General features: G+C 46.2%; 1 protein-coding gene and 2 pseudogenes across 3 annotated transcripts; 1 reads left to right on the top strand and 2 right to left on the bottom strand.

Moving 5' to 3' along the window:
• Positions 1 to 40,833: 40,833 nt before the first annotated feature.
• Positions 40,834 to 67,901, bottom strand: LOC310922081 (V-set and immunoglobulin domain-containing protein 4-like; annotated as a pseudogene). Its single transcript, XR_014592770.1, has 4 exons — positions 67,793 to 67,901; positions 46,547 to 46,723; positions 42,369 to 42,723; positions 40,834 to 41,234 (listed from the first exon to the last, which is right to left on the bottom strand). The product of XR_014592770.1 is annotated as a V-set and immunoglobulin domain-containing protein 4-like (transcript).
• A 595-nt stretch (positions 67,902 to 68,496) lies between these two features.
• LOC310922135 (heat shock factor protein 3-like) lies at positions 68,497 to 85,578 on the bottom strand (the record flags this gene model as incomplete). Its single annotated transcript, XM_083882533.1, has 13 exons — positions 68,497 to 71,034; positions 71,618 to 71,684; positions 72,525 to 72,590; positions 73,157 to 73,262; positions 75,143 to 75,388; positions 76,184 to 76,317; positions 76,599 to 76,680; positions 77,110 to 77,171; positions 77,811 to 77,886; positions 78,741 to 78,865; positions 82,429 to 82,556; positions 84,190 to 84,298; positions 85,435 to 85,578. The coding sequence occupies 13 exons, from the start codon at positions 85,576 to 85,578 to the stop codon at positions 70,703 to 70,705; spliced, it is 1,677 nt and encodes a 558-aa protein (XP_083738659.1). The 3' UTR covers positions 68,497 to 70,702.
• A 438-nt stretch (positions 85,579 to 86,016) lies between these two features.
• LOC310922080 (hephaestin-like) lies at positions 86,017 to 130,091 on the top strand (annotated as a pseudogene). Its single transcript, XR_014592769.1, has 22 exons — positions 86,017 to 89,594; positions 101,543 to 101,640; positions 105,216 to 105,460; positions 112,398 to 112,610; positions 113,190 to 113,360; positions 113,695 to 113,949; positions 114,452 to 114,620; positions 115,808 to 115,947; positions 116,750 to 116,885; positions 117,043 to 117,248; positions 119,769 to 119,919; positions 120,228 to 120,440; positions 120,756 to 120,964; positions 121,230 to 121,369; positions 122,562 to 122,693; positions 123,839 to 123,955; positions 124,547 to 124,554; positions 125,235 to 125,457; positions 126,816 to 126,955; positions 127,321 to 127,483; positions 128,188 to 128,220; positions 129,782 to 130,091. The product of XR_014592769.1 is annotated as a hephaestin-like (transcript).
• The last annotated feature ends 14,088 nt before the right edge of the window (positions 130,092 to 144,179 follow it).

Raw genomic sequence — 144,179 nt, 5'->3', positions numbered from 1 at the left:
CAACACTTCATTCATGTTCCTCTTTTGAACCAAAACAACCTTCATAGTAGAACTGATTTTGTGATTGTTTATATAGGAATATAAATATTACAGTGCTTGAATTATGGTATGGTAGCTGATGGTCACTGAAAAAGAAGAAACAGAGCAGTATTGGAAGGACCAAGGTTTCCTGATGCTATGGGATATCTCAGTTGGCGGAGCAGTGTATAAACTACATACCTCCCAAATCACATCCCTCCATCTTCCATTGATTCCCAGGCTGTGGCTATGCTGTGAACAAAACATTCTCAGCTTAAGAGCTTCAGCACTGGACCAGTGATTGTCTATCCTACTTAATTATTAGCTCACACCTGGGCATTATTTTAGCCTTTGCTAATAACACTCACCTAAATGATGCCTGAACATTGTTTGGTAGGCAGCATGGGCAAGCATACAGTTTCATGCTATGCAAACACTGATCAGATGAACTGCAGCACAGGATGTGTTTTCTTTCATGCGCTTTGAACTGAAAAAAAAAACCCATGAAAAATTAAGACATGCTTTAGGAACACAAAGTCTCCACATGTGGATTTGAAGGCTTTGTAATGTGGACACAACCACACTCATGCTGTTTGATCCTGGGGCTCAGGAATGGCCTGCTCTGTTTGGAGGTGTGGGCAGAGCTGGGTGCTCCCCACAGGACCTGGGTTCCATCTCGATGAGAGCCGCTGGATGGGGAAGGGCAGTGTCTGACTGTGTAAGCAGTGCAGTGGACAGGCTGGAGGCCGGGTGGGAGTTGCTGCCCTCCCCTCCTCTTCTCCAGCTACCAGGCAGGATGAGGACACCTCCCCACATCACCTGCCACCTGTTTGTCTGTTTGTGCTGGGTGGCACCAGCTGTACCATGGCAAATGGAGGGCACCAGGCTGACTGAGATCCATGCTCCTCAGGGCATGGCTGTGCCGTGCTGTGGGCTGCAGGTTAGGAGGGAAGAAGCTTTTCTGTTGGATGAAAAACACTCCTTTAAAGACAGGAATGAAAGAAAATGAGAAGCAGTCCCACTGTGCCAGTCTAGCCTTTACTGGACCTTGCCAAACTTTGCTGAGAATGCATTTAAATTTGGTGTACAGCTGAAACGCAGAAGATTTTAGGGGGTTGTGTCTTTCAAGTTCTTCCTGGGAGAGAGTTTTCACTGTAGTGGACCCACTAGGACCTCTCTTCTCACCAGACAGGCAGCTTGCCTGGTGCCACTGCTGGCAAGTTCTGGGACAGGCATGGTCTAACCAGCCAAATGCTGTCAGTGTGTGGCAATATCAAAAGAGGCTAAAGCCAGGACTTTGTGAGAAGTAAAATGCTCCCAATCTTTATGTGAGCTAAAAAAAAATGGGGAAGACAAACTTGCTTTCAAGCTATTGTCACACTGTACATGCAGGGAAGTGTGTGTGTCTGTGTAAACTGAGAAAAGGTTTAAGAGACAAAGAACACCAAATTCTCAGGTCACATGAAGTAAGAAATACTTTTTATCTTTCCCCTGGGCACATGATGCAAAAGGTTAAGAACCAAAGGCTGAAAGAAAAAAGTATCTGAAATGCGCATTTATTTTATTCTTCCTATGTTTTTGCAAGTGAAAAATGTTACATATATAAAGAAACTGGAGAGCCCTCTCACTTCATCAAATAAATGAAAGGAAATGTGAGAAGGACTATGTCACGCTCAGTATGCATATATACTTTTATTTATCTCCTAAAGATTGATTCAAGTGAAAAAATGTGTCCCTGAGTAGAGAAACAAAATTTTTCATTCCCTAAGAAAATGGCATTGCAAACCACATTTTCATCGACAAATTGCACCAGTAACAGTGTGACTTGGGAGCTGCTCAAAGGGGATGAACGACCTCTGTGTAGCTGTGAGCAGGAAAGCTTGTGGGACCCCAGGGGTGGGAGCCAGAGCCCTGCAGAGACACACAGGGAGCTCTGGGTCTGCTGCAGGAGTGAGGCACACTGGCATGGCAACACAGCTAGAGAGCAGGCACTGCCATTTTATCTGAATCGGCCTTGGCTCTCCCCACCATGCTCATAGGAACTCCAATTCCCATTGTGAAATGCAGGTACTCCTGATGATTCAACTCAGGTGTCCTTGAAGAGCAATAATGTCTCATTTTTTGCCCCTGGTCTGCTGTGGTTTGCAACTGCCATCACTCTTCCCAGCCCAGCCAAACCCACTGTCCCTGCTCTTCCTGAGGCTGGTTCCCCTTCCTCAGGATGTGAGCTGCCTGTGGGTCAGCTCAGTTCATCTCATTTCACATCCTCTCAGGCCTGGCACAGGCCTCTTTCCTGTGGGACATCACAGTGGTGAGTACTCGCACCCTGACCAATGCCACATCCACACATCCAGTGCTGGCTGTGTGACCAGTCTGTCACTCACTCATCCCTTTTGTTCCTCAAGTTTCCCGCCTCAAGGCATTAGTAGCATGAAACTCATTACAGTGCTCATCCCAACTGGAAACACCTGCAAAACCTGAGGGACTGTAACTTCCAGATAGCAAGGAGGAACTTTGCCTGGGTCAGGCTGAAGGATGTAAAGTTAGACCAGTAGGGGAAAGATGGTCATTGTGATCCTGTGCAGATGCATGAGGTGCCCTGTGCGCAGGAATCAGGTCCATGGCAGGTGTTTGCCATCACCTGTGTGCACACAGTACCCAGAAATGCTTAGGGACAGGCCCTGAGCACACACTGTGCTTGGCAGCAGTGCTGGGACAGGGATGGAGATGGCCGGCAGAGCAGTCTGAGTCTGATTACGGTTTGGGGCTGACAAGAACCAGGTTCTTGCCATTACTGACAATGGCAGGCCCTGCAGTTTTCTTTTTCAACTGAGTCCCAGCAGAAAGCTGAGGCTGACACAGTGATATCGAGGGCCACAGCAGGGCTGTCAGGAAGGCAATTCCCAGGACAAGGAATTCTTCGGTGCTGCAGATTTCTGCAGTTACTGAGCAGGACTGCCCGGCGCTGACTGTGAATGAACCTCTAGGCTCGTCTTTAGGGGGGCTCGGGCTTTATTTGCAGTATTTTTACACGGATTTTAAAAATAAAACCCGTCCCCCGCCTGAAAGTCGTCTTTGTCCCTCTCTGACCAGTAGTCCTCTCCCTGGAGAGGCCGCGAGCCCAGGACTGCCAAGAATGCTCCCACGCAGCTTCCACGGCACCACCCGCCGCGAAACGCGGGGCTCTGCGGGCCGCCAGCCCCGCCGGGGCGCGGGTTCCTCTGGGCGCTCCCGGCGGCCGCAGCGCAGGGCCGGCCGGACCGGGCCGGGCCGGGCCGGGCCCGGGGCTGGAGCCGAGGAGGGTCCGGGGCTAGAGCAGGGCCGGGCGGGGGCTGGAGCCGGGCTGGGCGAGGAGCGGCGCAGCAGCGACACCTGACGGCCGCAGGAGGCAGCGGGGGCCGCTCCGCTCCGCCCCAGCGCCGGTCCGGCAGGGCCTCTCCGCAGCTCCGGGCCCTACCCTGAGCAAGAGCCGCTCTGTGCTTGGGGGAGCCCGGCCTACTTCGGTCCCGAGAGGCGGCCCTGCGAGGCCGGGGCAGCTCATTCTCCCCTGCAACCTCCGGAGATTGCGCCGCTCTCCCCGATGTGCCGGTGACTTGAGGAGCACAGCGTCTCCCCCTCTGTGTCTCTCTCCCCTTCTTTGCACCAGTCACGCTAAATTTGACTTTGTATCTACTAAAAAGTTTCAAATCTATGAAAAACGAGGTTCACTTTCTTAGTGAAATTTATAAGTTTAATAAAAATAATAATAATAACAACAATTAGGAAACAGAAAAGCAAGGGAATCTTGGCTGGGGTGACTTGGCATTCTGCCAAGTGCACATCTGCCAACGAAAAGGCCCACTTTTAAAAAGTACCAGCCTATTGCATATTCATTAATTCACATGCATGATTCAAACCTTCCTCTTGAGTTTGAATTTTCTCTGTTCAGTTTCAAACCCCCCCCCCCCCCCCCCCCCAACCATTTTATCTTGTAGATCCATCTGCAAGTGGCTCCATTCTGTCTGATAGCACAGGTTCAATAAATTCCTCTCTTGGAGTTTTTTGGCCATCTTCGTCTGGATAAGATACTGATAACAGAGGTTCAATAAATTCTTCTGGTCAGCAATCTTCATCTGGATTCAGGAATGCGGGGGATTTTCTCCATCCTGGTTTAGCTGGTTTAGATGTTATAAAAACAGTCTTTTAACACTATGTTACAACCCCCCAAAAAATATACATATTCATCATATCACCATTTCCAAACCCTGTTAAAAAAAACTAGAAAAACCTTCCCACATTATACATATAGCATTCATTTCAATATTTGCGAAAAGCCAACTTTATAATATTAATTTATAGCAAATCCTTAATATAACACATACTGCAGAATACACAGCAGAACAATTTTTAAATGACACTTGTCTTTGTGGCCTGTCAAATTCCGGGCTGAAGCTATCCCAACAGGACACTACTGGAACAGCCTGTCCATCGGGCTGGGTATTTACCTGCTCAGAGAAGTGACCCTGCCTCGAGTTACCCTGTCTGCTCCAGGTTTAAGATTCAACATTCACATTTGCTCAGCCTTTGACAGAAAGCCACAAGAACAGCTGTGTCCCTGCCAGCCCTTCTGACCAGTCCTGCAGGCAGATGGATGGCCTGACTCCTTTCCTGTAGGCATTTCAGCTGATAATCAGTGCTCTGACACTAACACCTCACTCTGGCCATGTGCTCTGATGGGCAATTTCTTGTCTTTCTTGGTGCCAAATGTAAGTTCACTGTCTGGATAAGGCTGAGGTGCTGCTTAAAACAAACTTTATGTGCCTTGTTGGATTTGTGCAATGTTCCATAAGCTGCTTTGGAAAGAGACATTTGTGTCTACATTTGAACTTTTCAGTCTGAGCGTTTTTAAAGCTCATTCACATCCTGGCATAAGATTAAGCCATCAGGGTCAATTGTTGCAATTTTTTCCGTGGATGGCAGGGACAAGGAACTCTGCAGACCTGAGATGCTCTAGAAACACGTGGCTTTATTATTACAAGGGTCATGGGTAAAGAGGGCCTGCTTTCAGCCACCAGCCTGGGCTGGAGCAAAGCCCTAAAGAGAGAATGGGGAGAGAGAGAGATAAAAGAGAGCTAAGGGGTAAAAACGGGGCAGGAGCAGGGAAAAACATGGGGAGAAAGCAGGAGCAAGGGAGGTGAGAGAGAGGAGAGGAGATGGGCCAAGAGAGATAAGGGAAGAAGGGTGAGAGGGCCAGAGGAGAGAGGTAAGGGCAAAAGGTAGGAGAGCCAGGACAAGAGAGCGATCCTCTTGTTACAATACAATATATCCTTTTTTCTGTTGAATATTCTAATTCACATTGACCAACCGGCGTGAGATACAAAACCTACAAACTTTGCATGCAGCCTATAAGAACTACATTACCATGTCATTTTACTTTCTAAGCTCTATATACTTCTTTCTTATGCCCTTGTTCCTGGATGTCTTTGCCAAGGTGGAAAGGCAACATTCTTGTCTTTTTGTCAGCTAATCACCGTCTTCCTGCCTGCCATGCACACATCTCGAAACTGGCTTTCATTCCTATTTCACTCAGGTTTTACATCTACAGTATTTCTTGCCATGCAGTCATATTCATAAGTCCTTCCTGTCCCCTCTTTCCCAACAGTCAATAAAACCTCTTTCCTTCCATGTATTTCCATGCTCTTGCCTGAAGGGATCTCTGATTCATACCTGACTGAGTAAAGGATGTGAAGCAACTCAGCTACTTTGGGAAGGGGGAGAAATCCCCAATTGCTACAGGATGGCCTTTCAGCCTGCATTGCTGCTCTAGGCTGTCACATGAGGCACTGCAGTGGGAAGAGGTGTGCTGATAGAATTTCACTGAACTGGAAAACACCCTGGAATGTCTCAAAAGCTCCAATACAAGAGGGAAGATGTGATGGAAATAGATAATGGGTGTTGGAGAGATTCTGGTCTGTTTGGTGTGTCTATCCCAGTTCAGCTATAGTGTGAAGGCATATGACAATGAATAATCTCTTAAGAGTCCAAAATAAGAGAAAAGGCTGCCCAAGTTATGAGGGCTGTGGTCTTCTCTCAAAGTACAGTTTTCCTCTTGGGAAGGATGAGAAGCCTTGCAGCAGCCAAGGCAATGCTTATGAAAACCAGGGCTCCCACTTTTGCAAACTCGTTGGCAGTTGTACCAACCCACACAATTCTGTTTTGGCTTTTCTAGTGCCACTCTGAAGAGGTCTGATGAAGTAGGTGGTCCTGCTGTGACAGATGTTTTTTCACAATGTTTGTGAACATCTTCTGTGTCCCAAATGGGGAGGTTTGATGCAATGATTATGAGGTGGCTTAGCAGCATGATACCTCACATACTGAGAGACAGAGGTGTGTTGTACAGAAACCCCCTTTTGTTCTGTTATGATGGTCTTGGGGAAGCACTTCATTGCCACAGAGAAGGGTGGCTGATGTAAACCCAACTGTCACTGTTGAGCAACACAGCAGGCAAGCTGCGAGCCAGAGCCCTGCAGTCACGTACTTCCCTTTGACAATGACTGCAAGCAGAGGCAGCAGTGCCGAAATGCCCTCTGTGTTCTAAAAGGGGGGTGAACGATAACTGCACATCTGCTTCCTCCTGGAAGCCCAGAGTGAAGGGTCTAAGAGTGGTCTGCTCAAGGGACATCTCTGTGACACTGCAGCAGTTGCCTGTGGAGTACAGGACTGATAAACACATCAACTTGGTGTTTAGGTGTTCCTGGTATGTTGGTCCCATGCTGTTCCTGCAGTCATTTATGAGGCTTAACCGAAGAGCAGAACATCTGTCCAGGATCAGACTAGGGGCTGGCTGACCCAGAACCCTATCACTTGGGGTTCACCAGCAGCAGATGCTAAAGGAAGAATGGAAGAACTGGGCAACTAGTATCTCTCTAGCTGCAGTCCTGGTTTCCAGTTATCTGTGACTTAGGAGCCTCTAGAAGTGGTATCTCTAAACATGGAAGGCCTGATGTGGTTTTCTTTCCTGACTGCCAATTGCTTTTGCCAGCACTGGCCCCTTGAGCAATGGGAGAGCACTCTGAGACTACCTCTGCAAAGCTGCTTTTCCTGCTGTATTCCCATGTGGGAGAGAGCCTGGCATGGCAGAGACTAGTTGCAGAGCAGGAGTGTGCAGGTTCACCACAGGCCTTTGCTTGCTATGCCTTGTAGCCATCACCAGTGCTTTGTACCCAGGATATTCATTTGGTAGGATCTCCAGAAAGTGGCAGCAGAGAAACTTGGCTAATGTGTGATTTCTGAAAGTAATATGCAGAGAAAAAAAATTAGTTACTGCATGCTCAGTAAAAGACAGTGATGAATGTCAGAAGCACAGTTGTTCTCTGCCTTCATTGTCTGTGAAAAAGAATTGGCACAATCCTGTCTTTGACAAAAATGCTTGTTAATTTTTTTATTAAAAAAAAAAATAAAAATCCACAGTTGTCTTTTTAGAATTCCAGGGTTGGATTCTCTTCTCAGAGGTAACTGTATTGATACCAACAGTGAATAAAGCAGCTCCATAGATCATGATTTCTTTAAGAGAGAAATCTATCAGTCTTTCACACCTAGAGTAAGACTTTACTCTTTGTCTAGCCATGTAATAAGATTACTGCAAGAAAAAAGATAGTCCTTTGAGGGAGCAAATATGGGAAAATATAGCTTCATTTTTCAATGATGCACTGGAATTAAGGAGATAGGTGGCTTCAATGCAACTTTATTTTGAAGCAAACTTTCTAGACAAGGTTACTTAGCACCTATGAACAGAGAACTGGTCTCAACTGAACAGGTATGTCAGACCTGGGGAAAAAAAAAAGGAAGTCTGGTTTTCCTCCACTCATAAAAATCCAAGTGTACTCATTAAAATTAAATAAGAATAAATCAAAGCTACCTGAATTTGCTTAAGCTCTGGCTGGTGCTATTTTGCTACTTCTTTAGGATTAAATATCAACACAACTACTGTTCCCTGAATGCTATTCTTAAGTGTATGAGGTACAGGATGTCTTCTGGGTCATTCAGTAGTTGTGACAGTTAGTGGGGTTTTCTTATCTCTCGCTGTCCATCTGAAAAACAGTTTTGAACCTCCTGGTTGGTGTCTGCCTTTTTTTTTCCTCTCTCTCTCTCTCTTTCTCATTCCTCCCCCCCCCCCCCCCCCCCCCCATTCCTTCCCCCCTTAACCAGAGGTCTAAAATAAATGTGCCAAACACATAATCAGCCATGAAATCAGCCATGAACAGAAATATCCTGTTTCTTGGAGCCCAGCCTCTGACTCTTGTTGCTGTGCACCTGCCAGAAAAGAGGGCAGGAAGGAAGGATGGCACTGACAGCAAAACTTGAAGGTCCACATGGTGTGTTGATTTGTTTTTCTTTTTCTGAACAAGGTGAAGAATGGAAATGGGAACAAGATTTTCACACTACTCAAAGCTCAGGCTGGCCAGTGAGGCAGGGTTCAGCTAAGTGAGTTTTTTTGACAAGACATGGCAGTTGAGAAGTCTTGTTCCTAGAGGCAGGCTGGTGGAGAGGATGAAATGTCTCTAACCTTGCTGGCTGAAGAGATCCCTGCCCAGATGCATGGATTAAAGACCTCCCACATGAGTTCCTTCATCATGCACAACTTGGCCTTCAAGGAATAGTTGTGATATTTTCCTGCACTGTTGCAGGTTGTTTTAGTGACTGGAGCTAAGCTGTTATAATCAGCCATCATCTAGAGGGAAGGAACTGTGAAAACACTCACCCCATCTTGCTCCCTGGAGAATCTAGCTCCATGAGTGCTTCCAGAGGCACAGGGAAGTGCTGCAGTGGCAGCTCAGGGCTGGTCCTGGTCCCCCCTTTCCTCCTCTCTCATGGTCGCTGTGGTCACTCACATAAACACCCTTCTTTCCACTCTTTTACCCAATGTGCATTCATGCTGGGCTCTCACTGGGCCTCGTAGCTTCTCCCAAGCAGCACCTGTAATGCTGAGAAGTGTCAAAGCTCACCCACATCTGGACAAACTGAAAAGGGTGGTGTTATAGCTGACTGGTGGAAGGGTCACTGCTGGCTTTGTTAGAGCCTAGGTCATTAACACCTCGCTGCAGGGCAAGGCAGTGTCTGCTGTTCTCACAGATAGCTCAGGAGAAAGCCTGATAGCAACTGGGTCTCTGAGATTTGGTCTGAAAGCTCTCCAAGAACTAAGGATGAAGGAAAACAGTTTGAACAGTTAGCCAATGTAGGAGTAAATAACAGTATTCTTCACCTGGGAGGAGAAACTTCATAAGAGTGGTTTGGTATTTTTGAATTTGATGTATTAATAATTTGTCTTTCCATCCCTTCATATGGTGGCTTCAAAACTGATGGACTTAATTCTGGATGCTGCTGGATGGCAGAACTGGATTGACTGAGCAAACTGAAATGGAAGACAGTCATTGATGACTGGAGTTGGGCCTGATTTGGTAACACACAGCTTTAATTCCTTCATCAAAAGGAGTATATTGGCTTTGAAGATATTTGTGCGAGGAGCCATCCCAATGTAAAATCTCCTGCCGTGCTGTGAAGGCATGCTGACCAAGGGCCAGATTCTGCAATCACCTGGCCTTGGCTAAGTCAGTTTGTGTGGACTCGGTATTTTCTGAGCTTCAGAATTGCTAGCTCTTCTCAAGGGAAACTTTTCAATAGTTTTCTTTTTCCCAAAACAACCTTGTGTGCAAAATATTCCTTTCCCATAACAACAGGTGTTGTTTGCTATTTCTGTTACTTAGTCAGTGGGAGAGATGTCAGTCCTATGGACCAATAACGTGCCTTTTAGAGCAACATGTTATAAAAGAGCTGAATAAATTGTAAATAAGACCTTCTGATTTCTACTGCCTTCTAACTGGAGTCAAGCATCTTTATTTTGTGTCCCGTTGCGACAAGTTTGGATCATAGAAACATAGAAAGTTAAGGGTTGGAAAGAACCTTAAAGATCATCTAGTCCCAACTCCCCCTGACATGAGCAGGGACATCTTCCACTAGACCAGCTTGCTCAAGGCCTTATCCAACCTGGCCTTGAACTCTGACAGGGTTGAGGCTTTCACAACTTCCCTGGGCAATTTGTTCCAGTATCTCACCAATTTACAGTAAATAATTTCTTCCTAATATACAGCCTAAATTTCCTCTCTTTCAATTTGCACCCATTACTCCTTGTCCTGTCACTACAATTCCTGATGAAGAGTCCTTCTCCAGCTTCCAGTATCTGTAGGCCCTTCAAATACTGAAGTTGCTATAAGGTCTCCACACACCCTTTTCTTCTCCAGGCTGAACAGCCTCAACTCTTTTCCCTGTCTTTGTTGGGGAGGTGCTCTGTTACCCCTGCCCTTAGAGGGGCAACACGTTGCGATGTGTGAGCGGACCTTCACAGAGGACGGCAGGCAGCAGCTTGGTGAAACATGGAAGGCTCTTTTATTATCTGACTCCAATAGCTTATATACATTTTGTACAGAGGGCCAAGATTGGCCCAAAGAGATTACAACCTCCTGACTCCATTGGTCAATATGACCATCAGTCAAGTTCTGTCTCAGAGAACAAGAATGCAAAACATACTGATAAATTCTAAGAATAAAATATTGTTTACATGAAGCAGCATGAGAAGCTGCTGCAAAGACTCAAACACTTGAAAGCAAGAAATGTAGGGACGACATCTCACCCTTTTTACCTTAAAAAAAAAGAAAAAAGGAAAAAAGAAAATGAACTAAAGTTCAATTTCTGTTCCCATGGGAGGACCAGTGGTTCCTCCTCTGTTGACCTTCATTTGGTCACGGTTTCTTGCTTTTCACATTGCAGGGTTAGTGAAATTCTGTGGCACCTGTAAGGTGCTCAATGGCATGCAAAGCCTTTGCCAATTAAATTTGCGGGGTTTCACCCTGTGTTCCCCGTTTTTGTTTTTGAAGAACCAGGCCTCTGTGGCACAACAAAAGGTTCTTCAGCAAATGGAACAAACAACATTGCTGACTCCCTTTAAATTGAACAACCCATCTGTGTGCCATGTCGACCACAGAAGTTAAATCCGTGACTAAATGAAAAAGTTTCTGGGAAAACTGTGGAAATGCCATGACAGCAGCCCCAATACAACCAAATGGGCTGCCCATCCTCAGGGGCTTCCAAAACTTGCCCTCAAAATCATCCTTCCAAGGAACACTGGCCTACTTCATCCTCCCAAATCATCTGTAAAGACAGTGAGCCCTTGCACTAAATTTCTGAATATTTTTGGGCCGCAAAAAAGAAATCCAAAGGATTCTTGCCACTCGCAACAGCTCATGGCTCCAGAGCATTTGGCAGAAAAACACTGCTTGCAAAGCTCCATTCAAATTCCTCCCGTAATACTGAGAGTATGAATTTTACAAAAATCTGCACCCATCAAATTCGCAAGCATTGTTGCCTGCATTTATCAATCGAGCAATGAGCTCCTACAAAAATGATTGATTGCCATTTTTGCGGCTGAAATCGAGCAATAATTAGCTCAAATAAAAAAAAAAAATTGATTGTTTGTTTTTTCAAACAACATTTTGCTGCCTTGTGGCAGATGGGGCAAAAATTACCCATTCCAGAACGTGCAAGGAATTGGACATTCATCAGCCAGTGATCCCTGCAGGATACAAATGAATCACAGAAAACAATCATTCAGATTCACAATTGAGGATTGGCTTTTTGGAGGTGTTATAAAAACCTCCAGTCCCCAGAGTTCTGTTTCGATACAGAACACAGGAACATCCCAGGACTGGTTGAAATTTCCAGATGATCCTGGTCCAACAGCTCCCAAACAAGTCACGAAGGGCGATGAATGGATCTTGAAAGACAGTCCATTCCAGCTGCCAAACAGCAAAGGAAAAAATTGCAATGTCCGTTCCAAATTGTTCCAGGACGGTCTCTGATTAGAGCAACAGTCCAGTGAAATCCAGGCAGCTCAGTACTTCAGAGCAACTGCCTCCTCACCACCGACTCTTTGTCCTGTGAACAGAAACTCAAACACAAATTAAACAATTTTGGTCCCTTCAGGGACACTGACAGGGAGAGGTGGGTGGGGGACTAAACCTTCCCAACAAACCTCCATCGGCTGTGGGGACTGGGAAGACTCTTCTGTCCGAGCACGCTTCCTCTTTGCACCCCACTGCCTTTTTGACAGAGGCTGGCCTTTCACATGGCTTGCCTTGCAACCATCTGCCATGTGATTCGGCCGTCCACACCTTCCACAAAGAAACAAAGGAGTGATTCCTCTTTTTTGCACTCTCTTTCTTTGTTTCTTGTTGGCCTTAGCATTAGTCTTGATGGCCTGAGCATTAGATGAGGCATCATCCACCTCTGAATCCTGTCCTGTGTGCTTCACAGGGACAGGGGTGAGAACTTGTCTCACCGCACCTGTAGAAATGGGGAATCCATCCCTGCCCTGCAGGGGGGCCATGCTGACCCACGGACGCCCACAGCATCTGCCTCGGTTGGGACATCATCTGAGACTGAGGAGGATCCCCCATCCCGGGACCCCTTGCAGCGGGGGAACACCCGCTTGTGATTGCACTGTCCCTTTAAAATGAACAGATCGGCTGCAGCTGCCTCCCTCTCGCTGCTCCTGCTCGGCACGGGGGGAGATGGCAGCTCTGCAGGAGGCGTGTCCCGCCTGCCAAGCGCTGCCCCCACAGGCGCGGGGGGAGTGCCCCGATCGGCACGGGGAGGAGCGGGGGGGCTGGGAAGGTGTCCCGGCCCTGCATTCCCAAGCGGAGCCACGGCTGTGGCTCCTGCGCTGCCCGGCTGCACCGCGCGGCGCGAGGCCGGCCCGCCCTTTCTCACGGGCGGTACCGGCCTGTGCGGGGGGGTTTTCTCCCGCTCTAGGGCCGTGCGGGGTGGCCCTGGGCTGGCCCCTTCACTCCTTGGGGCTGCCCCCTCCCGCGGGGGCTGGGCAGGCTGCATTGCCCGCCCCAGGCCGGCCCGGCCGCTTCTCGGGGCCGTCCCGCCCCTCACAGGCTGGGCAGGTCTCCACCCCCGCTCCGGCGGGGCACTTGGCCTGTCGCCAAACTGCACGGACCTGTGTGCCCCGTGCAAGTCCCCGCCACGGGGGCGCAGGGCTGCCCTGCCCGGCGCCCCGGGACGGCGCAGCCTTGCGCCGTCCTGCTGCAAGGAATATTTTATGGAAAATCCACAATGCGGGCAGCCCGCAAAAATCACCCCGCCCCTCCGATCCAAGAGCACTCCCGCTGCCTCCAAGGCCAGGAAAGCACGGAGGGGGAGGGAAGTGGGGGAGGCGATCTTTCGCCTCCGCTGCCGTTTTTTCGGCACGGGACTCGGGAGCACTGATCTCTCCGGTCCCACGGGGCTTTCACAAGCCCCGAGGTTTTCCACACTCCAGCGCCGATAAGGTGTGGGTGGGAAAGGGGTCTGCTCTGCAGAAGACCCCGTGCCCGCCTCAGCTGGTGCGCTGAGTGCAGGCAGGCCTTCTCCCAGGCTGCTGCGTTTCCGAGGAAATGGAGTCGGCTGTCCTGCCCGCCTCCGCGGAGCCGGGACAGGAGGAATGACTCCACCGTCTTCCCTGGCACTCAGCCCGATGGGGCTGGAGCTGTCCTCAGAGCTGGAAGGCTGCAATTTAGGCAGCACCTTCTCCAGCCTGCTCCAGGTGGCTATGAGTTCCAAAAGCTTCACACTGCGATCTGCAAAGAAAACCTGGAGCAGATAGTCGCCCAAAGACTTCCACTCTGCTGTAGAAAAAACTTCTTCAAGGCCGCAAAAAAACCCATGAGTTCTAGCATAATAGAACAATTTCTGGAGAGCATCTCCAGGAAAGGAGACTTCTTCTCTCCTCAGGACCTCAAGGCAAAGGTCCAACATGAGGATTTCCTCATCTGAGGAGGGTTTAGAGATCATTATCTCTTACCACGATACCTCAGGCAGAGCAGCTACAGTCTCTCACTGGGCACAGAGGTCCACCAACGTGCAGTTCTCTCGCAGTCGGAGGTCACTAGTGTGACCTGTTCTCCCACATCAGGAGTTCGTTCAGACACGGACAGTGTCCAGATGTGCCATTCAGACACAAAGGGTCAGCAGATGTGACCCAGCTGCAGTCCAGACACGGAGGGGTCACCACTTGTTACCCCTGCCCTTAGAGGGGCAACACGTTGCGACGTGGGAGCGGACCTTCACAGAGGACGGCAGGCAGCAGCTTGGTGAAACATGGAAGGCTCTTTTATTATCTGACTCCAATAGCTTATATACATTTTGTACAGAGGGCCAAGATTGGCCCAAAGAGATTACAACCTCCTGACTCCATTGGTCAATATGACCATCAGTCAAGTTCTGTCTCAGAGAACAAGAATGCAAAACATACTGATAAATTCTAAGAATACAATATTGTTTACATGAAGCAGCATGAGAAGCTGCTGCAAAGACTCAAACACTTGAAAGCAAGAAATGCAGGGATGACAGTGCTCCAGTCCTCTTATCAGCTTTGTGGATCTGCTCTGGACTTGCTCCAAGAGTTCCATGTCCTTTTTTTGTTTCATGTCTGCATGGATTGATCTGCACAGAACAGCATTGGTATTAAATTAGTCCTAGCTTTTCTATTTCCAGTACAAACCTGCTAATCCTTCATGTCCTACTTTATGGCAAGTAAAAAATACAAGAATTTGAGACTGCAGTGTGAGAGAATTTGCTGCATGATAATCAAATGAATGCACCTTTTTTCAAGTGATTTTCCAAGAAAATTTGGGAAGCAGTATGCAGAATCCTCTGAAACATTATTTGATAGCAGTCTGTGACGCCCACAGCTTCTCTACCTCTTTTCTTCCTCTTCCCAGAGCAAGCTACAGAGCTGCATGCACTGCAAGTGCACTGAAAACAATCCCTTCATTGGGAAATGCTGAGTGTGATTTCAAGGCTGTTGCACAGAGTAGGGCAGTGTGGTGACATCTGCAAAGTATAGAGGAAACCAACTTCTCTGAGAGCCTTTCACCTTGGATATTACTGTGGGCCCACAGGACTGGGCTGGGGTCAGGTGCAGGAAAAGCAGTGTCCTGGCTGGGGGAGGATGCTTGATCTCCCACTGCCCCAGCTGATGAGTTGCAGATTTCTGGTGTCATATTGGCTAGAAAGCCTTCATGGACTGAAGCTCATGCTGGCTTGCATAAAAAACTACATAGACTACATGAACAGACAGACTTCTTTCCCTCAGTTAAAACCAAAGTAAACACAGAACAAAACCACCCAGACCTGTCCATTCTTCTTTTTCTGTATATTTTAAAACACAGGCAAATTAAAGAGGAACTGGACAGTAACTGTATTCCTCATTATCTAACTCTTCCTTGGGCATAGAGAATGGGTTTGACTGTTAGCAGGATGGCTGGTCTAACTATGTCTGCACACAGCCTCAGGAGTACCTTGTGGGTGCTCCCAGGGGACTCAGTTACTTGGAGGCATAAGTGCTTTCAAGATTAGGGGTTTGGTCAGAGCTGCAGAAACATAACGTCTGTGATTGCAGTCCTGGCATGCTGATAATGTAACTGAAAGCTGCTGGACTAGGGCAGGCCCCAACCACTAGCACTGGAGGGTGTCTGTGGGATTTGATTGAAGAGCCAGACAGCATTGGGGAGGCAAAACTGGAAAGGAAAGGCTGCAGCTGAATGCTGGATATGGGAAAATCAATCCTACAAAAGGGATGTCCCTCAAGTGTCCATCATACTGTCAGGGCTAGCTGATGGCAAACATGCTTGGGATAGTGCAGACACAGAGCAATATATTTTTAATGAATCCCGGCCTTACAAAATATACAGTGTACTATACTGGCCTAGAAAGATGAAGAATCTCTAAAATTCCTGGGTTTGCTTGAATTCATTTTGCTCTTGCATGGCCAGCTGTGCTGCTGGCCTGGGCAAATGCAGCTTGCTGGTCTCTGTCTCCACAGCTGTGCTTGGCCAGTTGGGGTTCTGGCCAGGCTGGATGAAAACAGCACTGATGCTGGGTGCCACCTGAGACTGCCTTATACTGAGGATGGTACAGGGAGGGGACAGGAGAGAAGAAACTGTGGGACTTCCTTTGGTTACAACTCGAAACTAAACGCTGCTGTTTACTTTTCTGTGCAGTCATTGTGGATGCTCCAGAGACAGGGACGGGGACCTCAGTGGACACAAGAGGATGTATGGAGGGACCAGCAGGAGCACAGAAACAGGGACAGCTCCTTCGTCCGTTGGGTGTTGCGACTGGGAAAGCAAAACCTGTCTGCTCATGTGCGTGCGAGCAAACAGAAAAACCAAGGCATGGCCATGAATTCAAAAGTGAGGTGAGCCTTGGAGGGCAGCTTTCGGAACAAAACCTCCTGCAATGGCTGAAGCATCAGCCCACCCCTGAGAACAGAACTCTGCTTCCCTGCACCTCACTCAGAGTCTTCTCAGGGTAAGAGTTCCACTCATCTGTGCACAGCCTGGGCATGAGCCTGTCTCCCAAACCAGAGCCTTTCTGGCTGTTTGTGCCTTCACAGCCCTCTTCATGGCTCCTCAGCAGCCAGGACAGTGGAGCCTGACCATTGTGAGCTAGATGGCCTGACGTGGCTGGACTTGGGACACTCAGAGTGGCTGCTCACGCTCCCCTGGTGCCTTTCCCTGTGCTGCCAGTGGCTGGGTTGGCCACAGGCCCTGTGTGCCCGGCCCATGGAGGCGTCATGGCTGCACTGGGCAAAGGCCGAGGTACTCGCCCTCACCCCACTCGTGAGCCTCGTGCCCCAGAGCAGGATGGGGAGAGCTGCTTTCACAACCTGGATGTGTTGTCACTCACATCCAGACATTTCCTGTTATCTAACCTCAGCCTTATCTTCCCCATTCGCAGCTTCCTCTTGAAGGAGGAGCAGCCCCTTCAAAACCGAGCTGTGTGCCCAGGCTGTGCCCCCACCATGCTCCTGCACAACCCCCGCTGCGGCCCCATGCTGCCAGCTCTGCCTGCCGTGGGTCAGGATGGCTCAGCTATGGTAGGTGCCAGGTCCCCGTCCTGCCCGTGGAAGGGGTGGCTGGGGACAGGGGAGGATGTGTCCTTTGGGGTTCATCTCCTGTTTCTCTCTCAGGAGATCCCAAAGGCCTGTGGGTGTTGGGACACCGAAAGGTGTGGGGTGTCCATGTTCCTGGCAATGAAGAAAGCTGTCCTCCCACTCCATGTTACATACACATCGAGCTTCGGGGGGGGTGTCTTAATCCTGCTTGGGATTGGGCTGCCTCCCTTCGGTGCTGGGGCTGTGTCTGCCTAAGCCAGAGGGGCTTTTTGGTACCTCCTTTCAGGGATGAGGTAGCATTTGGCTGGGTGTGCTTGGAGAGGGCAGACTCAGGGATGGAATGCCACTGGTCCCAGCCAGGGAGCACTGCGCTCTGGACCACGGCTCCTTGATGATGATGAATTATGATTAGCAGTGATATGTAGCCCTACTCAGCAGCAGGGTACATGTGTGCGTGCTCCCTCAGCTCACAGACACACACATGCTGCCTGTGAGCTGCTGGCAGTGGGAGATTTTGATCTAAATTAGTCATAGATGAGGCAGCTCACAATGAACAGGGGAGGGTGTGGGATGGAGGAGGGTGTAACCAGGGAGAGACCCTGTCCCAGCTGTGCAAGTGTGCTCTTCAGGTCCATTTCTCATTGTCCCCATGGTTTCAGTAGAGTAGATGAAAGTTTACCACACTTACCCTCTTCCCCTCTTTGGGTGTCTGAGGCATGAGCAGTCGTGGGGACAGAGTCCAGTGTGCAGGGATAGGGGCTGCAGGGCTCAGGGGAGTGCAGGGGCTGTGAGAGCATGTGAGGCTCATGACCTGAAGGTAATGGGGGGATTATCAGGCCCTTCCTGGGGGCTTTGAAGTGAGCCAGCATATGTCTGGCAAAGCTCCTTGCAGTGTCCACTGCAGGGCTGGGGGCATAGGAAGGTCATATATGGAGCAGGACAGCATCCAGTGGAAGCCTGCCATGAGCAAAGCCTTGTTTGTCTCTATTATGGCAAAGGCTTCCAGCTCCAGGAGAAGCATAACCCAAGGTTCGAGCTGACCAGGGGTTCAGCAGACCCTGTTGCCACAGATCTGTGGGGACTCTTGCTTTCAATTCAGGCTGCGATTTGTGTTTCACCAAGTGGACAACGGAGATGGCCTTGATTCCAGTTCAAATCCTGCATAATAAATGCATGCCTTGAAATGGCTGCAGCCTGCATCCTAGGGCTCTGCTACTAAGCATGTGAAAACCACACAGCCACATTTCCATGCACGCTGTTATTAGGTTTAGAGCTGAATGTATCCAATAATCTTACTTTTCATTTATTTTCATTACAAGTTGCAGAACAGTCTGACAGCCCTGTAAAAATACCTGAACGACGATGTGCAGCCTGGAGGGGACGTTTTGTGAATTTGGTAAGGGACTGACTCAAGAATGCAGGAAGAAAAATTCTTTCTGTTTTGTCTTCAGAGTATGCAGTAGATTGCTCAGTTTTATAACACCGAGCTTTTACTTAGAAATACCCACTTTAGCTTGAAACCAGAAGCTCTGACAATGACAAATCCATTCACATCAGGTATGATCTCTATGGGTAGAGTTGCAAGTTCCATTCCCATCTGCTGAGAGAATTGTCTCCATTGTGTCCCCACCCCTTATCTGTTCTGAACAGCAACATTTTAAATGGTTGTTTTTCCCCTCAGAAAGCCACAACGGGGGATTATTTTAAGCTTCAATTGCAGAAGCAATGCTGCCTTGTTTTCTTATTCCCCCTCCAAGGCTAGATCTGCCCATTAGACATCAGCACTGAAGCTGAAGGCAGTCTGGTCACTGACACCTGTGGAAGAGTCTGCTTAGTCTTTCTCTAGTGGCTTCCCTACATTTTGGTATGGCTTAGAGTTCTTTGGGGGATCACAGGTTCACATGTACTCCAGTGGGCTGATCTTAAATCAGCTTATTAACGCTGTTTTCTTATCTTCATGAAATGCACATGCTGCTTTTATCCATTGCCACATAGTTTTATCTGCCATGGCTGAACTGCATTTGGAATGGGGAGCCAGAACAAAGAACTGGTCACTATCTACATTGCACCCAAGGCGAAGGTAGGGACAGGGGAATGCCAGAATTGCAAAGCCTGGACAGTGACTCAGTCTAGAAACAGATTTTACCTTTAAAGCTGTAGCTGTTATCTTGCTCTTAAGTCTTATTCCACTCTCTTCTGGGTTCAGAGAACATGTATTTGCTACGCTTTCACCTGAAAAAACCTTTTCCTTTCCAGGTATGTTTCTGTATGTGATATTAGATGGAATCCTATGATCGATCATCTGTGTGAAATAGAGTCACAGAAGTTAGGGGTAGAAATGGTTGATGAATTGCCCACTGTATGATACTGTTAATATACTTAATCTAATTCTACTTTAGTGTCTTTAATGGTCTACCTTAAAAATATAATTAAAAACTTTTCAATTTTTATTTCGATACTAAAAATAGCACGACTACTTTCTCACAAACTGGTGATGCTGGTCATGTGAAATTAAAATCTGTGGACTGGTAAGGAAGCTAAAACACCATGCTAAAAACTCAGCTGTATCTGGACATGTCCACAAAGAGTATGAATGACATAAACAGTGTTGTGCAGAATGAGTGTGTGACTTAGGAGCCAGTATGGATTTTTCTGTGACAGTTGTACAGTATCAGAATTTCAAATCTGTTTTTAGACTGAATTTCTAAACAGTCAACATGTGAGAAGGACACAGAACAGAGTAATACTGTGCAACATCTCTTGTGTATGTTTTGTTATTTAGTTTTCTTTAGGTGCATTTCTGCATTTCCTGCACACTCCTGTTAAAAGAACAAGGGAATAACAGTATCTTTTGTATTTGTTCAAGAAGTGTGTGTGAATATAATGTTCACCCTTAAAGGGTGGATTATGCCAGTGTTTGGAGATGGAAAGCTCCACTTATTGTAGGAAAGGCTTTTTCTGTTTGCTAGAAATTAAGCAGAAGGGGGGGTTAGTTTGTCAACGGAAGAGAAAGTTTCACTTCACTTCTGAAGTTCATTGTTTCCCTGTGTGGAGCTTGGTTTTCTTTCAGCATCATAATCTTTACAGTATTCTGCCAAATGGATGAGCCTCCAACAGTCAGTAATGAGCTCCTACGTGTCTGCCCAGGGGCAGAGCTGTACTTCTTTTTCTGACTTTTGAATTAATATAGTGGATATTTTTCTCAGCAGAAGGCAGTGTCTGCTGGTGTGGTTCTCTCTCACCCAAAAAAGAGTGCAGGAGGGGGAAATATGGGAGGATTAATGAGGCTTTTTGCTAACTGGAAAAAGCCTCTGAAGTTAACAACAGCTGCTGTGCTTCTTTTCCCTCTGTGTGCCCAGGTTGGCATCCATCGAGGATACTGTGGTCCCGGAAGCTGCAGTGTGGCACTGCGTGTATTTGATAAGCTGAGTCCGACACTCAGTGTGCAGTGTCAGTTTGTCAAATACCCCAAGTGAGGCACTGCAGAGCAACGCCACGCCGAGGGTCCAGCCCTTTCCTCCTGCTCTGGCAGGAGTCTTCTTCTCCAGGCTCAGCACCTCTCCAGAAACCCACTGAGGTATTCAACAGCCCATCCCATTGTTCCAGAACACCTGACTGATCCTGTGCTGCCAGGTTTCCCTTCCACCCTGTTTTTGGAAGTGTCTGTCGGGTTATCCCTCCCAACAGTAAATCAGAGCAGAAGTGGTGCTGCTGCAACTTCTCTGCACTGTGAAGGCAGGGAATTGTGCCCTGGGTCCTTGTTCTTTGCAACCAAATACAATGCTGTTCTCTTACACAGCATTAACTAGCCAGCTGTAAATTGAGCTCAGTTAACAAGGATCCTGGCAACTATAATCACAACATCATGGGTAAAGGCAGCATTATCCATAATAAAGAATCTTTCCTTTGCTCATGTAGTAATCTTTTTTTATATGGAGTACAAACTAATGAAGCTGCTTATTAACTTCCCTCTGGCCCATTAGCCTGTAAAAAATGTATGTTTGCTCAATCTGTTTTAAATTAGGCTATGGAATCCATTGCCCCTCCTGAGAGCCTTGCTGTTTGGAGAAGACTTCTTGTCTTTGGATGGTTATTCCTAGTCAGCACTTGCAGCAAGGTTGCATATTCTGCTATATAATTAAAGTAATTCCCTCTTAATCATGCCACTTGAAGATGTAATGATTGATAAGTGTTTTCAGTAACTGACTTGTAGCATTTCAGCTATGTCAGGGTAGGGGAATGACAGGGGCAGCATCCAGCCCAGTTTGACAAATCAAACTCTCTGAAAGCATTAGACATGGAAAACTCAAAAATAAAAACATCCCAAGACCCTACTGACTAGTTTTAGGACAGTACCACCAGCAAATTTTGCAATATTTGAGTGTATTAATAAACTTGAATTCTAAGCTTTTGGGCTTTTTGTTACAACTATTTCTTAGTAAATATTTTGAAGAAGTTGGAGTTTGTAAAAAGCTGGGACCCATTAATGTATTTCATTGCCTAAGCAAATTGTGTTCTGCTTTTTGAATAGCTTGTGCACTTCTGGAAAAACATGGCCCACAAGTGGTCCAGAAATGGCCCTACTCCTTATGACTCACACTCCCATGGTCTCTCAAGCACCTCCTCATGACTCACAGACATCATCCTGATCTTTATCACTGAGGTTAGCTTCAAAAGAGAGCAAGGTCTATGATTTTAGGCTGTGCTTTGTCCCCAGTGGATCCTCCATGAAGCACACAGCCATGTCAACCCCAAGCCCTGCTGTCACTCAAACCTCGAGGTTTTAACAGACCCAACCTCCTTTGCGCCACAGCTGGCCAAGTGTTTGTTTATGCCCTTCATTCTTGTTTTCCCATGCATTTCCAATTTTTGCTTTCAGTAGTTTGCCCTTTGCTTTTTAGATAACTCCCCTTTAGCTCCCAGATCCTTCCAGATGACTGGGGTGAAGAAAGTAAACTCCTTTCTCTCTTACAATAACAAGCACCAAATTACAGTGGAACAAATTTCTCTGGGACTTCATCTCCCACCTCCCTGCTCTGAAGCATGGTACAAACCCAGCAAGTGTAAAAGCCAACATGTCCCCTCTGTGGGACAGGCACTGCAAGGGGAACTGTGAGTCTCATGACACCGTGCCAGCCACTTGAGATAGTGTGTTTTTGGGAGGCAGTATCCGTTCAGGGCAGAAGCTGAGCTTTTCCTTCCATTCTGGAGCAGAGCTCAGCAGATGACTACTGGGTGAGTGACCAGTGCAAGGAAAGGAGAAGTTTTCTGGTTTGATGGTGATGCAACACAGCAGAACCCTCTGTGGCTTTCAGAAGAAAAATGTTCTGTTGCCAACAGGTTTTACTAGAAACATGGAAAACATACCAAAAGTAAAATAAAGAAATAATCACACACTTGTTGCCCAGGGAAAAACATCTCAGCACTGGAGACAGGCTTCTTATGTTTCCACTGTTTTGCTACTTGTGACCAAAGTCCTTTTGCTGCCCTAACTAGAGGCAGTGACCACATGGAGTACATGGGGGCTGGTCCATCTGGGGCATGTGCTCCCCCTTTCTTAACTCCTGTTGCCTTCTTCCTCTGTAGTTTCTCCCAGGCTTCATGTCTTCTCTAAGGAAGGTGTCCAGACCTTGTCAGAGCAGATCAGTTCTGGGAGGAATCACAAGATGGAAAAATCATGGTGTTACATAGTCAATGAGTGAACCTGGAGCTCAGAGCTTATAACAGCAGGAAAACTTGCACAAAACACCAAGCTAATTGAAAATTAATGGAGATTATATTGGGGGGGGGGGGGGGGGGAAGGAGAGTGCCATGTCATGTGTTTTGGGTCTATATCTGCTAAGGATGGGGAAGCTGAGATTTTCAGTTCCCTTCCCACCCAGTATTGACCTTTAACCATATGCTACTGCCCTGCATGGGCATGGCTGCAGCTCCCCATTTCCCCATTCCCTTCAACTCCTTTGTTCTGCACCACCCCTGGAACTGCTGATGCCAGCAACTTCTGCAGCATGGGATCTTCAGGGCTGGCTGCCATGGGTCCCACAGGGACAGACTGGATCCTGTCTGCCTCCCTGGAGTGCAGCCTGACACCCAGCACAGCCCTCCTTGCATGGCTGTCACTGTGTTTGTGAAGCCCTCACAATATGGGCAGGAGATTTTTTCTCTGTTCTTGCCCACCTCATGTTCTGCAGAAGAAGCATCATTGCAATTCAGAGCTATAAAGGTAAAAGTGTGGCTCTACACAGCACTCAGGCCACAAACAGCAATGTGACCCTGCTGTTAGGCTGCTGACCCGAGAAGGGATGATGCACGGCAGCAGGGAGGAGCCTTGTGGGTGAAGTCAGGGCCAAGCAGGAGGGTGTGTGTGACTTGAGCTGCTTCCCCATGCTTTCCTCACTGCACCCACTGATTTAAAAAAAAAAAAAAAGCCAGTAACTCTTACAAATTTGCTTTGCTAAAGCCAGGAGGCATTCCTCCTCCCTGCCAAGCCTGGAGGACAAAGGGAAGCTAGCTGGAGGCACAGATAGGGAGGGCAGAGCTGACAGCAGCCCTGCAGTACAGGCAAGATGCAAACAATTAACAGTGACAAGGCAAATCAGGCTGCTGACTGACAGTGTACTGTAGGGAATGCACTGCATCTGAAGGCAGGAACCGCATCCATGTTGCACAACAGGTCAGCATTAGTAATCACACAGATTGACTTACGTCCCTGTCGTGGTTTGAAAGCAAAACGAGTGAGAGGCTCCAAGTCAGAAATACAATTTAATAAGAAGAAAGGTAAAAAGTAAAATAAAATAAATGTAATAATACAAAAGACCACTGACAGAGTCAGAATACAACCTGAGCAGGGTGCTGGAAGCAGTCCAGATGAGGTGGTCTTCCTGAAGCAGTGATCCTGTAGAAAGGTCTGGTAGCTCTGGTCCTCTGGGAATGCAGTGGGTAAGGGCTGCCTGTATTGTCCCAAATCCCAGATTATATCCGGATGGGAATGCTCGGCTCCTCCCCCTGGGCGGAGCATCTCACAATGGGATGATGAGTCGTGAAGTGGGTCCTTGATGGCTCATTAAACAGAGATAACTCCTGGAGGGAGTTACCTATGAGTCATGGGCAAGGCATTGATGGGCCATTAGCAGAAGACAGCCCAAAGGAAGGGGGCCTGGGAAGAACACTGCCCCACCTGGTTCCAACAGCTCACGAAGATGGTGATAGAATAAATACTTTGTGTACATCCTACACTACAACCCAGGACAGTCCACAGAATAAATTGGTGTCAGTCTGTTGCATTCAGAGGGGTCCCTTACTCAATCATTATCCAAATGCCTCAAATTTCTCTCTATTTTATCATGCCTCTGGCCCTCATACTGTAAAAAATAAATGCCAGCATTTCCTTCAACATAATTTCTGGTTTTCCAGGAGAAAAACAGTGGGTGACAGTTCAGAGATTCATTCCCTCTCTCTCTGAGCGCTGAGCTCCAGTCTGAAAGCAAAAATTATATTCCTGGGACATCAACCTCCCCTCTGTGGTCCCTTTACCATGCTGCAACAAAAAAAAGAAAGACTCAAAGACAGGCAGGATGTACAACCAGTATTTGCTGAGCTGCAAAAGCCAGAGGATCTCCATTTCCAACACAATCCTGGTTCCTTGCAGCCTGGGATGGCTTAACAGGAAGATACATTGGAGAGTACCCCTTGCTAGTGTTACTGACTGGCAGCATTGCACCAACTACTTCTGGATTTACAGGTTAAAGAATTTCATGTTCTCACTTCTTCAGATCTCTCTCCCTGCCCTCAGTCTTTCAGGTTGCTCAGAAAGAACATGTTTTATAGAAGTGGGTAGACAAACAGTTGGCTGGGGATTTCTGATCCCGCAGGCAAGGCCTGGTCTGCCAAAGACCAAAAGGTTATGCAACTCCTCTGGGTTAAAGCAAGCAGTGAAAGCAGAACAGAGGGACAACAGGAGGAAGAGTTTCCATCTGTTAACTATTCAGTACCTGTATGGCTGCTTATGTGGAAAAGCTGGTACTCTACTAAATTCCTTCTGTTTCATATTGCGATTCCATTGTAGTCACAAGGTTCTCATACTCAGGACTTTTCCTGTCTTTCACAGTGGTCTTTTCAGTGTTAGAGCATGTTTCCTCGTGTAGGCACTTATCAGGGACTTCCACCTCAGTGTGCAGCAGGGTGACATCTGCAGTGCTGTGGCTGGGACAAGAGAGACATGAGTGAGAGGAATGACTAAAGCAGATGGCATTTCACTTACATCTTAGTCAGAGACAAGATCTACCACATAATCTGTGGAACAGCAAAATTCATATTATTCTAGTGAGGGCCTGGGAGGCTCTGAAAGACACTAAAAAGTGACATTAAAAGAATTACACAAAAAGAAGCACTAGTTAGTACTGGTACTATAAACTCTCATGGCATTATCATGTTATACTCTAAAGTTACCAGCAGACAGTCTAGCCTTTGGAAAGTAAATACCAGGAATAATTGGGAAAAATTGCTACAGATGGCTATGGTGTGTCTCTGAGTAGGAAAACAGTATGAAGGTGTTGAAGATTGAGATGAGGACAGGGCAGATGTGTTTGTATAATCATATGCTAATAGGAACTCAGCAAAGTAATACTTGGCCAAGCACTAAGACATGTTTCTTATAGAGAAAGACAAGTGTAGAGGGAACTTAAAGGAAGAGCTGAGAATTTCTGTCCTTTGCTCTGCTAAATAATGGTGAGAATTTCCCACAGAGAACAAGTTTCCCATGGCATGTGACAGGCAGAGCAAAGCACGCAAAGTATCTTTCTGATTTTCTACCATATTAAAGAACAGTCTGGCTATCTCCTGTGACCACGTGTTCAGTCCTCATGCTGATAACTAAAGTGCTAAGGTGTTCAAACTCACCCCCTGTAAGGCAAATAAATCTTTGCTTTTCACTGAGCAAGGAGGCTTATTAGGAGCAGATACCAGTACAGTGCCCTCAGCCTTAATGTCCCAAGTAGAAAATTGCACTCACAAAGCAACTTCATAGAGAGGTTCTGAAAAAAAAAAAAAAAAAAAAAAAAAAAAAAAAAAAAAAAAAAAAAGAATCTAAGATATGCATCGACTTGTTTTACGTGTCAGAACAAAACCCAGCTTCCAAGTGTTCTCACATTTAGGGAATAACCCTCCTACAGGCCTCTCCCTGGAAAGGATCAACTGGGGATGGGAGTGATGGGGATGGGACTGTCCCACCCGCCCGTCACCTCGGACCGGGCCCTCCACCGCCCGCACGCCCACCCCGTCCTCTCCTCCCGGGGCTGCCCCTACTGCTCGCCCCCGGCTGGGTTGGTTGCTACTCACCCTTCTTCCTCTTCCGCCGGCACCACCAGCCCAGCCCTGCCACCCAGTGCGGCCGCCAGCCCGTACAGCAGCGGAGACGGTGCGACCCGCCGGTAACCTGCGGAGGGACAGCGCTGTGACTGCGGCCGTGGGACACGGGGGCCGGCCTCGCCGCACTAGCCGGGAGCTGGCAGTCCCCCGCTGCTTTGGACGGCCTTTAAATCCCAACCGAGGCCACCTGGGGGTTCAGCCACTTCCCGGCAATCACAGAATGCCGGAATGGTTTCGTTTGGAAGGGATCTTAAAGCCCATCTCGTTCCACGCCCTGCCATGGGCAGGGACACCTTCCACCAACCAGGTTGCTCCAAGCCCCGTCCAACCTGGACTTGAACACTTTCAGGGATGGGGTATCCCTGCATGGAAACAAACAGCAAACTTCAGTTTGCAAACATCCCCACCAACAGGCGTGTGGGCAGGAGTCAGGAGCGCAGCTCCTGCCTGGAAAATGCCTGGTATTTGGCATGCCAGGGTTTGTTCCCTGCAGCCATATCTGCCAGAAGCACAGCAGCCAGATGTGGAACTGGTCTGGGATGATGTTTGCCACCCTGCCCTTGCCAGTGCAAATCTGGTGTTTTCCAGCATGAGACTCCATCCACCTGTGTCTGTGAAAGGCTCCACTGGAGCAGTATCCAAACTGGAGACCCATGTCGTTGGGACCGGATCTGTCAGTAGAGAATGATGGATGCATTGCAGCCCCACTGGGAGCTGCCCTGGGCATTGGGAAAATGGGGTCTTCTCTGCTAGCCTAGACTCACCTATTATCCTGTGTGTGTCTTGCCAGCAGGCCTGGGGCAGCATTTGGCACTCATGTCCCCTTCCTGACCATCACCCCACAGGTTCCTGGCAGCCCTGGCTGATATGATGCATTATGCCTGGCTACAGCACAGCCTGGGAATGCTTTGGCTTTATCCTGCTGGCACTTCCCTTGATTTCCAGAGGACACCTTCACTCCCTCTCTCCTGTGGTGACTCCCTGGCTGGCCTGGGGGGCTTTGCCATCAGCTGCACCATAAACTCCCTGAGGTGTGGAGGCCTGTGCCAGGTCTCTTGCCCCAGGTGACCTCCCTCTGAAGCTCTGCAGCCTCAACAGTTCTGGTCCCAGAGGGACACAGATGACATTTTCTTGTCCCCTCCCATCATCAGGCACATTCTCAAGCAGGGAGGGTGCCAGCCTCTGACACTGCCTCTCTGGGTAACAGTCAAGACACGATTCATATTCAGCATAGGCGACTGATCTGGCTATGGAAGAGCCAACTCCCTGCCTCGGTCTTTTCCTGCCACAGAGATGAATTGTCGCCCTGATTCTTTAGCCTTCTGATGATTGTTTATATACTTCTTCTGAAGTCTCTCAAAACAATCTAGATTGTTTTCATATCTCTTGGTGATGGACTTCTGAATTGACCATTGGGGTCAGAGAGGTGTTCCTCTCATCTACCAATCCTTGATCAAATTCCTAATCCTATTTAAACCCTAAATCATAATAAACTGTCCCTTCTTTTCCTCACTTCAACCTGACCAGTGAGTGTGGTTCTTTCATGTCCCTAACAGCGACAATGAATCACCCTGGCCTGGGCACTCACCTGTCACTGTGTGATCCATGACACCGCTCTCTCCCCAACCAGTGGTTGATTGGTGTCCCCTCATGGTTCCCACATTCCTCTACAAGGCCACTGTTGTTGTGGGCAGATCTGCAAGGTGAGAGGGGATGGAGAGAGAGGCTTACACAGGGGTTTGAGCACGATGGTGATGCTGCTGTGATACAGAAGTCCCCACAGGTAGTATAGGAGCAGGAGGAAGCATCCCCCTCCCAGCTGACAGGAGGGGGGTGTTGTGCCAGTGGCATTAGCCAGCACCTGAAGCACTGAGCCCTGTTCCCATGCTGTTCCCTCCAATGTGTGACTGCTGGGAAAAGCACCACAGGGCTTCAGCCAAAGCTTCATGCCTGGGAGCTCAGCAGGCTCTGCCTCTTTCACAGGCCACTGTGTGGTACTTGTGCTTGCCTCTGCCATCAGAGGCTTCACAGCTCTGCTGATTGAGTAACCAGACAAGGAGAGCTGCAAGTTTTCCACCAGGCACCCCTCATGGAATCATTTAGATTGAAAAAGGCCTCTGAGGCCATTGAGTCCTACCTGTCACACAGTCCTGCAGAGCCTGGAGGTGTCAGAGCCTGGTGTGTGAACTGCAATGTCTCCCTGAGACACGCAGCTGGTGGTATGTGACGTTATGGAATTTAGGAGTTGAGCTGGAGCCTAGATCCCAATAAGCCTCTCCTGTGGAAAGGCCGCTTGGGGAAACTCAGGCAAAGCAGTCAAGCTCATACATCCACACACACCACGTGGCTAGCACAGCTAGGAGAGGCAGAAGGCCTTGACACCAGATCAATAAACCTGCTGGAGCAGGTTTATTTCCAGGAGCCAAAGGGAGACTGAGAGCCAAGAGGGCAATGCATCTGCTTGTCCCTGCTCAAGTATGGGGTTCAGCAGCCAATGACCTTGACATATGGGGGTAGAGCAAAGGGCAGGTAAGGTCAGTATTCCATGGGGGAGACAGGGCCGGTCACTGGGTCCCACAACCAATGGAGACACACTGAGGAGAGGAGAAACCACAGGGCCAGGGGCATCGGGGGAGGAGGAATCGAGGCAAACCATTTGTACAGAGCACCATTGAGAAGTCCCCTCTGTCAGGCTGGGCAGATAACTATGGTCTGTCCTGCCAAGGCCAGACCCTGACTATTATGTTGAGGGGCTGCAGGGATTCCACAACTATTGATCTGGTGTCAAGGCCTTCTGCCTCTCCTAGCTGTGCTAGCCACGTGGCGTGTGTGGATGTGTTATAAGTGTATATTATAAAATTGGCTTTTCGCAAGATGTGTGCTATATGATTAATAACTTTGTGGTAAGGATATAAGTATTTATTTCTGCTATTAGTAAAGAAAATTAGGCATAGTGGTAGTAGTTGATATAGTATACTTAAACTGTCTGTTTGGTCAGGATAACATCCAGTGAACATGTAAAGAAGACTCTGCTATTGATATACTAACTATCAGCATCTACCATCTGAAGAAAGTATGGACCAAGGCCCAAGCTGGAGGTGATAATGGAGACACAGCCAAGAAACACGCATGCTCTAAAAAGGCGGACCCAAGGAGGGACCATGTAAAACAGTTCCTGGAATATGGAAACTAGTTTATAGAAAAATATGAATATTCAACAAAACCGATGCAATAGAAAGGGTATTTAAAGAAAGCCTCTGAAATAGCAAGTTGTAGACTTGGCTGAATGCCAAATCACCTGGCCAGCCATACTTCTTTTTTGCCTAATCTGTTTCCTAATTGTCTTATTTTTTATTATTAAACCTATTTCTTAAAATTTACCAGGAAAGTGAACTCTGTTTTTCACAGATGTATGAGCTTGACTGCTTTGCCTGAGTTTCCCCAAGCGGCCTTTCCACCAGAGAGGCTTATTGGGATCTAGGCTCCAGCTCAACTCCTAAATTCCACAACATCACAAATGGTGCACCAAGCGGGGCCTGAGCCTTAGAGCTTTTTGTTAGCTCTTTTGGAAGCGTCTCCAGAAACCTCCAGTCTGGATTTTCAAGTCACATTCAGGTACCATCTCCCCAAGAGAAAAGATCCAATTTTTCTGGGTAGTTCCTCTGGGGGCGGACCAATAACCTTCTGGACAAGAAGGACTGGTCCATCAGCTAAAACTTCCACAAGATATTTTCTTTGACCCTCTGGAGTGGTGAGTATTTTCTAGTTGAGGTCACCTTTATATTTTTTTTTCTTTTCTTTTTTAAATCTCGTGAGAGGGAGAGGGCACGATGGGATCAAAATTAACCATCATGCAGAAAGAAGCATATTCCCATGTATATAATGCCCTTGTTAGAAATAATGTTAGTTTCTCTAAGGGGGATTTAAAGGTTCTCTTTTGCTGGATTTTCAAATCTTTCCTGGATGTTACCTCTGAATCTGTTCTGTCTCCTGAATTTTGGGATAATCTTGGAAAGACCTTATATCGTCTGCAAATTCAGGGATATTTTCAGATTGGGAAATTCTATCCTATTTTTCATTCTATCTATTCGGTGATTGGGTCTTCGGGAGAGGGTTCTAAAAATATTAGAAGCTCTGTACCCCAGCTATCGTGTTCCTACCCCCCTGTACCTAGCCCTCTACCTGCAGATGGAGAACACCAAAATATGGTGCAGCTGTGCCACCAGCCTGTTGCCATTTCCAGACCTCTCTCATCCCCTTTCCAGCCTGATACTGGCCATGTCAGCCTGGATTCTACCCCTAACCTCTTTCCTAATCTCACTTCCCCTAAATCCTCATTCACTTCTATAGTCCAAAATGGAGCTGACTGCAAGGCTGGCACAGCAACTTTAAATGGATTGGAGTGAATTTCCTCTGTCTCAGGCACTCAAAGTGATGTCTGGGATCCCCCTCCCTCCTTCCCCTCCCCACCTTGAGGCCCTGCCACCATGGTGGGTCCCATCTCTGTGTTGGGCGTTCCCCCTGAGGCAGGGGCTGCCCCTGTCACCACCTCCACACTGAGTTTCCTTGCCCCTGTGGTCGCCTCTTCTCTCATACCCGCTCCCTCTACAGGGGGCCCCGCCCCTGGCCCCATCCCCGTTTCAGTCTTCCCTGCCCCTGCTCCTCCACCCTCCCCCACCCCTCCCGCACCCAACCTGAGTTCCGTGCCATGTGCTATTACCCTCTCGGCCCCAAGCTGTCCCCTCCCTAGGGCCCCCCGCCTGTGCCTTGCCTCCCTACACACCAGTTTCTACGCTGAGCAGTCTCTGCAGCAGCGATCCTCATTGCCCCTGCAGCCCCCTCCATCCCTTCTAACACTTCGGTGTCATTCCCTCCTATCGCCCCACTCCCCTGCTTGTCACAGCGCCTCACTTACTCAGGCTTCTTTCGCTTCACCCCGTTCCCGGCCGACCCCCTTGTGGGAGTCCGAAATCATGGTACTAGGGGGTTCTCATTCGCTTCGGGAGTCCAAGCTGCTGGCCCCCGTCTCACACACACCTTTCGCTTGCCACCCACTCCCGCCACTGGTTTTACTCACCGATGCTCTTCCACGCCATCTGGTCCCAGGCTGCTCCCGTCCGGTCTGGACAGGGCCAGCTATCCTGGAGGTCTGTTAGGGCGGGCAGCCGTCCTGTCCTTGGTCCTCTTCGGGTGTGGCCTATCACAGACGAGTCCCCAAGACTGTAATGAATGCTAGGAGATCAGCTCCTTAGTGATTTCAGCTTTATTGGGAACAGTCTGGGAAGGGGGACTGTAGGGTGTACGCACACCACTGCTGCTCCCGATACGGTGTGGAGAAGGAGGATGTCAGCTCTTTCGTCTGGCAGATCTGGGTCTTCCTTCCTCACGAGGGCCCCCAAGAAGACGCCTGCTGGTTTCAGGTTCAGGGTCGCCATGTCACTCCTGACTCACTTTGGTTAGGGTGACGAAGGCAAGGGATCCTGACTAGAGCTTTGATGTCATCTGATGTTCCCTCTGGTCAGAAGTGTCACTTCAGCTCTTTACCTGCACGGTGACTCGTGTCTCATTGTTTTTAGGGGTCTTCACTAGGTGAATTCCCTCTCCACTAAGTCCCATGGGAATCTGACATTTGCATACTAGGTGACGTCATCCTCCTCCTCATGGTCTCGGGTGGTTCACTATCTTGGAGGAGAGGGGAGTAGTGGGGGCCATATCTGATGGTAAGGGAATTTACACAACAACTCATTCAACCAACAACTCATTATCCTCATTAACTTAATGTCCTGGGTTGCAGTGTAGGATGTACACAAAGTATTTATTCTATCACCATCTTCATGAACTGTTGAAACCAGGTGGGCTAGTGTTTTCCCAAGCCCCTGCCTCTTCTGCTAATGGCCTTTGGGGTGTCTTCTGCTAATGACCTTTGGGGTGTCTACTGCTAATGGCCCATTAACGCCTGGCCCATGAGTCACAGGTAACTCCCTCCAGGGGTTATCTCTGTTAATGGGCCATCAAGGACCCACTTCACAACTCCTCATCCTATTGTGAGATGCTCTGCCCAGGGGGAGGAGCCAAGCATTCTCACCTGGATATAAGCTGGTATGTGGGACAGTGCAAGGGCACTTACCCACTGGATTCCCAGAGGACCAGAGCTCCCAGACCTTTCTACAGGATCACTGCTTCAGGAAGAGCACTTCACCTGGACTGCTTCCACCATCCTGCTCAGGTTGTATTCTGACCCTGTCAGTGATCCTTTGTGTTACTGCATTTATTTTATTTTATTTTTACCTTTTTACCTTTTTTCTTATTAAATTATATCTCTGACTTGGAGCCTCTCATTCGTTTTGCTTTCAAACCACAACACTTAAATAACATTGGAACTTTGTATCGACTTTCTAACAATTTATTGTCTACACATCAGGTCCCCTCCCCTCCCCTCCCTGCCAAATGCCATGGTTCCCCTCCCCCCCCTAGGTCCTGTGTTTGTTTCCTCAGGTCCTGCCCAACACGCCACACCCCCCCCTCCCACCACGGTTCCCTCCTCCTGCGAGACCTCTACCTTCCCTTCTCCCACTCCCAGCATAGAAGCTGGGATTCAGCCTACTCACAGACAATGCAGTTTAAACACTAAAAGCTCCAATTTCTGGAGCAGGCACCTAAGCTCCCATGCTTCAATTAGCAGATCCCCCTCCTCTTCAGAGGAGGACGGTGATTTTTCAGATTCGGACAATGGCTGTCATGATCACTGGGCAAAGGTTCAAAGGGAAGCAGCTTTGGACAGTAATTAGGACTTTGCAGAAAAATTACAATTTTTAGCAGCTCCAGTTACATATAAAAGGGGCAGAAATCAAAAATGGGACTCCATCCCTTATGGAGAACTCAAAGAATTATGTAAAACTTCAAAAGACTATGGAAGAAAGTCACCATATTTTAAAAATCTATTACACAGGCAATTTTCTCAGCTCATGTGCTTGTTCCTCATGATATTCGGCATTTTATGTCTGTCCTCCTTTCACCCACAGAGCTTCTTCTGTGGAAATCTATTTGGAAAAAACAACTAAAAGCCTTAGTCAATAATTACAGAAGCGAGAGTAGCAGAGCTAATCTTACAGTAGAGCACCTGAGTGGAGAAGGACAATTAAAAAAACCTCAGGAACAAGCCCAATTCCTTCCCAAAGCTGTTTTAGAAGACATTAAAAATGCTGCTCAAACTGCACTTTTTCAAACCCCTGACGGTACTAGTCCACAACAAAACTTTTCTGATATTGGGCAAGGGACAGATGAAACATTTATCAAATTTGTAGCTAGATTAAAAGACTCTATTGATAAACAAATTGATAGTCCTCAGGGAAGAAAGGAACTGTTCAACAAGCTAGCAGTCTCCAATGCAAATACTGAGTGTAAAAAAATTATCAGAGGACTGCCACTGGACCCTGAACCTACCATACAGCAAATGGTAGAAGTCTGTACTTGTCTTACAACCACAGAACATATGGTAGCTATGGCAGTCAGTAAAGGGGTTGCTGAAGCCTTTGTAACACAAAATAAAAAGAATATGAGATGTTACAAGTGCGGTGAAATGGGTCACATCAAGATGGAATGCAATGACTTCTTGCAAAAACACATCTCTGACTGTCACTGCTCTGCATGTTTGGACTGTAAAGAAAATTTTAAACACTGTTCCCAGTTGCATTATCACCAGCAGGTACAGCATCAACCCTTTCACCGGCAGCAGCAAAAAAAACTTCCGGGCCAGCATGGGACGGCACTGTGCGATGACACCAAATGTCAAGCCGTTTGGTCCCTCTTTCCCCACAATCTCAGACCACTGAAGCACCGATGCTCTCTGATCATCTCTGCTGACTTCTGCTGCCAGGAACAGCATAGACTCCCCGAGGCCTACCAACAGGTTCAGGCAGGGACAAGGAGAACTCTGGTAAGCGCCCTTTCCATAGAATTCAACTATGAAGTACATCACCGAATTTTAACTGGTAAATATGGATCTCCTGATGGACCAAGAGACATTTTAATTGTAGGAGATGCTACTAATGGACCAGATGGATTACAGGTAATCCCAGAAGTACAAACTGTGAAGGCAGGGCAAGAGATCACTGTGACTGTATGGTGTTTACACCCACCCTGGCATTTGACTAGTGACACACCTATTGCCCAAGCTTTTTTTGTACTCTCCTGGACTGATATCTTGCCAGAAAATCCCACTTTTTTTTGGGTAGAGATGTTAGGTCAAGACAGACCTATTATAGAGTGTGGCTTGTCTAACAAAGGTATCGACGTTTCTTTTCCAGGGGTAGCAGACACAGGGTCAGACGTCACCATTGTGGCCCACTCCAAGTGGCCACAAGGATGGGAACTAGTGCCAGTCAATGGAGTCATCTCTGGAATTGGAGGAGCTGCTACCTCCATGCGGAGCAAAAGGTCAATTGTTATTGAAGGCCCTGACGGTCAAATTGGCACTGTAAGACCTTTCGTAGTAAAAGCACCTGTCATTTTATGGGGCAGAAATCTGTTGTCACAATGGGGAGCCAGACTAGAAATCCCTTCACAACCATGGGATTTTTAGCTGGGGCCACTGTTGAGCGCCTCACTCCACCTCTGAAATGGAAATCTGATGATCCCATTTATATTGAACAGTGGCCCTTACCAGAAGACAAATTGCAGGCGCTAGAATCACTGGTAGAGGAGCAGTTAGCCAAGGGCCACATTGTACCATCCACTAACCCTTGGAACACCCCTGTCTTTGTCATTCGCAAACCAGGCAAAGACAAGTGGAAGCTCCTACAAGACCTCAGGAAAGTTAATGAAATCCTGGAAGACATGGGCTCATTGCAGCCTGGCCTACCCTCACCTTCAATGCTCCCGAGAGATTGGAAACTGGCTGTCATTGATATTAAGGATTGTTTCTTTAATATCCCCCTCCATCCTAGAGATGCTCCAAGACTTGCATTTTCAGTACTTTCTATTAATAGACAAGCCCCTCTAAAATGGTATCAATGGCGAGTTTTACCTCAAGGTCTAAAATGTTCTGTCATTTTCCAGATGTATGTTGCCCGTATACTATCACCCATTCAGGAAAAATTTCCCGATGCCATAATTTTTCACTACATGGATGACATCCTAATTTGTGCTGAGACTGATTATTGTCTAGAGACTGTCCTTGAAAAGACTATTAAAGCCATTGAAGGAGCAGGATTTGAAATCACAATCGCGAAGATCCAGCGCACCCGCCCATGGATATACCTTGGACTTCAAATAGGTGAACGGATGATCGCACCCCAGCAGCTCACCATCAAAGACAATCCAAGGATCCTGAGAGACCTCCAACAGCTCTGTGGCATCATAAACTGGATGTGTAACCTAATAGGGATCACAACTGAGGACCTTGCACCCCTTTTCAACCTCCTTAGAGGCCCTGATGACCTCAATTCCCCAAGAACCGTCACACTGGAGACCCAGGAAGTGATCCAAAAGGTATTGGAGGTGCTGTCCATGTGTAGTGGTTTGAAAGCAAAACCAGTGAGAGGCTCCAAGTCAGAAATACAATTTAATAGGAAGAAAAGTAAAAAGTAAAATAAAATAAATGCAATAATACAAAAGACCACTGACAGTCAGAATACAACCTGAGCAGGGTGGTGGAAGCAGTCCAGATGAGGTGGTCTTCCTGAAGCAGTGATCCCATAGAAAGGTCTGGTAGCTCTGGTCCTCTGGGAATGCAGTGGGTAAGGGCTGCCTGTATTGTCCTAAATCCCAGATTATATCCGGATGGGAATGCTTGGCTCCTCCCCCTAGGCGGAGCATCTCACAATGAGATGATATCTTTCTATGAGTCATGCAGTGGGTCCTTGATGGCCCATTAAACAGAGATAGCTCCCAGAGGGAGTTATCTATGAGTCATGTGGCAAGGCATTGATGGGTCATTAACAGAAGATAGCCCAGAGGGAGGGGGCCTGGGAAAAAAAAAAACAACCACTGCCCCACCTGGTTTCAACAGTTCATGAAGATGGTGATAGAATAAATACTTTGTGCACATCCTACACTGAAACCCAGGACACCATGAGACAAGCCCACTGCGTTGATCCTGCCCTGCATTTCCAATTCACTGTTTTGGGTAAGACGCCCAGATTTCATGGCCTCATTTTTCAGTGGGACCCCACTCTAAAGGATCATCTCCTAATCATAGAATGGGTATTCCAATCACATAAACCAAACAAAACCATCACTACACCTCAGGAGCTTATGGCTCAGCTTATCATTAGGGCCAGAGCTCACCTCAGGACCTTAGCAAGGCATGAATTCACATGCATATATCTTCCTGTAACATTAAATGAGCTAGAACTTGTGCTCCAAACCAATCAACACCTCCAGTTCACCCTTGATAGCTACTTGGGTCAAATCTCTGTTCATCCACCAAAACATAATTTAATTTAAAACTTGTTTTAATTTGGTCCCAAACTCATGGAAAAGTAGAACTCCCCTCAAGGCACTGACTGTGTTTACCGATGATTCAGGGAGATCCCACAAGTCAGTTATGACTCGGAAAAATCCTGACACTCAGGAGTGGGAATCTGATGTCTAGGTCGTTCAGGGATCTCCACAAATAGCAGAATTAGCAACCATTGTCAGAGCCTTTGAGAAGTTCAAACAACCTCTAAATTTAGTTATCGATTCAACTATACTGTTGCCGGTATAGTTGAGAGGGCAGAGCATTCCTTGTTAAAGGAAGTGGCAAATATAGATTTATTAAGCTTGCTCTCTAAGTTAGTATTCCTCCTCTCCCACCAGGAGCAACCATACCACATTATGCATGGGAGGTCACACACTGACCTCCCTGGACCCATCACAGAAGGCAACTGAAGAGCTGACATTTTGGCAATGGCAGCACAAGTTACTCAACCAGACATTTTTAATCAGGCCAAATTGAGCCAACAGTTTTTCCATCAAAATGTACCTGCTCTAGTCCGGATATTTTAAATTACAAGAGAACAAGCAAGAGCAATAGTGAATTCCTGTCCCAACTGCCAGGATTATGCACTGCCATCCATAGGGGCTGGGGTTAACCCCCGAGGCCTTAAGAGTTTACAATTGTGGCAGACCAATGTCACACATTATGCACCCTTTGGGAGACTGAAATACATTCACATGTCCATAGATACATTTTCTGGGGCTATATTTGCATCAGCACACTCAGGAGAAAAGACAAAAGATATCATCTGACACTTCCTCGTAGCATTTTCCACCCTGGACATTCCCCAAGCCATCAAAACAGATAATGGCCCTGCTTATGGCTCAAAATTTTTCAAACAGTTCCTAAGTCAGTGAGAAGTTAAACACAACACAGGAATACCCCACTCCCCAACAGGGCAATCCATTGTAGAAAGGGCTCACCGCACTCTCAAGAGAGTCCTTGATCAGCAGCGTGGGGGTGTTGAAACACTATCAAATGTAGAAAGATTATGCAAGGCTCTATATGTTATTAATTTTCTTAATAATTCTTTCACTGAGCCAAACCCGCCCATTCTCAGGCACTTCTCCAACACAAGCAGAGCTCAGCTCTCAGAGAAACCTCCTGTGCTGATCAAAGACCCCGAATCCAAGCAGATAATGAGTCCATTCCAATAAATAACTTGGGGGAGAGGATATGCTTGTGTGTCCACAGATTCTGGGCCATGGTGGATTCCAGGCAGGAATGTCAAATCGTACATTGAATCACTAAAGGCAGCACCCAGAGGCTTCTCTCCAGAACCTCAGAGGCAGCAAGGAGGTCAAGCCAAGGAAGCATGGAGGAGAAGGAGGAAAAGGAATATGACTACAGATATTCGTTGTGTCCGCTATTTTGCGACACACAGAGGACAGCAGGCAGCAGCAGGTCAAACGAGGAAAGCTTCTTTATTTTCTGACTCCATCAACTTATATACACTTTGTACAAAAGCCAAAGATTGGCTAAAAAGGTTAACACCTCATGAACCTCATTGGTCACCATTACCATCAATCAAGTTCCTCCTCCCAGAGGAGAACTATGTAAACACATAGATAAATTCTAAAAATACATATAGTTTACATGAAGCTGCATGAGAATCATGCTGCAAAGATTCGAAGACTTGAAAGCAAGAAAATTCAGGGCAACAGTTTGTTGCAGAGAAAGATGAACCTCCAGTACCTTGAGAAACTATAAAACTCTCTGATGAACTTCATTCCCAAATTGTGTTACACGGTTACCTTTTGTTTTGTTTTGTTAATCTTACTGCTACCTCTCTGTTGGATGTTGCACTGCTATCCCCTCATGTTTTCCTATGCCCTTTCTTCTCAGTATAAACTGAGGGGTTAGGGGGGAAGATACGAGGGGCTGTTAGATTTAAATAAGTTTAAAATTTCATTTTTTCAAACTCACAGATCATCTCATCATCCTCAAGTATCCTTCCATGTCTCCTGTGGCAGGGAATCCCTAACTACTCTGAGTAGGAATTTGGATGCTCCTCACCCTTCCATCAGCTAGTGCATGGATTGTCCCTCAGCCCAACCAGAACATCTAGGTCACACTAGACAAGTCCTTACAACAAGACAATCTATGCCTGTCCATGGGCAGCATGAATAACCTGCTGTCAACATGCCTAGTAGGAGTCCCTCTAACAGCAAATGAATACCCATATGCAGATAAGAAACCCAATCCAGTTGACACTTGGGATGAGTGGACATGATCCTTACCGCAAGCACCAGAGGAACCCCAAGAATTAGAGCTATTAGGGTCCTCTAAAGCTCATTACTGCATTCAATTTCAATATCAACCTCCCAATGAACTCTTAACCTGCCTTGTACTTATTAGGTCTGGTAATAGGAAGGAAGTAACCCCATTTAACAAAATTTAACAAAAATTATACCCCCCTAAATGGTGCAATTACACCAGTCCTAAACTTTCCTTGTCCTCACTCCATCCCAAAGTGCTGCCTCAGGGAGTGTTTCTTATCTGTGGAGACTGAGTATGGGCTGGGATCCCCTCATGCCTTCAAGGGGGTCCCTGAAGCCTTGGCCAGCTAACTACCCTCACTCCAAACATAACTCTACTTCAGAATTGGAAGCAGAAAGGGAAATTGACACCCCAAAAGAGATCATATACTGAATTTGATGAAAATTGTGATAGCCAAGTTTATAACTGGAATAAAGGAAAGAGAGTCATGGTCTCACTGCTTTTACCTTGGGTGGCCACAGCTAAAGCTCTTGGCGAGCTTTCTCACCTGAAATCTTGGCTTAGTAAGCAGGCAAACGCTACCTCCTCTGCACTTAGTGACCTGCTTAGTGACAGATTACCAGGCATGAAACTTTACAAAACTAGGCTGTGATAGATTATTTGCTGCTGACTCGTGGACATGGCTGCCAAGACTTTGAAGGAATGTGCTGCTTCAACCTCTCCTCACACTCAGAATCCATCCACGCAAACATCCAGAAGCTGAGAGAGCAAGTGAAGGAATTAAAGGCCGAGAACTCGGACTGGATGAACGAACTTTTCAGACAATGGGGACTGACAGGATGAGTTTCATCCTTTGTTAAAGGGATCCTTTTGGTTATAATCATGGTTTTTACCATTTTGCTCATGTTTCCCTGCTTAGTTAAGTGTCTACAGAAATCCATTGGGAGTGTCTTCTTGGTAAGAAAAAACAGGGGAGTTGTGGAATCCCTGCAGCCCCTCAACATAATACCCAGGGTCTGGCCTTGACAGGACAGACCATAGTTACCTGCCCAGCCTGACAGAGGGGACTTCTCAATGGTGCTCTGTACAAATGGTTTGCCTTGATTCCTCCCCCACGATGCCCCTGGCCCTGTGGTTTCTCCTCTCCTCAGTGTGTCTCCATTGGTTGTGGGACCCAGTGACCGGCCCTGTCTCCCCCATGGAATACTGACCTTACCTGCCCTTTGCTCTACCCCCATATGTCAAGGTCATGGGCTTCTGAACCCCATACTTGAGCAGGGACAAGCAGATGCATTGCCCTCTTGGCTCTCAGTCTCCCTTTGGCTCCTGGAAATAAACCTGCTGGAATTGATCTGGTGTCAAGGCCTTCTGCCTCTCCTAGCTGTGCTAGCCACGTGGTGTGTGTGGATGTATGAGCTTGACTGCTTTGCCTGAGTTTCCCCAAGCGGCCTTTCCACAGGAGAGGCTTATTGGGATTTAGGCTCCAGCTCAACTCCTAAATTCTACAATGTCACAGTGGTGGGGAGCAAAGGCCAGTTTGGTTTGTTCTGCCACTGAATTACCACTCACTTGTTCCTTGTTCTCAAAATAAAGCCTCAACTCCTTGTCTAAACTTGCTGAACTGCAGTGGTCACCATTACAGAGCCAGAGAGAACTTCAAAAAGCCCACAGAGGAATAAATAAATGTTTGAAGTAGAAATTCTCTTTTGCATCAGAAAAGAGCAGTTCCTCAAAGAGAAGGAAATTGAATACAGGCAATAAAGAAGAACACAGACTGGAGCCAGCAGGGAGGGATGTGTCAGACTGCTGAAGGCGTTTGGCATTTCCTTTTTCCAGGCAGGGAAGTAGGATGCTGTTCTTTTGCCCTGCAGGCAGATGTTCTCCTCCCAGCTGTGGCTGTGGGCACTCACCTGTCACCATCAGCTGCACAGCACGGCCCCAGCCCTGTTCTCTCCCTCACAGAAATACATGTCCCACTGTCTGAGGGCCGCAGGCTGGGCCACACCAGCTCAGCCCCACTTCTCAGGAGCACGGCTTTGCCCACCAGAGTGCTCCGAAACCAGCGGTAGCTGAGGGGAGGGGACCCGCTGGCCTTGCAGGTCAGGCTGGTGCTGGCTCCAGTCGAGACCATCAGCCCCAGCTCTCCAGCTCTGATGATGGGCTTGGTGGCTGCCACTGAAAGACAAAGCAGAGGGGCTGTTGTGGTTTGAAAGCAAAACGAATGAGAGGCTCCAAGTCAGAGATATAATTTAATAAGAAGGAAGGTAAAAAGGTAAAAGTAAAATAAGATAAATGCAATAACACAAAGGATCACTGACAGAGTCAGAATACAACCTGAGCAGGATGGTGGAAGCAGTCCAGGTGAAGTGCTCTTCCTGAAGCAGTGATCCTGTAGAAAGGTCTGGTAGCTCTGCTCCTCTGGGAATCCAGTGGATAAGTGCCACTTGCACTGTCCCACATACCAGCTTATATCCAGGTGAGAATGCTTGGCTCCTCCCCCTGGGCAGAGCATCTCACAATAGGATGAGGAGTTGTGAAGTGGGTCCTTGATGGCCCATTAAACAGAGATAGCTCCTGGAGGGAGTTACCTGTGACTCATGGGCAAGGCGATAATGGGCCATTAGCAGAAGACACCCCAAAGGTCATTAGCAGAAGACACCCCAAATGCCATTAGCAGAAGAGGCAGGGGCTTGGGAAAACACTAGCCCACCTGGTTTCAACAGTTCATGAAGATGGTGATAGAATAAATACTTTGTGTACATCCTACACTGCAACCCAGGACAGGGGCCCAGGTCATGGAGCCCTGGCTGTGGTGGGGACAGTCCCCCTGCCGCAGCAGTTCTTGCTCTTGCTGTTGGTGCCTTCCCAGGAGGAAGCATCTCAGCTCTCACATCACCTCCCTGCACAGGATGAGCTCAACTGTGCCACACATGGTGTTCTGCAGTTGCTGTGCCTCTGTAAACCTCCCACACTGGGCAGAGGGAGGACAAGCACATGCTGGAGAAATTTAGTCAAAGAACAGCCATGCACTATCCCTGGTACTTCCCCATTTCTGCATGCCCCGGGGAAACATTGAGCCATTGGTTACAGATAGAGCAAGGGATGAACTGGTACTTGAGGAGCCACAGATCCTCCCCGAGCTGTAGGGTGCTGTGTCCTGGGCAAAATTTCTCTGATTTATTTGCTGCTTCTTGCTGGAGGCTGACACTGATCAGCAAAACGCTTCTGCATGGAAACATGCAGTCACTGCCTACTCGCTCTAATTCTCAAAAGCCTTCTCCTCCTTAACAGCCTTCTTCTTGGATTTACCTTTAACAACCTCCAATTTAGTGGTGATCTCCTTTGCTATAAGGCTGTTCTTGCTGTCTCTCCAGTTGACCTGGCAGGTGTAGGTTCCTCTGTCAGAGATTTCCAGGTTCATGATGAGGAGAGACATTTCCTGGGGCATCCTTTGGAATGCTGACTCTGTCCCTGTGCTCAGACAGGAGAACATGGTCACTGGAGCCATCCCTCTGAAAGATGCTGCCTGAACCCTTGTCATGTACCACAGTCCAGGTGAGAGTTTGCTGCACAAAGTCCTCCACAGGCACATAGGCACAAGGCAGAGTGATAGACTCCTTCCAGACACCTTTGATCTCACTGGGGCCACTCAGGTCCAGAAAAGCTGCAGGAAGAAAGGAGGATGAAAATTAAGCCACAGAGCAGCCAGGGTGAAGACAGCACCCAGGTGGTGAAGCCATGGCAAGAGCATTGGGAAAGAGAACCCACCAGATGAGAAACACAGGCAGTCAGTGGGGAGTGTGAGGGTTTAGCTGCTCAGGGGTGGGTTAACTAAAAATCAGTGTGGCATGAGGCAGACGGGTAGGAGGCAGCTGAGGGCCAGGGGCACTGACTCCTGCCATGTGTGCAGCCTGGCTCTCTTGCTCTGCCTGCTGCTTTCCTGCCACCACCAGCACTGAGTAAAGCACAGGGTCAGAGTTACTGGATAACTTAGTCCTGAGGGGAAGGAGTTGGTCTAAAGTCCAAGTTGCAGCTCCCTGGTCTCAGCCAGTGTCTGCTCCAGACATCACCCTTGGGGCTTCTGAGGAACAGCAAAGACTTCCCTCCTCCACTGTCTATTTGTTTTTCTGAAACACACCACTCTCTCAGCCTAAGCCAAACATGAGAAACTTAAAACACTGGGTAAAGAAACCTAAAACTTTCTTTCCTGTAAAAATGAGAACCATTGCCTTTGTTCCAGTACATTTCTCTCTGTAGTGGTTTCAAATTCGCCAAATTTAGTGTCTGCTCTTTTTTACCTTTGGGAGATAGGATTTTGGAGAAAAAGGCAAAACAGGCCCCAACTTAAGGTAAACAGATAGATTTTATTAACACACACTAAGAGAAGCAAAGGGAAAGGAGAGAAAAAAAACAATACCACAAATGAATCTTCTAAACCAACCCTTTCTCCCACCACAAACTGTTCATTTTCTACAAACAATGTAAAGAGGCAAAACTCAGAACTCCAGGTCAGTACCACTTATACCACTTATAAAATAGTCATTCATTCAGTCTTTGAGAGAGAGAAGTCTCTCCTGTTGTTTTGGTAACTTTCCACAAGAAAAACAGTCTGCTTGTGGCTTCTAACTCACACAAAAGCAGCCCACCCAGGAGATTCTGCAATTGTGGAACCTCCCATATTCACATAGCCTTTCCTGTGACCACACATATGGGTCATAGACTCCCAGATTGGGGTGGCACTTTTAATGATAAGCAACTTTGAAGGCAAAGAATTCTTCATTCCAGAGAACAGAGATGTCTTCTCACTTCTTCACTGGCACAGGGGCTTCTCATCTCTCTCTGTTCAAACCTCTCATGGGATGACCAAATCACAACTTCTAATTCAATATTCACTCAGTAAATCACAGATACCTTTGCTTTAAAATCCACAGATCATCTGCCCAATTTGTATTGTCCACGATTTAAAGGAATATTTTGGCATATTCATATTACAGTCTTACTAAAACTCCCAGGAGATTTCAGCCTAGGATTCAGGCAACTTGTCATCTCTCCCACTTAAGAAGTCACTCTGTTCACTGACTTAGATATCTTCATATTGGCCCTTTACATATCTCTAATTTAGCTTTTTCTCTCATCTCTGAGAAGGGTTAGAGTTTAAAAAAGTCTCAATCTGTGTCAGGAAAGAGTTAAAACTTGCCCAGGCCTGCGGTGGTCATGTGATCTCTGCCCCAGCAGCCGAAAAAATTTCAAAGCCATGCGGGTGGGGGGGAAGTTGATGGATGCTTTCTCTTCCACCCTCTATCTGATGGTGTGAGCTGCTCGGAGCTGCTCCCTGGGGCCCGACATAGGGTGTGTGGGGGGGAAATCCCATCCTCCTCCTGGGCCAGGAGTGCCGGCAGCCATGGGCTGGGGCACGGCCCAGCCACGGCCCAGCTCCAATCCGCCGCAGCCCCAGACACGCAGCCAGCACTGCTGAATGGCAGCCCTCCACCTCTCCCCTGCCGACAGCCAGGGGAAAAGGGAGTTCAGGCAGCCGGACCACCCCACCTCATGGGCAGCAGCTCCTGGAGGCCCGGCCAGGCCCGAGGCAGTGGGGCCTAAGCCGGGCCCCCCTTTGCTGCCCATGATGTTACCTGGTCGCCAGGCGGGAGGAAGAGGAGGGCTCGAACCCAGTCTCAGCTTTAAAAGGGTATTACCAAAAGTTGCATTCCATTTTCTGAGTGGTCAAAACTACATACCAATCCAAGAACTGGCCCCTGATAGGTCCCTGTCCTTTCCAAAGAATTCTAAGGTCCTAGCAGAGCAATATTCTATTAACCAAAAAAACAAACTGTATTAACCTGACACTCTTATTCTGAGGACTGAATCTAAGCTCTCCCCAAAACAGAGCTGCCCCTGCCAAGCACACACAGAGACCGCAGGGCAGGGGCCTGTGCCCAGCTCAGACTCACCACTGCAGTGGAGAAAGGAGCTCATGAGCATGGCTGCTCACAGCACCATTCCCATCCTTCCTGGGGGCACAGCTGCTCCCTCTCCAGCCAGACTGACCCTCATTCCCCAAGCCGGGGTAAATCAGGAACACTTCCCTGCCTGGGCTCACTCTGTCACTGAGTGTCCAGGACAACGGCTGGTGGTTTTTCCTTTCTCTTTATCAGAAAACAAGTGTCTCAGTTGTAGTGATGCATTCCCCACACCTCCAGCAGGTGCTTCCAAATAGGGAAAGAGTTTCAGTTTACCTTTAGACATTTTAGGAAGTTTAGCTGGAAAGTTCTGTGGGTTTCTCATTGTAATTGGTTTGGAGCCAGCACAGAAGCATAGATTGGGCTCCAAGAATGTAACTCAAAGTCTGTTGTTACTCTCATTGGGCCAAGGGCCAAAAAGCCCACCTAAACTCTTAAGCACTAAAGAGAGAGAACAAAGAAACTCCATGCTTTTCGAGGTGTTGTAGCAAGTAGGAGACTTGTCTCTATACTGTGCTCGGCTTTGCCTTTGTTTTTGTATTATTTTCCTTCTTTATTAAAATCTTTTTCAAGGCACACTCAATCATACTGTCTTACTAATTGATTTTTGCCACGTCTCTGCCAGGTTGGACCCTCAGAGGTGTGGGTAAAACCCATACTCAGTGACCACAGTCAGAGGCATTGGCAGAGCGGAAACCCTTAAGGAAGGGTGCAAAGAGGAAAGTTTAAAAATTACTTCTATGCTATTTCATCATTTCTGCTGAGTATGTTTTTCCCCCTTCTGTTTTTAATTTTTTTCCTTTACTTCTTTTGATAACTGGGCAACCATTTCTTCCTCTTTTCCTCCTTGTGTTGATTGCTGACAAATAAGCTTTAGCATGCAATTACACACACACAGGTCTGAGAGAGAACTCATAAGGAGCTGAACCATCTAGGTCTTCACAATTCACTTTCTCACCAGCTTCTGTGACACCCACCACTATGCTTTAAGTTAAGGTTCATGAAACCCCTTAAACCTTTACATTACCAATGCAAGACAAATGATTGTTGTAGGCCTCTTCCAACTGAAATATTCTATATTACTCTACCACATTTAAGAGAGTAGGAATTCAGGTATACAAATCTAAAGCAAAAAATTTCCCAGGAGCTGCAGACATCTAGGCCATCAATCCCACTGCATCTCACAGAAGGATCTTCCCTTCTCACAGAGCAATTTAGCTGCTTGGTTTAATTGATTAATTGTTTTCAATTACAAGCCCTGATTGGGGCCATACATCCTGTCTTAGTTTGAATAGACAGGTATCTGCCAAGGAAGATTGGAGTCTCCCTTGGAATGTAAGCCCCCCCTCTTTTCAAATTATTATAAATTTGCAATTAAAAGGTTGTCAGGCAAAGATTTTGGGAATAGGTATAGCAGTTCTTTACTAGGGATATTAAAAAAAATACAAATGTTGTAGTACAAAAGAATAAGCAAACAAACAAACAAGGAATCCCAGAAAAAAACCCTGACAGAGTCAAAAATACAACCTGACGTCCTGTTAGGGCGTTGGAAACAGTCCAAAGTCAGCCCTCCTGGAATGGCAGATGGCAGATGCGGTCCTGTTGGAAGAGATGGTCCTGTGGAGCCAGGGGTCCTGAAGTGGGTCCGGTCTTCCTTTGGGAGTCCCGTGTGAACACCAGAGTGCCTGATGACACTTGTGGCACCTTTTTATCTCGGTAGAAATGGTTTGCCTTCTGCTCCCTGGTAGAGCATCTCACAATAGGATGATGAAATGTGTCATGCCATTGGTGAGCTTTAATGGTGTGTTAACAGAAGATATTCCCATGGGGGTAGTGAAAGACTGAGCAGAGATAAGAAACAATACCCCACCTGGTTTTTAACAGCTGGCTTGTTATCAGGGAAGGCAGTTACCTCCTCCCTTCTGGAGTTACAACAGATAAGAAAAAAACTCCCCAACCGAGCTTTTGGCCATCTCTTTGTTTTGGTCAAGTACTCTTTAAGTATCCAACACTTAGTCTCCTTGGTAACTTATGGGGAAAAAATTCTTTAAAGTAAATAAGGAGCAAACCTAACCCCCAACACATCCCTCCAGGTCCTTCAGACTACTTGGGAAACAGGTGAACATGAAGATGCCCAGAGAGAAACACAGGAACTTGTGAAAGTAGAAAATCTTTGAGACCATGAAATCAGGGTTTCTTAACTAATGATATATTACCATTCATTAAATATTATAGTTAATCTCTATAATTCAGTAATTGAGCACTATCCCTGTCTAAGAGAAGTATCTGTTTTCTACTGAAATATCCCTTTCAAGGGATTTTACTGCTTTTTGCTGTTTTCTACAGGTCTCAATTTTTCTTCTGCTCCAGTAAAAGAATCTCTTTTTCTTCATTGCATTCAGCTGAACTGAAATGAGCCTTTGCTATTGTTACACCCAAATTCAATATCCTGTCCTCAAATACGAGTAATCAGACTAGTTCAATGTGGCCAACCAAATCCCAGTCTCTGTTCTGGACACAGCCCTGCTGTAGTGATAGTGAGACATGGTTTGGGTCTGCAGTGGCACAGTGGGATCCTCCCTTGTGGCCCTGTATTCCTTCATCAGAAATTTCCCATGAGATGCCACTCTAGCCTGCTGTGGAAAAGCTGCTGTGGGCTGCAGTGTTCATGTACTTCTTGGTTCAAGGAAGTGTTATATATATTATAAAGTTGGCTTTTTGCAAGATGTGTGCTATATGATTAATAGGATATAGAATATATAGAATATAAGTTTTTTATTTCTGCTTTTAGAAAATTAGGCATAGTGGTAGTAACTGATGTAATATGCTTAAACTGTCTGTTTGGTTGGGATAACATCCAGTGAACATGTAAAGAAGACCCTGCTATTGATATACCAACTATCAGCATCTACCACCTGAAGAAAGCATGGACCAAGGCCCAAGCTGGAGGTGATAATGAAGACACAGCCACGAAACACGCATGCTCTAAAAAGGCGGACCCAAGGAGGGACCATGCAAAACAGTTCCTGGAATATGGGAACTAGTTTATGGAAAAATATGACTATTCAACAAAACTGATGCAATAGAAAGGGTATTTAAAGAATGTCTCTGAATGCCAAGTCACCCGGCCAGCCGTAATTTGCTTTTTTATCTCCTAATTGTCTTAATTTTTTTATTAAACCTATTTCTTAAAATTTACCAAGAAGTGAACCTAGTTTTTCACAATTTGGGGCCTTGGCCGGGAGATACCTCATCCCTGAAACCCCAGGAAATCCAGAGCAAGGGAGGCACCCCACCTGGGTTTTTGGCGGCCCAAAACTTTGTTTTTCCTGGTGAGAATTGGGGATTGCAGGTAAACATCCAAAGAGACAAGAAAGGAGAGAGAAAAAGCAAGTAAGGAAAAGGGAAAAGGCTCCCTAAAACTGCAGTATTTTTTGCTCCATAAAAACCTTGTGCACGAAGAACCTGAGAAAGAAAAAGGATTGTAAGTATTTCTTAGGGGAGCGGGTTAAAGGGGGTCTGTGTGGTGTGTGAATGAGACACTGACTGGGTACCCCAGACTGGTGAAAACAAGTGTGGTGGCTTCTCACACTGCAGTTCCGTTATCTCGCGAGGGAACGGCCAGTACAGAAGCGAAGCAAAAGATAAAAAGTGTGAATGTGACCCCCGGGTGGCTGGGACGGGGTCCCAGAGGAAAGAGGGGTTGTAAAATCCCCGGGTGGCTGGGACGGTCCCAGGGTGGGGTTGGACCCCTCAGGGAGGGAGCCAATAGTTTTCCCATACAATCCACTGGGAAAATGGGAGAAAAGAGGAGATCCCCTAAATGTTGCCAGATTGAGGGTTATGTAAGACCCAAGAGCATTTGGGGTTGGCCAAATATATGTGGTTTTTTTGCCAGATTAAGGAAAAAAAACACAAAAAAGCCTAGAGGTATAACTAGAGGCTTAAAAAGTGTGATAATCCAAGAACATCTGGGGGTTAGTTAATTACCTATAGGTAAATATTAAATATTAGAAGAGGGTACCATTTCCTTGTATTGTCTGCTTGTGTTGTCTGGTTGTGAAGGGGGGAAAAGTGAAAAGAAAAATTTATAAATAAAATTGTGTAAGTGGGGTAAGTGAATGTATATGTAATATAGACTGTTGAATTAAAAAGGAATTTTTTGTTTTGAAAGACAGCGCAAGGTACTGTACTACTGAGATAAAGAGTTTTCTGTGCCTTGGGGGGGAAAGGGGAAAGATGGTGTTCAGGCTGTTAGAGATAACAGAAAAGAGACTAAGCAAAAACTAGATAAAATCCTGAAAATGGGACAGAAACTTAGTAAAAAAAGAAAGAAAAGAGTTGCCAGTAGAAATACCCCAAGATAGCCCTTTGGGAGTTATGTTAGCAAATTGGGATCTAGATCCTTATACAAGAAAAAAAGACAAAGTAAAGATGATTCAATACTGTATGATTGAATGGACAAAAAGGGAAATAAGATCTGACCATATTTATTGGCCTAGATATGGTTCTTTTGAAGGGTGGATTTGTCAGGCTTTAAATATATTTGTAAATTCAAACGAATCGTTTAATCCAGAAGAGAAAAAATATGCTGCCTGCTCGAAAGGAGACATGGACCCTATGGGGATAAGAATTTTTAAAATATCAGAAACCCCAGAGACAGAGCAAGAGGAGAAAAAAGAGAAAAGGGTTTAGATGTATTGAAAATTTTACCTTCTCCATCTCTGCCAGCCGCCCCGCAAGCCCCTGTTCCCGCACCGCTTTCTCCACTACCCCTGCCGCCCCCCCCCCGGCCGACCCTGTTCCTCTGTCGGCTGCCCCACCCTACTCGGCCACCCCGCCCACCTTAGCCCCTGTATCAGCGGGTTCCCCCCCCCGCACGCTACTCCTGCGCCGCTGGCTGCTCAGCTGTCCCTAGCTGCCGCGCCTGTGTTTGTTCCGGGCCAGACCGCATGGCCAGGGGTCCCTCCAATAGACACGGGACATGTCCCAGCCTCAGTTCCAGCAGCATAGGCTGCAGCAGCTCCGCTGGAAATCCCGCCTGTCCCAGCCACGGCTGCTTCAGCCCCAACAGCTCTGCCCCTGATGGCTCTGGCTGTGCCCAGTGTAGCCAGCAGAGACCTCGTGCAAAAGATTCATGCCCCGATTTGGTTTCCACCGGAAAACCCTGTCCTGTCGGCGGTTCCGGTTGCAGCCCTCGCTAACCCCCTCCCCTCCCTGGAGGACTCAGCCCCAGAGTGGACCCCTGCCCCCACCCCTCCCTCTCTGCCAGTCCCAGCAACCCCTGCCTTTGCCACTGTCCCCATGGTAACGACAGCCGCTGCTGGCCAGGGGACTTCTCCTCTTAAAGGGAAAACGCCAGACCAACACAAGGATAAAAAACAGGAAAACTGGGATAGAGGGATTAATTTATTCCCATTACGAGAAGTCCCCATGGGAGGCGGAAGCACAGGATTTGTAAATGACCCTTTGACTTCTTCAGAAGTCAGAAATTTTAAAAAAGGAAATTAAAGGATTGTTGGAAGATCCTGTAGGTGTTTCGGAGCAACTAGACCTCTTCTTAGGGCCGAATTTTTTTTACTTGGGCAGAGTTACAATCAATTATGAAGATTATTTTTTCCCAGGAAAAAAGACAGATGATTAGAGCTGCTAAAATAAGGATTTGGGAAAGTGAAAACCCGCAGGGAGAACCGGGAGACCAAAAACTGCCAATAGAACCCCCAAATTGGAATCATAATGATGAGGCAGGACAGAGATCTATGAATGATTATCGTAATTTGATAATCAAAAGAATAAAAGAGGCTGTACCACGAGGACAGAATGCCAGGAAAGCCTTTGAAGGACAGCAGGGAAAAGAGGAAACACTGACTGACTGGCTCGAGAGACTCAAGAGAAATATGAAACAATATTCTGGAATAGATCCTGAGACACCTGCTGGACAGGCTTTATTGAGAGTTAATTTTGTTACTCATGCCTGGCCAGATATTAGAAGAAAGCTGGAGAAAAATGGAAGACTGGCACAAAAAATCACTAAATGATTTATTAAGGGAGGCCCAAAAGGTTTATGTTAAAAGAGATGAAGAAAAAGCCAAAACAGAAGCAAAGATCATGGTAGCCATGATGCGAAAAAGTAATTTCCAAAAAAACCAAAGCCCCCCGGTACCACTCCTAGATATTCAGGTCTTAAAGACAGGGAAAAGGAAAAAACAGAGCCCCAGTACAAACAAAATCCCAGGAGCACCCTAAGAATGTCTGTTTCTTTTGTGGGGAGGAAGGACATTACAAACGTGAGTGTCCCCACTGAAAAAAGGATTTGAAAATTTTCAGAGAGATAAACCAAGAAGAAGAATAGGGGAGTCATAGGCTCTATTTTTTAGGGGACAAATACCATCAAGAGCCTTTGATAACTTTAAAAGTGGGTCTCCAGGAGGAGAAAATAGAATTTGTTGTAGATACAGGTGCCGAGAGGACATGCTTATTAAATGTTCCCACAGGTTGTAATGTAAGTAAAGACACTGTAAAGGTGTCAGGGGCAAAAGGAGAAAGTTTTACAGTTCCTGTTATTAAAGATGTGGTGATAGAAGGTGAAACTAGAATTTGGATGGGAGATGTCTTATTAGTCCCTGGGGCAGGTAGTAATTTATTAGGGAGAGATTTACAAGTAGAACTGGGAATAGGCGTCATACCACAAGCAGGGAAAATGACAGCTAAAATTTTAAAACTTGAGCAAAAGGACGAAGATAAAATTAACAAAGAAGTTTGGGCTGGAGAAGGAAATAGGGGAGGATTAAACATAGACCCCATAAGGGTCACAATTGAAAGAGAAGAATGTCCTATACGTGTACATCAGTACCCTATATCCTTAGAAGGGCGAGAAGGTTTGAAGCCGGTAATAGAAGGACTAATAAAGGATGGGACATTAGAACCTTGTATGTCTCCTCATAATACCCCTATTCTGCCAGTAAAGAAGCCTGATGGGAATTACAGATTAGTACAAGACTTACGGGAGGTTGACAAAAGAACCCAGACCCGTTATCCACTGGTACCCAATCCTTATACTCTTCTAAGTAAGGTCCCACCCCAGCATCAGTGGTTTAGTGTAGTGGATCTAAAAGATGCTTTTTGGGCTTGTCCATTAGCCGAGGAAAGCCAAAATATCTTTGCCTTTGAATGGGAAGATCCACATACTGGAAGGAAGCAGCAACTAAGATGGACTAGATTGCCGCAGGGTTTTTCTGAGTCTCCCAACTTATTTGGACAAGCTTTAGAAACAATATTACAAACTTTCCCTACTCCTCCTGGAATACAAATTATACAATATGTGGATGATCTCTTATTATCAGGGGAAGTTAAAGCTGAAGTTGGGGAAGCTACCATAAAACTTTTGAATTTTCTTGGGGAAAAAGGATTAAGAGTATCAAAAGAGAAACTGCAATTTGTAGAACCTGAAGTGAAATATCTTGGACACTTAATAAGCAAAGGTAGCTGAAAACTGAACCCTGAGAAGATTGCAGGAATTTTATCCCTCCCTCCCCCTTCTTCAAAGAAGGAAATAAGAAAACTACTTGGATTATTGGGATATTGTAGATTATGGATTGAAGGATATACACAAGCAGTAAAATTTTTATATGGAAAACTGACAGAGGGAGATAATATAAAGTGGACCAAGGAAGATGATGATAAATTAGAAAAATTGAAGTCGAAACTAGCCTCAGTGCCAGCCTTGAGCTTACCCTCATTAGAAAAACCTTTTCATCTGCATGTAAATGTAGAAAGTGGAGTAGCTCATGGAGTCCTGGTTCAAGAGTGGAGAGGAGTGAAGAGACCAATAGCTTATCTATCAAACATGTTGGACCCAGTGAACCACGGCTGGCTGGTGTATATTCAAGCTATAGCAGCTACTGCAATCCTAGTAGAAGAGAGCCGTAAGCTTACTTTTGGAAGTAAACTAGTTGTGTGTACACCTCATGCGATTCGAAATATATTAAACCAGAAGGCAGAAAAATGGTTAACAGACTCTAGGATGTCGAAATATGAAGCAATCCTGATAGTGATGACCTGATATTAGAAGTAAACAAAAGTTTAAATCCAGCACAATTTTTATATGGAGAACCAAAAAGTGACTTAACACATAATTGTTTAGAAATTATCCAATACCAAACTAAGGTACGGGAAGATCTCAAAGAGCAAGCCCTTTGAGAAGGGGAAATAATACATGTGGATGGTTCTTCCAGGTGTATACAAGGGAAAAGAATGTCAGGATATGCTTTGGTTGATGGGGAAAATATGCAAACCATTGAAAAAGGGAAGTTACCTTCAAACTGGTCAGCCCAAGCTTGTGAATTATATGCTCTCAAAAGAGCACTAGAATATTTGGCACATAAGAAAGGAACTATATATACTGATTCAAAATATGCCTTTGGAGTAGTACACACTTTTGGAAAAAATTGGGAAGAAAGGGGATTACTCAATTCAAAAGGAAGAGGGTTGATACATGAGAGCCTTATTTTGGAAGTCTTAAAAGCATTAAAATTGCCTGAGATAGCTGTGGTACACATCAAAGGGCATCAAAAGGGAATGACTCCTGAAATAAGGGGAAATAATCTGGCAGATCAAGAAGCAAAAGATGCAGCAGAGAATGGGACCCAAAAAGTTAAGCTAATTCTGACTTCAAATGAGAAGGAGTTGGAAACTCCAAAATTCAGTAAAGCAGAAGAAGAAGAATTAAGAAAAATAGGGGGGAAGTCAGATGAATCAGGGAGATGGAAACTTCCTGATGGGAGACAGTTACTTAATAAGCCACTCGCTAAGAAAATATTAGAAAACACGCATCAAAAACCCCATTGGGGTACTCAAGCTTTGTGTGATCACTTTCTAAGGAATTATGGGTGTATTGGGATTTTTGGATTGGCAAAACAAGTAACTGAAAGATGTATAATTTGCCAGAAGGTAAATAAAAAGGTAATGAGAAAAACAACATTAGGAGGTCGAGAGTTAGCTCTCCGACCATTTCAAAGTATCCAAGTGGATTTTACTGAACTTCCTCAAGTCCAAAGATGGAAGTTTTTATTAGTAATAACAGACCATCTAACTCATTGGGTGGAGGCTATTCCCACTGTCAAAGCCACAGCCAATGTGGTATGTAAAACCCTTTTGGAACAAATTATTCCCAGGTATGGAATGGTTAATAGGATAGACTCAGACAGAGGAACACATTTCACATCAAAAGTCTTACAGCAAATAGTTCAAGCCTTGGGAATAAAGTGGGAATGACACACCCCATGGCATCCACAGAGTTCAGGTAGGGTAGAGAGGATGAACCAGACTTTAAAGAGAACCTTAACAAAATTAGTAATTGAAACCCAAATGTCATGGGTGAAATGCCTGCCTTTGGCTTTATTGAGGGTTCGCACACAACCCAGGTCAGACTTAGGAGTGTCACCTTATGAGATGATGTTTGGATTACCCTTTCTGACCACCCAACATGAAACAGGCACATATGATATAGGAGAGATGAGTGTTAAGAAATATGTCAATACAATTGCAAAAACCCTTGAAAATCTGCAGTTGAAAGGGATACTCCCTCAAACTTCACCTTTAGACTTTAGAATCCATAATATCCATCCAGGGGAATGGGTACTAGTTAAAACTTGGAAAGAACAATCTTTAACTCCACAATGGGAAGGTCCTTTTCAGGTATTGCTGACAACTGAGGCTGTGATCAGGACCAGGGAACGAGGGTGGATCCACGCCAGCAGGATCAAATGACCCGTGGAAGAACTGAAGGAATGGACTGTAACATCTAAACCGGGTGATACTAAACTGACTCTTAAACGAGGACTGAGTGGTAATGAACTGGGAAGAACCTAAATGACCCAAGAAATATACAAAGAATCATACCTAATTGGGAAATAAGGGCAAACTTATATCAGTAGTTTCAAGTTCAACCTGGAAGAACTCCGAAATACCTCCATTATCCTCCCTGTGGGGGAAACACTTCCACCTCAAACAGAAGGATTAGGACTGTTTTGGTCAGAGGATTCTTATATTCTCTCCTTAGGACTTATACACAGAAGAAGAGGAGTTACTACCTTCATCAGAACTATACTATATAACCTGCCTGACTCATCCCAATACTGAACATGTTAGCTGGGTTAAATGTAAATTAAAAAAATAATAATCAGTACTGTAAATTCACAAAAGTAACACACCCATTGTATAAAGTGTTGAGTGACAAATTTATTCCCCATCCTGGCAGAACTAAGAACAGCTGAAATAGTAACTTTGCTTTGTGTATGGGAATTACTAGTGACTGTTGAGTGGGAAAATACCTGAGGAACAGTGGGAAATTACAGTTAAGAAGTGTCAAAGACAATTCATCTGGAAATTAACAAAAAGGAAGGGACAAGGAAATAGAGGGCAAGACTGGGTTGGCCGCTGTACTTGCCACCAAAATGATCATATACTCCTGCTGTGGGTTGCAACCCCATAGGCATGGAAGGTGGAGGTATAAGCCATACCAGACCTCTGTCATTCTTTCTTCTGTCACTCATTCTCTGTCTTTTCCCTTATGGGATATCGACAAAGTCATGCCACAGATGCTATCATAAGTTATATATGGAAAGACACCGAGGTTCCTTTCTTATTACACATACCCATATTGACAGTCAAATCCAAATTAGATAATTGAATTCATAATGGGAAAAAATATTGGATTGCGGAAAACTTGGGAACAAGTGGTGACAGGTTGGGAAATAAATGTCCAAAAGGAGAAAGATGGATTTGTTTCACATATGCTCTTGGGAGTAAGGTCCAAGATTTAGTAAAAGAGCAACTGGTAAGCAAAAAGACAAAGCCAGCACAGCAATCAAACCCGGTACAAATCTCACTCCAGGATTTGTATACAAAACTGGACCAGCAATTAGAAAAAGAAATAGATATCTTGAGACTGAAGAAAAATCTGTTTGTGGAATTGGGGGAAAGAATAAGCCAAGAACTTAACATAACCAACTGTTGGATCTGTGGAGGGGCTTTGATGTCAGAGGAATGGCCATGGAAAGGCAGTGGCTTAGGCCTGGTTGAACTCCTTAAGTGGAACCAGACAAATATAAAAGGGGAAAACCGACCAGAAGGGTGGATTTTAAGCTCAACAGTAATAGGGGAAGAATGTCTCTGGCGCACTGGGAAAAACTTTCTTAATGAAGTGGGAAACACTCCCTGTAAAAGATATAAGGTAAGCAATGGAACTTTTACTTGGTGGATCCCAGAGAAACCAACTTGGTATTGGACTCAAAAGAAAATAAAAAAGGGAAATTGTAAATATAATAACGAAGATGGACTTTTTCAATGTAATGATACAGAAAAAAATCCCTATTTCGGGATCCCAGAAATATCCAAATTTTGGGAGAATATAAATCAACAGGAAAAAGATTACTGGAAAGCACCAGATGGCTTATTTTGGATATGTGGAAAGAGGGCATACCCAAGACTCCCCTCTAAGTGGAAAGGGAGTTGCACTTTGGGAATCATACAGCCAGAATTCTTTCTTTTACCAGGACCAAAGGGAGATCAATTAGGGATACCAGTTTATGAGGACTTAAAAAGCAATAAAAGGGATGTAATTGGAGGATTCCAGAAATGGGGGAATGATGAGTGGCCCCCTGAACTCATATTGGAAACATATGGGCCAGCCACCTGGGCACAAGATGGGAGTTGGGGATATCGGACCCCAATTTATATGCTGAACCGCATCATAAGACTCCAGGCTGTTGTAGAAATAATAACAAACAAAACTGGTCAGGCATTGGAATTAATATCAAGTCAACAACGCCAAACAAGGGCAGCAGTATATCAAAATAGGTTAGCTTTAGATTATTTACTAGCTGAAGAAGGGGATGTTTGTGGAAAATTTAATACATCAGATTGTTGTTTGAAAATAGATGACAATGGAGATGCTGTTCTGGATATAGTCAATGATATCAGAAAAGTAGCTCATGTACTGGTCCAAAAGTAAGAATCAATGCTAAAAAGCAGCTGGTGGGATAATTTACTGGGAATAGAATGGTGGAAAAAACTAGGATTTTTTCTCTTATGTGCTACTGCTGGCCTGATATTTCTTCCTCGTTTAATCCCCTGTTTTATTCGGCTGATCACAAACGTAGTTCAAGGCATGCAAGTGGTAACGATGCCTACAGACTCAAAATTGACTACATCCGGAATGGCAGAAAAGATCATGGTGTTAAAGAAACAAAATAATGTAAAAGACCCCTTTGAAGAAGCAAAATTGATCTATGAAAAAAATGAACGAATAACGGAGGCTAGAAAACAAGGAATATGGCTCAAGCCAAATGAATTATAAAAGAAAGAGGGAGGAATTGTTATATATATTATAAAGTTGGCTTTTTGCAAGATGTGTGCTATATGATTAATAATGTTGTGGTAAGGATATAGAATATAAGTATTTTATTTCTGCTTTTAGAAAATTAGGCATAGTGGTAGTAGTTGATATAGTATGCTTAAACTGTCTGTTTGGTCGGGATAACATACAGTGAACATGTAAAGAAGACTCTGCTATTGATATACCAACTATCAGCATCTACCACCTGAAGAAAGCATGGACCAAGGCCCAAGCTGGAGGTGATAATGAAGACACAGCCAAGAAACACGCATGCTCTAAAAAGGCGGACCCAAGGAGGGACTATGCAAAACAGTTCCTGGAATATGGAAACTAGTTTATGGAAAAATATGAATATTCACGAACTGATGCAATAGAAAGGGTATTTAACGAATGTCTCTGATATAGCAAAGCGTGGACTTGGCTGAATGCCAAGTCACCTGGCCGGCCATACTTTGCTTTTTTATCTCCTAATTGTCTTATTTTTTAATTAACATATTTCTTAAAAATCTACCAAAAAGTGAACCTCGTTTTTCACAGAAGGAAAAGACTACGTTAAAGTCAAATCACTGGAACTCCTTTGCAGGGAACAGAGCTTGCTGGAGGAGGGTAGAAGCCTACATTGTCTTGTACTAAGTCAAAGACAATGGTTTGGCTGGGGTAGAATTGTCTTCACAGTGGCTAATATGGAGTTATGTTTCGCATTTGTACTAAACACAAGGTTGACAATATAGAAATGTTTTGGTTATTGCTGATCAGTGTTTACATAGAGCCAAGGCCTTTTCTGCTTTTTGTACAGCCACACTGGTGAGGGGGCTGGGGGTACATGGGAGATGGGGAGGGGACACAGCCAGGACAGGTGACCCCAACTGACCATATCACATGACATCATGCTCAGTACATAAAGCTGGGGGGAAGAAGGAAGGGGGATATATGAAGTGATGGTGTTTGTCTTCCCAAGTCACATGTGGTGGGGCTCTGCTCTCCTGGAGGTGGCTGAACACCTGTCTGCTCCTGGGAAGCAGTGAATGAATCCTTTGTTTTTCCTTGCTTGTGTGCCAGCTTTTGCTTCCACTATTAATCTGTCTTTGACTCAACCTAAGAGTTTCCCAGCTTTTACCTTTCCAATTCTCTCCACAATCCCACTTGTGGGAGAGTGAGCAAGTGGCTGCATGGGGCTTCAGTTGTGAGTCATTCAAGAAGTGAGGGGTGGAGCTCCCTGCGTTTATGAGTGGCCCATTATAAGAGGTCTGTAGGGAGCGCAGCAAACAGGAGCGGGCAAACAGGGGCGTGGCCAAGGCAGTTCGCGCGGCAGTTCGCGCAGGCAGGGCAAGCAGGCAGGGTTGCTAGCTCTCTTGCTGGCAAGGAGTACTGTGTGTTGTGTTGTTCGAGGTGTTTCTACTGGCTGTTTGGTCTTGTGGTAATGGTTTCAACACGGTCAAAAACTGTTGTTGGTATTAGTGTATGTAACCAAGTGGAGCCCTCCAAAAAGGATGTGTCTGTACAGACCTATTCCTGCCCAGAGTGTTTGAGCTTATCAATTGTTTCAGGGGATAATGTGAAGGAAGCGTGCCTGAGGTGTGAGCAAGTGAATGACTTTCTTTCACTGGTGGCTGAGCTTAGGGAGGAAGTTGAACGATTAAGGAGTGTCAGGGAAAGTGAAAGGGAAATAGACTGGTGGAGTTCAGCCCTTCCATCTTTAAGGGATGCCCATCTGGACTCAGAGGACTTGTATGACTCCCACTCCCAGGCAATAGAAGAGCACCCGGTAGATGAAGGGGAATGGAAAAGGGTTCCTACTCGGGGAGGTAATAATAAAAACTTCTCCCAACCTCCATCTCCCAGCCAGGTGCCACTTGAGAATAGATATGAGGCCCTAGCTCTAGAGAACCAGCTGGATAATTTAGAGGAACATTATCTGCCCAGTGAGCCTCCCTATTTGGATTCATCTGTAAGATGAATCTCCACTTCTAACATCAAGAAGAAAAGAAGGGTAACTGTAGTAGGTGACTCCCTTCTGAAGGGAACAGAGGGCCCCATATGTTGCCCAGACCCATCCCACAGGGAGGTCTGCTGCCTCCCTGGGGCCTGGATAAAGGATATTACTAAGAGACTACCTGAGTTGATTCAGCCCACTGATTATTACCCACTGCTGATGCTCCAGGCTGGCAGTGGCGAGATCGAGGAGTGTCAAGGCAATTAAAAGGGACTTTAGGGCATTGGGTCATGTGGTTGATAAGACAGGGACCCAGGTAGTGTTCTGCTCAGTCCCTCTGGTGGCAGAGAAAAATGATGGAAGAAATAGGAGAACTCACATCATTAACAAGTGGCTTAAAAGTTGGTGTCATTGACAAAATTTCGGATTCTTTGATCACGGCGTAACTTTTTTGGCACCTGCTCTGTTGGAACCAGATGGGATACATCTCTCTGTTAAGGGTAGAAGGTTCTTGGCTCAGGAGCTGGCAGACCTTGTTGAGAGGGCTTTAAACTAGTTTCGAAGGGGGAAGGGGATGCAGCTGGGCTGCCTGGATTCAGGCCCAAGGGTGCTAAGCCTGAGTTAGGGGTGAAATCAGTAGCCCAGCTGAAGTGCATGTATACCAATGCACGCAGCATGGGTAACAAACAGGAAGAGCTGGAGGTCATGGTGCAACAGCAGAGCTATGATGCAGTCGCCATCACAGAAACGTGGTGAGATGACTCACATAGCTGGAGCACTGCACTCGATGGCTACAAGCTCTTCAGAAGAGACAGGAAAGGGAGAAGAGGTGGAGGGGTGGCCCTTTATATTAAGAAGGTTTTTGACTCCATAGATATTGAAATTAATGAAGATGGAGTTGAATGCCTATGGGTGAGAATTAAGGGGATAGCCAACAAGGCTGACATCCTACTGGGAGTCTGTTATCATCCACCCAACCAGGAGGAAGACGTGGACAATTTATTCTACAAGCAGCTGGAGACTGTGTCAGGATCATCAGCCCTTGTTCTTGTGAGTGACTTCAACCTGCCAGACATCTGCTGGGAACTTAATACAGCAGAAAAGAGACAGTCCAGGAAATTTTTACAGTGCATGGATGATAACTTTTTGTCACAGCTGGTAGGTGAGCCCACCAGGGGAGAGACTATGTTGGATCTGTTGTTCACAAATAGAGATGGGCTGGTGGAAGATGTGGTGATTGGAGGACGACTGGGGCAGAGTGATCATGAAATTATAGAGTTCTTGATAATTGGTGAAATCAGGAGGTACATCAATAAGACTTTTACATTGGACTTCTGGAGGGCAGACTTTGGCCTTTTTAAAAGACTTATTCAGAGAGTTCCTTGGCAAGAAGCCCTTAAAACAATAGAGTTCAAGAAAGCTGGATGCTCTTCAAAACAGAGTTTTTGAGGGCACAGGAACAGACTGTCCCTGTGTGCTGGAAGACCAGTCGACGAGGCAAACGCCCAGCCTAGATAGGCAAGGAGGTTTTGGATGAACTCAGGAATAAAAAGAGGATGCACCGTTTTTGGAAGGAGGGCCAGGTCCCTCGGGAAGTATTTAAGGGGGCTGCTAGAGAATGTAGGAAAAAAATTAGGGAGGCCAAAGCTCAATTTGAACTCAAAATAGCAACTTCTGCAAAGGACAATAAAAAGTGTTTCTATAAATACATTAATGGTAAAAGGAAAGGTAAGGCTAACCCTTGCTCTCTGTTGGATAAGGAAGGGAACTTAGTAACTGCAGATGAGAAGGTAGAAGTGCTCAATGACTTCTTTGCCTCAGGTTTCAGTGGGAAGACGACTTGCCTACAGGACAACTGTCCTCCTGGGCTGGTAGATGGTGTCAGGGAACAGAATAGTCCCCCCATTATCCAAGAGGAGGCAGTCAGAGAACAGCTGAGATGCTTGGACTCTCATAAATCTATGGGCCCAGATGGGATCCATCCCAGGGTGATGAGGGAGCTGGCAGATGAGCTTGCAAAGCCACTCTCCATCATTTACAATCAGTCCTGGCTCACTGGTGAGGTTCAGGAAGATTGGAAACTGGCCAATGTGACACCCATTCACAAAAAGGGTGGGAAGGAGGATCCCAGTGTCGTCCCTACATTTCTTGGTTTCAAGTGTTTGAGTCTTTGCAGCAGCTTCTCATGCTGCTTCATGTAAACAATATTGTATTCTTAGAAATTATCTGTGTTTTGCATTCTTGTTCTCTGAGAGAGAACTTGACTGATGGTCATATTGACCAATGGAGTCAGGAGGTTGTAACCTCCTTGGGCCAATCTTGGCCCTCTGTACAAAATGTATATAAGCTTTTGGAGTCAGATAATAAAGAGCTTTCCATGATTCACCGAGCTGCTGCATGCTGTCCTCTGTGAAGGTCCGCACCCACGTCCCAAGCCCTGTGCCCCCCCCCTTCCTCGGAAAGGCGTGGGGTAACATCTGGTGACCCCGCACGTGTGAGAAGAGGGTCTCCTGTCGCATCTGGTGACCCCGAACGTGTGGGAAGAGGGTCTCCTGTCGCATCTGGTGACCCCTCCGTGTCTGGACTGCAGCTGGGTCACATATGCTGACCCTTTGTGTCTGAACGGCACATCTGGACACTGTCCGTGTCTGAACGGACTCCTGACGTGGGAGAACAGGTCACACCGGTGACCTCCGACTGCGAGAGTACTGCACGTCGGTGGACCTGTCTGCCCAGTGAGAGACTGTAGCTGCTCTGCCTGAGGTATCGTGGTAAGAGATAATGATCTCTAAACCCTCCTCAGATGAGGAAACCCTCATGTTGGACCTTTGCCTTGAGGTCCTGAGGAGAGAAGAAGTCTCCTTTCCTGGAGATGCTCTCCAGAAATTGTTCTATTATGCTAGAACTCATGGGTTTTTTTGCAGCCTTGAAGAAGTTTTTTCTACAGCAGAGTGGAAGTCTTTGGGCGACTATCTGCTCCAGGTTTTCTTTGCAGATCGCAGTGTGAAGCTTTTGGAACTCATAGCCACCTGGAGCAGGCTGGAGAAGGTGCTGCCTAAATTGCAGCCTTCCAGCTCTGAGGACGGCTCCAGCCCCATCGGGCTGGGTGCCAGGGAAGACGGTGGAGTCATTCCTCCTGTTCCTGCCCCTTGGAGACGGGCGGGACAGCCGACCCCCCTTCCTCGCAGCAGCATGGCGGGAAGCCTGCCCGTCCTCAGCGCACCAGCTGAGGCGGGCACGGGGTCTCCTGCAGAGCAGACCCCTTTCCCACCCACGCCGTATCGGCGCTGGAGTGTGGAAAACCTCGGGGCTTGTGAAAGCCCCGTGGGACCGGAGAGATCAGCGCTCCCCACTCCTGTGCCGAAAAAATGGCGGCAGAGGCGAAAGATCGCCTCCCCCACTTCCCTCCCCCTCCGTGCTTTCCTGGCCTTGGAGGCGCCGGGAGCACTCTTGGATCGGGGGGGCGGGGTGTTTTTCGTGGACTGTCTGCACTGTGGGGCGTCGGTGCAATGTTCCGTGCGGCAGGGCGGCGCGGGATTGTGCCGTCCCGGGGCGCCGGGCAGGGCGGCCGTGTGCCCCCGCGGCGGGGACTTGCAGGGCACACACAGGTCCGTGCAGTTTGGCGACAAGCCAAGTGCCCCGCCGGAGCGGGGGTGGAGACCTGCCCCGCCTGTGAGCGGCGAGGCCGGCCCGGGGCGGGCAATGCAGCCTGCCCAGCCCCCGCGGGGGGGGGGGGGGGGCGGCCCCAAGGAGTGAAGGGGCCAGCCCAGGGCCACCCCGCACGGCCCCGGAGCGAGAAGAAACCCCCCCGCAGCGGCCGGTGCCACCCTTGAGAAAGGGTGGGCCGAGCAGCGCGGCAGCCGCGGCTCCGCTTGGGAATGCAGGGCTGGGACAGCCTCCCAGCTCCCCCGCTCCTCCCCGTGCCGATCGGGGCACTCCCCCCGCGCCTGTGGGGGCAGCGCTTGGCAAGCGGGACACGCCTCCTGCAGCGCTGCCATCTCCCCCCGCACCAAGCAGGAGCAGCGCGGCAGAGGCAGCTGCAGCCGATCTGTCAATTTTAAAGGGACAGCGCAGTCACAAGCGGGTGTTTCCCCGTTGCACAGGATCCCGAGGTCCCGGGTCCCCCTCAGTCTCGGATGATGTCCCAACCGAGGCAGATGCTGTGGGCGGCCGTGGGTCAGCATGGCGCCCCCTGCAGGGCAGGGATGGATTCCCTCGTTCTGCAGGTGCGGTGAGACAAGTTCTCACCCCTGTCCCTGTGAAACACACAGGACAGGATTCAGAGGTGGATGATGCCTCATCTAATGCTCAGGCTGGCAAAACTAATGCTAAGGCCAACAAGAAACAAAGAAAGAGAGTGCAAAAAAGAGGAATCACTCCTTTGTTTCTTTGTGGAAGGTGTGGACGGCCGAATCACATGGCAGATGTTTGCAAGGCAAGCCATGTGAAAGGCCAACCTCTGTCAAAAGGGCAGTGGGGTGCAAAGAGGAAGCGTGCTCGGACAGAAGAGTCTTCCCAGTCCCCACAGCCGATGGAGGTTTGATGGGAAAGTTCAGTCCCACACCCACCTCTCCCTGTCAGTGTCCCTGAAGGGACCAAAATTGTTTAATTTCTGTTTGAGTTTTCTGTTCACAGGACAAAGAGTCGGTGGTGAGAAGGCAGTTGCTCTGAAGTATTGAGCTGCCTGGATTTCACTGGACTGTTGCTCTGATCAGAGACCGTCCTGGAACAATTTGGAACGGACATTGCAATTTTTTCCTTTGCTGTTTGGCAGCTGGAATGGACTGTCTTTCAAGATCCATTCATCGCCCTTCGTGACTTGTTTGGGAGCTGTTGGACCAGGATCAGCTGGAAATTTCAACCAGTCCTGGGACGTTCCTGTGTTCTGCATCGAAACAGAACTCTGGGGACTGGAGGTTTTTTATAACACCTCCAAAAAGCCAATCCTCAATTGTGAATCTGAATGATTGTTTTCTGTGATTCATTTGTATCCTGCAGGGATCACTGGCTGATGAATGTCCAATTCCTTGCATGTTCTGGAATGGGTCATTTTTGCCCCATCTGCCACAAGGCGGCAAAATATTGTTTGAAAAAAATAAACAAACAATCAGTTGTTTTTTTTTTTTTTTTATTTGAGCTAATTATTGCTCGATTTCAGCCGCAAAAATGGCAATCAATCATTTTTGTAGGAGCTCATTGCTCGATTGATAAATGCAGGCAACAATGCTTGCGAATTTGATGGGTGCAGATTTTTGTAAAATTCATACTCTCAGTATTATGGGAGGAATTTGAATGGAGCTTTGCAAGCAGTGTTTTTCTGCCAAATGCTCTGGAGCCATGAGCTGTTGCGAGTGGCAAGAATCCTTTGGATTTCTTTTTTTTTTTTTTTTTGCGGCCCAAAAATATTCAGAAATTTAGTGCAAGGGCCCACTGTCTTTACAGATGATTTGGGAGGATGAGGTAGGCCAGTGTTGCTTGGAAGGATGATTTTGAGGGCAAGTTTTGGAAGCCCCTGAGGATGGGCAGCCCATTTGGTTGTATTGGGGCTGCTGTCATGGCATTTCCACAGTTTTCCCAGAAACTTTTTCATTTAGTCACGGATTTAATTTCTGTGGTCGACATGGCACACAGATGGGTTGTTCAATTTAAAGGGAGTCAGCAATGTTGTTTGTTCCATTTGCTGAAGAACCTTTTGTTGTGCCACAGAGGCCTGGTTCTTCAAAAACAAAAACGGGGAACACAGGGTGAAACCCCGCAAATTTAATTGGCAAAGGCTTTGCATGCCATTGAGCACCTTACAGGTGCCACAGAATTTCACTAACCCTGCAATGTGAAAAGCAAGAAACCGTGACCAAATGAAGGTCAACAGAGGAGGAACCACTGGTCCTCCCATGGGAACAGAAATTGAACTGTAGTTCATTTTCTTTTTTCCTTTTTTCCTTTTTTAAGGTAAAAAGGGTGAGATGTCGTCCCTACATTTCTTGGTTTCAAGTGTTTGAGTCTTTGCAGCAGCTTCTCATGCTGCTTCATGTAAACAATATTGTATTCTTAGAAATTATCTGTGTTTTGCATTCTTGTTCTCTGAGAGAGAACTTGACTGATGGTCATATTGACCAATGGAGTCAGGAGGTTGTAATCTCTTTGGGCCAATCTTGGCCCTCTGTACAAAATGTATATAAGCTTTTGGAGTCAGATAATAAAGAGCTTTCCATGATTCACCAAGCTGCTGCATGCTGTCCTCTGTGAAGGTCCGCACCCACGTCCCAACGTGTTGCCCCTCTAAAGGCAGGGGTAGCATCCCAGTAATTATAGACCAGTCAGTCTGACCTCAGTACCTGGCAAGATAATGGAACAGTTTATACTAAATGTCATCATGCAGCACCTACAAGATGGCCAGGGTCTCAGGCCCAGCCAGCATGGGTTTAGGAGAGGTAGGTCATGTTTGACCAACCTGATCTCCTTTTATGACCAGGTGACCCACCTAGTGGATGCAGGAAGGGCTGTGGATGTTGTCTATTTGGACTTTCGCAAGGCTTTTGACACTGTCTCCCACAGCATACTCTTGGAAAAGCTGGCAACCTGGGGCTTGGACAGGAGCACTCTTTGCTGGGTTAGGAACTGGCTGGATGGCCAGGCCCAGAGGGTGGTGGTGAATGGTGCTATATCCAGCTGGCGGCCAGTCACCAGTGGTGTTCCTCAGGGGTCTGTGCTGGGACCAGCTCTGTTCAGTATTTTCATTGATGACATGGATGAGGGTATTGAACCTTTCATTAGTAAATTTGCAGATGACACAAAGCTGAGAGCATGTGTTGACCGCTTGGAAGATAGGAGGGCTCTGCAGAAAGACCTGGAATGGTTGGGTCGATGGGCAGAGTCCAACAAAATGAAGTTTAATGAGTCTAAGTGTCGAGTCCTGCACTTTGGTCACAATAACCCCCTGCAGCGTTATAGGCTGGGGACCTTGTGGCTGGATAGTGCCCAGGAGGAAAGGGACCTGGGGGTTCTGGTCAGCAGCCGGCTGAACATGAGCCAGCAGTGTGCCCAGGTGGCCAAGAGGGCCAATGGCATCCTGGCCTGTATCAGGAATAGTGTGGCCAGCAGGAGCAGGGAGGTCATTCTTCCCCTGTACTCGGCACTGGTGAGGCCACACCTTGAGTATTGTGTCCAGTTCTGGGCCCCTCAGTTTAGGAAGGATGTTGAGATGCTTGAACGTGTCCAGAGAAGGGCAACAAAGCTGGTGAAGGGATTGGAAAACAAGCCATATGAAGAACGACTGAGGGAGCTGGGGTTGTTTAGCCTGGAGAAAAGGAGACTCAGAGGTGATCTTATCACTCTCTACAACTTCCTGAAGGGTAGTTGTAGACAGCTGGGGGTTGGTCTCTTTCTCCAGGCAGCAACTGACAGAACGAGAGGACACAGTCTTAAGCTGCGTCAAGGGAAATATAGGTTGGATATTAGGAAGAAGTTTTTCACAGAAAGAGTGATTAAATATTGGAATAGTCTGCCCGGGGAGGTGGTGGAGTCACCATCCCTGGATGTGTTTAAAAGGAAACTGGATGTGGCACTTGATACCATGACCTAGTTGAGGTATTAAGGCTGGGTTGGACTCGATGATCTTGAAGGTCTCTTCCAACCTACACATTCTGTGATTCTGATTGCTGGCTGGGGTGAAAACATAACAGGAATGTATCACTAGTGGGATCTGGACCAACCAGGAAGCTGAAATTCAAACTGCGTGACTAAAAAAGATGTGTAGGTATTAATTCACATATTTACATTTACCCTGTTGGTTGGGAGAACAGTGGCAGGAAAAGTCTTGTCCTTTATACAATGCAGCACCAGGCACCTGTACCTAAGGTGACTGTGGCAGCAACCCCTTGTTTCTGCTTTGTGCATCTGTGATACCATGATGCTGCTTTTCAAAACAAAAATCTTGTTTTAGGAGACAGCAAAACATTCTGAGCATAGATGGATGAGGTGGCATCACACAGCCCAGGAGAGACAGAGCAAAATCAGTTTTTCTTGTATTCTGGAAAAGCTCTGTTAGCAAGCACACAGGAGATATGAACTGATGGCAGGGCTCCCACAGTCGGTGTGGGGAGGGCTGCAAAAGTAGATCTGAAAGGAACATGCAAGGGGCACTTGGCACTTTCTGTCTGCACTCACCAGGCCTGGGAGTGTTCTGTGGATTCCCAGCACACGAGTAATAAGGGAGAGCAAGTTTTCCTCCTCAGACACAGAGTGATAAAGCCAAGGAGCCAGTCAGCAGCCATGTGCACTGATGCTGGAGAAGGAAGGAAACTGCTGCTGCTGCAGTGAGGCCCCTGCGGTCATGGGTAACAGACTGACTGCAATGGTTTCACGTTTGTCTGTTTCCTCAACAAAGTGAGGTGACGCCTCAGGCTGCAGTGGGGCAGTGCCCCCACCGGGGCTTATGACTCACTGCCTGGCCACTGGCCTTGGGCACAGAGGCTGGGCAGCAGCTGCACTGCGCTGGAGGTGCACTGGGCTGCAGATTCAGCCAGCTTGTCATAGCAGAGGAGTCTGTCCATAGCTTCACATGCCAACTCCACTGCCTTGCCCTTATCTTGAAGAGCACCATGTTCTGTATAAAGATCCTTTTTCTTGGCAGTGGAAATGATCAACAGTTCCTTACTTCTAGGAAAATCCCACAAAAACTGCAATGCCCATGGTGCCAGTTACCCTGGGCAGAGTCTGCACAGGGGTGCCAGATCTGGGGTCTGCCTGATGCTACAGATGATCTGGGCTGTTCCATTTCTTTCTATGATCTCCAGTGAATGTTTTCATCCATACCTTATGGAGCTGAGGGCCTTTCCTACTGGAGTCTATGGAGAACATGTGCACTACATCTGGTGTATTTTTCAGCACACATGGTATTTTGAGCTTTCACATCAACCCTTTTGAAAAACCAGTCCCAGGTGCTGTTCTCCCAGGCTCTGGAAACAGACACTAGGCTTTCCTCATCACCCTAGTTATTCCTGAACCAGCAGCAGCTGCATCATGAGACCATGTCCCAGGAGCATGAAAGCTCTTAATTCTGGAAAAATCAGTAAACAGGTTTGGGAAACATTGGCAGACAGGAACACACAAAGAATGTACAAGAAACACAGTGATCTTTTTGCAGTTCTTGAGTTTAATTACTTCAGCATGTGGGTTTTTCTTGTTATTCAGCCTTCCCCTTTCCATTGCAATCTTTCCTAGGAAAGTTGCACAAATACTTTTCCCGGACCTGTACATAAACCAGACACACAGATGCACCAACTTTTTTTTTTTTTTTGCAATTTTCTTAAGCCTTGGTTTCTTAACTTCTTAAGAGAGAAAGTACATTAAAAACCCATGATGCACACAGACCCCATATGTGACAGTGAGATGCGCTGAGGGGAGAGGACTCCAAGACAGAGGAACACGACACTAATCCATGACAGAAATTACAGTCCAACCAGCACAGGGAGTCAGAGGCACAGATCAACCTCCCAAAGAACTCTGTTGTCTGCATGGTGCTGTCAAACAGCACACCAGAAAATCCTGATTTTCACTGATTCACTCTTGGCAAAACTGTGGCCTTTGTGAAGGAATTAACAAACCAAATCTGACCTGGGACAGACGCAACATGCTCACCTCCCCCTCTCCCTTCAGCTCATGAAAACTTGGGACTATTCAGCCCTTGGCTTCAACAAGTCAGCGAAAGAAAGACTGTGAAGGCTTGAATAAGACAAACTTGACAAAGGCAATTCAAAAGATGGAAATGAGAAGGGTCATAAGGTAAGAACAGGTACAGAAGCACAGAAATAAAACGACACTGAAGGTGTTACTCAGGAGCAGGACCTTCTTCTGCAACTCAGATTTGACAGTGAAGCACAAATCCAATCAAGTCGGGCCAGCACAGGTAACATGTATTATCTAGCAGGCTTCAGAATATCTACCTTCTCGAATATAAGAGCTCAGCACTTATTAGTTCAGGAACAATAGAGAGAACAAAGCCTGCAGGTAGCCTGAATTCCTAAAACTGGAAAAAAATTAAAGTAACTGTGCTGGTAGGAAATATCAGGTGATATTATCCAAGGGGGTTTCTGCCTGCATCCAGGCCTCTTGCAGCCCCAGCAGTTTGCTGTCACTTCAGCATATAGCAGGTTTGTGTGGGCTGGTGAAGCTGTGACATGCTTGGTACTAGCACACAACTTGCTGCTGCTCCACTGACACTGGGGCTGGGCTCTACAGTGCAGCTGGTCAGAGAACTTGGGAAACAGTGCCAAAAGAAACTTTGGGGTAAGACTTTTTTGTGAAGTAGACACTAGTTTATGTAATTCATTGTCAAAAGACTCAGATGCATCAGGATTAATTTGGCTTTAAGAATCCATGGGCAGAAACTGCAGTGTGAAACCTGGTGTCCATACAGGGGCAGGGAACAATAGCTGCTACCAGCACAGAGATAGCTTAATGTGACACCCTGTGTCAGTGCAAGGCACTCCAGGACTCCCCTTCTCATTTTAGGGACAGCTGCTGGCCTTTTCTAAACATGAATCAGTCCTACTGACCATCTCCAAGGACACACGACCTGTGAACTGGGGGCAGGTTACCCCGGAACTGCCATGCAACATGCATGAGAAATCAGCGCTACACAGGGGGGCAAGCACTTCCTACCACAACTTCTACAATCCAGGGCAATGGATGTGTGCTAGCATGTTAAAAAATAATACTCCACAGTAAATGTCATTTTCCATAGGAAAAATGTTCCCTATACCTAGGAGCAAATCTAGGAGTACGAAAGTAATCTAAGCAGATGCAAACAATTGTAGCCAGTAACTATCAAAAAAGAAATCTCAAATTAAAAACAAAATTTTAAAACAACTTAATTCCAAACGCTAGGCAAGCCATCTATTGAAGCAGGCTCTCCAAACAGTAAAACCCAGATTTAAAATATTATACACCACATTACTATCCAGCTAATAAAAAACAAGCACCACCCCACAAAAAAAAAAAAAAAAACAAACCAAAAAAAAAAACAACCCAGCCAAACTTTACAAACAGGATACAAACAGATTCCCTCTTGCAATAAGAATATTGGATAAAAAGTTATGGAATTCACTGTGGTATGTTTACAGGGTTGTTGTTCTTCCCCTCTGTCTGGTGCCTTCACTCCATCAGCTCTTGTTGTTGAGCTTGTATTCAGTTCCCCCAGATGTGCTCCCTGCTTGCAGCAAGAGAACTCCCATTAGTCTGCACAGAGCAAGGTCCCCAGGAAGCAGGAGAGGACCGAGCTTACACTTCTTGCTGCTCCACTCCTTTGGTGGTTATTCCATAGCACTAAGCCGGTTACAGATGTTCTATGAGTTCAAGAAATTTCTATCTCAGAGGCCTCATCTATGAAGTTAGCAACAGGACTGAGAAGCAGGAGTGGAAACAGTTTATACTCTCCATTCCCATCTTCTGAGAGGAGAGGCAGATCACCCATTCCCAGAGTGTCCAGAGGCTCGGCCTGGCTTGCTGGAGCTGCAAGTGGCACAATGGTTCCACTGGCTGATGGAGGCTGGAGAGCAGGTTTCTCCTCCAGGGGAGGCAGCAGAAAGTCTTTTGGATCGTCCACCTTCCCTGCAGCTTCACCTGAAGGCAGCTCTTCAAATAAGGAAAGCAGAGGGTTGGCCCTGTACTGGATCAGCTGCATATCTGAGGGAAAAACAAACAGTTCAAACTGTTTCACCAACTGAAGGCTCTTATTCAAGTCAAGGAAACCTGGAGAGGTTGCTTCAAACTTGGTGCACTACAGGAAAGCCCAAGCTGGATGGGGACAAACCCTACACCCATGGCTGTCAGAGTGAAGCCAATGCCCCTATGCCTGGAAACATCAGTGCCTGAAGCCCACTCCAAGCCCCTGACTCTCACAGCATGCAATGGTAGCACTGCAGTGGTAACCTGAGCAGCTCTGCCTTTGGGAGGATCACAGCCTGTGTAGGAGATACTGCCACAAGGGCATTTGTAGTTCTGCTCCCCACTGTGGCACTCATGTCATGTTTCCATGTGAAAAGGGACACAGGACGGGACCCATGTTTTCTATGTGAAAAACCACAGGGCACAGAATGGGCCTTTTAAGACTTAGGCACAGCTTCAAGATCAGTGAAAAATCACAGTCTTCACAGAAAGCTTAAGACCAGACCAAAGGAGATATTATAGGCTACAACAATTCCATTTCAATATACAGTTTTCAAAGAGTGTGGAGCTGCCACAGTGCTCAGTGTTCCTTCCTGCCCACCTTTGCTTCCTGCTGTTTCCCTCTCACTTGCTCCTAGACCTTCAGTGCTCTCTGCCAAGTTTGCCATCTGAAACAAAGCAGACAGAGAGTCAAGACAGAATGCTTAACAACAAAATGGAAGTCTTTACTGACTGGTTAACAGAGTTAGATGTGAAAGGAGGAGGGAAGAGAGATGGAGCAACTGAGCAGTGAGCCTGCCATTGCACACAAAGGCCTACACACAGGAGCTCTCAGAAGGAGGCACAGTGAAATACAGACAAACTTAACTTACTAAACTAAACAAGCTTCTGACTAGCAAATATTTGTTTTACCTTCCAAACCAGAAGTTTTATTATAATTGGTCTTGTTGGAGTAAGTTAAACATGATTTCATCATGTAATTGAATTTTGCAGGCACTGCTTAAACATAGCTGCATTTTACATCAGTTATAGTCAAAGTGCTTCTTACTGGGAAATCCTAGTTTAAATATTATTTCAGGACTACAACAAAAATAACACTTGCAAGGGTATTTTTAATAGTATGAATCAATTTTAGGAACTGGACCAAGAGAAGTAAGTTTGTGCTGAACTTCTGTGTATCTTCTGAGGAAATCCCATAGAGCCATGTTCAGAACAACTACAGTGTATTGCATTACAATTTTTACTTAGTACTTTTCCATCAGTCTTCAGACAGGCATTTCAAGTGTATGACTGCACTAGGAATGTAGGACTGGAAATTATCTTGAGATCACTCAAATTCCAACATGCCAAAACTGATAATTAAAACACTGGAGTCAGCTGGATGAGATGAACGAGCAGTGTCACCCTGTGCCATCAACCCTGTTCCCACCCATGAGTTGCATCAAGCAAGATTCAACTCCCAGCATCACATTTGTCCTCCCCACCACAGAAGTAAATCTTCCTCTTACATTTTCAATACCAGGGGGAGTTTCCATCAAGCTCATATCCAGGGCTGGCAGCTCCAGATTAAATGTCTGAAAATAAAACCAGACCATATGTCAACTAATAAAGTTCTTGAAATAAAACTGCAGAGAGCTCCTAAAAGGACTGCAGGACCCAGTGTGCTGCTCCTTCCACTGAAGCATGGGGACGGTGGCACCTCCATGGGCCTTCAGCTGGGAGCTTCAAGTTGTGGCAGTAAACTGAGGTCACAGAAGGAGAAAAGGTTACCCTATTTCCCAGTGATTCCAGGAATACAGCTAAGTTTCACTCCATATTATCCATATCATCCAGTTGAATCAAATACACAGTCAGGATGTGATGGTATGTGATTAGGCTGGAGAAGTGAGGCAAATTGTTTCCTTTTTTTTCCTTTTCTTCAGTTCTGTAGAACAGGAATCCTGTATGACCTGGGAAAGGCTCCCAGTATTACCCTGTACACTGTGAATACCTACAAATCAATTTGTAACTATTTGCTTTTCAAGATGTTCCCAACTCTCACCCATTACAACATAGAATAAACTAGCAGCATTTCATGACACAACCTGAGCATGAATTCTGAGTATTTCTCAGAAATGAGAAATAGTGAGAAGACACTCACATCGCTGAACGCTTCGGCACTGAAGTTGTACTGTTTCCCTGACAGCATTGCTTGGAGCTCTTCAAGGCTGGCATCAATGCAGTTCAGAAAATCCTGAATTTCCTCTCTAAAAAGACAAAATTACATAGCACTGTAAGGCACAGGTGGCATGCAGGGCCTTCTCTTGCCCCACAGGGCAGGCTGCCTACAATCCAGAATAGCCAAATGGATGAAACTGCATTCCTGTATCACCTTTCACTCCAGCTCTTTGAGGTACAGGAACAAGAAAGACTACCTGAAAAGCAAGCACAACTACAGCTATGAGGTCAAAAAGCAGTTCCTCCTTCCATACCTACTTCCTCCCTCATTTTAGTATCTGGTGAATGTTCTCAGATCCTAGCCTGTACACTAATATCTGTTTAAACAAAGGTCCAATGGTTTTGCCCTGGGACAATAAATGATAAGCAAAGGGCTGGAAATAATCTGGGCCTGAAGGAACTTATCCTAGGGTGGCTTTATGATGCTTGTATCCCTAATCGTCTGTTCTGTTGATGTTGGATATTGTGTTCTGTACCTTTAAGACTGGTTCTGAGAGCAAAGCGGGGAGAAAGAGAAGCACGGAGTTTGTTTTCAGAAACTGCACTCACTCCTCCGCATTCCACTCCTGGACTGTGTTGTCTGCAGCACGGACAGACAGCGGGACAGAGATCTCCTTTGCTTTTAGTTAATTTTTAGCTAGCTGAGGCAGAGAAGTTCCCTGGACTGTTTTTTTTCTTTCCTTTCCTTTTTCTTGGGACTGTTTAAACCTGCTCTTGACTGAAAATCCAGAAGAGCACTGGGAGCTCACACCTGTGGCCCACCAGGGCCCAGGAGGGCATTTTCCAGTGCCGGAGGGACTGATAAGAGACTGAGCGAGCCAAGCTACACTCCACAACAAGGACTTTCTGGGTTTGCCACCTCTTCGGACAGTGAGAGGTTTTATTGTTTCATATTATTCATTTTTGTGCTTGTGGATACTTTGATTGTTAAATAAATAGTTTTTTCCACTTTTCTCCAAGGAAATTTTTCCCAAACCAGTTGGGGGAGGGGCCACTTGAATTTGCTATTCTGGAGGGATCCCATTCAGAACTTTTCTTCCAGATTTGCCCTAAACTAAGACACCTACCTACTTTGAAACATTGGCTTGTTGCCAAACTGGACATGTTTCCAGGGACAGTGGGCAGGACATGAGGGACAGTGAAGAACCTGAGAAGGCAGCTGCAGGCACAGCACCCACACTGCATGTCTTGCTATGCCGTGAGGTGCTCCTGTACTGAATTCCCAGCACTGAGGAACAAGCAGTTCCAAGGCACTGCCCCACATCCTGCAGTGCCCAGGAAGAAATATACACTAGGGCCTTCAGACCATATGAGTGCTGGGACACCATCCCAGACCCTCCTACCTGCTGCTGACCACAGTAGAAGAGCTGTAGGAGCAAGGGTTAAAGCTTTGTCCTCGATACAGCTCTCCTGCAGCCACAGTGGGGTGGGAACCCACAGCCTGCACCCCTGATCCAGGGCTGTGTGATCTAACAGGGCACATGGGAAACAGCTTTGTACAAATGAGGAGCAGAGAAGGAAAGAACAGTGAGATGACCACCAGGACAATCCACATCCAGGTCCCAGGAACAAAGTGCCCACAGTGCCTGCCCGAGATCAGTGCCCTGCATCTGCTGCTTGGCAGCACCTGGCAGTGACAGCAGTGGGCTGATGGGACACGCTGACAGATGCACCAGCAGTCAGGCACATGTGTTACTATAAAGGCAAGAGGGCATTTGCCCTTTTTCAATGTCTGATGCCAACACTTGGCTTTTTCAAGCCCTGGTAACAAAGGTGCAGAGAATTCACTTCGTCAATGACAATTCAAAAGCTAATTCCCTATGTTCTGCCAAACAACGCACCCTCCAAAACTCTGATAGGATCCCACAAGGTGACAACAGCGTAACACTTTTCAGAAACAAGTTAATACCTGTCCAGCAAAGGATCATTTTGGTTTCCAGAGCTGCTCTCATTTAAGATGGAGTCAATTACTGACACGGGGTCCTCTGGAGCATTTGGCTGTGCAGTGTGGAGCTCCACAGCAGCCATGCCTATTTCACCGGATTTGTTGACATCGTTTATAGGAACTGATGGGACAGGTTCTGCACAATTTAACTCACTTGGCTGTGATACTTGAGAAAGAGGTAAGCCAGGATCCAGAGCTGCCTGTGGCTCTCTAAAATGTGACCCAAACAGAAACAACACACAGGAGAATTTATCAACTGCATTACTACACATTTCAGGTTTAGTAGATCAAATCTTAATAAGATTAGGCCAGACAAGGATTCAAGTAACAAACTGGTCTTTAGAAAAAGCAGCAAAGTGGCAGATGAAGAATCTCTTACTACAGCTTATACAGAGACCATGTAATAGAGCAAAACACCTCTTTTTCCCATGCAAAAAGCAGCAATATAGTATATAGGAATTAGGCAAGAGGGAAAGTCCTAACAGACAGACTCTGGAAAGAAATGATTCCAAATCAGTCCATATTTCCCTCTGGGTATTAACAACTAAATGGGTTTTCAGTAAAATCTGTTGCCACACAGAGAATGCCTTCCCTAGGATATGCTTAGTGAGAGCAGTATTGCAACTGGAGATAAAACTATACATCTTGATTTGTTAGCAATCTATATACATTTTGGATTATTAGAAACCTATATATGCATTCAGGTCCCTGTTCAGTTGAAACGTCAAGTATGTGTTCGCCTGTTGAACAGACAGAAAAGCCTCAGCAAATTAAACCTGCAATGCCCATCAGCCTGACAGGCCTCTAGGGACTCCTGAAGAGACATGAGCTCTGACAATGACCAATGCTATATGCTGTAGAAGGAGAGTCTACAACAGGCCTGTCATGCACAAATGGACATTCAGAGAGACATTCTGTGTCCTAGAATCCAGATGGATCCCCAAAATTAACATAACTACCCAGTTAACAACCCAGGCATAAATACTTCATATACTTTGGACATACCTGGCTCTGCCACTTGTGTGTGCCACAGCAAGGAAGCCATTGGTGGCATTTTCCAGGGTGTCAGTGATATCTCGGATTATCAGACCTGTACCATTTCCATCCTCTTCATCTGCACTATGTTCAGAAAAAGCCATCTGCAGATACAGCACAGAATGAGTAAACCACAGGCTCTGACTTTCTTTTTTCATACTGAAGCCCCATTCTCCTTGCAGCTTCTCTTTCCTGTTCACATTTTATCTGTAACCAGTTGCACTGATTTGTATAATTTTACAGCCAGAGTGTTGCTCTAAAGCTGCCCGTTACAAAAGGGAGAGCATTTGATTACCAGGTTAGGGTATTTGTAACTATAAGGAAGACTGATATCACTGTGTATCATCCTGTCCAACACACTACCTATGTCCCTGGGGAGACTTACAGCTTGGCCACTCTCCACAGGGATGCGGACATACTGACGACTGTACTTGGAGGGTGAAGCACCCACAGCATCCGTGAGAGACCTGAGACAAAGCACAGCTTTAGTACATCCTGACTGCCAGAGGGAAGAGCTGCAGCAGTGCCAAAGACAGGCAGTAATGGTAATCATTCTTGCCCTCCCAAGAAGCCTGGCTTTTGGGAACGCATGTCAGGAAGGGTCCTGCAGGCAGCCTGTACTACACACACACTGTGGTTTGGAAGAAGTCAGTCACGTGCACGTTTTGAGATTTACCATTTCTGATAACTGTGCCCTTGGGAATTGAAAGCGTATAGAATATTCTCTTCCCATTCATTTTAGTGATGAGGAAATACTTATTTTGTGCTTGACTGAACTTCCATCAGCTTTCTCAAGTTTGAATATACAAGTGATAAAAATACCTGTCATACAACAGAGACTGATTTATCCCTACAATTGACATCTGACACTGATCTGGGACCTATCAAGTAATTACCTTTTTCTTTTGACCCCAACAATATAATTTCCTCGCATCAGACTTAGTATAAATTGAAGAATCTAAAAAGGAAAAACAAAAGAAAACCAAAACCAAGTGGTCAGCATAGCAATCCTACATTAAATTCTTAATTCAGATTTTACTATAAAATGATATAGTTATATAACAGAAATTAACAGGTACTTTAAAAATCCATTTGCAATTGTATCTTAAAGAACAAAGCAAGAGTTACAAACTGCATAGAAAAATTAGCCCACCTGCACAGGCTTTTTTTTTGAAATGCAATGTAATAGCACAAGTCACTAGAGGATTCCAGACCAGAAACAGCTGAGGAATAAAACAGAGATAAATCTTTCCAGCATGTAAGCTCCTACAGTTTCTGCGTTCCAAGTTCCCTTCTCAAGTGGTCTAAGTGACCAGACTCCATTCCATATGCCTGCAATCTCAAGTTCTGGGCTCCTGTTACCATGCACTGTCTCCACACACTGACATCCTACTATGACTTTTCCTTAGTGCTTTGCTCGTGGTTCTTTACTGTGCTACTTCTGGGACACTCAGGATCTGTGAACATTTTCTTTATGCTGTATTAATACAGCCTGTTCAGCTCTGTGTCATTTGTCATTCTACATAAGCAAAGAATGCCATGAAGTATCACAGAGGCAGGAATAAGGATGGTAGCACTGAAGATGCTGCAATGGTACCTTAGACAGCAGCTTCTGTTGTTGACTGTGCTTCTGCCTTAGAACTGCCACTTCTTTCCACAGGGCCTTATTTTCTCTGCAATGCAGAATAAATCAGAAGACAGAGGATGAACAGAGTTTACTTTATATGCTCTAGTTTTACAGCTTTTAAACTTTTAGAGTACCTTGCAGAACCAATGGCAACATTCCCTCTGTGGGTAACTAATCCTCAGTTAATTCAATCCACTAGCATAAACTCTAGGTTAACTCCATTTTCCATCAGCAGCAACAAACACTCAATAAAGACACCCTCATCCTCTGCTGCTCCACCAATAATCTTGATCTGAGGTATTCCTTCAAAGCGTCAAAGCTGTTGAATAAGGACTTTGTGCTACACTCAGTCTGTTTCCAAACACTGATAGCCTTGGGACAGATCTAAAGGTGGTGTTCAAGGGACTTGGTTATTTTTTTTTTTAATGAACAGAGAGAGAAAGGTATCTCCTGAACTCTGGTTGATATCTGCTGGCATACCAATGACCTGAATGAATTACCAGTGCCTATATGAAGGGGATCTGAGAGAACAGAGATGAAGATGTGTAAAGTCCACTTCCAATTAGAAAGAAAACAAAATACCAATTGTCCCTCACCGCATCTAACCCTGTTTGTATTCAAAAAATTAAATGCTCTTATTGACCTAAAAAACTACTACAGGTGCTGGCAACCAGAGTGAAATCTCAAGGCAGCCAACAAACTCCCAGTCTAAATCTCCAGTCTGTAACTGAATTACAAAACCAAACAAGATTCAGAATGTTGTGTGGGGTAGAATGGGGATTCTTAGGAATAAAATATAGCTTCACCTGTTTCCAGGTCAAATGAAACCCATATTTAGCCAATCTCCATCAGATACAAGCAACATTCAATGTATAAGCACCCCGAAACAGCCGAGTCTACCTCTTCATGTTAGCCAGCCTGATATCCATGTTGTTCTGCTGCTCTCTCATCTCCTGCACCTCAGATAGGACTTTGTGCAAATCTTCTGTGCAGACCTTGAGATCCTCAGTTCTCACTGCAGACACCTAGAATAGGTACACATGCTTTACTACAAACAGTGCATACTCCTTGCTGCAGGGAGAGTGCAGTCAGTCTGCAGGGCAGGACCAAGCCCCATTAAAAGACCAGGTAAGACTGCAATTCTTACATGGCACAAAACACCATAACTGCTACAGGTGACAATCCTTAGGACAGGCTGCACTGTATGAAAAAAACAAGATGCCAATGAAACGTGAGATTAGCACTTTGTACCTGGACACAGTAGATTCATTACTGTAATTCATAATAAAAACCACTGATTGCAAAGGGCTTTCCCTGGGGGTTCTCTGCCAGGCCTGGTGACAGTTTGCCCTCTAGTGTCACAGAACAAACATCAGCCAAAAAAATCCCACAGCTGATAGTAGAAGAACAAGATGATCATATTCCTTCTAGGTGTGGGTAAATCTGCCAGCAAAGGAGTAACAAATTTCCATTAGGTTACTGGGAGATGAAGGCATCTAGTTAGATGCATCCTACTCAATCTGAAAATTTATCCCACAGTAGTTGAATTGCAGATTCCCCTATTGGTGTTTACCACCACTCTGCTCAGTGACATTCCAAAGTTATGGAGACTTGTCTGCAGAAAGAAGAGTCCAAACTGCTATTCTGCTCACAGAACAATCTGTGAATGCTGCTACTTCAAACGATAGTGGAAGAGCCATCAGAGAGCAAAAGGTTCACCATCTCCTTCCTGCACTTCTATATTAAATATTTTCCAGTTTGTTGGGATAGATGAAAGTTTGACAGGAAAGTTTCACAGATATGTAAGTTTAGCAGAAGGCTCTCTGAATGTGGAACCTGAAAGTGGAATAGAGATAGAAGCAAGTTTTGATATAGAAGAATAAAAGATATCTAAATTAAGGATTGCTGAGCCAGTCATTAAGGACAACTAAGAAAGCAAAGGTTAAGTCAAGTTGGAAAGAGGTTTTATGGCTAGAGCAAAGGATATGTTGACCAGAAACAAAGATGTTTTTAGCAAGCAGAAAGAGGTCTCAAGAAAAGCAAAAGATACCATAGGCAAACAAAAACATGTTTTTACCAAGTAGAAAAAAGGTCTAAAAATTTTCCACTGCAAGAAAACAGAAAAACAACTTTAAGCTTAAAATGTAACATACTAACTCAATGTGATTGGATAGTACTAACCATATATAGTAATAATAGTAGTTATGATAGGCTATAGGTGAATGTAAAGGTATTGTGTATGATGCTGATTGGTTTTTAAGATGCTCAGTAAAGAAAACTATATAATGCATTGTAATCAGAGCTAAAGTGGCTTCAGGTGTCACCTATAAGCTGATGCTGACAGCTATAGGCTTGGCTCTGTTACCCACAACCCATGACTGCTGTGACTTCAGTCTATGAAATACACAGCACCTTTAAAGAGCTGCCTGGAGTCCCATATCTCTCGTTCAGGCTCTTACACCAGTTCCTTCAGCAATTCTCTCTGCAGCACAAGCATTGTTGGCTGCAACACAATTCAGGATTTTGAAAAAGACATCACATGCATGTCTGAATGACACATCCAGGTTTTGTGGGCATCATTTTGAACATCATTTTGCCAAATACTGACTGTAATTGAGCCACATGGAGTCATACCAGTTTCTCTCCCAACCTACAGCCTGCTGAGTTTTCTTTTTACTCTGCTAAATTCCAAGGAGGGTGTGAAAGCACCTCATGTGGATTCCAAGGGGGAGGTGAAAGCACCAGTGTGGGATTGGCCTGCTGAGGTGTGAAATAACTTCTGTGCAGATTGGCTCACACATCTTGTCTTCCAAAGGGGAGTGGAATGGTCAGAAATGAACCTACAATGTTATAAACCAACATCCCATCCCTTTGTGCTGGAACAGACCACAGCTGTTGTGCAATCACTTCTCAGACATGACTGCTTTCTTGACACAATCCCATGGTGCAAAGGATGGATTGAAGGGTCTGACAGTTCTCCTCCCTGTCTGCAGTCTAGATGCTTTGCTGTTTGCTGCAGTTAATAACTTATGCTAATGTACACAGGGTTCATCCCAAATGGAATTCAAGGCTGTCTGATTTCAGCACACCACCTCTCTCTGGGAAGACAACCAAAAGTTGCAGAAAGTGGGTAGAAATTCTAAATGCAGCTAGCTAGCCTCCAAAAAAAAAAAAAAAAAAAAAAAAAAAAAAAAAAAAAAAAAAAAAGGCCAATATAAATTCTGCCCAAGTACAAGGAACTGCTCTTCAGAGTCCCCAACTGGCTAATCAGGGTGTCCAGTCCTTGGGTGCTGAGGCACTGGCACAGGCTGCCCCATCCCTGGTTGGATGGAGCTTGGAGCAACCTGGTCTAGTGGGAGGTGTCCCTGCCCATGGCAGTGGGTGGAATGAGATGAGATCTAAGGTGCCTTCCAACTCAAACTATTTTGGTATTCTGTGAAGACACACAGGGTATCTGCACATCAGCAGAGCTAAAAGTGAAAGGGAGTAAGTAAACCAAGTCCTGCATTCAAACCTGCAGTCCTGATAGAGGCTTGAAATACAGTTTACAGCCAATACTGGAATATAGCCCCATTCCAGGTAGTAAAAGAGTAAGAAAATTAATGACTGTTTTGCAAAAAAATCACTAACATTTCCTGTGCAACAAAGAGCATCTTTCACCAACCTATTCAACGCTTCATATGAATGTCCTTGGCACTAAGCAGAGCTTTTGTCTTTCCATCTAGAACACTCCACCCAGTGCACTACCCCTGGGACACATGGTGCCACACCTGACATCACCGTGCGCCTGCCCTGACAGGCATGCATACTGGGACACGCCAGTCACAGCAGCGCGGGGAGCGCAGGCCCAAGCCAGAGCCACTCAATTCTGGCTCCAAGCAGGGGCAGCTCAGTGAAGAATCAATCCAAACATAATTGTGGCTCTCCAGCCTACCCTGGGCTTTTATTACCCTGAGGAATGCAGCCACACCTGATGACAGACTAAAGAAAAGATTCTGCTGTTCAAATGTCAATGTGATGTATCATTATACTCTTCTTCAGGATATTATGGGCTGTAATGTGCCAATAGAGGATAAATATCCGTGCAGAAACAGGTCAGACAAGGCCTGAATGTACAAAAGAAAAGCAGAAAAGGCTCATAAGGATGTAGCTTAGTGGCAACACAGTTTTGGAAGAGCAATATAATTTACGCAAATTCATCCAAGTGAACTGGTTACTGATGATCTTGCTAATTTTTAATGCATGCCAAATGGGAATTTTGCTTCTTTCACTTTGTGCCTTTCTCAGAGTTGGAGATGCTGACAGAACTGTAGACCATGCTAAGCTACAATCAGGGATATGAACTCTGTGGAGAAGGGCTGTGGTTTGATGATGATGCAGAACATGGTCCTACCCCAGTTCATGACCAAGAGCAGAGCAGGTTTTGTCTAAGCACCGGCACAGAGGCCCAGTCAAGCACCAGCCTGGCATCATGAGGGAGTTACCTTGGATCCCATGGTATTTGCTGGCTGTGTTTGAAACATCCATATGTGCTCCTGATAAGCCACTTTTCATAACTAAGTGAAGTAAATATGTGTTTAGACTATACCTTGCGCTTGATGTTTTCCAGTAAATGTGCCTTCCCTTGCTTGAAGAAAGGGTGCTGGAACTCAATGACTGAACTTTTCTCTGCTGTAATGATACCATTCTCCAGAGCAATCACCTTCCTGAAACCATCTGTGGAGAGGAAATCAACAAAGGCATTTCTTCCAGTCGAAAGCTGACTCGGAATACATACAGCTTAAGAAAAGTCTAACGCTACCAAAACACCCAGTGCACTACAGTTACTGGGAGGAGAAACTACGAAAAACAGCCAAGGTAGCCTTTCTTGGTGCTCCATGATTTCATTGCTCTGATCTTCACAGCTAGAGAATATGTCCACAGTACCACTCCCTGCCTTTGGCAGGCTGCACACACAGCTGCACAGCAGAGGCCAGTGTGTGTCCGTGGGCAAGACAGCCATGGCCAAACCATCACAGCCATGTACAAACCTTCACAACAGTTAGTTAGAAATGAGATTTATTATGACATGTTGAATAGAATCATGTCCCAGTGGATGCAGAGTAATGGTACACTTTCCCTTTTATCCCTGACAACTACACATCAAATGCTGTCATGTACCACCATGGTCTACAGAATAAAGCAAGGCAGAGAAGTTAGTTACTTGCCTGCCTATGCAAACACCCGCAGCAGAGCACCTTCTTCATACTAGACTGCCTGCACAAAGTAAGATATTCCCAGTTCTATTTCCATCACTGCTCAAACACCACAGGGTAGATGCATGATTCAGCTGACAGGCCAATCCACATCTCTCCTCAGTCAAGGTTTTAACACAATTAATGCACTCCAACGATTATTAGAAAACCAGGATAGATCCGTCAGGAAAAGGAGGCTGCCACAACATTGTATATCTACATAGGAATATTTGCTTTTTTCTTTTCATTTATCCTGGCTACAAGGGAAGAGAGGATTGCTTCTTTGGATTATCCTCTGTCACTCAAGTGATGGATCTTACAAACACAAGCACACAACATGAACAGAAGCATCTGTCCAGAGACTAAACAGATGTGCTATAGGTTACAAAACCTATACAGGCATCAGCTAGAGAGATCAGGCAAACCTATTGGGCAAGGACAGAGAGCTCCTCCCCGTCAGTCTGAAATTCTAAGGCAGCACCTCCTCTGCTGTTTGTCCCTCCACTGGTCCCAGAAGCTTCAGTAGTTATTCCTGTTGGTTGCTGCAGCCCTGCATGCTGCACTGTGCCCCTGAGCCACCCTCACTGCAGCCCCCTGGCTACGCTGTACATGTGCTATGCAATGCTGCCAAATGATGCTCACAAGTTGAGCAGAGAAAACATGATGAGAAATGTAGTCCAGCTTGGCCCATCAGCAGGACTGATCTGGTTCAAACATAGCAAAGCAGGCAAGAGCAGTGGTAGTCCCAAAATCCAGGCAATTTTTTTTCACATTCTAGATGTATGGGTGTACACACAGCTTCTGCTCCCCTGGGTATACACGTTTGCTGCAAGAGCTACGCTGGAGCTCAGGGAACCTCACACTACCTTTAGGCACCAGCACATATATTCTTACAGCTGTTACTCAAAAGGACTTGGAGCCAAAACACAAAAAGCAAACACTAAACCAAGCTCTACCATCAGTCTTTTCTTTCGCAAAGCAAACTTAAGGCCAGGGCTCAGGTTTTCAGGGATGAAAGAATTGCCAAGTCTGTTTTCTTGTTTAAAGAAATCCAAACCAAAGCCAAGTAGCTAGGAACTTGGCAGATAGAGTGTGTAGGAACAGCTGATGCTTACACATGTTGAGCTGCCGTATGAAGCTGGAGATATTGTTGTGTTTGAAGTACTTGGGGAGCAGCTCCTTGGCAAACCTCTGCTCATCCAGAATGCAGAAATTCTCGCCATTCTAGGAAATAAGCAGAAGTAACAGTTAGTGAATAAGCACAGCTTTTCTAAGGTGTTGCTCTTAAGTGAAGATCATAAATTAGCAGAGACTGTTCTGACAGCAGAGAAGGGCAAAAGACTTCACCAAGTGAACTGTCTGTGGGAACACTTGAGTACTTGAGACTGGACTAAAAAGTTTGAATTCAAAGACACAATTAAATGGAACACTTCTATTGAACAGGGAATTTTCTTAAAGCCCTGACACACCAATCTTAATCCAAAGCAAAATTGTTCTAAAACCCTGCTCCCTTTGTCCCCAGGAAACATAAGCATTGCACAAGCCAAATAGAATTCATGCTACTAAAGAGATTTCATCTCCCTTCATCAGTCTGCCCAGCTCCTGACAAGATTCTTCCATTGTACATGTTATGTCATCACTAAAAATAACCACATAACGTTGCTGAGTTACTGAAAGTTCAGACAACACAACCCAGCGGTGACCAGGGGTAAGTGTGACACCAGCAATGCCAGATTTATCATACACTCAAGATCAAACTTCCTGGAAACGGGAAGAGCTTTTTGCATCACTTTTATGTTGTTCATAAAGAGAACAAAAATACTGTGTTTCTTTTCATCTTTGCCTTTGTAAAGGGCAAACGACTGGGAAAAAAGTGAAGAAAAACCCTACGGATTCAAAGATGACAGGGAACAAAAATAAACACAGTGCGTGTCTGGGGTGTCTGGTCGGTGTGTCCGTGCCCTATGCCCGCGGGGCACGTCTCTGCTCCGGAAGGAAAATAGATAGTTAATGGCTCCTGACAGCGTCCTTTCACCACTCGGAGCTGCTGACCGGGAATTCGGGACTATCCTCCGGGGATGTGCCGCTGCGCCGGCATTGCCGCCGCGGGCCGCACGAGGTGGGGGGGGGGGGGGGGGGCTGAGCAACAGGGGAGGGCCCGGGCACGGCCCCGCGCACGCCGGTCTGTCAGCACCACCGCAAGCGGGACGGGGAAGCGGGCTCGGCACGCTCCGGGCAGCCGGGGTCCCTCCGCCACCGCCCGCCCGCCCGCAGGGCTCCGCAGCCTCGGCCCGGTGTCCCCAGCATCCTCGAATCCTTCGCGCGGGCCTCCCTGGGCCGGGCCCGAGCGGCCACCTCACCCTGCTCCAGCAGATGACGTCGTCGCTGTCTGGATCCTCCAGCAAGGCCCAGAGCTTGGCGAGGAAGCCGGGGACGGGCACGGACCCGGAGGCGGGCGCGGCGGGAGCAGCGGGGCCGCGGGACAGCGCGGGCGCCTCCCGCATCCTCGGACCGCGACGGGCCGTGCGAGCGGGGACGGGCCGCGCGAGCGGGGACGGGCCGCGCGACGCAGCGAGGGGTGGGGCAGCCGCGCGGAGCAGCTACTAATTAACAGAAGCCATCAAACCCCACCCCTCTCCCCGACGGCCGCGAGTGTGACTCTTGTTGCGCTCCCGGGGAAGCGCGCGGCCGCGTGACGTCACCGCACGCATTTAAAGGGGCCGCAGCCGTTGCGCCGGTGGGTTTTGGGGGTATTCGCCCGGTCCCTCCGCCAGTCCTGCCCAGTAGGTGGGTGCCGCTGGCCGCGTACCGCAGCTCTGCCTGCGCCTCAGCCTCCGCCCACCTTCCAGGGGCTCCCCGCACCGGGGGCCGAGCCCTGGGTGGGGCGGGCGGTGCACGCTGAGGGTCGATCTCCGCGTGCGCGGCCGGGGCGCGGCTCGGCTGAAGGGCGGCCGGGCCGAGGCGCTCCTGCAGGTGCAGGGCGGAGCAGCCCAGCCCCCCCTGTGGGCAGGAGCGGGCGCGGTTGGCGCTGCGTGGCCGGGCCGGGCTGGGCTCGGTCAGCTCGCGGAGGCAGCGCCCCTTTGTCCCTCCCGGGCTGGTCCCCGCCGGCGCTCCTGCGTCCCGCTCTGCAGCCCCGTCGCGCCGCCTCCCGCTCTGCACGTAAGGGATGAGCCGTCCGTCCTCCTGCCTTCCTTCTGTGCTTTCCCCTCGCCCTCGGGCTATGGTTTCCCTGTAGTCGGTTGTCGGGGAATATCCCTACATTGTCCGCCTGGATCAGATGAGAGTTGGATCCCACCAACCTGCCTGAAATCTGATTTCCGTTCATTCGTGATTTCTGTGCTGTCGGGGATCCGGTAAAGGGCAGTCCTGAGGGAAGATTCTGCTGTAAAGTACAAGGTTCAGGGATGGATGTAATATAAAATTTGGGTTGGTTTTGGTTTTTTTTTTTTTTTTTTTTTGTTTTTTTTTTTTTTTTTTTTCTTAATCAAGGCAAATATTAGTATCAATGAAAAATTGAAAACAAAAATTTTTGAAACTAATTCAACTACTTTTACCTGGCACTAGTCGAGCAACTAAATGGTGATTAGCTACTGTGAAGGGTATGTGAGCACAGACTTTGTGTCATCTGCTACATCTCCATTCAGAGATGTTTTTTGCTGTTCCCTAGAATTACCCCAGAGGTGTGTGTGATGTTGTGGTCAAACTCCAAGCAGAATCCAGGTGGGACTCTTGTAAAGCCTTGGGAAGGCTGTCCCAAATACTTGTCCTTGACTCTTCAATGGCAGAGCACAGCACAGAGCACTTAGAATGCCATGACTCGTGACTGTGTGTGACTCCCCTGATGGGCGCCATGCGGAGGTTCGGTGCGGTTAGCAGGGGCTCTGGCACGGCAGGTTTGTCTCCATAGGCAGTTTTCACACCCAGCTTTGCTAGCCGCTGTTCTCCCGTGGTGTGGTACTGCCTGCACAAGCCATCAGGATGAGAGCACACAAAGACCAGCCTGCCCTGGGTGCCTGGCCTCAGCGGCTCACGGGCCTTGAGGAGGCCACCCTGTGTGCAGGAAGCTCCCACGAACTTTGCCCTGAGTTGACACGAAGGCCATAGCTTGGGCTGACTCAGGAGCATCCCACTGCCCTTCCCTCGGGGTATGTGTTGGTAGGGCAGCAGGTTTCAGGCTGAGGACTGGTGCTGCTATTTCTTTCCACATTGCTGTCACCACTGCCTTTTGCTGGTCTGCTGTGTAAAACAGCACAGGTATGGCTTTCCAAACTCCTTCCTTTGAGTCCATGTTGGCACAGAGTGAGTCAAAAAAGGTATTTTACCTCCCTGTGAACAGCAGCAGGGAATAAGTCAGTGTCTGGGTTGTGTAGGGCTGGGCATGAGCTTGAGTGCTGCTGTTGTTCCCATACTGCTGAAGCTGCTTTGAAGGGGCTGTTCTGTATCTGAGTTTTGTCAGATGTATGACCAGGAGCTTCTGAAGGGGACTGGCTGGTGGAGCCACTGGAGCAGAGCTATACTGTGTTGATGGATCCAAAACACAGAGATCCCTACAGCTCCCTTCTGAGAAAGGAGGGAAAGAAGGTGTCTCCAAACTTTGTCCAATTTAATGACTATTTGGAAACAGCAATACTTGATTATCATTAGCTTCTGAGAATAGCACAGCATGTTTGGAAATCAAGAAGTGAAGCTTTGGAAGGTGTCCATTGCCGTGTGCTGAGGTTGAATCATGGCTGTTGGGTATCAGATGTTAGAAGAGGTTTCAAAGCAGCTCTGTGTGACACTGTACTGACTGAAAGCTTAAAGAATATCCAGCTTTGCTGCAGACAGACCTTATACATTCATTGTCCTGGGTTGTGGTGTAGGATGTACACAAAGTATTTATTCTATCACCATCTTCATGAACTGTTGAAACCAAGTGGGGCAATGCTCTAGTGTTGGGCTGTCTTCTGCTAATGGCCCATCAATGCCTTGCCCATGACTCACATGTAACTCCCTCCAGGAGCTATCTCTGTTTAATGGGCCATCAAGGACCCACTTCACAACTCATCATCCCATTGTGAGATGCTCCACCCAGGGGGAGGAGCCAAGCATTCCCACCTGGATATAATCTGGGATTTGGAACAGTACAAGCAGCCCCTTACCTACTGGATTCCCAGAGGACCAGAGCTCCCAGACCTTTCTACAGGATCACTGCTTCAGGAAGAGCACCTCACCTGGACTGCTTCCACCATCCTGCTCAGGTTGTATTCTGACTCTGTCAGTGATCCTTTGTGTTATTGCATTTATTTTATTTTATTTTTACCTTTTTACCTTTCTTCTTATTAAATTGTATTTCTGACTTGGGGCCTCTCACTCATTTTGCTTTCAAACCACAACATTCATATTGCTGTTACAAAGACAATAAGAATAAATAATGACAGTCTCTTTATGAAAAACTTTTGCCATGGTGCTGTGTCACTATCTCTTTCTGTATTAAAAAGAACACTGATTCTTCTGAATTTTCTTGCTAGGTCATGTTTCTCATTCTCTTGCTTTCTGTTTCTGCTATTCTGAGTTGCTGTTACATGTCTCAAGAGCTGTATCTTAGCATCTGGTTTAGGTACAGTTTGTTGGCTGCATCTAGCTTCGTTAAGGGTATCATTGTGTGAGAACTTTTGTGGTCATTTTCATGTGATTTTTAAATGCAGTTTAATCCTTCCTTGTCTTTTTGGTGTAATTCTACTGCCCCAAATTGCATCAGCTTCTCCTTCATACAGGCGGCTCTTTGAGCCTGTATTCACACAACTGTATTTTGATGATTTCAGACAGTTTCCCCAACTTTTTCCTGACTCTTTAGAGTATTTCTAATGCTTATTGCCAACAAGCTTGGTGTCAATTGGAAGTTTTATGAGTAAGCTACTTATTGATCAAAATCATGGGGAAAATAATGGAACAGAACGGAAAATCCTTGTGCAGCCTGTTTGAGATGTACTCCTGGATTACAGATAGCTGCTCCCTAAGACCATCTTTAAAGCAGTTAAAATTACTTCATAGTGACTAAACTGTACTTCCTCAGGTGACTTAGAATAGAGATCTTGGTGACAGTTTAAAATATACAGATGCTTGCTCAGGGCTATTTCCTTGAGCTTTGTATGTGGACCTGTAAGATGATTTTGAATGTGAGCAGTAGTGAAAAAAAAAATAAAAGAGTTAATTAAACTATTATGAGAGCAGCACATTTGGTATTAGGGACTCATTACCAAGGCATGATCTCCATCCACCTTATGGGTCAATTTTGTTACAAAGTGATTTCCTTCTTCAATATTTGAGTAATGATCCCAGTAGTACTTACACCTGATTTCTTCATACCCTCTCAAAATGTCCAGGACCTTCAAACCAAATTGTCATATTCCGTTTCATTCTTTTTGTGCTTTCCAAATAGTTGTAGCTTCAAAAAACGCCTTCCGTTCAGGCTGCGATGGGATCAGTCTGGTGGTTGCTGCTCTGCATCCCCATGCTGTCATCCATATTTGCTGGGGGTGTGTGGTGGTTTTACATTTGCCGAATTTGTTTGCTAATTGGGAGATAGGACTTTGGGAGAAAAAGGCAAAAGCAGGCTCAACTTAGAAGCAAAACCAGATAGATTTTATTAATGTACACTGTGATAAATCTGGTGTAAAAATTCGTAAATAAAATAATAATCAAATGTATAATAGAATGATGTTAATAAACTGTAAAATCTAGTAGGTAGAAATCTGTATCTCAAGTCTCCGCGGCTCCAGTTGCAAAACAGGACAAGGACCATCAGATCAAACAAAGACGCTAGCCAGCCCCGATAAGAATCACATCCCTTCCAATGCAAGGAGAATTCCTTCTTGAACGGCGAAGCAGAATTCCTCAACGCCCTGGCACGATATGCATACCGGAATCAACATAAGGCTGACTGGTACAATTTGCATAAGAAAAAGACCTTCCTGGAACGGATCCATGGGACTTAGCAAATCCGGGAAGGCCATCTAGAAGAAATTTGGACTATTTGGCTCATCCTGGACACCTGTACTGCCTCAGGGCAGAAAAATCCTATAAAACAGCAAACTGAGAATCGTTCAGGGTGGATTTGGGCGACCTGTACCTTCGTGTGCAGACCCCTCATCCACCCAGCGCGGCGCTGCTAATATCCTATTTTGTGGTTTTCTCTTTTATTGGTGATTGGTATCGTGTTATTAATAAATTGTTTCTTTGTTAATCCGATATTTGCCGTTGCATTTATAACAGATTTGGTGCCGTGACTCGGATTCGGAGGAAGCTGCGGGGACCTGCGATCCAGGAGGGTACCCCCGCTGATTTTGGCGGCCTGGTGAGTGAGGAGACCCCATGGCTCCACCCGAACACCCAAACCAAATTTAGGAGCGAGAAAACCACAAAAAGGACAGGGGAAAGGACGGATCCAGGGGCAAAGAGAGCTCGGGAAGGCAGAGGGCCTTCAAAAGCCGCGGCTGACATTGCTCGTAAAACGTCTAAGTGCACGAAGACATCCACGCAGGAAAAGGAGCTGTAAGTACTGCTGGTTGAGCGGGTGATCGGGCGAGTGTGTGAGACGTGATCTGATCACGAAGCGAGTGTGGACTTCAAGGTCGCATTTCCGTCTTCCCGCGAGGGGAACGGTCGGCCGCGAAGGAAGCGATTTCGTGTGAGAATTCTCTCATATTGCTCGTCAAAACTGGGACTAGGAGAGTCACAGGGACCGATCACGGAGTGGGCAAAAAGGGGAAGGGTACGTCCTGTCGAGCTCGGGAATTGGTAAACCCTTTTTGCCAGCGGACCAAGGTAAGGGTCCAGATAGAATCCAGAAAGAGATTGAGCACCGATCAGGGACCCCTCGGCACAGCTCGCTCGAGGGGTGAGTAATCGGAAAGGCCCCAGTCCCCTGAGAAAAACCAGAGACACAACGCACAGGCAGAAAGCCGACTTGGAGAGAAATTGGAGATTTGGTAAGAAAGACTTGTAAAAACATGGGACAGAGAAAGAGCAAACCCCAGAAAAAGACAGCAGAAAAACTCCCTTCCAGTAAGGGAAAGGGAACTATGAATATCCCCCGAAATAGTCCTCTGGGTTGGATGTTAGAACATTGGGGAGATTGCCCCCAGAGAAAAGGGAAATCCAAAGAAAGGATGGTTTACTATTGCATGGATGTGTGGGGTGGTAAAGAGCTGAGGAGCCACCTTAGGTGGCCGGTGTTAGGAACATTTGAAAATTGGACGTGTAATGAACTAAATCGCTATGTAGAAAACAAGAGCCCCTCAGACCCTGAGGAGAGGGAATATGCTCGGCTCTGGCTAAACACTCGAGCAGGATTGTTCCCGATAAAACAGAAAGGGCGTCCCGGAACTGGGACCGAGCCCTGGGACCCTCTAGACCATCTCCCACCTCCTTACAATGGGCCAAACTCACCACCCTCTCCGGATCAAGTGGTACCTACGGCTCCCTTGGACCCCCAAAACCAACCTATGGGGGCACAAGTATCCCAAGTGGGAAGCCCTATGTCCGTAACGACACAGGCTTCCCATCCCTTGTCTCCATTGGCGGTTTCCCTGCTGCCACCCCCTCTCCTTCCTCTTCTATCCGGTCTGGGTCCGTCGGCGGCACCCCCGTCGGTGGACATCATGACCACTGGAATCCCCTCCGAGATCCCATCTGCGCAAAGATGGGAACAGCCTCACTCACCCTTTCCGCCGCAACCAGGGTTCGCCCGAGCAGAGGAAAGGACCCCCTCTGCCACACAGACGGCGGTTCCACCCCTGCAGCCCACTAAAGGGAGACAACCCACAGCCACCAGTTCTCCCCCTGCTAGCAGAACACGTTTGAAAGCGAGGCTGATGGGTGATGAATGGGGAGAGAGTGAAAATGAGGGACACAGTTTACTTCCGTTAAGGGAAGTTCCGACGGCCCCCGGGGTTATCGGGTTTGTGAATGTTCCCCTCAATACAGGAGATGTGAGAGCTTTTAAAAAGGAGATGGGATGGTTGTTGGATGATCCTTTTGGTGTGGCAGACAGGTTGGATGAGTTCTTAGGAAGTAGTATCTATACCTATGAAGATCTTATGGCAATCCTAAGGTCTTTGTTTAACAACGAGGAGAGAGAAATGATAAAGCAGGTGGGTATTAGAGACTGGGACCGGCGCAATCCACAGGGGACACCCGGTGATCAAAAGTGGCCCAGCACTAGTCCAAGTTGGAATGCACAGACAGAGGACGGGAGAAGGAGCATGATAGACCTGAGGAATATCATAATCCAAGGTATTAGGGAAGCCGTCCCAAGGGGCCAGTATATCAGTAAGGTATTTGGTGAATGTCAAGGGAAAGAGGAATCCCCCACCGAATGGATTGAGCGATTGAGGCGAAGTCTACAGATATATTCTGGGACTGACCCCAACTCCCCTGTAGGGGAGGTGTTGCTCAAGACACAATTTGTTGCTAAATCTTGGGAGGATATCCAGAGAAAATGGGAAAAGATAGATAGCTGGCAAGATAAGAGCTTGCAAGAATTGTTGAGGGAAGCACAAAAGGTGTACATGAGAAGGGAGGATGAAAAGCAAAAAGTACAGGCTAAGGTTCTGGTAGCAGCTGTAAAAGAGGTCCAGAGACAGGAGCAGGCATCGGGTAAGTATAAAACTTTACCCCGAAAGCCTCAGGGCCCCCGTAAAACGGCCCCAGTCACAAGGAAGGAACAGCCAGAATGTTACTACTGTAAGAAGGTGGGACACCTTCGGAGGGATTGCAAGAAAAGAATGAAAGATGAGAAAATCTTCCAAGAGGATTAGGGGTGTCAGGGGCTCTTCACCTTGGGGACCAGAACATCTAACGAGCCCCTGGTAAAATTGAGAGTAGGTCCCCAACGACAAGAGATAATTTTTCTGGTAGATACTGGGGCAGAAAGGAGCACTTTACAGCATTTACCAAAGGGCTGTATAGCCAGCGAGGAGAGAGTTATGGTGGTTGGTGCAAAAGGGGACCCTTTTAGAGTGCCGGTGATAGAGAATGTGGAAATTGAGTCGGAAAACAAAGTCTGTTTGGGAAACTTGTTAGTAGAAGAAGCTGATTACAATTTGTTAGGGAGAGATATGATTATTGCCCTAGGAATTAGCATCATTGTAAAAAGTTCCGATCTGGTGGTAAAAATGTTTAAGCTCACCGAAAAAGATGAAGCAGACATTAATCCGGAAGTATGGCACTCTGAAGGAGAGGTGGGGAGACTAGAAATTGACCCCATTCACATCGCAATTGAGAACCCCAAGGACCCTATACGGGTCAAACAGTATCCCATCCCGCTGGAAGGGAGAAAGGAGCCGAAACAGGTAATCGATGACCTCTTGAAGGGAGGAACCCTAGAACCATATATGTCCCCCCATAATACTCCCATACTGGCTGTAAGAAAGGCAGATGGAAGTTACCGACTAGTTCAGGACTTAAGAGCAGTGAATGCTCGAACCAGGACTAGATTTCCGGTGGTTGCCAATCCGTATACTTTAGTGAATCGACTCACACCCGAGGACGTATGGTATAGTGTGATTGACTTAAAGGATGCTTTTTGGACTTGCCCCTTAGATGAGAAAAGTAGAGATTACTTCGCTTTTCAGTGGGAGGACCCTGATACCAACAGGAAGCAACAGTTAAGATGGACAGTGCTTCCCCAAGGATTTGTGGAATCCCCTAATCTGTTTGGACAGGCTTTAGAACAACTATTAACTCAATTCACTCCGAGGGAAGGGACAAAACTTTTGCAGTACGTGGATGATCTGCTAATAGCTGGACCTACTGAGGAAAGCGTGAGGGAATGTACTGTGGCATTGCTGAATTTCATTGGAGATAAGGGTTTGAAAGTTTCTAAATCCAAACTGCAGTTCACGGAGCCCGAGGTAAAGTATTTGGGGCATTGGCTGACACAAGGGAAAAAGAAATTGGACCCTGAGAGGGTGGCGGGAATTATAGCATTACCTGCCCCGAAAACTAAAAGACAAATACGTCAAGTCTTGGGGCTCCTGGGATACTGTAGGCAATGGATTGAAGGCTTCAATGAGAAGGTAAAATTTCTTTATGAAAGGTTAAACACTGATAGAGTAAAGTGGACTGATCAGGATGAATCAGACTTTCAGAAATTAAAAGACGTTCTCATGACTGCTCCAGTACTGACCCTCCCGGACGTAAATAAAGAATTCCAGTTGTTTGTAGATGTTAGTGAGCAAACAGCACAAGGAGTCCTGACCCAGGAATGGGCAGGAAAAAGAAAACCCATAGGTTTTCTATCAAAAATCCTGGACCCTGTGAGCCGGGGATGGCCTACGTGCTTACAGGCAATAGTAGCAGTGGCGCTTCTGGTGGAGGAGGCGAGGAAAGTTACCTTTGGGGCCTCTTTGGTGGTTTACACTCCTCACAATGTGAGAAGTATCCTGCAACAAAAGGCAGACAAGTGGCTGACTGACTCTCGGCTTCTGAAATATGAGGCCATCCTGATTAGCTCCCCTGGTCTTGTTAAAAACCACCTCTGCACAGAACCCTGCTCAATTTATGTTTGGAGACACCTCCGAGAAATTGTTGCATGACTGTGCTGAGATCGTGGAACTTCAGACAAAAGTAAGGCCAGATTTGGAGGATCAGGAATTGGAGGGGGGAGAAAAATGGTTTGTGGATGGGTCTGCAAAGGTAGTAGAAGGGAAGAGAAAGTCGGGTTATGCAGTGGTGGATGGTGGAACGGGAAAGGTGGTGGAATCGGGCCCCCTGAGACCCGAATGGTCGGCCCAAGCTTGCGAGCTTTATGCTCTCCTAAGGGCTCTCAGAAGGTTGAAGGGGAAAAGGGCGACCGTGTTCACAGATTCCCGTTACGCTTTTGGGGTGGTTCACACGTTTGGGAAAATATGGGAAGAGAGAGGATTGATAAACACGAAGGGAAAGAGTCTGATCCACGGGGAAATAATTAGGCAAATCTTAGAAGCAATTAGGGAACCCAAAGAAATCGCAGTAGTCCATGTGAAAGGACACTAGGCAGGACTACAATTCCAAACCCGCGGTAATAACCTAGCTGATCAGGAGGCAAAAAGGGCAGCATTGCTCATGGTGAGCATCCTCGAGGTGATCGGGGAAGAGAACCCCAAAATCCAAATATGCCTCTCTGAGAGGGACATTGAGGGATTCAAAAAGATGGGAGGGGTCTTGGAGAGGGGAAAATGGAAATTACCCAATGGGAGGGAATTGGTTCCAAAGAACGCAGCTAGAGGAATCCTGAGACGACTGCATGAACAGACTCACTGGGGAACATGAGCGTTGGCAGATCAGTTCCTGAGGTTTTTCGGATGCAAGGGAATTTTTGAATTAGCTAAACAAGAGGTGCAAGGGTGTGTGATTTGCCAGAAGGTGAATCGATCGAGATCCAGACAAACGGCCTGGGGAGGTCGTCCCCTTTCATATAGACCGTTTGAAAGGATTCAAGTGGATTTCACCGACTTACCAAAGGTTGGGAGGTACAAATACCTATTGGTAATAGTGGATAAATTAACACATTGGGTGGAAGCATATCCAAGGGCAAAAGCTACAGCCCAAACAGTTTCCAAAGTATTATTAGAGGAAATAGTCCCTAGATATGGAATTGTTGATTGTATTGATTCGGACCAAGGGACACATTTTATGTCAAAAGTCATAAAACAATTAACAGAGGCTTTGGGAATCAGATGGCAATATCACACCCCCTGGCATCCTCAAAGTTCGGGACAGGTGGAAAGAATGAATCAAACCTTGAAATCTCAACTGGCAAAGCTCATGTTGGAGACAAAAATGTGTTGGGTGAAATGCCTCCCCCTTGCTCTGCTTAACGTGAGAACCATGCCACACTCCGAGACGGGGCTGTCCCCCTTTGAAATGTTGTATGGAATGCCATACAAGCACGGAATGCCGCTGGGACATCCTCGAGTCGAGGATGTGCAATTACAACCTTATCTTATTACTATAAACAAAAATTTACAGGAGCTCCGAAGGCGTGGACTTATTCCCCAAAGTGCCTCTCTCGTATTTGCAATCCATCAGATTCAGCCGGGAGACAAAGTACTGATCAGGACTTGGAAGGAACTTCCTCTCGTCCTGCATTGGGAAGGACCATTCCTAGTACTGCTCACCACTGACACCACAGTCCGAACTGCAGAAAAAGGCTGGACTCACTCGTCAAGGGTGAAAAAGATCGAGGACTCAAGAACCTCGGATTGGAAGGTCACCACCCCTCCAGGAGAACTAAAAATCAAGCTTCAGCGTCAACCTAAATGACAAGTCAGATAAGTTGTATCACCCCGGACTGTGAATGTTTCCCTTTTATTCATTTTGATTGTGTGTATTGTAAACAAGTTTGGGTCACCCATTGTTGGGGAGGGAATCGACCAAGGGGTCTTTGTACTAACTGTTTGACTGAGGAGCAGGAGAACACTAGCCGTCTCTTAATACTTGCCACTCGAGCCGGACTTTTGGAGTTAGATTCTCCTGAGTGGTATCAAATTTACAAAAAGGGGATAAGAGGAAAATTGGACGCCAAAGCAGAGATTTTGGCGATTGAGTGCCGGAGGACCATCAAGGTACCGTGCAGAGGTGACACAATTAAGTTATCTAGGTGGGCAACCTATAAAAGAAGGTTTGCTATAAGGACTACACGGGCCCCTGAAGCATACCCTTGCTGCCGAGAAGATGGTTTACCCCGCCGTATGTTTACATACGGGCGAAGGGCGAGGCAGAGGGGTATATCGGTGGGGAATCCTGATTGTCCTGAGTCTAGCCATGTGCTGGACCAAGGGGGCCCTTCCAGAGGCACCCCTAGGGGAGAATCCCCCCGTGAAGTGTGAGTGGTGCTTAACAGCCCCCGAAACCGGACTGATAAAGGACTGCCCTCCGGGTAAGCAGCTAGGTAATTGTTGGGCCAATGGCACTCGATTTTATCTCTGCGAATCGGAAGGGAGGGTCCGGTGCCAACACTCAGGGGTAAGTTTTAAGGACGGACAGTTCAGAGTCCCTGCTGAAACAAACACACATGTTAGACAAAAGCGTAAACTCGAGATTCCGCCCCCGGTTCCAACGTGTAGTCAGTGTAATAAAACTGTTTGGGTGGGAGGAAAAAGGCAATCTACTTTCCTCGCCTATTTCAAGGTAAATCCTCTGTGCTATGATAAGGCAAAATTAAAAATATGCACCATGGGTGGAAAGTTGTATTGGGAGGGAAGGAATCTCAAGCATGAGGAAGAAGGTTCCTTTAACAACGAACCCCTTGTTTTTGACCTATTACAAAGGGATGATAATCGTGTATGTTTACAGTTTGACCAAACCTTTTGTTTCTCGAGAAACGAGGAGGGGATGGACCCTGAAAGTAAAATGAAACAGGTAACTTTAGAATTAAGGAGACAGGAAGCTGAGGCCAGAAAGAGGAGGATTGAACAGGAGAGATTGAAAACGCTCAGCAAACAATATGAGCAACTGGAAAAACAATATGGTGATGGGGGATTTCCAGCTCCTAACCAAAATCTCTTTATAGAGTTGATGCAAGAAATAGCCACTGAATTAGAACTATCAAATTGTTGGATCTGTGGGGGATTGAAGTCAGCTGAAAGGTGGCCCTGGAAAGGAGAAGGACTAGCCCCAGAACAACTCCTAACATGGGAGGGTTCAAAAATATCCAAAACCATAAAAAGGCCAGAGGGATGGATTCTAGAGAAAAGAATAATTGGCACTATATGTATTAGCTGGGAAGGGAAGGAGTTTACCAACTTAGTAGGTTATACACCATGTATAAACACACTAACGATAAATTCCAATGATAAATCGAGAATCTGGCAACCTGAACCACCCTCCGGATATTGGAGCAAAATTCGAGAAAAGAATTGTGAGTGGTTCGAGACAATGGAACTATGCTGGCACAAGAATCCTGGGGCTAATCCTTTCCAAGCCTTAATGGGTCTGAAAGAATACTGGGATGAACCAGCTAGGACAAATGCTGGCTGGAAAGCGCCTGATGGAATATATTGGATATGTGGGAAAAAGGCGTACAGTGAACTTCCCAGAAAATGGAAGGGGTCCTGCACCCTAGGTATGATTAGACCCTTTTTCTTTACCTTACCCTGATCCAAAAGTAATTTGATAGGGGCCTCTCTCTTTGAAACATTGAGTCGAAAGAGAAGGGAAATTAGGCAAGAACTACCTGTAGCCGGAGGCAACCAAAAGTGGGGGGAGGAGGAGTGGCCCGCGGAAAGAGTCATTAAGTATTATGGGCCGGCTACCTGGGCAAACGATGGTAGTTGGGGATATCGGACGCCCATTTACCTCCTCAATAGGCTGATACGGCTGCAGGCGGTAGTAGAGGTGGTTTCAAACCACACCTCGGATGCCTTAGAACTTCTGGCCAAGCAACATTCGCAAATGAGGGCTTTTGTATATCAAAATCGGCTCGCCCTCAATTATCTACTAGCTGAGGAAGGAGGAGTATGCGGCAGATTCAATGAGTCAGAGTGCTGCATCGAGATTGACGATTACGGGGAAAAAATTAGAGGATTAGCCGCAGAAATTAAAAAGGTGGCCCATGTACCAGTCCAAAAGTGGAATTCAATTCTTCAGGCCTCATGGTGGGATCAGCTCTTTGGGCAAGGAGAGTGGTGGAAGAAATTAGTATTCTTCATAACCTGTTCTATTGCAGGCATTATTTTCCTCCCATGTTTGATCCCCTGTTTCATCCGACTAATTCACTCAGTCGTCCAAGGGATGCAGATAGCCTCCCTTCCCCTAGACCCAGAAGCCGCACAAGGAAAAACAGTTTCCAAGCTAATGAAGCTAGAGGAGGGTGAAGGGAATGGGAGAGCTGCGGCAGCTCTGAGGAGGTTTGAAGAGGGACAGATACTCCAACAAGGTGATGAATCCTCACAAGAGGACTGGGAAGACTGTGACCTTAATTGGAGTTAAGGTCAAGATAAACAAAAAATACGAATTTTTAATCTGATGAATTATTAGATTGGGGACTGTGATAAATCTGGTGTAAAAAATCGTAAATAAAATAATCAAATGTATAATAGAATGATGTTAATAAACTGTAAATCTAGTAGGTAGAAATCTGTATCTCAAGTCTCCGCGGCTCCAGTTGTGAAACAGGACAAGGACCATCAGATCAAACAAAGACGCTAGCCAGCCCCGATAAGAATCACATCCCTTCCAATGCAAGGAGAATTCCTTCTTGAACGGCGAAGCAGAATTCCCCAACGCCCTGGCACGATATGCATACCGGAATCAACATAAGGCTGACTGGTACAATTGGCATAAGAAAAAGACCTTCCCGGAACGGATTCACGGGACTTAGCAAATCCGGGAAGGCCATCTAGAAGAAATTTGGACTATTTGGCCCATCCTGGACACCTGTACTGCCTCAGGGCAGAAAAATCCTATAAATCAGCGAACTGAGAACCGTTCAGGGTGGATTTGGGCGACCTGTACCTTGGTGTGCAGACCCCTCATCCACCCAGCGCGGCGCTGCTAATATCCTATTTTGTGGTTTTCTCTTTTATTGGTGATTGGTATCGTGTTATTAATAAATTGTTTCTTTGTTAATCCGATATTCGCCGTTGCATTTATAACATACACTAAGAGGAGAAAAATAAGCAAAGACAAAAAAAAAAAAAACCCAACACAACTTAATTTCTAAAACCAACTCTCTCACTACAAACTGTTCATTTTCTACAAACAATGTAAAGAGGCAAAACTCAGAACTCCAGGTCAGTACCACTTATAAAACAGTCTTTCATTCAGTCTTTGAGAGAGAGAAGTCACTCCTGTGGTTTGGTAACTTTCACACAAAAGCAGCCCACCCAGAGAATCTGCATCTGTGGAACTTCGCATATCATGTAGCCTTTCCCATGACTACCTATGGGCCATTGATTTCACAAATTGGGGTGGTACCTTTTAAAAATGAGCTGTTTCAAAAGAAAAACCCAACCAAACAAAAACAAAGGATCTTTTTCAGCTCAGGGAACAGAGATGGTCTCACTTCTTCACTGGCAGAGGGCTTCTTCTCATCTCTGTTCAACCTCTCATGGGGGCACAAAAATATTCACTCAGTTCATCACAGATACCTTTGCTCAAATCCACAAATCATCTCCCCAATTTATATTGTCCACGATTTAAAAGATTGTATGTTGTAGTCTGCATTTTGAGTTTCTAAAGTTCTGTATGGTTTTGTTATCAGTTCTGTAATGGTTCATCCCTACAAACCCCCCTTTCCCAAATCCCTGTCGTTTCCCCTTACAATAGCCCTCTCCCAGTCATTGTAATTCTTCACTGATAAGACCCATTGCCACACCCTAAGGCTTGAGTGCTCTGGCAAAAGCTGGTGACTCAGCCAGGGTTCAGGTATCCCCACTCCCCTTTTGCCCCAAAATAGCCATGCCAATGCCCCCTGTTCCTAAGTCACTCCCCTTCATTCCTAGAGGTAACGCCCCCTATACTTAAGGGCATGTAAGCCCCAGAATCTGGCACTTGCACCTGGGCCTCGGGCCTGAATAAAACCTTCCTGATCCGCAAGTGTGAGTCTGCTCCTTCTTCCAGCCAGGAACACGTCTCTGTCTGGGGTTTGGACCCACAGATACAACTCGTTTATGTGGTTATCGGAGGAGCAGGGCTGGCTGGTGGACAGCTCCAGAAGTAACCATAATTATCCTGTTACCAAAATCCCTAGGAGATTTTTAGCCTAGAACCAAGGCAACTCGTCATCTCTATCACTTAAAAAAGTCACTCTTCCTTTACTGACTTTGAGATCTCCATATTGTCCCTTTACATGTCTCCAACTTGGCCTTTTTTCTCATCTCTGAGAAGGGTTAGGGTTTAAAGTCTCAATCTGTGTCAGGAAAGAGTTAAAGCTTGCCCAGGCCGGCAGTGGTCAGGTGATCTCTGCCACGGCAACTGCAAATGTTTCAAAGCCATGCCGGTGGGGGGGGGAAAGCTGATGGATACCTTGTCTTCCATCCCTCAATCTGATTGCACCAGCCGTTGGCAGCTGCTCTGTAAGGCCCAGTGTAGAGTGGAGGAGGGAGAGATCCTACCCTCCCCTGGGGCCAGGGGTGCCGGCAGCCAGGGGGGCCCAGGGCATGGTCCTAGCACAACCCACCCCAATCCCTGCCTCAGCCCCAGACACACAGCCGGCCCTGCTTCCTCTGCAGGCAGTGGCTTCCGGAGTCGCGGCCCAGGGCCTAAGCTGAGCTCTCCTCAGCCAGCCCATGTGTTACCTACTCGCCGGACGGACGAGGGAGAAAAGAGGAAGTCTCCAACCTAGCTTCAGCTTTTATATGAGCATTACCAAAAGTCACCTTCTGTTTTCTAAATGGTCAGAACTGCATGTCAATCTAAAACCTGCCCTCCCATAGGTCCCTGTCCTTTCCATCGAATTCCAAGGTCCTAGCAGAGAGATACTGTTTCAACCCATGACAGAGTGTCATCCGAATCTATTACTTGGGGATCCATGAGGTGGACTGGAACTATGCTCCAACGGGGAGGAATGTGCTTGCTAACCAGAGTATTGCACATAACCAGTATGGTCACTTCTAACAAAATTTAGTCTGGGGCTGGCTTTAAGCTGTAATTTGATGTGTAATTTAATGCAAATATTTTGGGGCATCTCACTAAGCAAGAGACACTCCCATAGATTCTGATTTTTATGAGCTTAATGTTTGTTTTATGCTCCTGTAGTAAAACCTGTGTCAGTGGGAAAAGGGATGATTAGTCTGGAGAGTCCAGAGCCCTCACACTAGAGAGAAGTGTATGGAAACCAAACATGGAACAGAAAATAGAGGAGATACAGAACAGATTGTTCTAAAATTGCCCAGATTTTGCAATGCTCTACCCTGGAGTTTCATTTTGCTTAGTTCCACCTGGTGATCAGCTTGTTTATCCTGAAGCAGGATGACTTTTCATCTTTATATAAATGACTTCGCTGAGCCAGCTTGTTTCCATTTCAGTGGAATTTCAAGCCTTAGACTTAATGGGACTTCCTGCATGGGATTTTAGGGGCTGTTTCAAAAACATTTTTGTTTTTCTTGCAAAAGTAAATCTGGAAACGGCAATAATTGGTTTGAGTTACTATACGAACAGTGTTTTGGGTTTAGCTTTCAAAATATCAAGCCTTTTTCTTTAGTCAATGTTTTTTTGTGTGTGGTTTGTTGGGTTTTTTTTTTTTTTTTTTTTTTTTGTTTTTTTTTTTTTTAAGGTTTCCATAGTGTTTTAAAGGTGTCCTGGTTTGGAAAGACAGGTATCTGCTAAGGAAGGCAGGAGCCTCCCTTGAAATGCAGAATGTGAACCCCCTCTCTAAGGTTTTTTATGTTTTTTTTTCACCCGAGATTCCAAAGGCTGGTGGTTCATGTGGGCTTGAGGGAGTGATTTCCCCTCTTGACCTCTGAAGGATTTAGGGTCTGCTGTCTGATTCTGTGTCTCTGTGTCTGTGCTGAGCTCGGTGCAGCACGAGAATGATGAGGAGTCTCAAGGTCTTGGTTTTCTTGGTTTCTCGCGTTGTTTATTAGTTCTTATCTTACAATTCTCAGTGTTTGGCCAAGATGTTCACAGCAGCCTGGACACGAGGTGACTCCCTTGTGTGATGGGAAGTCACTACCTCTTATACAGATAACTATGTACCCATTATTTACAATTCTGTGCCAATGTCTATCACCTATACTAACAGGGTCATGTCTACTTTGATCTAATCCACTGAAACTACTTTGTGCCCACGTCACTGCAGAAGATGGATGCCAAGGGAGAAGAAGAAGAACCCAGGGCACCACCCTAAAATCTCCATCTTGTCCCTTTGCATCTACATTCTAAAAATCCAAAGCTACAAAATCTTCTACACAGTGATAACTACACTACTCTCAGTAACACCTTTGTGACTTGCAATTCTTCTCTCTGTTGGATGTTTTTCACATGGACCAAAATCAAAGACTGTGTCTTTCTGGGCTCTGTGCCAGGCAAACCCCCCTGCACAGATTCCAGACCCTCTTTTTCGGGTCCCAGGCCTCTCTACCAAGGTCTGTGACCATCCAGGGCGCCCAGAGGGATGCCCTGGACTCCAACACCCCTCCATCCAAATTATTATAATTTTGAAATTAAGGGACTCTCAGGCAAAGATATGGGATTAGGAATAACAGTTCTTTACTAAGAAAATTAAAATAAAAATTTAGTCATACCAAAAAAGCAAACAAACAAACAAACAAAAAAAACACTGACAGAGTCAGAATACAACCTGACACCCTGTTGGTCAGGGTGTTGGTAGCAGTCCAATTAAGTCCTCCTGGAGTGACAGATGTGGTTCTGTTGAAGCAGAGATGATCCTGTAGAAGGGTGTAGTTTTCCTCTGAAGGTCCAGTGGTGGTGAGATGGGTCCAATCTTCCTCTGGGAATCCAGTGGAAACAGGCTGCCTTGGTGTTCTGAGTCTCAGATTTTATCCAGGTAGGAATGCTTAGCTCCTCCTGCTGGGTGGAGCATCTCACAATGGGATGATGTAATTTTATCAGTCATGCAGTGAGCTTTAATGGCCCATTAACAGAAGATATCTCCCTGGAGGGAGGATGGGTCACGGAAGAGATAAAGAAAACTGCCCCACCTATTTTTAACAGATGGTAATAGAATACATACTTTTGGTTACATCTTGTATTGCAACCTAAGACAAAAGGCATTTGTTCTTTTTTTTCCTTGCCCTCATTTTCTGTGGCAAATATCTGGTATTTTTTGACCTGCTCTCAGTCCTTTACCCCTTCATAATAACTAACACTCAGGTTCAGACACCTCATTCAGAAACAGCACAGCGGGAACAGGAAGGGTGTGCAGAATCATTAAAGTCTGTCAGTTTAGCATAGAAAAGTCTCTGTTCTCTGGAGATGCTGTGGAGATGTAAATAAGTTCACAGGAAACACTCCAAAATTCAGAATTAATAAAGATGTTACTGCTGACTGTTAAAGTCATAATTAATGCAGTGGATTTTGTTTGGTTTCTCTCATAATACATGAAGAGAAGGAAGTGAAATCCAGAGCCATTGAACTTAAAAGCAATTTAAAAACTGTTGTCACTGCAAACAGTTAATGGGACCTATATGTACAATGATTGCAGAAATGAAACTGCTGGCAATTAGAAAGGGATGAGATGTTGATATGATTGATAGAGGTAGAAAATTATTTCAAGGAGGTGTTTTTTGTTGTTGTTCTTAGGAAGAAATTGACTGTGTGGGGAAAAAGAGGCACATCTGTATAATGAAGTGTGAATTATCTTAAACTCTTTGCTGATAATGGCTGCAGGGATGACTTGGCAAAGGGCTGAACTCTGTATTGTATAGCCAGGGCTGAGTCCTGCATGTTTTTGAATGATGAGGCCAATGCTTAATATATGGGTCTCCACTGTTCATTCTCTGAGATATGCATTAGAGTTTACCTCCCTTCCAGGGCTGCTCTATTGCTGCGGGTGATCTATCTGAAGGAGGAAGTGAGGGGAGTGACCTTGGCTCTCGTTTAGGCTGGTTTCACTAATACCTGGACTGTGATTCATCTCTTATCTATTAAGAATTATCCATAAAGAGCAAATATGCTTGTGAGTTAAACTTTAGTACCTGTATGAGATTTTAACTCTGGAAGCTGGTTATGTGCTGGTATGTACCTGCCTGACTCGTCTGCCACTCTGGAAGGAATTTGGAAACTGTTAAGTAGAAAATCATCTTTCAGAGTTCAAATTTTGACCAAAGAGCTCAGGACTCCACTCTACCTGTCTTGTGATTTAGCTGGAAATGCCACAAAGGAATTGAAGTGAGATTTGAAGAGCTCAGTGAAGACTGAAGGAGGCATGAGAAGGGTTCTCCCTGTGACACCCACATGGGATTGTCTGGGAAGCACTGTCCTTCCCATTTCTTTTTTTGCAGGGCACAGTTCAAGGTGCATTTTGTGTCTGTTGGTGAAAAGCTGGGGTTGAGGTTGTGGCCATGCATGGGTGGCTTAGAGCATTCCAGGGTCCTCTAATGCCAAAGCTTTCACCTGTACCCTGGAAAGTGGAGTGTCACCATCACTCTGCTGCAGTATTGACCAGCTGTTGTTGATAATGACGACTCAGTGCCTTTACCTTTGAATTCAACAGTCAGGTCTCAGCATTCCTGCAGTCTGGGAAAGACAGGGTGGGAAGCATGTACAAGAAATCTGTCTGTAAGCAATACACGGACTCCACGTACACCACTGAGGTCCCCAAACCTGTCTGGCTGGGGTTCCTTGGGCCTGTCATCTGAGCAGAAGTAGGGGATACCGTTCAAGTACACCTAAAAAAATTTGCTACTCGACCGTATACAGTCCATCCTCATGGTGTTTCCTACAAAAAGGACTCTGAAGGTAAATGAGCTACTGCCGTCATGGAGACAGATTTTTCTCACTGGGAACTTAGGAGTATGCATGGAGAACTGTCCCTAAAGCCCCAGCTGGAAAGCAACTGCATTTGGGTGTTTGGTGAAGACTCCATGTGTTGGGTGTCCTGGTTTAGGATAAATTAGGGGAGAACCTCCAAAAGGAGTCCCCTAAAAAACAAACCTCCACCACCCCTCCCCCCAGCCCTGGGTTTGGGAAGGAATTTCTTGGAGGAATAGTGGAAAAAACCGGTTTATTGACAAATGAAAAACACTCCCCAACACAAGGGAAAAGGAAAACAATGCTCAAGTTACTGTGAAGGGAGGGCGAAGAGCTTCTTTTCTTTCGCAGGCCCCGGAGATCCCCAGACTTCTCAGGTCAGGTCCGGAGCCGGTCCAAATCTTCGGGGGGGGGGGGGGGGGGGGGAGAGGAAAGAGAAAAAGAGAAAAGGGAAAAAAAACCCAGAAGCTGCGAAAGAAGCAGCAGAGGCAGCAGCAGCAGAGAGGCAGCAGCCGAAGCAGCAGCAGCAAAGAGGCAGCCCTGCCACGGCAAACCAGCCCGCCGAAAGGGGGGGCAGCTGTTAGACATAACAATGTAGTCAAGATATGGGATAGGAGGCATCGTCAACCCAGAACATTCCACCCCTTATCCCATATTGTGGACATACAATAAAAAACTTTCATCTCACTTACTCAGACCTTCGACTCTTACACATTTCCATCCATCTTACTTGCTCAGACCTTTGACACTTATACGTTTCTTTGTTTTATGTTTGAGTGATCTAATGCACAGACAATGGTAGTAACATTTAGCATATATGAGTCTTACTTTACATTTAGATCTTTCTGAGGTACACATGTTGTTTTATTTTTCTGCATTATTTACTATGTATAATTTGGTTTTTGAGCAGAGATAATTTTATGGATGGGTTTGCTTGTACTTGAGGCAGGGTTGATTTATACTGTCTTTTTAAACAAACTTTTAACATGGGCCACTGGGGGCTTTATTTTCATCTACTATATTAAGGAGCTGGGACTGAGCAGGACCCGCTCGGTTGGTGGAACTTTGGGTGTTAACTAACTAGGTGGCTTTGGCTAAATGCTGCTTTTAGTTTTTTAAGGACCCCCCACCCAATGCTTTTAGGGTGGTTTTTAACAATCTATTGTACTTCTTCACTTTACCTGCAGCTGATGCATGGTAGGGGATATGGTACACCCACTCAATGCCATGTTCCCTCGCCCAGGTTTTAATAAGATTATTTTTAAAATGAGTCCCATTGTCTGACTCAATTCTCTCGGGAGTACCGTGCCTCCAAAGGACCTGCTTTTCAAGGCCCAGGATAGTATTGCGGGCTGTAGCATGAGACACAGGGTAGGTTTCCAACCATTCCGTGGTGGCTTCTACCATGGTCAGCACATGGCGCTTGCCTTGGCGGGTTTGAGGCAGTGTGATGTAATCAATCTGCCAGGCCTCCCCATACTTATATTTGGACCATCGCCCTCCATACCAGAGGGGCTTCATCCGCTTGGCTTGTTTAATGGCAGCGCACATCTCACAGTCATGGATAACCTGAGAAATGCTGTCCATGGTTAGATCCACCCCTCGATCTCGTGCCCACTTATAGGTGGCATCTCTACCTTGGTGACCTGAGGCATCATGGGCCCATCGTGCTAGGAACAACTCTTCCTTGTGCTCCCAGTCAAGGTCTATCTTCAACTCCCCTATCTTTGCAGCTTGATCTACCTGCTGATTGTTTTGCTGCTCCTCATTAGCTCTGCTTCTGGGGACATGGGCATCTACATGGCGAATCTTCACAGGTAGTTTCTCTAACCGGGCAGCAATATCCTTCCACTCTTCAGCAGCCCAAATTGGTTTTCCTCTACGCTGCCAGTTCGCCTCTTTCCATTTCTTCAGCCATCCCCACAGAGCGTTGGCTACCATCCAAGAATCAGTATACAGATAGAGCCTTGGCCATTTCTCTCTCTCTGCAATATCTAGGGCCAGTTGAATGGCTTTGAGTTCAGAAAATTGACTGGATCCACCCTCTCCTTCAGTGGCCTCTGCGACCTGTTGTGTGGGGCTCCATACAGCTGCTTTCCACCTCCAACTCATCCCTATGATGCGGCAGGAACTGTCGGTGAATAAAGCATAATGTGTTTCCTCTGCCGGCAGCTGGTTGTATGGTGGAGCTTCCTCAACCCGGGTCACTGGTTCTTGTTCTTCATCTGTGACACTGAAACTTTCACCTTCGGGCCAGTTCGTAATTACTTCCAAAATTCCAGGGCGATTCAGTTTCCCAACTTGGGCACATTGTGTAATGAGGGCAATCCACTTGCTCCAGGTAGCACTGGTGGCATGGTGGGTGGAGGGAACCTTTCCTCTAAACATCCACCCTAATGCTGGTAGTCGGGATGCCAGGAGGAGTGGTGCTTCTGTACCAATCACCTCTGAAGCAGCTTGGATTCCCTCGTAGGCGGCCAAGATTTCCTTTTCCGTTGGGGTGTAGTTATCTTCAGACCCCCTGTAGCTCCGACTCCAGAATCCCAGTGGTCGGCCTCGGGTCTCACCAGGTACCTTTTGCCAAAGGCTCCAGGACAGACCATGACTCCCAGCTGCAGAGTAGAGCACATTCTTCACATCTGGTCCCATCCTGACTGGGCCGAGGGCTACAGCATGAGCCATCTCCTTCTTGATCTGGGTGAAAGCTTGTTGCTGCTCAGGGCCCCAATAGAAATCGTTCTTCTTGCGGGTAACCAGATAAAGGGGGCTCACAATCTGACTGTATTCCGGAATGTGCATCCTCCAGAAACCTATAGCACCTAAGAAAGCTTGTGTTTCTTTTTTATCAGTTGGGGGGGACATAGCTGTGATTTTGTTAATGACATCAATAGGAATCTGACGCCGTCCATCTTGTCACTTCACTCCTAGAAACTGGATCTCCCGAGCAGGTCCCTTAATTTTACTTTTTCTTAACAGCAAAGCCAGCTTCCAGGAGAATTTGGATGATTTTTTTTTTTTTTTTAACATTTCTGTTGCTGTGTTTTTTTACACAATTATATCATTAATATATTGTAAATGTTTTGGAGCTTTATTCTTTTTTAGTGTAGCTTGAATTAGTTTATGACAGATGGTAGGACTGTGTTTTTACTCTTGGGACAGTCTGTTCCAGGTGTACTGCACTTTCCTTTATGTAAAGGCAAACTGAGGCTGGCATTTTGCTGCCAGAGGAATAGAGAAAAATGCATTTGTGATGTTGATAGTGGCGTACTACCTCACTGCCTTGGATTTCAGCTCGTACTGCAGTTCCAGCATGTCTGGTACGGCCGCACTCAGAGGTGGAGTTACTTCATTCAAGGCACGATAATCTACAGTTAGCCTCTGTTCTCTGTCAGATTTCCGCACAGGCCAGATGGGGCTGTTGAAGGGTGAGTGGGTTTTGCTGACCACTCCTTGGCTCTCCAGCTCTCGAATCATCTTGTGGATGGGGACCACGGCATCTCGAGTTGTTCTATATTGCCGCCGATGCACTATTGAAGTGGCAATTGGTACTATTTGTTCTTCTTCTTTCAAAAGTCCTACTGTGATTGGGTTCTTGGACAGTCCAGGCAAGGTGTTCAATTGCCGAATGCTTTTTGCCATCACAGTTGCTATTTTGAAGGCCCACCTGAACCTTTTTGGGTCTTTAAAATACTCACTCCGGAGGTAATCTATGCTCAAGATGCATGGGGCCTCTGGGCCAGTCGCAATAGGGTGTTTCTTCCACTCATTCCTAGTCAGGTTCACATCTGCCTTCACCAACGTATAGTCCTGTGATCCCCCGGTCACACCAGCAATAGAAACCGATTCTGCCTCTACATATCTCGATGGGATCAATGTACACTGCGAGCCAGTGTCAACCAAAGCCTTATAGTCTTGTGGCTTCAATGTGCCAGGCCAACGAACCCACACAGTCTAAAAAACACGATTTTCTCTAACCTCTACCTGGCTAGAGGCAGGGCTCTTCTAAGCATGATTATATGTCTTAGAGGTTCCTTCAAGGGGATCAGACATGTCATCATTGACATCATACTTGGCATCTTGGCTGCGAACAACTGGAGCTGCTCTCTGTTTAGTGAGACTTCCTCTTTGAATCTTACCTTCCTTCAAATTGCGTACTCGTTGTGCCAGAGCAGCAGTGGGTTTTCCATTCCATCTCCTCATGTTTTCTCCAGATTCACGCAGGAAGAACCACAACTCAGCTCGTGGGGTGTACCTTCTCTCCCCATCAAAGGAGCGCCTGCGTTGGATACCAGGGCCTCTAATTTGCACAGCCGAGATTTGGAGGAAGTCCTCCTTAATCTCTTCCCTGAGTTTCTTATGATTCTCCTCTATTTTGTCTTCTAATTTCTGCAGTCGTGTTTCCACAGCTGCAATTCTGGCATGAGTTGGGCCATGTACAGCATCAGCATATGCTCGAAGCTTTTTCGCCATATCGAGCACAGTCTCATCTGTCTCCTCTCGCTTCATTATTGCTAGAGCAGAAGCGTATTCAGGTGGCCCAAGTCGCACAAGTTTCCTCCACATTACAGGTGTACATGCTACCAGGTCTGGATTCCTAGTTGTTATGTCATCTGAAAAAATGAGTTCTGCTACCGCCATCTCTCTCAGACGTTGGATCCCCTGTTCTATGGTACTCCACTGTGTCTGCTGCAAATAGAGGTCATCTGCACACAGGTATCTTTGTGCTACACCGTCCAGAATCTGTTCCCAGAGGCTGTGAGGACTAGCCTCCCTCATCATGCCCTGGTCGATGACCGGATCAAGTGACAGAGATCCCAAATGCTTCGCTTCAGTGCCATCCAGAACTGTAGCCTCCCCTGCAGCATCCCAAAGGTGGACTAACCAACTTATTATAGATTCATCAGGTTGTCACCTGTAATCCTTTCTTAGGCCTCGAAGGTCCTTCAGGGAAAAGGAATCAATATTGGCTCCCGAACCTACACCCCTCAATGTGGTTTCTGATTTTGGTGAAGGTCCTTCTCCTGGATTATCATCATCATCTTCCACCTTGCGATCGGTCTTACTTTTACACTTTCCGCCTCTTGTATTAGCAGCAACAGCCCTTGGTGAGGCCTACTGTCTGATTCAGCTACTGGCCTGGAGCCTGGGATATTAGCTGCAGCCTGAGTGACTGGGATGGTAACTAGTTTATCTCCCTGTTCCCTTTCTTCTATCTGCTGCCCTTCAGTATCTAGCAGAGTACGATAAACATATGCCAGGGCCCAGCTCACTGCAATAATCCTTTTCTCCTTAGTATTACCATGGCACTTCTCTTTCAAGTACTTTGCCACCTCAGCTGGGTTCTGAATTTGTTCAGATGGGAAGTCTCAGACTATAGGATCAGAGAATTCCTTTAAAATTTGACTCATATCTTCCCATTTTCCACTCCACTCAAGATTTCTCCTACTTGGCTTTGCCTCTAAATCAGAAGTCTCATTAGCCCCTTTGGAAATCTCAGCTTTCATTTTATATAAACTGCAGACAGTATAGAGGAAACTTACTAAATTAAATGCCAGAAAGATGGTCTTTTTAACACTCAGGGGAAACTGAATATTTTCTAATAGAGATATAAACAATTCAAAGGAGAAAAAGGAAAACAAAGGCTGAGAAAACTCTTCCCCTGCTTCTCCCCTAACAAACTGAGTGCCCAACCATAACAACGAATCATACACTCCTGGAACAGATTCAAGCATTTTTACAGCCCTCCTGTAAATCATCACAAACAAGCCCAGCCCAATGAATATTCTGGTTAGTGTCCCACAGTTACAAGAACTACATATTAGGAGCAATACCAGAGCTATTTCTGGGTAAGGAATTCACCCTAGGTACCACAAAGGTATTAAGACTTCAAAAAGCCCTAGGGACTAGAAATATTGGCAGGCTTCTACCCCGAATGACATTATGAGTCCAGAAAAAACCATACCAATACACCCACAAAACAATTAGAACCACAAATATTATTATTAAGGTTTTTTCCACTTTCTCTGGCCCTTTTCCGGCCAACGCACCAAAAAGTGTGCTGGTTTAGGATAAATTAGGGAAGAACCTCTAAAAGGAATCTTCTAAAAAAACAAACCTCTACCACTCCTCCCCCCAGCCCTGGGTTTGGGAAGGAATTTCTCAGAGGAAAAGTGGAAAAAACCGGTTTATTGACAAATGAAAAACACTCCCCAACACAAGGGAAAAGGAAAACAATGCTCGTTACTGTGAAGGGAGGGCGCAGAGCTTCTTTCGCGGGCCCCGGAGATCCCCAGACTTCTCAGGTCAGGTCCGGAGCCGGTCCAAATCTTTGGGGGGAGGAAGAGAAAAGGGAAAAAAAAAAGGAAAAAAAAACAGAAGCAGCAAAAGAAGCAGCAGAGGCAGCAGCAACAGAGAGGCAGCAGCCGAGACAGCAGCAGAGAGGCAGCAGCCGAAGCAGCAGCAGCAGAGAGGCAGCCCCACCGTGGCAAACCAGCCTGCCGAAGGGGGGGCAGCTGTTAGACATAACAGTGTAGTCACGATATGGGATAGGAGGCATCGTCAACCCAGAACAGTTGGGTTAGCAGGGTCATGGGGCTGGAGTCCTGACCTGGGCCCAGGTTTCTTGATTTTAGAACCTCCAAAACACTGATCAACTCTAGAGATTGTAGAGAGACTGACTGTGGGGGAACGGTGCAGAATTGAAGGCAAAGCAGCACCAGACAGAATGGAAATAATCCTGCTGACTCTGTGCTGACCTGCTTACTGGGCAAGTTGCCTTACAGTGGCTCTGTGCCTCAGTGCCTTTGAGGAGGTGATGATTAAACACTATTTCAGCCTCGGGATAGTGAGTCTCAGTTCAATATAGGGTTACATGTGGGGGCATCTTGGCTCTTGAATGGATGTTGTGATTGCTCAATTGTTCTAGGATCCCTGTATCCTGATATGTCCCCCCAGGATCAGAAGAAGGATGATGCTGTTTTCCCACAAAGGAATTACATCTATACTTGGACTGTCCCTGAAGGTCACAGTCGAACTGATGATGACCCAAACTGCTTGACCTGGATCTACCACTCTCATATTGATGCACCAAGGTACATTACATCTGGATTAATTGGGCCTTTACTTACATGTAAAACAGGTAAAAACACCAAGAGAAAGCAGCTGAGGTTTGCAGTTCCATAATGTAAAGGTCTTGTGGTGACATAAATAAGGATAGGATGTAAAGATACTCTGGTGTGCAGCTCCCAGCTTCAGGGGGAAATGCAACTTGGTTAGAGAGGACAGTACCTGGGTTCTAGCTGGATTCTGGTCATTGCATTGTCATTATCCCTTAGTGGTTGAGCAGGTGAGCTTTCAGGCCTCTTGATCTGAGAGCTGCTTGAATCCATGATAAAAGCAAGACTCTTGTGAAAGATCTACTTTGTGTATTAAAGACATGGTGACTGGTTGGTTTCAGCAGGAGTGAGAAATCTGAAGGTGTTGTAGTTGAGGCCTGCAGTGGCAGAGCTGCTTGGGAGAGAGAACTATACAGGCAGGGGTATATTGGAAAAGGATGAGCTCGCCGCTCTGTGGTGAGCTGTGAGGATGGTGGGAAAGCATCTGTCTCCAACTCATGTGACAAGACTTACTCTGCTACTGCTGTTTTAATCTTTTGCCTGATGTATGATTTTCTGCATGAGTGTTTTTCTGCATTGATTCCTCTCTCCTTTCACCTCAGGAATGCTGACTGGCAGCTCTCAAAGACGCTGGAATGTGGACGTTGATTTCTTTCTGATGTTCAGTGTGGTGGATGAGAACCTAAGCTGGATGAGAACATTGCATCATTTTGCATATCCTGGCTCTGTAGACAAAGAAGATGAGGAATTTCAGGACAGCAACAAAATGCACGGTCAGTGTCACCTCTGTGAGGCCACTGTGTCTGCTGAGACACTCAGGAGTGTCAGTGCTCCAGGATCTGCTCTGAGATCATGTGCTAAGGAAATATCTCAGGGACAGGGCAACGACTCCATAAAATGGAAGTATTGTTTTGGTTTTATCTTTGGCTTGAGTGAGCTTTTATACCCTTTGTTTTAGGAATGAGCTGTGGAACTGGGCTCTCCAAAGCAGAGGAGGAGGAGTTCTGGTTAGGTCCATCCTCCTGTGGTGTCTGTGCTGTCAGCTGCTGACAGGAGCTCTGAAAGCCCCTTTTCTGCTCTCAAATTTTCGCTTGCTTGGTTTTGCAGCTATTAATGGTTATGTGTTTGGCAACCTCCCTGAGCTGAAGATGTGTGCTGGGGATTCTGTTTCATGGTACCTCTTCGGGATGGACAATGAAATTGACGTTCACACAGCCTACTTCCATGGAGAGACACTCAAAATCCGGGGCCACAGGACAAACGTGGCCAGCCTCTTCCCAGCCACTTTTGTTACAGCAGATACGATCCCCAGGAACCCTGGGAGATGGCTGCTGCACTGCCAGGTCAATGATCACATACAAGGTAAAGCAGAGGGTGGAATATGTCCTGGACTCTGTGTCCTCTGTTTTTGATGTACATGATGTACAGTGTGGTAGGGAGCAGTGCCTTGGGCATGAAAAATGTCCCCAGATGAGTGGGTGATGCCTTGTCTTGTACAACTTGGAGTGGGCTGGTTACTAATGTGCAGGGCAGCTTTGATGGGGTTGACTTGTACCATGATGTGATGTTTGATGTTTGGTACAGCTGAAATCTGAGATGAGGCAGTGCCTTAAGAGCTCTGGTCCCTGTAAGAGGCACTTGCATGATAGATCTGAGGACAGCAGAAGACTCTAGTCACTCTTTGTCCATACTTCCATAGCATCCAGTATCTAAGGATGGAAGTTCTGCTCACTGACACAAAACTCCTTGCTGTGGAGTCACTTGTCCCATCCATGTGCCTTTTGGGATGGTAGAGGGAAGGTGGGACTGCCCATTAGGCTGGATGGAGGGGCTAAGTGAGTGTCCACCTTTGTGTCTTGGGCAGCTGGGATGGGGGCACTCTATGAAGTCCGGCCCTGTTCTCAGCAAGCTGTGGCACCCAGCCTGGATGGGAGAGTTCAGAAATACTTCATAGCTGCCAAGGAAGTGCAGTGGGACTGCAGACCCTCAGGGCTCAACTGAATCAGTGAGAAGCAGCTCAGTGACACAGGCAGGTAAGTGAGAGGCTGCTGGGCTTGGGCAGTGTTTGGGGAGTCTGGACTGTATCAGGAAGGCTTCTCAGGAAAATGTGGAATTTCTTTATTTTCAAAATACATGCCTGCTGTTCACATGAGGTACATTTCCTGGGATGGCTGATCACCTCATCTAGAAAGGGAGGTGGCTGTAGCTGGACTGCACCAAGAGCAGTACAGGTACCTTGGGGCCTTCCCATGAGAGTGCAGTGTGGCACAGCTGTACCCACAAGCAGCAGAAGTCGCAGAAGATGTGCAATGTGAGCTGCCACATTTGTCTCTGGGCTTCATTTCTGCTTGCTAACCTAGCAAGCCTAACCTAGGAACAGATTGATCTATTTGAGAAATTATTCAAAAAGCCCCTGGTGCAGTAGACACAGGGTGGCAGAGCTGGCCTGCAGATGGGCCTCAGGCTGGTGTTGCTGCAGGAAGCAATTTCTAGGAAATCAGATTCAAGGACTTGGATGGCAGCCCTCCATCCCATGGTCAGGTGACTGGGGTAGCAGTTGAGAGACTTCCCATTCAGTCTTTGGCTAACTGAAAGAGAGATTCTTCTCCTTCCACAGAGATTACTTCTCTTCCCTAGTAATCTGTTGGAGAGGATATACCTTATTCAGATGGAGAAGAGGAAATGCTATGTTAACCCATAACAAGTGTTTAATTATTTACCCAATGCCATGCAGCAAGCCTTGCAGACCTTAGACCTGTGAGCTGGCCGTGTAACTGCACTGCCTCTCCTGCAAGGCCTGTTACTTATATTTGGTGAGGGTGGTAGTGGAGGAAATAAATACCTTTACAGCTGTTTATTTTAGTTGCGATTTGGGCTGTCCCCAGCTTCTGAAGAGATTGGAGTTCTAGCACTGCCTTCCCACTGACTGCACTGCAGTTTTCATTCCTTCACACATCTTGTGTAGTGATGCTGATCACACCTGGTAGGCTCACCTGGGAGAGGGCTGTGTGCTACAGGTGCTCCCTGAACACACAGGCGGATAAGTCTGTAAGGGCAAAAAAGCTTTGCAGAGTCAAAGCTGTGCTTGTTCCAAACTAGAGGTGCTGTCCTTGTCTGAAATACTGCTTGATTTGGAGATGCTGATGGCCTTGCCAGCGGGAGCAGGGGAACAAGGCTGATTTTTCTATGACATGACCTGACATTTGCTTTTTGCATTTAGTCCTGCTGAGCAGTATTTCAAGCATAGTCTCTACTGAATTGGGAGTGTCTATTGGAAGGCAAAGTATGTGGAATATACTGATGAGAGCTTCCGTGAGGAAAAGCAGCAATCAGAAGAAGAGAAACACCTTGGAATACTTGGTGAGAATCATCCAGAAACACAAATCCTCTGTCGGTGTCTGTGAAAAGGATGCTGATGCTGGGAGTGCCAAGTGGCTGTACCTCTCTGCTCATTTTGAAGGGCAGGGTGGGGCACAAGTGGTGCTTCACAAGAGTCACATCTGAGAGCAAAGGGAACAGGCTAAAGTGCAGGGTGGTAGAATGGACAGAATCAATTCAGGGGTCATTCCGAAGGTGTTCCAGAAGTAAGGGCTGAGTGACACAGTATAGTGTGTGTGATTAGAGCTAAACAGGTCACAGCAATAGCTCCTGGTTATGTGTTTTTGTCTGAGCCCCTTCAAGGCATGGTGCAAACCCCATGTTCTCACAGAGAGCTTTCTTTCCTGAGTGGGTGCTCGGGGACAGGCATGGTAAAGGTTCATAGCTCCTCTCTGGCTAGCTGCGTCGTGGGCTTACAGACTCTGGTGGGCTTGGAGCATCTCACACCTCTGAGGCACATATTTTGGGTGGCTGAGGGGGTCCTTACGTAGGTGGGGGAGAGATGTGGGCCTATCCTGAGGGCATTCCAGCACATCTGGCTGTTTTGTTACTTCCCTGTGTGAAGGTGTGATGCCTCTCTGAGTTCTCCTGTGGACCCAAACTGCTTTCAGATAATCCTTGCCAGCCCCTGCTCCCACTGAGCTCCCTTCAGCAGCAAGGCCAGGCCATCTGCTGGCTTTCATCTTTGGCTCTGCAGCTTGGAGGAAGGTGCCCTGTCTGCTTTGGTTTGCCTGATGGCCTGGGGAAATGCTCTGTTGCTGATATCCTCTCTGCTATATTCTAGGTCTGGTGATCAAAGCTGAAGTTGGAGACACCATCCTGGTGACATTTTTTAATAAAGCCTCCTGGCCCTTCAGCATCCAGCCACATGGAGCGTCCTATGGGAAGGCATCAGAAGGGATGTGGTACCATGATGGTTGGTGGATACCTTTTCTTGAGTACACCCCCATCAGAGGTGCTGAGTATTTGGTTGACATGAATGAAGTAAAGCCTGCTCTGAAAGTAGCTGGTGAGAAGGTATAACCGAGTTTGTGCAGGGACTCAGGAATAACCCTGTAATCCCTGTTTTAAATGCTTGTCCCAGAGTGGGATTTCTGTGGAGCCACTGCACAACTTCACGTACTGCTGGACTGTGCCAAGGTATGTAGGGCCCACGCCCAGCAACCCTCCCTGCCTCACCTGGATGTACAGCTCAGCTGCCAATCCTGTCAGACTCCAGCTCAGGTTTAGTGGGGCCTCTGCTCATCTCCAAGTTGGGCAATTTGGATGACAATAACAAGCAGGTAAAGGAGTTTTCCTGCCCCATTCCTACCAGATTTTTGCTTTCATGTAGAGAAAGGAAGCATCAGCAAAACATTAGGGAGCATATTAAAGACAAATTTTCAGTAGTGTAAGTCCAGGAGAGTCAAATCAAAGCCTTGTTCTTGGCCGAGTTAATGCTGGTACAGCTGGTGCCCAGGTCTTGCCTGGGAAAGGCCAGTAGTGTTCTGGGCTCTCAAGAGCTGCCCTTAAAACAGTTCCTGAGTGTCGCCCCTGATTTTCTTGCTTTCAAGTGTTTGAACTTTTGCAGCACCATTCTCACGCTGCTTGATGTAAACAATATGTATTTTTAGAAATTATCTTGTGTTTTGCATAGTTCTTCTCTGAGAGGAGAACTTGATTGAAAGTAAGAGTGACCAATCAGGTCAGGAGGTTGTAACCTCCTTGGGCCAATCCTGGCCTTCTGTAAAGAGTGTATATAAGTATGGAGTCGGAGAAAAATAAAGAAGCTTTCCATGTTTGACCCTGCTGCTGCCTGCTTGTCCTCTGTGAGGGTCCACACCCATGTCGCAACTTGTTGCCTCTCTAAGTGAAGGGGTAACACCTGAGCTCTGCTTTTAATTCACAGACAAACTTGGCTGAACAACTGTACCTTGGAACAGTTACCTTATAAGTAACTCTTGTCCTGAGGCTTGTGTAGCAGGCTGCTTTCAGAGAGGCATGTGGAATAGTCCTTGCAGTCCCAGAAACACTGAAAATACATTTTTGCTTACAGGTGTTCTGCTTGGGTGATGCAATACTTTGATGTTTGGGTGAGCCTCATTTATTCTACCAGAGAAGTTAATTTTCAAGCAGAGCTGGCTGCAGAAAAGCATGTGAAAATCCATGACATTCTTATGTTTTTGATAGAGAGGTGAAACCTGAAGGGCAGCAAGAGCTTCGTCTTGGAATTTCACTCAGGAGTAGTCTATTCCTGGCAGTAAATCTAGGGAAGACAGTAAATTGATATCCCTAGGGAGGTACCAGACAGAGGAGCAGAGCCTTGTTGTGAAAGACAGCAGATGGCAAATCAAACCCCCACTGCTGTCCTGCAGCGTGGCTCAGGGAGCGGTGACAGATCTGAGGACTGCTACCCTCAGAGCCTTCCTGGGGTGTGCTGTTGTGTTATTTAGGAGTGGAGCTGGAGCCTATATCCCAATAAGCCTCTCCTGTGGAAAGGCCGCTTGGGGAAACTCAGGCAAAGCAGTCAAGCTCATACATCCACACACACCACGTGGCTAGCACAGCTAGGAGAGGCAGAAGGCCTTGACACCAGATCAATTCCAGCAGGTTTATTTCCAGGAGCCAAAGGGAGACTGAGAGTCAAGAGGCCAGGTCAACTGCTTGTCCCTGCTCAAGTATGGGGTTCAGCAGCCAATGACCTTGACGTATGGGGGTGGAGCAAAGGGCAGGTAAGGTCAGTATCCCATAGGGAGAACAAGGCCAGTCACCGGGTCCCACAACCAATGGAGACACACCGAGGAGAGGAGAAACCAAAGGGCCAGGGGCATTGGGGAGGGGGGGAGAAACCGGGGCAAACCATTTGTACAGAGCAACATTGAGAAGTCCCCTCTGTCAGGCTGGGCAGGTTAACTATGGTCTGTCCTGCCAAGGCCAGACTCTGGGTATTATGTTGAGAGGCTGCAGGGATTCCACACTGGAGGATCTCACATTCAGTGGGGGCACCATGTGACTTAGGAGTGCAGAAGAAATCAACATGCTACCCAGGGTGGAAATGTGGATCTGCTGAGCAAAGAGGATTGGGAATACATACAGTCCTCAAGGTGAAGGAGCTGTGATAATGATAAACATGGGCAGGTATTGGAAGGGTGTAAGCAAGAGACAGACCTTTGTAAATGTAAGACAGGGAAAAATCACCTGGGGTGGCAATTCTGGCTCCAGAATCTCAAGCAAACCTTTAATGAATGCTTAATTGTAGAATGTGCATGGCCACTCTGCTGTACCTGTGTGCTACAGCCTGGGAATTGCTCACCTCAGCAGGCTGGCTGCCTGTGTGCTGCTGGGGACAGTGACACCAGTGAGAGAGTATGGACACCATCACAATGTTCTTTTAGTGGGGAAACACTATGCATTTCTTAGGAGAATTAACACTCTCAAGGATTTAGGGTAATTAAAAAATTCCCAGTCCAGGCCTGTGATAGGAGGCAAGAGGGATGTGGTGTGGTCATCAGCCTGCCTTGTGTCTGGGTTCTGGTCTTGGGTCTGGTTTGGACAGACACCTTAGACGTGGGGAAGGAAGGGGGCACTGGCTTCATGGCCTTGGCTGAGTTTTGTTCATTTTGTTCATGGGAAATATAATGAAAAATAGTGATGCCTTTTGTGAAATAAGAGGAATGTTCAACATGAGTAAAGGGTCAGAATCCTGTTTCTCAATGAGCCATGTTTTAAAATAAAGGGGAATATAAGAGAAGCAAAACAGCTTTAACACTAAGGATAGTTAATTGTTGTGTTTTAAAAGTTAACAGCCATCATTGTAATTATAGAAAGGGATCGACAAAGAATTTTATCTTCTCTTCAACATGTTTGACGAGAACCTCAGCTGGTATTTAAATGCCAACATAAAGTACTACTTGAGGATGGAAGAGACATCTGTGAAAAAGGATGATGGCTTTGAGGAATCCAACAGGATGCATGGTATGGTTGGATGCTGCTCTATGACAGCAGGGATGAACCTGCAAAGTATGGGCTGATGTTCACCTAAAGGCTGAGCTGGGGGCTGGAAGGGCTGTGTGGTATTGGCCTGGAATCAAGCCAGGCTGGAGGCACCAGGTGAGACATGGACAAGCAGCACAGCTGTCTGGAGAAGTGTCTCAGTGTATTCAGGGGTGAATTGCAAACAAGTTACCCTTCTTCTGACTGGTAGGCCTGTCTTACAAAGTGTATGCTCAAAATCTCCTGGCTGACACCTGCCTGTAGAGAGTTAATTGCTTTCTCCTTTCCAGCCATCAATGGACTTATGTTTGGTAACTTGTCTGGTCTGGACATGTGTGAAGGAGACAAAGTGTCCTGGCACCTCCTGGGCTTGGGCAGCAAAGCGGATGTACATGGAGCTGTGTTTCAGAGAAACACCATGCAGATGAACAGGATGTGGAGAGATTCAGCCAATCTGTTCCCCCACACATTTGCCACTGCTTTCATACAGCCTGATAACAGTGGTGAGTGCCTGCACAGCTGACTGGGCAGATGGAAGATTCTCCCATTGTGGTATTTGCTTCTGTGGCAGATTCTCTAGCATGGTATGAAGTCTTACAGGGTGAGCTGTGCTACAGGTGCTTATTGTGTAAGAAAACTTCCTGAGATGATTTATGTATAGGACTTTGTTGTGCCATTCCTGCTTGATTTCTCCAATGACTTCTTTTAACCTTGGCCTGTGGCAACCAAGCTCCCTAAGCACCACAGAGATACACCAAGCACATACTGATGCTGGTTGGGGAAGCAACTGATTTCCTTGTTCATCCTGCCTTCCTCAGGGACTTTTGAGATCTACTGCCAGACAAGCAATCACTACCAGTCTGGGATGAGGCAACAGTACAATGTTTCCAAGTGTGGAAAGGAGCACTTCTTCTGCCCGTCGCTACACAGGAGTGTGGATGTTCTACATTGCGGTGGAGGACCTGGTGTGGGACTATGCACCCGACTGCAGCTGGGAGAGGGAACGGCACAACCCCTCTGCAGAGAGGTAGAGCCCACCTTCTGGGGAAGCCTGTGGCAGTGTCCCAGCAGACTCTGGTGGAGCCTGTTGGGTGTCTTGGCCACCCTGTCACCTGGTGCATATGCTGGTGGTGCTGCTGATGGGAGCGCAGCCCTCCATGTCATTATGCTCTCCTTTGCAGCCCAAGCTGGCTCTGGGAAAGCCCCTTCAGCTTATGAACCCCCTGACACAAGTTAGTTGTTTGTTCCCCATGAGGTTTTGGTTATCTCAGTGCTCATTCTGCATTTCTCAGCTATGCTGACATGTTTCTGAACAACGAGAATGGACTGCTTGGCTCCAGGTACAAGAAAGCAGTTTACAGGGAGTACACTGATGGCACTTTCCAAACCCCCAAGGCCAGGATAAGTGGTGATGAACATCTAGGGATACTGGGTAAGGATGTGTGCAGAGGGTTCACCTTCCTCTCACATACAGCAATGGAACTGGGGCACTAAAGCTGCAGTGGCTCACAGCTGTAATCTGAAGGCTCACTGGATATTTAGGCATCTGCTGTGTATGTAAGTGCAGAGAAATTGGGACTGTCTCCTACTCACATCTGCCACCTTGGAGACAGCAGTTAGAAGAGTCCTGTGCACAGCTTGTAGGAAAGCCTGGGCTTTTCCACTGGTCTTTGCAACACTGTTCTCTCATGGCTTGGGCAAAGCATGTTTCACAGCTGCATTTCTCTGACTATGGGACAGAAAAAACCACTGACTTCAGAGGGGTCTGAGAAATAAAGGAGAAAATCTGTAGCTGTGAGAAATGATTCTGGGGCAAAAGCAGGCAGCCTTGGGAAGTGGAGGAGCATTTTGCACTGACTAGTGGAGGTCTGTGGAGACAGAACTCTGTGTTATGAACCCAAGGCTGTAAGTGGTGTCAGGGCAGACAGGCTGAGGCAGCATCTGCCACTCAAAATAGGCTGCAACTCTGATTTGTAACACTGTCAGGCTCAGTTGAATAGTACCACATTTTTTGAAACCAATAGCAAGGGACAATCAACATGTGACATTTAGCATAACAGTATTCAGAAATCAAGCCTTAGCTGTGCTGGGCCCAGTTAAGATGTGTAACTACCTTCATTCTCCTCATTGTGAAAATCAGTCCAGTTTCCTAAGACTTGGATTGGGACTGACATCCAGTTCTCCTTTTGGGAGGTAGAGAAGAGGAAGGGGAACATCATAAATATTATAAGGTAATATTTCTGGGGAGAAGATGTTGAGAGAGGGGTGGGAATATCCCAAGAGATGTGCTGATGGATTTTGCTGGTCTCAGAATACACTCTTCCTGTTTCAAGGCCTGTCGCTAGAGGACACGAAAAGAACAACACTCACACCATCAGGTCATCAGGGCAAAAAGAGAGAGGTGTTTTTTTTTTACCTGAGTTTATATAGATTTTTGACAATGACCAGAGATTGGAGAATGAGGTTGACACCTCTCTGACCCCACTGGTCAAACTAGAAGTCCATCAATTGTCCCTCCTCCAGAGAGGAATGCTAAAACAATCACTTTGTTTGTTATAATCCGTGAGAAACTCCACTACAAAAATGCAAACATCAGAAGGCTGAAAAAGATCAGGGCAACAAAGGCCCTTTTCTGTGGGCAGAAGTTGGCGATATTCTTAACATTGTGTTCAAGAACAATGCCTTGTGACCCTACTCTATCCATGCACATGGGATGCTAGAGCAGCAGACTGGACATCCCCAAGTGGCAAATCCTGGTAGGTCCCTGTCTTTAGCTGCATTCCTGTGTGGGCTCAGAGCCAGACTGGTTTCCTTAAGCAACCTCAGATGTCCTGGTTTTGTTACAGTAGAGTGCTGGAACTGGACAATAACTGGTCTTTCAGGTCCAGCACAGTTTTAGTGATACCATTTGTGTGGGGATGGCAGCCATCTGGGACAGGTGTAAGACATTCTTCTGTGTGCAGCCTTATCCCCCCCACACTGAGTGTGGTCTCTGTGGGAAGGGGAAGGTGATGGTAGGTGACAGCTCAGCCGGTCCTGGGATGGAGGAGCCTCTTCTTTGGGATGCATGAGCACAATAGTATGAAAACAGTATGAAATAGGAGAAACACACAATTGCTTGCTGGGATCTGACTGAAATGGCCACTTTGTCTCATGATCCAGATGCCAATGTATTTAAATTTTGGTCCCCTCCAGCTTGCTCAGACAGTCAGGCTGTCAGCCAGATCCTGTCTGTGAAATGGGCTGCTAATATGAGAAAAGGGTGATTTTAATCAATTTGAATCAGCATCATAAATTCACTTCAAAGAGAAGAAAGATTATTTTAAGCTCCATCTGAATGAGCTTCCATGCTCATTCCATGATCAGATCCAGTCTCAAAAGCAGCAGATAAACTTGCATTGTGCTGGTACCAAGACAGTGTTTACATCCTGTGAGCCCTCTGTCTTGCTCTGAGAGGGGAGCTTCCACCCTGCTTTGTGTTTGGGGAAGGCAGATGCAATATCTGGCAAATACAGAATTGAATTTGGGCTTTGGAGACAGGATTTTCTTTTTCCATTTGGTTTTGCTGCTGCTTAGTGAGTGGGTGTGTCACCTGGTGTATTGTCGCCCTGATTCTTTAGCCTTCTGATGTTGTTTACATATTTTCTACTGGAGATTCCCACACATGTATAATAAACAAGTAGATTGTTTTCTCATCCCTCTCTGTGAAGGACTGCTGGTTTGGCCACTGGGGTCAGAGGGGTGTTCCCCTCATCTCCCAATCCTTGATCAAATTCCAAATCCTATTTAAACCCCAAATCATAATAAACTGCCCTTTTTTCCCTCACTTCAACCTGACGGGTGTGTGTCGTTCTTTCGTATTGTGCAGTGCAACAGTGTATGGTGCTGTTCTGTCCCACAGGTGACATTGTGACATACTGGTGGGAAGTTCCTGAGAGATCTGGTCCAGGGCCAAATGATTCAGCCTGTGTTCCTTGGATCTACTACTCTGTGGTGGACTGTCCTGGTTTGCAGTGTAGTATGTACACAAAGTATTTATTCTATCACCATCTTCATGAACTTTTGAAACCAGGTGAGGCAGTGTTTTCCCAAGCCCCTGCCTTTGGGGTGTCTTCTGCTAATGGCCCATCAACGCCTGGCCCATGACTCACAGGTAACTCCCTCCAGGAGTTATCTCTGTTTAATGGGCCATCGATGATCCACTTCACACTCCTCATCCCATTGTGAGATGCTCTGCCCAGGGGGAGGAGCCAAGCAGTCTCACCTGGATATAAGCTGGTATGTGGGACAGTGCAAGCAGCCCTGACCCACTGGATTCCCAGAGGAGCAGAGCTACCAGACCTTTCTACAGGATCACTGCTTCAGGAAGACCATCTCATCTGGACTGTTTCCACCATCCTGCTCAGGTTGTATTCTGACTCTGTCAGTGGTCCTTTGTGTTATCGCATTTATTTTATTTTTACCTTTTTACCTTTTTTCTTATTAAATTATATTTCTGACTTGGGGCCTCTCACTCATTTTGCTTTCAAACCACAACATGGACCCAGTAAAGGTAAAATAAAAGTTATAACTAGAAAAGCCTAATTAGGCCAATTTTTGCCCTGTTTAGAAAACAATGTGAGTTGGGTACAACTTAGAGATTGGCCCAGCCAGGAGGTAGAAGAATCACCTGGTAACATGTCCAGTCTTCTCATTGGAGAGGAAATCATCTGAATTTTTCCTGATTTCTGTCCTTATTTTTTTCCTAACAAACCTTCATAAAGCAATTCCACCATCTCTCCTTGCTACTAACCTTCCTCCAGTTATTTGTAGGCTATTAGAACATCTCCCAGTTGGTCATGGTTTTTACTCATGAGAGCCATAGGATTAATCTACAAAAGGCAGAAATTGTCCAAAATAAACTTTATGAATAAAGCAGGCAGATTTGGCCGTTGCTAGAAGTGTCATAGCACTGATTTCACAGGGCAACAACCTGGAGGATTCTGCAATAAACCGTCGCATTCAACCCAGTAATAATGGCTTTTTAATCTCAAGTTGCAGATGTTTTTGCAGTCACTGAGTGAAAAATACTTTGATACCATCCATATTTATGACTTTCGGATTTGCATTTATAAGAGCACGTACAGTTCCTGTGCTTTAGGGACTGATGCTCTCCAACACAGAATACTTGTATGGCAGCACTGGTTGTTTTAAGTGGGGTGATGCAGGAATAGAAAATGATTGCTGAAAGGCAAAGAACTGTGCATAGAAGAGGGTGAGAAGACCCTTGCCTCAGAGCTCTCCTTCCTTCTGATTAGGATATGTACAATGGGCTGATCGGGCCCCTGAAGGTCTGTTGGAGAGGGGTCCTGCAGTCCAGTGGGACCAGGAAGGATGTAAAGAGGGAGTTTGCTTTGCTCTTCCTGGTTTTTGATGAACATCAGTCCTGGTACTTGAAGAATGTGGAACATTTCAGTAAGGGAAACCACAAGGAGATCAACCTGCTGGATGAGAAATTTGTGGAAAGCAACAAAATGCATGGTAATGTTGGTGTTGATTCTGCAATCTCTCTAAGTAGGGAACCTGACGTGTGGTGAATGTCCTCATCCTTTTCCATTATCAGTGGCACAAACAGAATTAAACTGTCTGTTCTCAATATTACAGCACACCTACAGTCCAAACCTTTGATCTGCAGAGAAGGCTGATCATTGTGGCTGTCCCTGTAAGGAGGAATAGCAACATCCTGGCCAGAGAGGTTAATCTCTCATGTGTCTGAGTGACTCAGGAAAGGAAATAAAATCAAGCATAAAATTAACTTGTCAGACAAATTTAATTCTGTTTGTCTTGGGGACCATCAGAGGATGTTAGACATCAAATTAATTTTCTGAGCTATGTAGCAGCAAGATGTGGCTCAGTTGTTTTAGCTGTTTTAGGCTACTTCTACCATAGAAGGATGAACATGTTTAAATTAGTGTGTTATTTATGTTAGTTTCTCTCCATATTATATCTAAGATACCCTCAGCAAAACAGGTCCCTTGACAGTTGTGGAGATAAGAATACTGAGAATTTTGTGTACTGTCATTCCTACTGGTTTTGTATGGGTGAGATAAAGACTCTCCAAATACATGTCCATGAAGGTATAATTGTTAACCCAGTATTACAGCTAGCAGAACCAGCATGCTGAAGTTGGATACTTGTTTTAGGCTACACAAAGTGTCCAGGGCAGACCTGGGAGTAAAAACCTGGTGCCCTGCCCTCAGATCTTGACTCTTTCCATCTTATTCCCTCTGTTGTCATCTGAGCACAAAAGTCTCCATGTGTGTGCCATAGGAGTCAGTTCACTCACTGTTTTGATCCCTTTCCTGCATGTGCAGTCACAGCAGGATTCCTTCCAGCTGTGCTACTTGAGAGGTAAAGTCCTGCCATGCAGGGATTTTACAAGTGGTTGGAATGTGATGTGTGTGGCCAGCCTGAGGCACAGCACCACAGGGCTGCCCACTGGCAGGTTTTACTCCTTTTCAATGTTCATCAAGGAAATTGCCCAGACATTTATGTGTATGTAGGTATATACCTGTTTCTCCATCATTGGGCTGAAAATGCCATTTTTATGCATTTTGACTTCTAGAAGTAACCACTTCTGCTGGCTGACTGCAGGTTTTCAGCAAAGGTAGTTTTTGAGATTTATTTGAGGCCTTGAGTGCAAGTCACTTGTCCTGGCTGCGAGCAGAGTGGATAAGTAGCTGAGCTGGGGGGACTGTCCTGTGGGGGACAGTAACTGCTGATACACTGGGTGCTGGATGAGCTTTGTAGCCTTTAATTTGCCACCTTCCTCTGAGGAGGTGCAGCACCCATTCAGTTTCACTAACAGCCTTTTCCCCTCTGTGTTATTCCCTGCACAGCAATCAATGGCAGGCTCTATGCCACCTTGCCTGGGCTGACCATGTACCAGGGAGAGAGGGTGAACTGGTACCTGCTGGGAATGGGTCACGAGGTTGATGTCCACACAGTCCATTTTCATGCTGAGACCTTCATATACAAGGTAAGAATACCTGCTGATGGTAAAGCAGATACTGACCACTGATATCAGCACTTTTACTTGAATGTATTTGAATGTTTTTTAATGACTCTGAAGAAGCTTCACCCAGCTAGGAAAAGGATGTGGTTTTACATATGCCCATCTGATTCCCTGAGCCTCTGTGTTGTGCTGAGATGTCCAGCTTAATCCTTGTTAGGGTTAGGCATTACCAAATTGCTTTACAAGCTGCAGCCCTGGAGATGCTTTTTGAAAGCTTTGGGGTTTTTTGAGCATTAAAAAGCTGAAGTGGACCCCAGCAACACTGGCAGAATTTTGTTCCTGAGAAGATGCATTGAGCACTGCAGCTAATGGCCTCCCTTTTCTTACAGAATGACAAAAGCTACAGAGCAGATGTTGTGGATCTGTTCCCTGGGACCTTTGAAATGGTGGAGATGCTGGTTGGGAACCCTGGGACATGGCTGCTTCACTGTCACATGTCTGACCATATTCATGCTGGGATGGAGATCCTCTTCACTGTCCTGCCTAGAGGAGGTAGGAAGCTGTCACTGTAAAACATCCAGCAGCACTTCCTGCTACTGCTTTGAAATTCTGAGTGTTTGTATCTCAACTCTCTTACACACTACAAAAAGCCAGTTAATGGAGCAGATAATTACTTAAGTGTTATTAAATTATGATGTTCCCTTTAAATATGGTAATACCTGGAGCTGGAGTTAAAAACAAATTGTTTTCTGGAGTTTACATTACCTATGTTGTTATTCTGAGTTTGATTTTTAGCTTGTGTCTGAATTGCCATGTTCAGCTCTCAACCAGTAATTGCTCTTACTAAGAACCGGAAGGTGCTCAGAGGTGAGTGATGCTCATTACTGGATTTGGCTGCAATGGAGCCCACATGATGATGTGGTTTTAGATATATTACCAAAACAGTGAATGTCCTAGTGTTTCAGCTGTGGGTGACCAGTGCCTGCCCAGTGTCAGGACCATCTCTGTTTCTTCCTCAGCACTTTCCTTTTGAAGGCTGGAAAGGGTTGTGCACTGGAACTGGGGCTGCCTCTGAAGCAGGTGATACAAAAATTCTCATCTCATGTAGAGAGGGAAAACATGGACAGGACAAAGGACAGCCTGCTAGTCCTAGAAAACCATGCTGCCTCTGGATCTGATCCTTGCCAGATGTGCCTTGTTCTGGGCTTTGCCTGCTCAGCCCAACACCTTCTCACCCTCCCTTTGTTTCCTTTCAGAGTCAGAGCTGGAAGACTTGACTGCCACCCCACGTATGGTGTGTACCGCACTGCCAAACCCTGTCTGTGGGAAGGGGAGAGGGCAGATCCCTGAGCAATACAGAGGTTTGGATCTGTGTAAGGGGAGGGAGGAACACACACAGCACCCACAGCCTCTACTCTGCCAGCCTGGCAGTGCCTCGGTGCGAGGCCTTGCTTCAGTAGATAACAGGGAGGGCACCAGTCTGTCCTCAGGTGATAGAAATAAGGAAGTTGGGCTGGTTAGGCTTGTTTGCCTGTGTTAAAAGGAAAAGGTTAGTGACCTCACACCCTGTTGTGCCTGCTATGTATGGATTCAGATTCAAAGTATGAGCTTAGGTACAGGCAGAGATTTGGAGGAGGATGCCTGGGATAGGTTGTCCTCCCTCTTTGGACTGTCAATGACCCTGTGGTTTAGAGAAGTTTCACAATCATCTTTACAAGCTGAAGGGATGGATTCAGCATGCAAACAAGCACATCTGCCTTCTGCTCTGATGTTCCCCCAAGAAAAGAGCCCAAGGACATGCCTGGAGTTTTTTGAGTATTGTAAAGAACAGATGTAAGAAGACATTTGATTGAGCAGCACAGGGAGAAGGGGAGCAGTAGATACAATCCCTTTGAAATTTTCTGTGGTAGAAGTCTGAGTAGTGTACACTGGTGGTTTATTTTCCTGGTTTTTCATCTTTCTTCACAACTCAATTTTTCAGCTGCTGTGAGGAAATTCAGCTGAGATGATTTGAAAGCCAGTTCAGGCCAGCTACAAATGCAGCTACCTACCTGCAACTCAGCAGGCTTTCTCCACTATTATTTCAGTCATTTTCTCTCCAACATTCTCCTCACTCAAAATGGACAAACCAGAAGAGGAGTAGGAAATATGCGAGAGCGGTAGTGGCAATATTAAATAATTTGGTTTTATACCATGTGCAAATATAGCTTGTGTGTGCTCATCAGGTAGAAACCTTGGCCAACAGTTATTGCCTGAGCAGACAGCCCCTTTTCTCAGGAGGTGGCTGCTGCCTCTGTGTGGAGGCACAAGCAACCTCAGGATCTTGGTGACTCACCATGGGCATGGCTGAGTGAGTGCACTCAGTGGTGTGTAGGACAGCAGCCATGGGCACAGGGAGCATGGACTGGGGGAATTTGCAGCAGCCCCAGCCTGGACATGTGTTCTCATCTCTGGGCTGGGGACAGCAGTGGCTGACTGGGCTGGACACCTGTGAGACACTGTCAGGTTCTGGGGTGGAACAGGTTACAGAAGGAACCATCCATCTCAAATCTCTGTGTGGGCTGAGGGTCTGAAGGATGGATGGCACTGAGGCCTCCTTTGAATCATTAAATCATTAAGATTGGAAAAGACCTCTAAGATCATTAGGTCCAACCATTAACTCAGCACTGTCATGTCTACCACTGAAACATGTCTCTAAGCTCCATATGTACACATCTTTTGAACATTTCCAGAGATGGTGATTCCACTACTTTACATCAGGTTTTTCTTAATGCTCCTTTGTTGCATTTCTTGCAACCTTTCAGTTCTGATGTTGCTGGCTCTTGTTGAAAATACCTGTTTGTCTCTCAGGATTGCCACTTGAGGATGAGTCCCAGAAGCTGATGCTTTTTGGATCTAAGGTGGCCCAAGAGCAGATAGAGGCCACAGTCATCTCTCTGGTTGTTGTAGGAGTCCTGCTGCTCCTGGCTGCTGGTGTCCTCCTGGGAGCAGTCATCCATCTTGAGAGGCAAAGGAGGTTATGACACAATCGGAGATCCATCCTGGATGATGGATTCAAACTCATGTCTCAAAAGAATTCTGGTCTCTGAAAGCCATGTACAAACATTTTGAGCTGTGTGCTTGGAGCAGGGGTTGGATCCTTGTCCACAGTAAAGATTTTGGGGCATCATTTTGTGGGAATACACAAGACAAAGAGTCAGACAGATTTAATTGGCATAGCTAGTTTGATAACCAGAATGCCATGGCAGAAACAAACAGAACTTTGAAGATTACAGAATATGGGATTAAACTTGCTTACGGGAAGAGGAGAGATTCGCTCAGTCCCCTGCGAGAAAGATGTTGTAAAATGCATGAGTTGTTTGTATGATCTTTTAACTTAATTATTGTAGTAGAAATTATTAACCTTCCTGAAATGGTATATAAGCTTTTGGAAAACCTGAGTAAAATTGAATTCTGATCACGAATCAGTCTTCCCGTCTCTCCATCAACTGCTGATAATTAGTGCCCCGTGTGAGGAGAGAAGAACCAGCTATCTGACGGCAATTGGCAATGCCTCTGGAACTGATTGTGACGTTGAAAGAACTGCATTTGGGCCCACAATCACCTGTGTGCTGCGATGTGACAGGTAAGCCAGAAGAACTAAAAAATATAGAAGAAGGAATATCTGCCAAGAAAAATGTCTATGTATGGTCCTTCTGAGCTTGGCTGTCCAGCTAGCTCTGCTCTTCAGATACCATACAAACGAGTTAATCCTTTGGGTCCAGATTTCAGACAGAGACGTGACCTTGCTTGGAAGAATGGAGCGGACTCACACTTGGTGTTACTTAGGAGGTGTTTATTCAGGGCGAAAGCCCAGGTGGTCAAAGCGTGAGTGGAGTGTGAAAATTCTAGCTTGCCCTTATCAACATGGGCGTTACAGATGGAAATGAAGGGGAGGGGTTTAGGTACAGGGGGGCTGGACTTTGACATATAGGGGAAAAAGGGGTGTGGATGATACCCAAGGCCTGGCAGAGCCACCTGGCTTCGCCAGAGCCATCAAGTACCTGTGAGTGTCCACAGATAAGATACAAAGTTATACAATGGCCTAGGCCAGGCTATTATGTGAGTTGATTACAGTGATCAAGGGAAGCGGGGTGGGGGTGGATGAACACTTACAGAAACTTATTAACAAAAATTACAGACATTTCAGAAAACCCAAAATGCACACTGCAACATCTATGAAACCATGTTACGCCTCCTGAGCAAGCATGGATCCCCCATCCTTAAGTGAGACCTTAAGTCGCTCCTATGACGGGTGTCACGCATACTCCCCAATACCACCCCTTCTATTTTTACTCTCCTCTACTACAAGGTCAGTGTATAACTCTACGACCTGGCTACGCTGCCTGGCCATGAGTCAGAGCTTTGCCTGCTTCCTGCTTGGAGGGCAGTCATGGACGCGATTAAAAGAGAGGGGAAGAGGTGAGGGAAACCTGTGAGGCAACCACGAAGATGGCCCCTGCAGCCATGCTAAACCCAGAACTGCCCAGGTCCTGCTTCTCGTCCTCCGTCTGCACCCCCTCCCCGATGAAAGCCAGAGACAGAGCGCAGATGCCACCTGTAGCCTTTCTGCTATCCCACCAGTGACCCCAGAGCCGCCAAACCCTAACCAATTATGTGGACCCAGACTCTAGCAGTGATGGAGAGCCTTTCGACCCCGGCCCCGAAAAATATCTGGACTTATTCCCTTTGGATACGCATAACAATTTGTTACGGATAAGAAAGCCCTAAAGGACAGAGACTTTGCCTTTATTTCACTAATCGATGCCGCTTTAAGTTTCACCAGAATGGCCAGCTTTTACAGAGAAGCATCTCACAGCACGGGACTGCAAGTGCAGACACAAATCTTACAGCCCGCAGCAGCTGACACAGTAACCATGAGCAACCTTCATCTTCCAGCCAGCCCTGCACCCACTGGACTGTCTCCGACTTACATGCAGTCACTCTGAGAACCGCAAGCCTGGACATATTAACCAATAACACAGTAGCGTTGTCTAATTACTCAATTTTTTGTCTCCCTACAGGAAATCTATGGACCCTTAGTACTTGGTTATCAGGCCTTGATTATAGGTAAATCATCTACATCGGTAACAGGACTGTTTGTTTTGCCAGGAGTCATTGACTCTGACACGGCTGAGGAGGTAAAGATCATGGCTTGGATCTGCTAGCTGCCCTGTCTAGTCTCGGCCGGGGGCAATATAGCCTATAGCCCAAACTCATACCTTTCCCAGCAGTACCCTTATCTGCACCTCTCATAGCTACGCAGAGGGGAGGTGGGTTTGGTTCAACAAGGGTACCACAGATTTTCTGGACACAACTGTATCACATCTCAGCATCCCACATGCCAATGCAAAGTGACTCTGAAAGGCAAAGACTTAATTTTAACAGGTCTCATTGATACTAGTGCAGGCCTGATTGTTATCTCAAAAAGCCAATGACCTAGTGATTGGTCAGTTAACACTGCCTCAGGTACTCTCAGGTGTGGGTGGGAATAGTCAAAGCCTGCAGAGGACACAATGCAAATTGCTACAGTCAAACCTTTTGCACTGTCTGTCCCCCTGGTTTTGTGGGGGAAGAATCTCTTAACACAGTGGGGGTTTAAAATTGAAACAAATTTTTGTGGGGGGGTCATTGAAGCGCGCGACATTTTAAAACTAACCTAAAAAGAGAAAAATACAGTTTAGTGGATTAATGTCTCTTAAGTTCTTAACAGGAAAGGAGGAGCCAGGGATGGCACCCCTGCTGAGAAGAATGCAGAAAGCCCTTTTATGTTTTCAATTTTTTTTATCATTCTTTGATGGACCCTAACCAAAAAAGTTGCAGCCTTTGAGTGAGAACTTAATGCAGGGCTGCTTCTCTCCTTCTTTTGTTTAGTTTGTCATCAAACCTGGGTTGAATGCAAATGTGTTGAATGTGAGATACTGCGGTACTGTGCATCTCATAAAAGACGAGGTACTTGCTGTCAGTATGATCCATCGAGACGCAGCAGAAAAAATGCACAAATTCAACTAATAATGTGTGGGTATAAGTTTGGTCTACCTGAACAACTGGAAATTACTCCGGAGCAGTAGTTTACTGCTACTGAGAATAAGGATAAATTATGATTTCCCAAATATTATGGTATTTACTAAGAATTGTTTCTAGTGCTCAGACATAGCCTGTTGATCAACCCAAAACAAATGTTTGGATAACTCTGGCCAATACCAGAAGCTACTAAAAGCATTGTACAGAGCTCAAATCCTGTTAATACATGGGATCAGTGGACTCCTTACCTTCCTATAACACCCTTGGAACCACAAGAATTAGAACTCCTGGGTTCTGTAAAAATGGATTTTTGTGTTAATTTTAATTACACAGGAAAAAGTCAGTCTAAAGCTTGGGATGTTTCCCCTATCATCCTGTGAATAGGAATCAGACCTCTTGGTGTAATTATACTTCTGCCAGTCCTTCTAAGTCCAGTAACGCCCCCCTGTGGCTGCCACTGGGAATGTTCCTGGTTTGTGGAGATCGGGTCTGGGCAGCAATCCCTTCAGGAGGTCCCTGTAGTCTGGGACAGCTGACTGTGCTAACACCTAATACGTCTGTGATTTTACAGCACAGCTATCCCCACAGAACAAGGCGCACTTTGCATGCATTTGATGAATACTGTGATGATGAATTGTCTTTGTGGTCTGTGACCCAGATGAACTGGGCCTCTTTGCTTTTGCCAGGACTGGCTGCAAAAAAGGCCTTAAGTCAATTAAATAAGGTAGCCTGCTGGCTGGCAAAACAGACAAATGCCACCAGCTCTGCTTTGTCAAATTTATTAACAGATGTTGACAGTGCAAGACATGCCAGTTTTCAAAAACGGGCAGTGATTGATTTTCTTCTCCTGGCACAAGGCCATGGATGTGAGGATTTTGATGGAATGTGTTGTATGAATCTTTCTGATCACTCAGAATCTATCCATAAAAGCATTCAGCTGCTAAAGGATAGTGTGTTTAAACTAAAGGTAGAATCTGGATCTTGGCTAGATAACCTGTTTAGTGGCTGGGGTTTGACACCTTGGCTAAAGGATTTTTTTGGGATAGAAATGCATGTGATGATTTTGATAATAATTATGTTAGTTATGATACCTTGATTGCTTCAATGTGTGCAGAGATTGATTAATAAGGCTATTAAAGGGGTGTTTTGGGTTAATACAGAAGGGAGAGATGTGGGAATACACAAGACAGAGAGTAAGACAGATTTAATTAGCATAGCTAGTTTGATAACCAGAATGCCATGGCAGGAACAAACACACCTCTGAGATTACAAGAAGATGGGATTAAACCTGCTTATGGGAAGAGGAGAGATTCAATCAACCCCCTATGAGAAAGATGTAAAATGCATGAGTTGTTTGTATGATCTTTTAACCTAATTATTGTAGTAGAAATTATTAACCTTCTTGAAATGGTATATAAGCTTTTGGAAAACCTGAGTAAAATTGAATTCTGATCATTAATCAGTCTTCCCGTCTCTCCATCAATTGCCGATATTTCAATTGTGCACTGTACTTCTAAGAAGCTGAGGAGGGAAAGCTGGAGCCCTGACCTCTTCATATATTCTCCCCCGCCCTCTGTAAAGAAAATTCAGGAGAGATCCAAGGACCCTTTGAACTGACTGAAGATAAGTAATGATTAAAAAAGGTCCTTCTGGAATACTCTTCTTCCCCAAGGAAGAGAGGGGACATTTTCTTCTCTCCAGAACAGCTCCTTGGTCTTTCCTAGCAGAATAGCTTAGGCCAGATTTCAGTCTTGCTCCATTGCCAGAACCAAGTTGGGAATTGTCTCCCAAGAAATTGTGAACCATTAATGTAATTAATTTGAAGGAGAGGAAGATAATATTTTCAGTTTTGTGAATCAATGAAGAATACAGAAAAAAGATTGTTAATTTAAAGTTGGATTGCTGTTTTTGATTAGTAAGTGGGCAGACAGTAATTCAGGGCACTGCATGCCACTGTGACAACCCCATCAAGGACCATGACGAGCTGTGCCTCACCATCAGCCTTGCTGTGACACATCCTTTTGCTCTTTGCTGGGGGCGAAACTGGGAGTGAGTGGTGGGACCAGAGTTCTGTAGCTCACCTGTGAGCTGTGGTAGCCATCTTCCAGCATCAGCAGAGACCACACATATCACCATAACATCCTGTGTATACCCACACATCCCACAGTCTCATCCCCCTGTGGGTCAAGTACCAAGCCCTTCCCTATGAAATGTGTCCAGCTCCCTCCCCTGAATCCCCATTACCCAAATGGATGCAGGCTAGTGCCTCCATATTTCTGTGCCTGGTTTTCAAATGGAAAGAACATAAAAGCAATCTGTTCTGGGTGGCTTTCAGAGGCAATTAAAGCAGCGAAGCGGCTCTAATTACAAGGGACTGCTGCGGGCTCCTTAGGTATACCAGCACCATTTTCTTCAGAACAGTGGTTATCACATACTTAATCATGTTCAATTCATATCAAGCCCCTGCATATTTCCAGCTGTCTTTTCCTTTGGCAGTGAGGACAAAGCTCATTATTTTTCTTTCATTACACTTCTTTAAGCCTGGTGAGGGGCAGGAGGGCTGTTGAATATTCCTGAATATGGATGATCTTTGCTCAGATTCAAGCCTGGTTCAGTTGCTAATGCAAACCAGAGATTTCCAAACCCATCAGTTGCAGGGAATTTTAGAAGCTATGTCATGAGAAATAAGAATAAAGAAAGAAGTCTTTATTTTATTTTTTTCCCCTTGACTTGTTAAAAAATAGATCAAAAATGGTTTGGGCCTGCAACTGAAACAAAGGAGTGAGTTTAAATGTATTCCCTTGCTTCAGGGCAGCAAAACAGGGAAATTGCCCTTCCTGCAACTCTGCAGCCTGGTCCCATACTGGAGTTTGGGTGCTGGCCTCAAGCATGGTAGCAGAGAGCTGGGAGCTGGATTTCACACATTCCATAAACAGCAGGCTTCCAAAATTCCACCAATGTAATATTTTTTGGGCCAAGTGGAGCATTAGTGGTATGGTCTCCTCTCCAGCAGGGGTTGTGAGGAACAGCAGGGGCAGGCTCTGGAGAAGTCTGTGATGCGAGGGCTGTGTCATGTGAGTACCAATTCCTCCTCAAACTGAGAAAACTCAAGGGAAAGCTTTGGACAAAACAGAAACATCATTTTTCTAGAACCTTCTGTTGCAGCAAACTGACAAAGCACAGTTTATCAGCAAGTTCACAACTGCTTCTAAGCAGGAGTCAGCTCTCCCAGCCAGTGTGCATGTGAGGACAACGGATCACAGAATATTCTGAGTTGGAAGGGTGTAGTGATGTATCTGAATAACTTAGGCTATTCTGTGTACCAGCCAAAATGTTTGTAGATAACAAGCCACCTGCAGTCTTGTTTTCAGAGCTCTCAGGAATTCATCAAGGCTACTGAGACAACAACAGGACTAAAAATAAGAACAAAGAGCCTGGGAAATTGTCTACAAAGAATGCAAAACCTAGATAGAGGACACACAATGTGATGATGGATGCTTGACCAATTAGGTGTCCTGAAGGATGTGTGCCTGCCTCGTGAACAAATGGCTTAGCCAATCGAGAGACACCTGTATGCATGGACAGTAGTGCTAGAATCTATACCTGGAGTTTAATGTAAACAACAAATGGCTTCTGCTGAAATCATATTGATTCTGTTATTCAGTTCCCCATTTTCCTCTGCAGAAGGGACCTGCAAGGATCATAGAGTCTGGTTCTTAGGTGAATGGCCCGTACAGGGATTGAACCCTCAACCCTGGCATTATTAGCACCATGCTCTACCCAACTGTTCTAGTCCAATAAACCTCCACCATAAACCCACCCCACTTTAACTCACACTGCCAGTACGAGTTCAGAACAGGTTTACTACCATGGAAGAACAAGTGTTGCAGCTTTTCTATGGGATAAATGTAAGAAGCAGTTAATAGTGCCTGTTGTAGTCACTACCTGTACGTAGTGCTTTCTGTCTGCAGTTTTAACACTGTTCTTCCTAGACCCCCATTAGCTGTGATGACATTTTCAAAAGTTGGCCCAGATGATTGCACACCTCTTTGAAGCCTTCCAGGCTATCTCAGGTGACTGCAAAGCAGTTGATTGTTACATTGCAGCAGCTGTATCCCTGTACTGTTACCCCACTCAGTGATGGGCAGGCAGCCATGCCCTCAGTCATGGCCATGTGGCTCATCCTCCTGCTGACTCCCACTCTGACTGCACATGGGAGATGTGTGAGTCAAAAGCCTTTTGGTTGTATACATGGAAATATAAAGTGCTATCTTTGTACTTTTTTCTTGAAACACAAAAGTTAGTGTGGAATTAACCCGTGGCACTCCATAAAACAACTGACACTGGTAATTGTCAGCAGAAGGGTTTGCTGGGCTCTCATCTGTTGTGCAGCCTCTAATTCTGAACTAAATTGCTTGGTGATCTAGACTGGCTGTGCAGCCTGTTTGCAATTTTGTTGGCATAGCAAATTATAGGAGTGATAGTAAGCCTGGCGTAATGTGCTCATAGACTGCCTGGGGAAAGGAATTCAGGCACAATTGCCAAAACAAGGGGATCTGCAAGGTAAAATCAGAGGATGGATCTGAGCAGAAGAGAAAGCTGCATCTGGCTTATTCATATATGGAGTCTAGGATATGGGATGTATGAATAAGGCAATGTGCATACACGAGGTACCAGACCTTCTGCAGCACTCGTCTTGGAAACAATCAATAAATTCAGTCACAGACTGTTCTGGGATGTGAGAAGAGCAGGACTGGACATGTGATTGATCAAACAGCTGTTGCTGAAATTAGCATTTATGGTGTTAAAAATCAAAGACAGCCTGTCTTGGAAATCAATTTGTTAATTTGCTTTTGTTTTGGGGAAAGTAAATCTGTTGCTCACCAGGTGCTTTATAAACTCAATGTCCTTTGGTGTTCTTGAGAGACAGGATTCATTTTGCATTCTTTAACTGTGGGAAGGATGGGCAAGAGGAAGCAGTCACCTATCCCTAAAGACACAAGGAAACAGTAAAGGAGGAGTCCAGGCTGTTGGGAGAAGGTGTGGGCAAAGAACTTGCTGTATAAGAGACAGTTCAATGCATTCTGTGCATGTCTGGTAGGCACAGGAGAGAGAAATACTCTCTTATTCAGTGCCATCAAATATAACAAAAAAATTATGTCTTACTTTGTGTATATTGATATGGGAAGCTTTGCAGTCTGTCACTATAAGGAGCTGACAGAAAATCCTGCCTGTAGGACCTTCCTACTGGATCCTTATTTTTCATATTTAGGGATTTTTTCTTCTAAGGAAAGCTTTCCTTTTTAGAGGCAAGTGAAGAGCAGCCATCTTCTTTGGGTCAGGCTGACCTGCTTTGTGAGAAGCAAACAAGCACAAAGCAAAGCTGAGGATGATAGTGAGCACAGTGTGTCCCTCCCTGCCCATGAGATCCTGCTGCTGGAGGCTGTGCTGGGATGGCAGTGGCTGTGTGAGGGAATGGGGTTGGCAGTGAGATGGTTCTATTCCCCATGTCACTGCCAAATGCAGGAAGGTCTTAAGCAAAACATAACATGTGGGAGAGGTCACTGGTGTGGGCACTTTTGTAGCATCAGTCCCTCCAGGTTTGGTGTTTCCTCCCAGTCCTTTTGAAAACTTCCAGGTCGTTGCGCTTTGGAGTCAGTGGGGTGTACAGCCAGATTTGGATGGGCTTATCAAAACTGAGCCTCTTGTACAAGGCTGAGCATGAGGATTGTAACTAGTCCAATTTTCAGACTCAGTTTGTTAAACATCAAAAAAACCCAAGGAATGAGAGCAGCGTGGGTGTGAGGAGGCGGCTGGTCAGCTGGTGAGCACTACAGTGCTCCAGCAGGGCCGGAAGAGCTTGTTAGTGCTGCATTGAGCTGAAACAATCTTCAACCTCTTTTCATCAATACTCTGTGAATATAAAACTCAGTAGGTTACAGCTGGCATGTGACCCCAGAAAGCTTCCTTTCTGCTTCATTTTCTCAATGCAAAATAAGCTATTTTTTTTGGGAAGAGCTGCTGTTTGATTTATCTGCTCCAGATGTTGGAGGTCGTGCTGCAATAAACCTGTGTACAGATGTTCATGGATACATGCACATTTTTGCACCAGCCCAGTGTACAATACCTTATTCCAAGGGCTGTACAACCACAAGGGAGGGGCTTCATAGGTTGTACAGCTGTGCAGGAGGGGCCCTATTGCCCACTGCCAGTCCTGGAGCCAGTGGCTGGCTGATGTCCTGCACCAAGGTCTGGCCACACTCTTGAACATGTAGCTCTGTGCAAAGCTGAGCAGTTAAAACCATTTCCCACTGCTGAAGGCACGTCAGGCCTTTAAGTTGTAATCTCTTGTTTCACAAAAAAAGTCAATACACATTTCCTGACTGAAAGATTTTGCTTCAATAAAGCTGAAACAAGCATTCCAGCTCTACTTTCTGAATAACTGAGGGAGATTTATGTCAAAACTACCCCCTTTCTTTTGAAGTCTTCACAATGGAAAATGGAAATTATTGTTTCAGTTCACAAAGCTGTTTTGATGTGACCAGAATGATTAATTTGATTTTCACAGGGTATGACTGAAACTATTAAAAAAAATATGTATTGACCTTTTAGACTGGGACTAGAGCTTACAGTAATTGAAGTTTGAGTTTGTCCCTTTCTCCAGTCATTGGCACAGACCCAAGGGAGCTGCCTAGGAAGGGCCAAAGATTGTCCTTAAGTGAAGCTGCCACCCAAGTCCAAGCTGCCCTTTCCTTGTGAGCTCCTACCTCCACCTCCCTGCCCATCCTTGCTCCCTCTGAAGGTCTGGCTGCAGGTCTTGTGTCAGAATGGACTGGCTCATGGTTTTCTCTTTACAGTCCTTAGAGATTTTTAACTTGGAGGTGTTTTGTGAGTTAGCCTGGAAGAATTGGCCAGGATCCCTTGGCATTGCTAATTGCCAGTCTGAGAAGCCCAGTAGGTGAGGAACTACCCCTGGGTGTTGTCATGGCTTTTATGCTTTTGTTAATATTCCAGATGCACAGCTCAGAAATGGATCCTCATGGGTCCTGTTCTGATCTTCAGTGAGTGGAACCCGAAGACTTATGACAGAACTGCAAATTTTAGGTGTAAAAATACCAGGTTTCACAGTCGATTTATGAAGACCCTTCTGGGAAATTGATTGCTGGTGCTGTGGCTGTTATGTGATTTCCCTTGGGTGAAGCTCTACAAAGATTTGATAAAACTGATAGCAGTGTTTCATTAGCCAGCAAATTCCCAAAAGGCTGATCATCCAGCAGAACATCAAATTACTGTCTGCACTGATACAGGATGGGAGACTAGGCCATAGCTTTTAATGCTTTGAGAAACTCAGATAAATCACTGTCAGGGTAAGTCATCATCTTCAGTCATGTTGAGAGCCTGAAGACTGGTTACAAGTGGAGAGGCTGTGGGAAAGGGTCTGGAATCATCTAGCTGAGCCACAGTAACACAGTGCTTGAAATGCCCAGGGGCATTACTTAGCATAATGGTTGATGCCTACATGCTGTGACCTCAGGGTCTGTAAGGAAGCAGCTGGCAACTCAAAAGGTTATACAAGGCTTTGGGAATAAATTGCTGCTGCTCCTTAATTTTCTAAGAATTTAAATAGCAATAGATGATGTTGGTATTTCACCTCATGTTTCAGACAGCAATTTCATTTTTACCCAGGAGGATATCAGTATTGCTGAAATACAAACTATATCCTGATTTGGGGGATTTTGAATAGTCAAGTGAAATAGAACCAAGATTTAAAATTATTCTCATTCCAGTTTGCCCAAATATTGCCCAATCAAACCAAACACCTCCTCAGACTTTGCCCATATTCAATCAATATTATCAAATTCTTGTGTCCTGAGCCATGTGGCTCCTGCACTTGATCTGTGACCTCTGACAGCTCTTTAGCTATACAGTCATGCTCTGTTAGGGCTTTCCTGTGAATCCTTTTCCTTAGGCTGCTTTGTGCTGCTTTATTTATCTGCCCTTCTATAACCTCACTGCCTCAGTAGTGTTTCATGACAGCGGCTGCTTTATGGGTTCCATCCCTGCCTACCCACTAGAATTTGTGCCACTGACCACCTCTCCAAAGGTCTCCTGGTGCTGCTCTACACACTCCAGTGAACAGTTCTTTGAGTAATCTGCAACATTCAGCTTTACTGCTGCTTCCTCTAAATGGCAAATCTCAGAAAAAACAGCAAATTCATTTTACAAGTGCATTGCCATGGCAATGCCTCATCTGGATCTTGTGCCTGTTTGTACCTGGACCTGTACAGGTACGTCCTGGAACCAAGAGTCCGGAATCAGAGAGCAGATGATGATTTTGATGGAACAGGGTAATAAGTCATAAAGCACATTCTGAACATGTCCTGCACCTTTCTGGGTCTGTCCCTGGCCTGCCAGCTGACAGTCATGACCCAGCTTTCCGTAGGCTAAAGATACATAAATTACTAAACCAAATGCAGGAGAGTCAGTGAATCCCTGGTGTCCTGGGTTTCAGTGTAGGATGTGCACAAAGTATTTATTCTATCACCATCTTCATGAGCTGTTGAAACCAGGTGGGACAGTGTTTTCCCAAGCCCCCTCCCTCTAGGCTATTGTTGGGGGTTAGGTTTGTTCCTTTTTTACTTTAAAGAATTTTTTCCCCATAAGTTACCAAGGAGACTAAGTGTTGGATACTTAAAGAGTACTTGACCAAAACAAAGAGATGGCCAAAAGCTCGGTTGGGGAGTTTTTTTTCTTTATCTGTTGTAACTCCAGAAGGGAGGGGGTAACTGCCTTCTCTGATAACAAGCCAGCTGTTAAAACCAGACGGAGTAGTGTTTCTTATCTCTGTTCACTCTTCCACTATCCCCATGGGAATATCTTCTGTTAATGGACCATTAAAGCTCACCAATGGCATGACACATTTCATCATCCTATTGTGAGATGCTCCACCCAGGGAGAAGGAGCCAAACCATTTCCACCTAGATAAAAAAGAGCCACAAGTGTCACCAGGCACTCTGGTGTTCCCACGGGACTCCCAAAGGAAGACCGGACCCACTCTGGACCATTGGCTCCACAGGATTATCTCTGCTTCCAACAGAACCACATCTGCCACTCCAGGAGGGCTGACTTTTGGACTGTTTTCCAACACCCTGACCAACAGGGCATCAGGTTGTACTTCTGACTGTCAGGGTTTTCTGGGATTCCTTGTTTGCTTGCTTATTCTTTTGCATTACAACATTTGTATTTTTTATTATCCCTAGTAAAGAACTGCTATACCTAAAAATCTTTGTCTGACAGCCTTTTAATTGCAAATTTATAATAATTTGAAAAGGGGGGGGGGGGGGGGCTTACATTCCAAGAGAGACTCCAATCTTCCTTGGCAAATACCTGTCTATTCAAACCAAGACAGCTATCTTCTGCTAATGGCCCATCAATGCCTTGCCGCATGATTCATAGGTAACTCCCTCTGGGAGCTACCTCTGTTTAATGGGCCATCAAGGACCCACTGCATGACTCATAGAAAGATATCATCCCATTGTGAGACGTGCCGCCCAGGGGGAGGAGCCGAGCATTCCCATCCAGATATAATCTGGGATTTGGAACAGTACAGGCAGAACTTTAATGGTGATCCAATCACAAACACAGCCACAGCATGGTTTGAGAGGCAGCATCCAAAGACCTGGGGGCATGGCTAACTTAATATATAAGGTTATCTGGGGGCAGAGGTCCAATCCCAAATGGGGGATAGGGGCATGAGTTTATATGTCAAAGGTCCCGACCCAATAGAGAAGTAGAACTAGAGACATGACCTATTTTGGAATGATGCCATTAGCATCCTAATTTCCATATCTCACCTCCCATGGTCTCAGGTTTATGGTTTCTGCATAGGCTACCTGGGCTAAGGTATTATCCATCTCACCTAGCTCGGTTGCCACAATCCCACACATGACAGAGCTCAGCTGTGATGCTGTTGTACACTACAACACAGACTGAACTTCAGAAGGCTGAAAATGACTCCTTTATTTTTGGGATGTGTCTCTTTTTTTTATACTATTCTACACAGACCAATTTGATTGGTGAAACAAAGACAAACTTTTCCAATCACATTGGTTAGACTAGAGGCACATCAAGAAGAAGTCCCTCCTAGGAAAAGGAATGAAAACAAACTTACAACTACAAAAACATGTCTCTTGTTTACAGAAAATTCATTGGGAAAAGAATTTCAGAAAACTAAAACATTTCAGGCATGAAACCAGGGCTACACAGCTGGGCTTCTCTGAGGTTCTGGTTTGTTTTGTGTGATAAAAAAGAATCTTTTCAGCAGGTTGTCTACCTGTTCCATTTGACATTTCTATGCCAAACCTCTGTGAAGACAGAAGTAATTTGTTCTGTTCCTGATGAGTGAGCTCTTTGCTGGCTCCTGGGTGTGTCACAGTGATATTGGCTGTGGCAAATGTGATCAGCCAAGTCTGTAGAGCACAGCACAGAGAGGGAATGTGAGAATTGATTGAGGGAAAGTCTGCAGGGCTTTGCAAGGAAGGAGGGTCCCGAAGGAGCCTCAGTCAGAAATGTGAATTGCAGTTTGTGTGTGTGGCTGCTGCCCTGGCAGCATCAACACCCTCTGTTTATTTAGGGTTTGTGGCCGGTTGCCCCAGCCCAGCACTGTGGATTCCAGGCCTGGGTCACCACCCCCAGCCCTTGCCAATGCACCCTCAAAACATCTATGTTTGTGTTGGTGCTCCTCACCGATGACTGAGATGTTTTCATTGCTGTCAGAGCATTTAGCACAGACATTAGCACACCTTCCATGTCCTGTGTGTAAGCTCTGGGACTTTGGCTGCACAGAAAACAGGAAAAAAAGTCATATTGTCCAAGATGCTGATTAGTAACAGATGTAGCAAGGTGGTGGCCAGAGATTCAGGACTGCTTTTACCTGCTTTTCTGTGGCAAAAACACTACAACAAACAAAAAATCCTGAATGTAGTGGTTTTGGTTTGAACTTTTTGGCTGGTTTATTATTTATGTGGTGATTTTACGTTTGCTGAATTTTGTTTATTAACTAGGATATAGGATTTTGGGAGAAAAAGGCGAAGCAGGCTTAACTTAAAAGTAAAACAGATTTTATTAATATACACTAAGAAAAGGAGAAAAAAAAAATGAGAAAATGAGACATTCAAACATTTTT

The sequence above is a fragment of the Zosterops lateralis genome (assembly GCF_965231275.1).
Source record: "Zosterops lateralis genome assembly, chromosome: W".
Lineage (NCBI taxonomy): Eukaryota > Metazoa > Chordata > Aves > Passeriformes > Zosteropidae > Zosterops > Zosterops lateralis.
Note: the sequence above shows the minus strand (reverse complement) of the source record. Positions and strands in the feature narration are given on the sequence as shown.